This window comes from Argiope bruennichi, chromosome 2 (assembly GCF_947563725.1).
Source record: "Argiope bruennichi chromosome 2, qqArgBrue1.1, whole genome shotgun sequence".
Classification (NCBI taxonomy): Eukaryota; Metazoa; Arthropoda; class Arachnida; order Araneae; family Araneidae; genus Argiope; species Argiope bruennichi.
Genome location: NC_079152.1, coordinates 20,865,499 through 20,997,746, shown reverse-complemented (window position 1 = coordinate 20,997,746; position 132,248 = coordinate 20,865,499). Strand labels below are relative to the sequence as shown.

Genomic DNA, 132,248 nt, shown 5'->3' with positions numbered 1-132,248 from the left:
TAAGCAAAACATTGCCAAAAAGATGCCAAGGCTTAAACCAATCAGAGCACGTCGGTATCCTTTGCCGTAGACTTAGTCTGTACAATTTGCGAACTCGCGATTATAACTGGACGAATAAAAATATTACAGAAGTTAATCAACTTATTCCCAAAGGAGAAGAGGAGAAAGGAAAAACAATAAATATACATATACTAAACTTTAACATTAAGCAATATCCAGTTAAGGATAATGCTTCAAAGATATCATTTTGATAAAAGAATTGAAGAATAATGATCGTAAAAATACTTTATTTGACTAGGAAAGATTTTAAAATAAATGAAAAAAAGTGAAGGTTCGTCGCCATTTAAGAGCAAACATCCCAAATGAAAAACAAACATGAAAACAAATTAGTTTTCTGAAATCATTATTTCTCATCTGCGTGCAACCAACGCATCAATTAAGTAGTAAAAAGCTTAAAGCTGGAGTATAACGAGCCACAGTAAGTTTTACTTTCACTCATCAGCACTAATTATATAGCATGCTCAACTAATATGCGGAACTACTTAAACCCATTTTCCTTTCATTCCGTCATTAATCGCTGTCTATTAAAACTTTCAAAAATAATACGAATTCTTTTGCTTAGAATCTGTGGTCGTAAATTAATTTCTAGAATACAGGAAAGTATTTTTAATTTAATACCAGAAATATTAATAAGGGCGATTTCTTTACAACCAAAGTATGTAAAAATTCTGAGACTGAGGTTTAAGAAAGAAGAAATACGAAGATTTATTTTTGTTATGCACGTGAGTTGGATTGGGAACAGAAATGTTGCCAGCTAGGGAATAGAAACTTCTTTTCTGAATATAAATATGGAAAAAAAATTAAAGTGCGGCAGTAAATAAATAATGTTGTTTCTTGTGTCCAAACATTTGATAAAATGAAAATTTCTTGAGATATAACAAAAAAAAAATTACATTAAAATTTTTCTTTTGAAATGTACTTGTCAGAAACTCACAAAAATTACGTTTTTAATATGCAAAGTTATACTTTATAAGCATTTAATTTCCTAAATTATCTTGATAGAATAATGGAGTCAATTTACGGAACTCAGATTCTGATACAAATCTAATGAATAGAGCCAGATACATTTTGAAACCCGATCCGTTCTTGCAAGAGCAAAAACGTTAAAAATTCTCGATTAAATAATAGTTGCAGATGACACTTATTAAGCGATTGTAGATTAGGTAAGTTTTCTTCATTGTGTAAATTCAGGTATATAATAGTAATTTTTCACTCCATAAGATATTTTAATTTAATAAATGTAAGATGTTTCCAGCTCATTGCTTTCAAAAAACTGAAATCAACTTCTTGAATTTCATGTTATAATCAAGTAATAGTGTCTTTTTTTCTTTTAAAATATTTACTTTTTGTCTAAAGATTTATAAACCTTTTACAAAAAAAAAAAAAAAAAAGTCGTAACATTGTTTATTTTCATAATAGTTTGGAAAAACTGATGAAACCAATGGAAGTAGTCCGTGATCACGAGTAGTCTCCGCTAAACTTTCTTGCATACTCTCTAATAAAGATGTTATACTAGAGAGATACCCTTCCATGGCATTGGCGTACAGTAATTGAGAAATATTGACCTTTGGGGTTAAAGCTTTTTTCCTGTATCTCTCATGTCATCTTTGGAGAGTTATTTGGCGATTAAGGTAGTTAATAACATCCAAAAATTGATTTTGTATTTTAGATACATTTTTCCGAATCGAATTGAAACTAGACTTTGGTAAAAAGCTACATTTGTAGTCACAAAATCTCATACCAAATTTAATATATTTAACTTATTTTGTTGCGTTGTGACTCATGGCACTTTAAAGCCCGCGGACCTGTCAGCGATTTAAGCCGAATGAGGATCTCTTGTTTTTTCAGTAGCGCCAATTAGGGCCAAGAGTACGACTTAGCTACTCACACGTCACAACCCTTTCTATGGGGCGGACTTCATTCATGCATTTTATTTACAGATCGTAATTTAGACCTGAATCAGAGAACGATCACCTCTGAACCAGTAACCCCAGTGGTATTACTCTCGGCATGGAGGTCCTTGTGACCACAACAGATTTATATGTGCGCCAGCCGCCACACACACGGAAAGTCTTCGGCCGGTGGGGTTCGAATTCGCAACCTAAGGGATGCGAATCCAACGCCCTACCGACCAAGCTATCACGGCCCCTTTTGTTTTGTTTTTGAGTTATCCTGTTTATATGTTTCTGAAAGTACAGACTTACGACGGTCAACCCCTCATTGGAATTGACTCCGAATCTAATAGATGTCTATACTATAGATGTTAAATGAGTGTGCCGAATTTTATCCATCTAGCTCTCTCTGTTTTGTAGTTATCATGTTAGCTTATATTCGAACAGCAGGACAGACAGATCCTCGCAAAGAATTTTGCTCAAAATTTGATAGAAATCTACAAATTTGGTGTAAAGACTGTGTACCAAATTTCATCCTTCTAGATCAAGCTCTTTTTGAGTTATCTTTGTCACAGAAGACACATAGACAGAAGAACATTTTCCACAAAATGTGTTTTTCGAATTCAAGGAGGTCTGAAACGTGGAGATTCGGTAAAAACTAACGCTCCAATTTTTTGACAATTACTCTACTTTCTCTATACTACGCATACGAGAAAGAAAAAATTAAAAGGCTAATCGGGCTTACATTTAGAAATCTTTTTTTTAAGTGTACAATATTTTGAGATTTGCAGAAATAAACTGTTTCCCTTTCTCTTAATGAAGCTTTTGAAAAGTAAAATGATCAGACATCTAAATGGAGAGCAACTTCCTTTTTTTCTTTTATTTTTCACTCTTGTTCTTCAAAACTAGTGCACCGACTCAATCTACTCCCACAATTTCGAAAATCTTAGCATCTCTATTTTCGGGTAGAGTAGCTGGCACTGTCTGCAGTCCTTTAGCTTCATGCCTTCTGCATCTAACACATCCAGATAAAGCTTCTCGAACAGTTGATCTGCTTTTGATAATCCAAAAAGTTTTTCGAAGTTTGGAGATTAATACATATATCCCGGCATGAGACAAAGATAGAAGTATCAACTTCTCCACAACTACATGCTTCTTCGGAAGCAACATGGGAAAAATAAAATTGTGATGGTCCTTTCTTTCAGTTAATCTGGTCTTAACACGTAAAATGTCTTCCTCATCTTTGATCACACTAAGTGACTTCAGCTTCTTTATACAATACAAATACTAGACCCTCGGGGGGGCACCTCGAAATGAGGATGAGATGCTTCCGGCATGGTGGTTGGATCTCGCCACCCTGGAGGGTACACTAATAGGTGGGGGATCTGGCTCCTCCCATCGATGACGGGACGTACTTCCTTCGGGGAGGGTTGTACCGTGGCCGGTGACGGCCCTTAGGACTCAACCACAGTTCCCGCCAATTGCTGTAGCGGCGGTCCGGTCATTCAGTTTTATGGTTTAAATCCGTGTGCCTTAGGGCGGGTCGGAGAGTTAGAAGGTTGACTTATACAATACAAATGATTAATCACGTTATACAGTAATCCATATGAGTATGACTACCATTTTAACCTTTTCTAAAATTACTTTTGAATTATTTGACAATTCATTTATAGAATCCCTTACCTGTGGTATTTTTTGGTTGAATTAAAAAATTCTTTCGATAATTAAACTGTAAAATATAGTTGTAATAAGCGGATTATATTAATTATAGAACATACAGTATTTAATCCGATTAAATTATTTATATCCCAATGTTAAGTTTTCAATAGAAACTTTTTGTGTGTTTTGATAAAACCGTTCATAGAAATAAAAAGATATATGTTTCTAACGTTTGATCAAACTGGTATTATTAATTATGGAAAATATTATATTTAAACTCATTTCCTAATCATTTTCCAGAAATAGTTATTTGTGTCTTTGTGATTTTTATACGTATAATCCTTAGTTAGAAATTATTCTAGAAAATAAATATAATTTAGAGGAAAACTTCAGATTATAGTTGCATTTAATTTATTATTAATTAATACAACTATATATGAGTTTAACTATATAGTATTATTGTATTAATATATAATAATATTGTAGTAATATTGTATTAACTATAATTAATACAATATTATGAGTAGACACTAGTCGCCTCTGGTGACTGGCTGATTCGCTGTTGATACTGGATGAATTAAATTTCAAATAAATGGTTTGAATATTATTTCACGATCATGATTGCACCAAACAGAGTTACGTTAAAGACATGTTGTTTTAATTGTCCTATTAAAGTTATGTTTACTGTATATTACTGCGCATCTACATCCTCCAAGGCATTATATATATATATATAGAGAGAGAGAGAGAGACAGAGAGAGAAAATTTCCAATATATGTGCGAATTTTGGTAGCTAGCTATAGGTTGTGGCGTATTGGGATGAGCGAGGATAGAACCTGGGACCTTGTGGTTCGCAGCCCAAGAACATGACCACAATACAAAAGCAATTGCTCTATATGGCTGATGCATCATGGCCGTTGAGTTTAATGTGCCTGCACCCATTTAAGTAGCGCCAAGCATTATGGCGAGCGTGTGTGGTTGCTGATGCTGCGTCAAATGAGTCTGACGACTTTGTGTTGCGGCGTCAAGCGAATCTGACGACTTTGGGTTGCTGCGGGTAGATGGCTCCACAACAGCCGTACGAAGGTTCATCGTCTGAGGTCGCCAATGTGGCTAATTGGTATGAGCGAGGATAGAACCTGGTACCTTGTGGTTCGCAGTCCAGTAACATGACCACAAAACAAAAGCAATTGCTCACGCAGCTTAGCCGTTAACTGGCTTATAAGCTTTCAGTACAAGGTCAAACGGTCTGGCCTGTGGAGCGCCAAGACACATTCACATTATTAGTAGTAGTAGGAATGAGTAGACACTAGTCGCCTCTGGTGACTGGCTGATTCGCGGTTGATACTGGATGAATTAAATTTCAAATAAATGGTTTGAATATTATTTCACGACCATGATTGCACCAAACAGCCTTACGTTAAAGACATGTTGTTTTAATTGTCCTATTAAAGTTATGTTTACTGTATACAATTTAATATACTGTTTACTGAATAGATGCAATCTCATAACACCAAGTTTCTATTAAAAACTTAAATATATGGTTTATTCTGTCCTTTAAATTTCTCAATATTGTAACTTTACCTTGTAACATGTCTTGTAATCTGTACAAACAGTTAACAGAATACTTCTTCTTTAGCTTTCAGCGGTGGAAGAAAATCACCCGATTGAGTATTAATGAAACGATGGAAACGATATGAATTTCAGATCAATAATGTAAATTGAAATTGAATTTTCAATCAAATTTTAAATACTAAATTTTGTCCTTTTTTTTTCATTTTCATTTTTTTTTTCTAAAAGCATTATTAAATGTTTGTCTGAATGACAGATTAATTGTTGCTAACGTTTCATATATTACCTTCCTATACGAAATGTATACGTAAAAAAAAAAATTAAAAAAATGTAAATTTATTTTTTGCGTGCAAGATGTGTCTATAAATTATATATATATATATACTAATTAGTAATAAGAATGAAGTTAACAGGAAAAAAATAGAATCAAAATTAAACCAAATAAATTTCTCAAGGCTCACCCTCAGGCAGGGATTCAAAATAAGAGATTTTTTCTGTGAGGAGTCTGACCTAAGTCCAACAGTATTGACCCCTCGTGACCCGAAAATCGTCTGAAATTAAGGCCTAAGAGATACACCATTTTTATAGAAATGGCACAAAACAAAAATAACGACCACAAAGGAAACAAAAAAATACAATCACATAAAATAAACTATATAAGAATTCTCATAACCAATTATTAAAACACACACACGCACACACACACACATATATATATATATATATATATATATATATATATATATATATATATATATATATATATATATATATATATATATATATATATATATATATATATATATATATAATTTGCATATTTCATTTATTTTATTCATGTACATAATTTCTATGCGAAGGAAATATATAGAGAACTTTACTGCAATATTTCATATACGAGAAAAATATAAAAAATATACATTGAATTACATTATTCTTCTGCAAGAAAATAAAAATAATAATGAAACATTATCAACAATTAATTTGCTTTCCAGTCGACTATTTTCTAGCCATTCATAATCAATAAGCGAAGTAATTAGAAAATAAAATTGAATTACGTACCCAGTTGCATTGAAGAATCTACTGGTTTCACAATAAACCATTAATTGTGCTGTCATTTCTAAAACAATTAACTAAGACTTGTTGCTTCAAGGTGTTAGAAATTCAGAAAGCTAGTGGGGTGTGTTTTCTTTTATTTACCTTCCTGAAGAAAAAATACTTCGCTATACACTTTTACATTTAATTTGCCTAATTAATTACAATGCCAAACGAATAATCTATGAGAAAAGTAAGCAATAATGGAACGAAAATTTCTGCTTTTCATTCTGACATTTAATATAATTATCGTTAATGGACTTGATGCTAATTGAATATCTGTTGTTTAAATGGTCGACGTTTTTGGAATGAAAATGAAAATAATATCTGCTAACAGATATTAAAGCAACGTGACAGTTTCCTATCCATTTCAATTTTTTATTAGAGACTTGTTGGCGAATTAATTTTGTTTGATTATAAGAAGTTTATTAATGTCGGTTCATTGAAAACCTTATCTCTGTCAAAATAACATCATATTTTTTTATATAATTTTAACAGTATCCTGCATGTGGGAAATAAGTAATAAAATTATTGAGTTTATTTTCATCGTTTTGAAGATATTTTTCGTTAAGTAAAAATAATATATTTTGTATGAATTCGCTGTTCTTAATTATTCTATAATATCTTCGATTAACATGGATTTTTCATTTAAATATCTGCATATATAAAACTCTAACGTTAATTACTCTTACACGGAAATTACTCTTATTATTTTTTATTAAATGGCAACAGTGAAATAAATGTAAGCAAATCATCATACGAATTTCAGACTGTTTCAATATTTTTTTTGCACCTGCATTTGAATCCAACGCTTCGCTTAGCTATTCAATGGAACTGCAATAAATTATTGGAAATGTTCTAGGGATGGTTCGCAGTATTCTCAAAAATTTACATTCAATTGGCAGAAAGAAGATATAAACGAAATCACACAAGATATTTTAAACAGGAAATTTTAATTAAGTACAAAACTAGGCTTAACTGGCGAGAAAATAATCGTTATGACTTGCCTATTGAAATTGATGTTAATATCTTCTAAAATAATTATCTTCCAATCTTTTTAAAGATGCCAATATCATTATTGTAAAATATTTTTAATAGTATTTTTGTTTCAATCTGATACGTTACCTGTAACAATGTTTACAAATGCTTTGTTGGAAAATTCAAACTCATCTATCAAAACATTCAATCGCGCTTCTTTTTCAATCATTAACTCCTTAATAGGATTTTGATTTTCACTTTCATTCCGGTGCCGTGGTGACCTGGTTGTAAGGCTTCGGAAGCGAAGGATTTCAGGTTCGAGACCCGATTCCACCGAAGAACCGTCTTGTAAGCGGACCTGGTGCACGATAAATCCGTGCGATGCGCAATTTTGGAAAAGGGGGTGTCAGCTCAGGTGTCGTCCCCGTCATCTGACCGCTGTTCAAAACTACGAGGTGTGCCCTAAAATAGTTATTGCTTTAAAAAATGGGATGTTAATGTAACTAAAATAATTCACTTTCATTTCGTAAAACGTAATTTTTTTTAATTTGCAGTTAACTGATTCAATTAAATTTATGTTTTTCAATCGTAACAAATAAAAGGTGAAATATTTTTAATGTGCATTTCTTATTGATCATTAAATAGCTTAAGATATCCATAATCTGGATGAATAAACTAGTTGCCAAAGGCGGCAAGTTCTAAATATGATCTAATTACAAAACTTCTCAAGTAGTTTTACTTGCTAGTATACATACTAAGTATACAAAGAGAAAGTTACTACAGCCGTCAAAAAGATCGATCTTGAGATTTTGATGGATTTTTAAGTTTTAAATTTCACCGGAATTTTTTTAGTGATGTCGGTCTATCTATGTGCATGTAAACACGATAACGAAAAAACAGAGTGAACTGGATGTACTTAAGTCCACGGTGACTGTAAATCCTTTAATTTTGGATAAATTCCATCAATAGGATAACTGTCCGCCTCGATATATATTCAAATGAGTCAAAAAGCATTCCAAACATGAGAGCATAGGGTGGAATCGTGTTTCTTCGAATACATGACAGGTAAACCAAATAAGTCTGATGAATAAAATCTCGCATGGAGTTCTATCAAAAATATTTTTCACCTTATGTTCAATTTTGAACAATAAAAGGAGAAACGCTCTATCTTTCTATCTATTCTTATGTTTCGCAACATGATAATTCAGAACAGTAACAAACAAGACAAGTGAAATTAAAATACTAGCTCATTTTTACTGTCACCGAAATAAAACTCTCCCCCTCCCCCCACCCCAAAATCAGCCGGAGGTGTCTTCCCAAAACCTTCTTACATATTGTCTAATAAACTGGTCGTGCCAGAGAACGTCTTGCATAGTATTAGCACGCAATACATACGAAATATTAACTTTTGGCGTAAATTTAACATTTTTACTGTATCGATCCTATCATCCTTGGCGAGTTTTTTGGCGAGTTTTCTCAACCGATTGAAACAAAAATTTATTATAGAACTGCACTTGTAGTCATAAAATTCCATATCAATTTTGATGTATTTAAGTCACTGCGTTTTTGAATTATCTAGATTACATGTTTCTGCTAGTACAGACCGACAGACAGTCAAGCACCCGTAGTTGTATTTGGCTTAAAATGAGTTTACACTATAAATATTAAATCTGTATACCGAATTTTATCTATCAAGCTCTTTTCGTTTAGTAGTTACAGTGTTAACTTATATTCGAACAGACAGACAGACTGACTTCTTCATAGTAGATTTTATTCCAAATTTGTTAGAAATCTGGAAATTTGCTGTAAAACACTTTTGCCACATTTCTTTCATCTAGCTAAAAGAGTTTTTGAGTTATCCTCGTCACAGACAGACAGACAGTCGGACGTTTTCCAAAAATGTGCTTTCTGAACTCAGGTGGAGATTCGTCAAAATTTCGAGTTCGAATTCTTTTGATGATTACTATACTTTCTCTATGTTACTTATGCGAGAAAGTAAAGATGCAAACCATTGCCAACCAAATTCGCTAATCATCTTTGCGAAACCTTGAATGGATAATGGAGTTCGGTGTTCTTGGCAAAATCGGAAAACAACCCAAGTAAGTAAGTCAAGTAAACCCACTAACCTTTCATTCTTGTAAGCTGAAACTGAAAAATCGTCAAATAAACCTGAGAATGCAATCTGTTTAGAGAAATCTTAGTATATTATGTACAAAGAATCTTGGCGATTTCGGGGGAAATCTGAAAATCGGTAAATAAATATTGTTACAAAAATTTTTCTACAAATACCGTCAATCAATCGTAATAACGCAACGCATTTAATTAATCGCTGGTTCAGCAGTTTGCTTGCTGTCTAATACTCTAATTTCTGTTACTTGTCGGCGACTCCAACTACTCTCATACACGACTTCCCTGTAGCTTGATAGTTGGGTTGACAGGGCGCCTAGCCCCTGCAGGGGCTTATTCCCTGTAAGGAGAGACTTCACAGTACTTTGCTGTCTACACTTTGCCGTGGCCGTACTTCCCTGTAGCTTCAGAGTGCCTGTCTTTTATAGTTCCGGGAGGCGGGGCTAGAATCTTCCAGACCAATCAAGGCGTACCTGAGTGTATCTAGGTTCTTAGTGGATGGATAGTGAAAGTTCTCAAACTTTCCAGCATTATCCATTTTGTCGCCAAATTTATCGCTAAGTCGCCAAATGATTGCCAAGTTAGTCGCCAAGCTCTGAGTTCATTGACGCGGCACCCACTCAGCACGCACAGGACAGATCATACAAAGGTCTTTCTTATGATGACACTATTCGTGTTGGGTAGCAAAATTACAGATTTGTAACAATATGGAAGTCATAAAAATAAATAAATATCGAAATTTATATATGAATTTACATCAAAGTCATAGATCTACATCAAATTTTAAAATGATTTGTTTAAATACAAAAAGCTTTGCTCCAAAGAATAGATAAAGCTACACACACACACACACACACACACACACAAAAAAAAAAACCCATCATATTCTGTAAGTTTGAAAAAAAAGTGAAATATGCCTGATAATCTTTTATTTGTATATTATCCTATGAAAAAGAAAGAGCATATAGAATTAATGACAAAAGCAGAATACATTTTTTTTTTACTACATGATTTGCATTATACCTTTTTTACCTATAACCTTTTTTTAAAAAAATTTCAAAATACATTCCACTACAATAATAATATTTTAGAATGTTCGCCCACATTACTTTGAAGAACATCTATAACACAGCTTACCTTGTCAACATTAATCCCAAGAGCGGGAAGTTTTTCCTAATCTAAATCCTTTAAGCATAAGTTCGCCAAATTCCTCAGAAATTTCGCCATAAAGGCATGCGCTATGTAATCAGGAGACTTAATGGAAACACGATTGTGTCTTTTTTTTTAAAGTATTTCTTGGCCTAGAAAAAGTGAGAAACTTAATATTACACATCTTGGGTTTTTTTACTGCTCTATTATTGTCGTAAATTAGTTTTTGTACTTTTAGAAAGTTAAGGTATTTTTCATTATCATTTATACTAAATAAAAGTGTAAGTTTATATTCGAATTTACATTGAAGTGCATGTACTAACAATATATTTACAGTATCATTATTGATGCATGTCATTTGCCACTAAATACAGCAAACACATTATTTAAATAAGTAAAATGCTGCTGCTTTGTACGCTTGCCAAAATTAGACGAAGCAATATCAAATTTTAAATATTATTACAAAATTTCCAGTTTTCGTTTGGATAGTGGGGGTTATATGGTGTGAAGAACACTCAATCACCAGGCGGCAGTAGAAAATAAAACAACGACGTTTATTTACACGAAGACACACAAGACAGCACAAAGACGACAACTATATACAGCACAGAAGACGATTATCTTCAGCCGAGACGTGCAGCATACAACAGCATACACAGCAGCTCTACTCCGTCGCTGCTCCGCTAGTCCCTGGAAGACGAGTTCTTCACCGTCGCTTCCGACTACTCTTCAACTCCACTGGTCCACGACTCAATTCACCGTCGATCTCGTCGACTCTTCTCTGTTGCTTCCGACTACTCTCCGATCTGGTTCACGACCACTCTGCAGATGCAGGCTGCTCCTTTTATAGGTCTTAAGAGGCGGGGCTAGAAGCCTCTCAACCAATCAGGAACGTTCGAGGCGTAACTCGGTTCCTACTGGACGGATCAGGAAAATTCTCGATGTTTCGGGTATAATCTATTTTGGTGCCAAAGTCACCAAATTCGTCGCCAAATGGTCGCCAAGCTCTGGGACCTCCTATGAAACCAACTATGCTGGGAAGCCGCCTCACAGATTCGTAACAATATATTATTTTGCAACTAAGAAAATGAATAAGAAATGCTAGATCTTTTCGGATTATATAAGAAAAATATTCATAATATTTTTTTTAATTAATGAATATTTTTTCTTATATTAGCGAAATTTTTAGAAATATTTAAATGAAAATTTTTCAACAATACAAATTTGAATTGAAATTTTTTTTTAAATATCCCCCCAAGATTTGGCAAGTGTAAGTCATGAACCCCGCATTTGCCATCGCCCTCATATTGTTGTGGTTTGAAATTTTAAGCATGGATTGGTTATCCTTTGGTCACGCTTAATAATCCCAAAATAACTTGCATGTAAGTCATGCAAGTAATATAAATTTAAAAAGGTACCTAGTCAATAAACTCTATTCCCTCAACTCTTATTTATTTTCAACTTGTCCACCGGAAAATAGTTATTGATTTACATGAGCAAGTTTTAGATGGATTATTTGTAAATTTATTGTTTTTATCGAAAGTTTATTATTCAATAAAAATGCAATTTTGAAAATTCGATAGATTTTTAAAAGCCGTTTTTTATATATGTTATTTTGGAATGTTTTATTCAAAAGATTCATGTTAAGCTCAACTCCCTTGGGGGGTGCTCATGAATTAAAAAAAAATGTTGTTTTCAATCAGAATTAAATGAATTCAATTCCCAATTTCAAAAACATCTGAAGTGTGCCAATTCTTTCACATATTCAATTTATAGATTCTCAAATGGTTTTATACCGATACTCACTTCATAGATTCTCAAATGCTTTTATGCTGATGTTCAATTCATGGATTCTCAAATGCTTTTATACTGATAGTCAATTCATAGATTCTCAAATGCTTTTATGCTGATGTTCAATTCATGGATTCTCAAATGCTTTTATACTGATGTTCATTTCATAGATTCTCAAATGGTTTTATACCGATACTCACTTCATAGATTCTCAAATGCTTTTATGCTGATGTTCAATTCATGGATTCTCAAATGCTTTTATGCTGATGTTCAATTCATAGATTCTCAAATGCTTTTATACTGATGGTCAATTCATAAATTCTCAAATGCTTTTATACTGATGTTCAATTCATAGATTCTCAAATGCTTTTATACTGATGGTCAATTCATAAATTCTCAAATGCTTTTATACTGATGTTCAATTCATAGATTCTCAAATGCTTTCATACTGATGGTCAATTCATAAATTCTCAAATGCTTTTATACTGATGTTCAATTCATAGATTCTCAAATGCTTTTATACTGATGGTCAATTCATAAATTCTCAAATGCTTTTATACTGATGTTCAATTCATAGATTCTCAAATGCTTTTATACTGATGGTCAATTCATAAATTCTCAAATGCTTTTATACTGATGTTCAATTCATAGATTCTCAAATGCTTTTATACTGATGTTCAATTCATAGATTCTCAAATGCTTTTATACTGATGGTCAATTCATAGATTCTCAAATGCTTTTATACTGATGTTCAATTCATAGATTCTCAAATACTTTTATATTGATGTGTAGTGAAAGTCTGGAGAGTAGTGTATCAAATCTCATCTTCTGAATATGGTTCAAAATTAGGAATTTTGTGCCCAACAATTTTCGTAGTTCCCAAATATCATTTGTATTTGAGTAACCAAATTAAACTAAAACAGTCTGTCATTTTTTAATAACTTCTGGATAGTTTTAGGAAGATTGACTGAAGTTAAATGGTTTACATATCACATATTTTTTTTTTAATTATTTATATCCATGCACCATTTCGGGGCCTCGGTGGGCTGGTGGTAAGGTCTCGGCATTGGAACCGGAGGGTTTCAAGTTCTAGACCAGATTCCAACGGAGAATCGTCGTGCAAGCGCGCCTGGTACATGCTAAATCCGTCGGAGCCAAACGTCCTCTCACTGGTGTGGAAGTTGGGAGAGTGATTATCAGTTCGGGTGTCACCCTCGTCATCTGACCTCTGTTCAAAAATACGATGCCCTAGAGTAGCTTTAAAATGGGATGTTAATCTAACTAAACCATGCACCAGTTTTTGAATCTACATAAGGACTATTTGGAGATGGATCTCATCATTCGGAGACGTAGTCAGAATGCGTGATGATACTTTCTCAAGCAACCCTTAGTCAAGGCTTCCACATCACACTTAAATCATCAAAACATTATATAAAAAAGGTGCAGTACATGTAGTTGCTAAAAATGGGAAATTCTTCTCTTTGTCCTTCATATTGTGAAAGAAATTGCTATAAAAAATTCCACATAACGTGCAGTTTTTCATAACGAAACATTTTTTTTTCTCTATTAAAGACAATTCCGTTTATAAAAACCGATTTAATTTTTGCAGAAATGTGACAAACCTCCTTTTGATGCCAAAAAAGTTTCCGATTTGTATATTAACAGCTGCATTCTCTGGTACCTACGTCGGAAGCTATTCTTCAGTTAATTATCTGCTTATATCAGAGATGACATTTAAACAAGGATATGTAAGGTGTGCTAACTTCAGACGACGTTACGAGTCAATGCAGGTGATTCAATTACGCGTTGCACATCAAACAAAAAACAAAAGAAAAATTGCTTTCGTAATATTGTCCCATAGCGCAAATGATGCATGTTGTTGCGTCGGAAACGGTGATTGAACTGGATTTTCCTAAGATGAGAAAACATCGACGCAGTCGATGGAAATGTGATCTATTAAAAATCTATCGAAAAACATAAAATTATTCTGTTTAGATAACAAAGAAATCACGATTAACAAACAACTTTTATCCGAGAATTCTACAGAAATGAATTGTTATAATTCAACCACTAAAAATACAAGGTAAGAGTCTGAAATAATTTAGTTAAAAATTAATCAGAATATTTTAAAAAATAATAAATTGAATTGATAAAATTGTATTAAAGAGAATATATAAAAGAGTTTGTTTGCCTAAAATCGATTCTAAATAATGAATTTAGATGTTCCAAATTTTGATGTAGAGACGCAGGTATTGATTTCCTAAGAAATATTTTGTAAGCCGCGGTGGCCTGGTGGTAAGGTCTCAGCTCGTGAGCCTTAGGGTTTCACGTTTGAGACCCGATTCCAATGAAGAACCGTCGTGTAAACGGGTTTGTTGCACGTTAAATCCATCGGGGCCAAACGTCATCCCGCTGGTGTGTGTGGAAATGAGAATGCCAGCTCAGATGTCGTCCTCGTCATTTGACCGCGTTCAAAATTACGAGGTTCATCCCAAAGTAGCAGTAGTATTGCTTTAAAACGGGAGTTAATATAATTAAGCTAAAACTAATTATTTCTAGAAGGCAATGTAGCTATGCCGAAACATAATTACATCAATATAATAATGACGCGATACAATCTGTTAAAGAAATATGCGAACACTTGTTATTGCACGTAATTTACAAAAGTTAAATTCAACAACAACAACAAAAAAATTATAATTCAATTTGGAAGAGTGTCCTCTTTAAAAATATTTAAATTGTCTTCGTACAAGGGGCCTCAGCATATTTATGTTTGCAAAATCGTCAAATTTTCTAATTGCAATTAACTGTTCGTCTTTTAGCTGATTCTGTTTAATGAGAAATAACTAGTTATTAAATTTTAGATGAATCGGTTCGAAATCTCTGGAGACATACGAGAAAAAAACGATTTAGTAGCTTTTTTAATATATGCAAGCAAAACAAATAAATCATTCTATTAATTCTTTCCTTTATTCAAGTTTTCAGTTCAGTTCTTAATATGGCAATCTAAGAAGAATTAATGTTTTTCGTGTCTATATTTTAATATTAATGTAAAAGACTAAATAAGAATTCCCGAATTTATACTTTTATTTGTGTGTTTAATTGCAAATAAATAATAGATAATTAGTATTTTCGATGCAATTTTTTTTTTAATAAGCGGAAATTTTAGATAAGTTTAACAATTAATATTAATAAAAGAAATGTAATAAAAATTTGTTGAACCAACTTAAAAATAAAAGTCAGATATTTATTTTCAGAAATGTTCCTTTATATTTGAAGTGAAAATAATATTCTGATGTTTATTTCCATTCTCAAACGATACTTTAAAATCGTTTTTAAGAATACTAATATCTTGTGAAGATATTAGTATTATATTTTTAAGAATACGAATCATCTGTGACTAATATCTTTTTATCAAAAAGCATATGAAATAAAAAAAAAAAACAATTACTGAAACGTTTATATTTATATTTTAAAGCTATTTTGTGAAGATTTAGTGATATTATATTATTCAGGACAAAGATTGCATTTGTATTTTATTGAATAATGCTATATTCATCTATTTATTTCACGGTATATAAATTCTGCATTTGGAAAAATTTTTTGCCCGTCCCTTTATTAATTAAAGATTTTACAAATAATTTCTGATTGTAATCGGCTCCCATCTATTCTAAAGAAACTTCGCTTGAAATTTAATTAGAATAAAACCTGTAACATGCATCGATTTCCCTCTCAAAATACACACTTTAGCATTTATTTTAAAAAGAAAAAATTTTAATCTAAAGCATAAATTGGAAGACATGCTTCGATTTCCGTTCTATTTCAAAGATTCTTTATTCCAGCCAGTGAATCCATTTTATAAAATTGAGATGCCCCCCCCCCCAAATGAAATGCGAAGATCATGCTTTAGGAAGGATTTTGGTTATTGCTACATATCTTAAAAACAGACAGAATTTTGAATAGTGATGCTATAATTCTTGTTCTTAAAATTGCCATCAAAATTTGTAAATTTTCTATTCAAAAAAAATTTATTTTGCCAATTTAAAAATTAATTAAAAATATACTTTCATATTTTTAAAAAAACAAATTTGACTTGTTTAACGAGTAAAAGAATAATTTTCAGAGATTCGCTACCTTGAAATATACCACTAAAGCTAATAACTCATCAATCATTTACTCAAAATTACAAAATGTTACACATATTTGAGCTATTTAAATTTGGAGAATTCAGATATATATTCAAAATCAGGCTTGCCATTTTAAAAAGTTAAATAAATCTAAGTATGGAAATGACTCTTTACAAATAGAAATATTTCATACACTTACTAATATAGAACATATTTCTAAAGCAAAAAGCATTTACAGATTATTGCAGTAATTAGTTTTAAATGAGTTGTGTCCAAATACTTTTTTGACGGACCATCTCAAGTGGTGTCTTACTTTCTCATCTCATCGTCATTATGACGATATTTAGAAAACAAAGTTTGCGCTCGATTTCCTCTTCCACTCACACTAACTAAATTCGAAACAGATCTGTAGGAGAAATGGCTGGGATTTCCTTTCAGCTTTATGCAGGACATTCCTGTATCACTTTCATGTCAATGCAAATTGTAATCTGAGCCAAGTCTGGCACAACCATCTACTAATAAAACTTTTGCATCCTTTCTCAAGTTCTCTTTTTATTTTATAATATATCTACATTTAGTGTTGATCATCCAATCCTCTCTACCTCTAAAATCGAAAAAGAATTAGGTTGTTTTTTTGTGTCGGTCCTATCTATCAGGTGGTCCAGCTATTCACTCCCCAAGTAGCACATATAAATTATACAATATTGTATAATATTAAACAATATTTGCAATATTGTAGAATATTAAATTATATAATATAATATTGTACAACAGGATGGGCTACCTGAATACAGAAGCTTTAATCCAAGCCTCCAGATAATTTGTTGAGAGAAGTAGGATTTTAATTCTTTACTCTGATAATGGTATGCACTTTCTAGAATCAAACAATCCATTGAAAGCAAGAGACTGGAACAAGATTCAAATGATATTCTCAATCGCTCAAAAACATTTTGGAAATTTATCGCACCATCTGCAGCGTCATGGGATGGCTAAAAAAGGTGAATGATGAAAATGCTCAAGAGACACGGACATGCAAAATTAATTAACTATTTTAATAAGTATTAGTATGTAATATGAAGGAAGCTGTTTTGAATAGAGAATTCATGTTGCCGCTAACAATTATAAATACATACTCAAATTTTTAACTAACATTAAATGCTATGTCCTATTTAAAAAAGCATTTCTCAATAACAGTTTAATAAAAGAAATTAGTAAGACTTAAGATTAACGTTCGGTTTCTCATTAAGTGAAGTAAAATCATTCCAGACCATCCCAAAATTCACCAAAAGTACACTATCTTCAATAGCTATGAGAAATGGAAACAAATATCTTTTAGGAATACAATAAAACTTGGAAATTGTCACATCAAAGGAGAAATTGCCAAAACTTTATGAACTTTGGCGATTTGATAGATTCTTAAGTAAAAGAAATGGCACATTTTATCCTGAAAAAGTATTCTGGGGACAGATTGATGCCCACATCATGATCATCTAGTCAAAGAAATCTTATTTAAATATTTCTTTTTCTAATGCTTTGCATATTTTAAATTCAATCTATTATACAAATCTTAAGTTTCACCAAGTAAGCTTGCACAATGGAAATGTAATTTTTATTAATACAAACTTGAATTTATTAATTGTAACAAAATTTTGATCATGCCTCATAATATTTATAAGCAAAATTTGTGAAAATATCTAATTCATAGTTTGTATTCCTATAGTATACAATATACTTAGGAGTTTCAATTTTATTATAAGGATTGTCCAAAAGATGACATAAACAGAAATACAATGACCAATAGGTTCACAACTGATCTCGATTTATTTAAATTTGATCCCTTTCATTTTCAATATTTCTATTTTGGACCATGGCAAATTTAAAGATCTGGTCAAAGAGAGAACTAAGTAAAATAACTATTAAAAAAAATCATGAAATCAAATTATCAAAAGTGGCTATATTATTGAAAAATATGAAAAAATAAATAATTCAAAATTCGTAGCAACAAAGAAAGAAGTTGTTCAAGAGTTAAAAAATATTTTATTTTAAGAGACTAGACACATATGTTACAGAAAATTATTTCCCCATATGTACATTTTAATTCACATGGTGAATAAAAGTATTAAAACTACATTACACATTATACATTATTTACAATATGGTGGCATTTTTTTCATGGCACACTAAAACCAATCAGACATTTTTATTGCAAAAGTTTAATCCAAAAATGAAGTTTCAGGTAGTGTAACAGAATCCAAGGATTCTTCCAACAGCCAGCTTTCCCTGATGTTGCGAGTTTTGTGATAATCTAAAAAAAAGGGGGGGGGGAATCAAGATATATCTCAAAATACAGTTTTAAAAAAAGTATATTCTTGTTTCAAGCCTAGTCTTATTTAAAGAAACAGCAAAAGAAAATAACAGAAACATAATATTATAACAAACAGAGATATAAAACTTTTTTTTATTTCTATGGAAAAAAAATAAATAGAAAGTAAGAAAAAGAAAACATCAATTTTCTTTCTGATTAAATAATTCCTGCCAATTGCATTTGAAAACATATTATGGCAGGAATATCATTTTTCATTTCCAAATAAATAAATAAAATACACAATAAAATCTAATAAATAATTGTTAAAGGTCGGAACTGCACTCATACTGCAGTACACACTGAATACAATCAACATTTTCTATCTATTGTTTCAATAAAGGGATTGATTTTACCTATTTGCTTAAAGAATCTCATTTATTTCATTCCCTTATCTTAATATAAATAAAAACCCATTATGGCTATGTATGTATATATATTTCACATCGTCTCTAAGACAACTAAGCCAAATTACACTAAATTTTACACTTATTGTTTAAGACTAGAAAAAGAATTCATTCACCTTTACAAAGTACAAAAGTCATTTAAACACTATTAGACATGACAAGGTTGGAAAAAGTAAATAAATGAATTGTGCCAAACATAACACTAAGAAGTAAAACAGATATAATCAATTAAACAATAAATAAGTTTAAGCAAAAAGTGATTGTGATATTAAAAATATTGTAAAATTATTACATAAAAGAAAATCAATCCCAAAAATGATAAATTTTGATTCTGAAAATGATGAAATCTACGGTTTTGTGGAAATGTGCCATGTCTGAATATTCAATTAATTAGATAATAAATGATTTTTTTTTCCTATTTTTCCAAAATAAATTAGCCCAAGAAATATTTTTATACAGCCTTGAAATTTACCTTTTTAATTACAGAAATTTTATTTTGGGCAATTTTTACTAAATTTAATAAATAATTCGATTTAAGTAAATGATTTTGAAGTAAAGGAATTCGCAGACACACCATTGCTAACACTAAACAACTCTCCCTATCTTTCTTTCTGTTTTTTTCCCCCTTTATATTTGTTTATTTTGTAATGTTTTTGGCAAAGTTTTTATGAATTTTAAAACAACTCTGCAGTTTATTTATTAAAATTAAACTGTATACAATAGAAATTTTTTGTATTTACAACATTTTATGTGAAGTAAACTTTTAGATTAAAAGTTTTCTAAAAAGTAGAAAAAAAAATTGTTTAGGGAACACACTAGGATTCTACCAAGTGTTAATATTAAATAAATCATACTCCTACTACATATGATGTGTAATTAAAATTTTATTTACAAATTTGGAAGCGCAAGGACAATTGTAATGAAGTTTTTTTGGAAATAATTATACAATTATCTTTTATTTTACTTTTTTAAAAAATTAAAATACAAATTTAAAAAAAAATTTACATTATAAAAAATTTAAAGTACTGAATAGACTTTCTTTAAATTTTGCCTACAAATAATATGAAACCAAATAATACATAAATATTGTAGCATATAATTTTATACTCTGAAAATCAATATATTTTTATAATTTTTTTTTTCTTCAGACAGGTAAATTACTTATTTTAAGACAGCTAATCAGAAAACTAGAACAATATATACAAATTACCTAAATCTATATCAAAGACTAATCCTGTTGCATTTAATGAAGATTGTTTTGGAACAGCCTTTTCTGTATTGATTGTAGAAGTCTGGACCTTGAAGATAAATTGCATACAAATATTAAAAAAAATATCATAAATCATATAAAAATATCATAAACAATCACAGAAGGCACAGAATATGTAAAATTATAATTTTTTGACATAACAAAAGCAGAGAATAAAAGGTAATATTAAACAAAATCTTTTAAAATAATTTAGAAATTTTATGATATGAATGAAGATCATAATAGAATACTATAAAGTAAGCAAGAGAAACAATATAGATTCAAAAAACAATTTACACTAAAACTTAAAAAAAACTCATGCAAAACAAAGCAATCCAATATCCTCATATAAAACCATAAATATATAGTACATCATATGAATTTGCATAAATGGAAAATAGTGTTATACCGGGAATTTCCTTGCATAATACATATATCATTTTGAACATAGCAGGCATTAAACATAAAAGGCATCACTGATCATTAAATACCTTATTAAATACCTAGCAATGCATTTTAAAAATAAATATCATACATATAATGTGATATTTATTTATAATGGGATATTTATTATTATCTACATTATATATTTTAAAATACCTTATGTAGAGGCTAGTTATAACTGAGTAAGTAGTATAACAAAGTAGTTTCCACTTTTTTTTTTTATCAAAATTTTCATTAAATGTAATTGTTATGTTGGGCCCTGTTATATAAACACAGTCACAGAAATGGGTAAAAAATTGTATGCACATATATAATTGGAAAAAGAAATATTTCATAAATTTTGATTTCAGATAGTTTCTATTATTTTTTTATTAATTAACAAAAGTGCCTGAAACTATAAGATGTAGCAAGTTATAACAAAATCTAAGGGGAAAGCATGTTATAATTTGTATTCTGTGTTTCGAGTCACTCCAGGCTTTAAATATTAATATACCAGTTATTTTATTCTTCTCAAAGTAATTCATTAACAGTCACATAAAAAATTATATATTTACAAAGAGCTCACACATTAGAAAGGAAATGTATATTTATTCATATCAAATAGAGATTAATTAATTAATGACAGTAAAATTTCAAAATAAAAGTGAATAATTACATCACAAATGGGATAAAGTGATATTAGAATTAAAAGTGATTCAGCAATCACAATATTGATGATGCATAAATGCATCAATATTTTTGCAATTTAAATGCCCAAAAAAATTTTACATCATAACACTGAACTTGGAAAACTATTGGCAGATTTTAAATCTTTTTAAATAAAACAAATAATTGTCATATAAGATCCAAAATTACTTCTAACCAGTTTGGCTTAGTTTGAAAAGCTTTCTGATTTGGACTACAGAATGTATATAACTAAGATATTTGTACAGTTACTATTATTTAAGTTTTTCCTAAAGCAGAAAACATAATAACAGAAATAAAATGCCAAATGCATATACAATAGAGTAATTTGAATGAATTTTTTTGGGAAACATTAATTTTTAATAGTGACAGCTTTTATCCACATAGCTGCCATTAATAAAAATTATGGCCTTTTTTTTCACTAACATTTACATTAAAATTAATACCCCCCGATAAATTTAGATCTTATTCATTTAAATAATGCTAGAATTTAAAATTTACATACTTGAGTTAGAACTAAAGAATGATCAAAATTAACATAGCTACACATAATTTTTATTTACACAGTAATTATTAAAGTAATTAATTTATTATACCTGAAAATAAACAAATCGCACAATTTTTCTGCATACAGTAGAATTGTCATTTGGAAAATGTGCAAAAAATAAAAAATAAATTTAAAAACATGAAGTAAACATACCAAATCTGGACCTAAAGTAATTTCTGATTTTAGTTTCTTTTTTCCACGAGTACTTAATATATTTGTCTGCATTATTTGATTAAAAGAACTAAATTCATCAATAGCAAAGGTCTGTGATGGTTTCGCAGGTTCAATTACTGATGCAAGAGAGACACTTTCACCCTCAAAATTACTGTGTCTGGCTGAACTAGAGTCACTTGAGCTGGAAGTACAAAAGTAAATAAGAGATTTTGTTTAATCCTAAATGATATAAATCCAAAATACATTTTTTTTTTTTTTTGATATAGCACAGTTAAAAGAATCACAAAAATATTCTGATCAATCTAAATATCAAATTCATGAATAAATGAAAAAACATCCTAATTTTATATGCCATATATGGATGACATCTTGAATGTCACATAAAAAGTTGATCCAAGACCAATTTATAGTATGTAGCTATTTGCATTACACATTACAGAATCACTATAGATTATTACTTCTATAGATATTTATTTTTGTATTATTAGTTATTTAATAAATTGATATATGTGTTAGGAAAATATTTTGCTTGAAAACTAATATCTATTTATTAAACTGCTGCTGACTGTACGAAATAATAATTCTATCTTCTATTTTCAATTCAAAATTTAAAAAATGACAATTGAATTTTAGAAAAAAAAGGCTACTGGGAAATTCTTAAAAACTTTTATTTTTAAAAAGCATATTGAAAAAAAAATTATTCATGGCAATAAAATAATCCCACATGCTATCAAAATTTCAAATAATTTTATCTCTGTCTTTGATTACTAGCAACAAAAATTGCATGAAATAATTTTTTTAAAAAGTATCAAAGAATAATTTAAAATAAGATCACTAAAGTTGCATAATGAATACTGATAAATGAAAATAAAAAGAAAATTCAGATATACCTCAATGTGGTATCTTCAATTTTCCAATTACCGCTTTCCAAACCAGAATCATTTGTAAATAGACTTGTCTTTAAAACATCATCTTTAAAAAAAATAAAATAAAAAGTTAAAACAAATTATAAATAATAAATTTTGAATACAATATTTCTGTTAGATATATATAATTATTAAATACCATATCACTTTTAATTTATTAAAATTAAAATTTGGAACTGGAATTTTTTTTACCTGTTATGTTATCAGTATATATTAGCCTGCTGGTGTTAATTTCGTCTTGAAAGCTTTTGGAGCTAAAATTCCAAGATGAACATTCCTTAGTGAAAATCTAAAATTAAAAATCCATATTAAAGAAAGTTAAATAATTTAATACATTGATTAAAATTGTAACAGAAATAAATCATTTAATATAAAATTTATAAAATATAAAATAATTAAACTTATTTAGAAATATTAAATCCAAAACCATAACAGTTCTTCTGATTACATTATTTACAACATTCATCATTTCATTAAGCAATTAAAACAATTATTACCAACAAGAAACTAAAAGATTTTTTTAAAAACATATTTTGTCGATAAAATATAGTTTAAAAAAAACATTTTAAATTTTAACAAAAAAAAAATAGTCATGCAAAGATTTATGCATAAAAATATTTATATTTTCATAAAAAGATTTAAAAATTAAGTGCCATTTCAGAGAAAATTATTTATTTAATAGTGAAAGAGAATTGAATCTGAAATGCACTTCCTGAGCCTTTATTCACTCATTGCATTTGCGTTAAGCCTGAAAATTCTATTTATAGGTTTTTAGTTATTTATTTAGAATTTATATATATTTTCTTCCATTACTACGATTTTTCTTTTTCAGGTAGGTGCTTTTTGTGATAAGCTGAGCATCAATATCAGATGTAGTTAATTTTTTCCAATATCAATAAACACACTTTAAAAATAAGTCATGTACACTACATCATTTAATAGTAGTAATTATTAAAATAATAAATCTTTAATATACTCAAAACTATAAAGAAAACTGCCAACAGAAGCAATTATATATATATATATATATATATATATATATAAAGATAATGCAAAGAAAGGAAAGCCCCATGGACAGTATTAATTTACAAAAAAAACCAATTGAAAGGTTTTTAGGTTTAAATGAAACAAAAAAAAAAGTATTACATAAAATATAAACAGACTTTTTAATGCAAAAATTTATTTATTGCAAATTCCTGGTAGATGCTTTTTATTTATAAGGTATAAGGAAAAATGATGCTAAAAATATTTTTCCCTTATTGTATATCAGTCAAATTGAAAAAAATAAAATATTAATAATAAAATGAATTAATTGAAACAAGAGCTGTAAGCAAATCTCCATATTTTATTTCAGACAATAATTTTGAATTAAATTGATAAGAAATAAGATTCTTATGTAGTCATTATTTCAAATTTCAAAGACAACTACAGCCTTATCTTAAAAAATTGAAAAACATTCACAACAGAGTAAAAAATTTACACTTTACTAAATTATAAGTTAATTTATAAACTATTTACTAATGTTATAGCATAAAACTATACACTATGCTTGCTATAGTATTAAAAAAATTGTTTATTTTTAAAAATAAAAACAATTCAGTTCAGTGTGACATGAATGATGATGACTGAAAATTTTTGATATTTAATTATTTATGGTTTGATTTTTAACCCTTCCCCATCAATTAAAACAAATCTAGTTCATCAAAGTATAGTATTTTTAGATTTTTTTGTTATTGTTGTTGTTAGAATATCTCATTTGCTTCTCTGGATATGATAAACAGTGATAATAAATACAAAAATTATAGTAAATACTTTAAATTGATAAAAGAAGAATTAAGAACACTTCTTAACAGCAAAAAGACATTAAATATAATCTATGAGCAAAAAGACATTAAATATAATCTATGAGCAAATTTTACAGTGCAAAAAAAAATAAAGAGGACTGTTACCTCTAACTTTATCTACATACAACTGAAAGATGGAAATAAAGTTTGAATGAAGCTTTGTTTTTAATTTCTATTATAATAATAATCTATAATATTACACGTTGATATGCCTGACATTACTCCTTCTTGTATAATATTATATATATATATATATATATATAAACTATTTTTGTACAAAATATAGCATACAAAGTACAATTTCTGTCCAAAATATTTTTAATGAAAATTAAAAAATCAATTGTAAATATACACACAGAAATGAATTCGAATGAAATGGTATCATGGAAAAGGTACAGCATTTGTTATACAATGTCCTTATTGGCCATTTGATACCTTCACTCGTGACGTTTTAACAAACTCCCCTTATAACCTCAAATCACAGATATCACTGAACTTTGTTGCAGTTGTTTGTAAAAGTTTTACTTTTCTTACCTTCATCTGAGTTTTAATGATGAATTTAAGCTTGCTAGTGAGCATTGTTAAAGCACTATACTACTTTAAATCCAATAAATGCACTATCAAAAAGGTAAGTATTAAAATAAAAGAGACATTTTTTTTAAATGGCAAAATAGTTCAAAGTGGAAACAACACAAAATTTTGGTTAGTTACTAATTAATCAATCAATTACTTTTGTACTTTGAAAAGTGGACAACTTTCTCTTGGGTCTTATATAATAAATGTGCAAAATTTGGTTGAACTCAGCCAAGTTATTTAGGAGGAGAAATGGAACATAAATAGTCACATTAACTTTAATTATAATAATAAATTCTTATTATTTTAAAAATGGCCTTTCTTGGTGATCAGCTGTTTTGGTGGAAATAATGCTTGTTAAAATGTTCAATTAAATATTTTATATAGCTTGATCTTGATGGCTTCCTTAGCAAAGTAATTTTAAACTTCAAATTTAATGGACATGAAATATATTATTTAAAAAGCCTTAAACCATTCCATTCAAAATGCTCAATTTTTTATCATCTCATCTTAAATGTTAAATTTAATTTGGAAAACAAAACAATAAAATTAATAAACTTACATTTCAGCTAATACAAAAACTTACATAATAGAACTAAACATTCTTATTTAAAATGGAAGAACAGAATGCAAATTCTTTTAGTATTATACTACATATTATATTTCTTAGACTGTGTCATAACTTAAGGTGTTATTCAATAAAAATTTCACTAATTGAACAGAAAAAAAACCCTTCAGTACAAAAAAAGTCAAGTGATAAAACAAATAACTTATTTCAAAGCATCCAATTATATTTCTAAAAAGTAGCAGTGTTTAAATATAGATGTGCTTTAAAAAAATGTCATCACTGCTTTCTCATGAAGTTAAATCGTAATTGTAAATTTCAAAAAGTGTATTAAAAGCAACTGTAAATAGAAGTATATAATTGTAGAGAAAAATATATAATTTCATACTTTCATAAACCAAATTGAAAAAAAGCTAGAATGGAATATTATTAGCAATGTTGGAAATAATTTCAGTTTCAATTCACCAATAAAAAATATTTTAAATTTGTTTTAAAAAGTATAAAAATTACACATTAAAAAACTGAAATCATTAAAAAGACAATTTTTCAAATTTTAAAATAAAGTGAACATCCTTTTTGTCCCGCAATATTTAAAAAAATTATCTCTGAAAAATTCCGAAATTCTAATTAGCTTTTAATTAAAATTTCCAAAAAAGCTGCTCCAAGTTGCCCTTTTACCTTCCAAAATACACATACACGTTTATCTTTATTACAAGTACATAGAGTTAACAATGTTTTAAATTTAAGTAACTAAATTTTCAATCCCAAAAAGATAGTTACATTAAAATTTGCAAATATAAAGTATAGAAGATTCTCCTCATTCTAAAACAGCCAACTTAACTTTTTTGGTTTAGAGCTTAGAAAGGAAAGTAAACATGAGAATCTATTTGATTTTCAATCTTGGGGGCGGGGGGGGGGACACTAAAAGTTAAAAAGATAATCAATTTTGAATTGTATTTTTAAATACAAAGTTTTCCTTATCTTTGAAATATTTAGAAATGAATATAATTATAAAATTTTGATAGAAATATGTAATATTTATATAACTAAAATAATAAAGAAAATCAAAGAGCCAAACCCCCCAGCCCTAACCTATCATTTTTTTAAATATGAAAGTTCATGACATTTAGATATATCATTAATGATCTACCGTACCCCAATCCCCAATCAAGAGAAATTTCGAAAATACTACATCAATGAACATGCATTATGAAATAAAACAACTATCAGTTTTAACCAGTAGATCAATTTTGCCATTTTTTTTCCTTCATCATTTTGCATGCATTCCAAAATTATTAAAATCAATCCGAGTGTACAAGTGTTAATTAAAATAGTACTTTCACTTGATATTAGTTCACCAAAACTGATTGGCATTAATGAATTAATATTGTCTTGAACAACTAAGCGTAAAAATTATATATACAATGGTATAATGAAGTTTCAATGAAATCATAAGCTTCTTAATGTTCATTTTTAAGTGAATGAAACATATTGGTGGGTATCTTAGCACTGACATTTCGATAAATTAATATTATAATACAGACTAATAACTTACAAAATGTGGATGGAAATTTTATATAAGCAAAGGTAATAATTAATATTTAAAAAACGAACTGTTTTAATTATGTTATAAAAATCTCTAACTGTTTAATTTTAAACCAGAGTAAAAATTCTATTGATAAATTATCAATCTAATACAATAAAAAAAACTATTATTACATTCAGACATGACACAAGCTTGGAACAATAAATGATGAATTTCACAAAATAGTGAATTCTACTGAATATAAACATGAAGTACAATAAGTATGATTAACTGAACAATAAAGTAAATAAACTAGTAAAAGAGTCCGAGATATGAAAAATATCATAGAATCATTACAGTATAAAAAATTAATCAATTTCAAAAATAATAAAATTTTAAAAATGCTGAAATTTGAAGAAATGCGCACACATTTAAAGAACATATTTAAACTAAAATTAAATTATATTTATATAAAAAGATAGAAGCTTCTATTAAAGTTATTAAGAAAATATAAACAAATTAAACTATTACCTGTAGATCTTCAGAAATTTCTTCAAGAAATAACCTATCTTCCAGCATTTTATTATTTTCTTTTATATTAAGAACAGTAGCTAAGAGTTTTTCACTGTATAATAAAAGGGAAGTACAGTATAAAAAAAAGAAATTCAAACAAAATGTAAATTGCAAATGGTTCAAATATGAATTTGCTTGATGCTCATAATCCAATACAAGTCATATATTTTAAAATGTTTCAGTACAATGAAAATTTTAAATAAATAAGCTAAAGGACAAGATAATATTTCCATTGTTTTGACTTCAAGGAATATGAAAGTAGATAATAATATTTCAAAAAATTAAATGCTGTTTTTAAATTAGAATCATTAATAATTAAAGACAATGTTTAAAATGAATCTTCCTTAAAAATCAATCAGAATTAATGAATTGCAATTAAAAATTTGCACAATCTCTATTTATAAAATTTACAGCAAATTTTAATATATTTATCTTTATTTTCAACTTTTTATAAATTTTAGCAAAGAAAGTTTCTTACTAATTGGGGGGGGGGGACTTGGGAAAAAAATGGGAAAATAGATTGTCAGATTTATATTCTAATATGTGAAACTGATAACTAAGATATAAAACACTCAAAAAAGCACAATTTTAATAAAATTTTCCAGGACAAACCTAACAATTTTGTTACGTTTAATTTTGAAATATATCAAAATTCTAATTTTACAAATATTTTTTTAAATTTTCAGATTACATCATTTTTTAATAATATTTTGTAAAGATGTAGAAATTTTTAGTGACATGAAAAATAAAAATGCTACTTACAATAAATATAAGCTTTATACAATGCATGTTTATGAATATGATTTCCAAAACTTCTGAATGTGACTTAATACATTTAAAATTACACACAATAAATGGATAAAACATTTTAAATGTACTTCTTTCACAGCACTAAATATTGAAAAAAATTATACATAATGTTTCTCCCATGAGTTATGCTTGAACTTATTTACATTTTCAGATTTAAAAAAAAAAAAAAGATAAAAGTTTTATTGAAAATATTATAATTAAACTCCCTTTTTTGGCATACAAAAATATTATATAACTTTAATTGAAAATATAATGCATCAGTTATTACTTTTTTAAATTTTGAGTAAAATTATAAAAAAAATGAACCTTTTTATAGCGAAAGTGGCATAGTAATTTGAGAAAATAAAGCACTTATATTAATTTTTCTATAATTACAGTTTTTCCATTTTGAATTTGCATAATAATGTCAAATTATATAAGAAAAAAAATTAAAAATAAGATAATCTATGTAATCTTACTTACTGTAGTGTTTTTAATTCATTTATATTACTTTCAAAACTCCAAATTTTCTGAACATTTGATAATTCTTTGATTTGTAAAAGATCACCTAAAGAAGAAAATATTTAATAACATACAAATAAATAATAAGATGAGAAAATAATATATTAATTTTTGTATCAAAAACAAACTTGTGGAACTTGCATAATTTATATTTAAAAAAAACTTTCAAAACAACATAATAATTAAATTTACTTTAAGAAACCTCTTCAGCACGTAAAAAGATGACTTCACAAAAGTTCATTTACTATTACATCACTAACAACAACTCATTTTCATATAATGAAAAATAATAATAACAGCTAATCATAGTATGATGCAAAACATCTGATATTGCAATAACTTCCCTCAAAAATTATAACTGATTTTTAAACATTATCACAAATAAATAATTCAGTGTAGGGTTAATATACATTTAAAATGCATAAATATGCTTTTAAAAAGCAAAGAGAAAGAACATAATTAAAATGATCAATAAAAGTTATTTCTTCCTGGTCCAAAATAATGAATATTGAAATAAATATAATAATGCATATTCAATCAAACTAAAAATCAGATTATTATTATCAAATAATCAATTGAAACTTTTCTATATAAAAAATATGAAAGTGAAAAATATTTACCTTTCAAAAATGTTTTTTCATACAATTTCAAAAAGATATAATATATATTTAAATATCTGTAAGAAAAAAAAATGATAAATCAGACATGTAAGGGAAAGAATCTCATTTAAATTACAAACCCTTACATGAAAACACAAAGGGTAAATAAAAAATTATAATACACTTTTTTTAAATATGAAAAAATGCACATTATAAAATTAGAAAAGTACATTTATTTTTACTTATTTTATTTTATTATTATTTTGCCATGAAAATTTTAAATTGCATGTATTTTTTTGAGATAATGTTAATGCTTCAATTTCAATATTATATAGCATATATCATTCATATTTTAATTTCTGAATATATATGTATATATATAGCTTGTCACACTATGACTCTCTTCTTCAAAGAGAACCTTTTATTGGAAAGCTTACTTCAATAAGCTAACTTTTTCTTCTTTTGTTTCTACAGAGCCCATCTAGGAAGGAAAAAAAAAAAAATATTAATGAGAAAAAAAATACAAAAACACTTGTAAATAATAAAATAATAATCTTAGTTTTTTATAATACTTGTAAATAATATAAATTTTATTTGGTAAATATTTTTACAAAATTACTATAAATGAATTATACAAATAAATCCATAATCAGAATGCACAAAAATTGATTCCATGCATATTTTAATTGATAAATTGACTCAGACAACAATTATTTTTAATAAAATTTTAAAACAAGAAAATTATAACATTTCTAACCAATACCTCATTTAATTCTGAGCATTGTTCTTTGATAAAGTCACCGATATCAAGTTTAAGTTGTGCTCCATCTAACAAAAACATTTCGGGATTTTCTTTAATAATGGGGAATAAGTATTCCCAGAACTGTTTCTCCTTATCAAGGAAAATCTGGAGTTGTTTCCAATATTTCCTAGTCTAAAATAACAAATTATTTTCATTAACAAACATGCACATTGACACTAAAAGTTTTAAAAAAAATTAACCTAGGAAAAAAACACCAGAAGTTTATAATTAAAATTCAATAAGACAAATTTAAATTGATATGCTGATTAAATATATAAACTTATAAATGTTTTGGAAATGATAAAAATACTGATCAAATAAACAAGGAAAAAACATTAAATTCCATGATATATAGTAGTTTGCCAATCTAATGGTAAGATACTTTTGGTAAATTTTGAAAAGAAGCTTGGTTGAAATAATAAGAGACAGGCCATTTTAAATTTAAATAAACACTAATTTAATTTTCCAACATAAATAAAAGCTTTTATGATGTACAAAAAAAAAAAGGAATATTAATTAACACAAGTTTTATATACTTGAATTATTATTTAATTTTAAACATTTAAAGAAATAATATTAGTACGTAAATAGATAAAATAATAATAATAAACCTCACAAACATGCGCCTGAAAGCATCAAGATAATTATTAATGTATGATAATTCATCAATCTCTAAATTATTATCTTCATCATTTTCCAAAATAAATTCATCTTGCAAAAAGATATTTAACAGACTTTACATATGAAAAGTTTTTAACGGAGTACTCTTAATATTTGCAAGGCAAAATTTAAACCAGTGATTTGTTCAAAGTACAGAAACAATTTTAATTTATTATACAAAAACTAATTTACACATTATTTTAAAAACTTAAAATTTTTATGTACTGAGCAATGTATTTCATATAGATTGGTTTAATAATTTTACATCTGTTATGGAAGCAATCATTTACAAAAAAAATAAAAGTGAATCCATGGTTTTTAATACTTAATTGGTTACATGAAAATGACTGAATCTAACAAAGGACGATTGGAAAATACAGTTCAAGATAAGATTTAGTATAATGGAAGTATGCCTGCTTTTAAAATGTTCTTTCTTTAAAATATTAAAGCACAATAGCCAGCCAATATTAAGAAAATGGCCCTCAAACTTTCAATATAGCTTATCTATACTTATATATAAAGCTCAATGTCTGTGTGTGTGTTCCCACTCTACAGAAAAGACCATTTGACCTACAGCTACCTAATTTGGTAAGTGTATACCTTGGAGGTCGGGAATGTGCACCTGGGGTCCCTTTTTTTTTGAAATTTTAATTAGAATTTTAATTATTAATTAAAAACTAACTTTCCCGCAAAAAAAATCCTTTCATTTTCCCCACCGCCAAATGAGTAAGGCTTCAGTTTTTTTTGTTTTTTTTCCCCCAACAGCAAGGAGGCTAGGGCTAACATTTTTCGGCCGATTATTTCAAACGATTCTGTTTATTTTCTTAATGTTTTATGCATTTAAAATTAAACATTGTTAATTAATCGATCTTTCAGATTCATTCTGAAGTACTTTTGAATTTAAATAAAACAGATTAAAGGAAATTAAAAATTTCTAATCTGCATAGCGTTACCCCAACTGGCATAGAAAAATTCACGCATTTGCGTTACCGTAACTGGCGTTGAAAATTCACGCATGCGCATTGTATTCTGATTGTTTACATTTCAACGGAAGCGGGCTCGATTTAAATTATTTTTAGGTTAGTTGTATGCTTTTGTAATTAAATTGTATTTATGTTAGTTTAAGTTCATCGTTTTTTAAGTAATATTTTTAAACCTGTTTTCGACCGATTATTTTAAACGATTCTGTTTATTTTCTTAGTGTTTGATGCATTTAAAATTAAACATTGTTAATTAATATAAATGCTCAAGATGAATCTGAAAAAATTTTGTTGACAAATTCTTGAGATATTACATAAATTAAGAAAGATATTCTTTAGTACGCATAAGGTTTAAATGCTCAGTGACTCTGTTTTCAGTAATCATATTACAAAAAAAAAAAAAAAAAAAAAAAAAAAATGTTTTGTTTCAGTTAAAAATATTATTATATTAATTGCAGATTAATCATTTCCACTTTAATTTAAAGCATAAATTCTACGGAAGCTAACAGAAAATTGGAGAGATACAGATTACGTTATGACTGAAGGCCTTTATAATATTCTGAGTGAATTAAAATTTGAAGTTTTAAAATATTTTAATGAAGAAGCTATTAAAGTAGGAATTATATAAAATAGTTAATTATTAAAATTTCAACGAGCATTAAGATTGGCGAACCTGGCGAAGATATGCTGGTCGCCAAAGGCGGTTAGTATACTAATAAGCCGCCACCACCAAGCGTCTGAGCATCGCAGTCAATAAGGTGCTGGCTTTGCAATCACAACATCTGAGTACAGTTTTTGGGCTAGTATTTTTTTTAATTTTTAATTTTATTTCTTTTAAAATTATTTCAAATTAATTAAATAACTTAATTAGAATTAATAAATTAATTATTTAATTTAATAAATAGTTTTAATTAATGTTTTTCATTTATTTATGCAAAAATAAATGTTTATTGTTCTAATACCTGAATTATAATTTAATTTTCAGAAGAAAAATAATTATAAATTTACATATTTTAAAAAAGAAATCTAAAATTACATAATTTAATTACTTATTTTTATTAATTAATATTACTTATATTAATTACATAATTTAATTACTTATTTTTATTAATTAATATTACTTATATTAATTACATAATTTAATTACTTATTTTTGTAAATAAAAAACATTTTTGTCTCTTATTATGCAAGTTATAATTTAATTTTTAAAAGATAAATAATTATGTTCATTTATACGGTACTTGAAATATAATTATAAATTATTATAAATATAATTTTAACAAAAAAAATTTAAATAACTATTTTTCTTATCTAAAAATCATTAAAAGTTTTAAATTTTTTGATTTTAATCAAGAATAATTATTTGTTATAACTCAACAAAGCTGTATTTTATATCAGTAATTAAAGAGGGCAGCTGAAATTAATAAAATTATATCGGCAAAAATTCTTAATAATCAAATTAAGAAAGAAATCAAATAGAAAAAGTAGAATGTAAGTGTTAAGTTATGGAATGCATTGATAGATTGTTGAAAATCTTTAATAACATGATATGCTACCTGATTTTCTGAAGAAAGACAAATATTTTTTTAAAGTAAATGAAATTTGTTTTCCAATCATACCTTTAAAGTTTCTCTTGTGAATAGTCAAAATATATCTAATTCCCAATTTTTTTACAATAATTATTATTATGGTAATTAATCATAAATTTTTTTATGTAATATAAAATTACTGAAATATTTTTATAATTAGTATTTAGCATAATTTAAGTTATATTTGTAATTATTTTTTATACTTAAAAATAAAATTATGATTCAAGTATTAGGTGAAAAAACATTTCTTTTTGCATTATAAAAGAGTTACATATCAATTAAAACTGCCTGTAACCTTCTAATTTTATTTAAATAATTTCTATAAATTTTTGAAGAAAAGAACATTCATACCTTTTATTTATTCTTTTTTCAAAAATTAAATTATAATTCAAGAAATAAGAGAACAAACATTTATTTTTGCATAAAAAGTGAAAAATTATTAATGAAAACTATTTGCAAATAGTTAAATTAATCTGAAATAACTTTGAAAGAAAAGAAATTAAAAAATACTAGCCAAAACCAAACTGGGTCTCTTGAATGCTAACGCCTTATCGACTGCTCTGTTTGGGCACTTAATGGCGTTGACTCATTATTAGTATATAAGCTATACCAAAAGTTTGAGGACCATTTTCTCGAAATTGGTTAGTTATTTTGTTTTAATATTTTAATGAATGAACATCCTAAAGGCATACTATTATTACACTAAATCTTATCTTGAACTTAATTTTCCAACCTGTGCCCTCTCCTTGTAATCCTAAAAAGAATTCATTAAGCCTAAGACCAGATTATATACCTATTAGTCCTGAATAAATTCTTGTATATTTTACTTATATGGGAGACTGTTACACAAATATACAGTAACTACTAATGTGCACATAGTTATTTATATCATTATTAATATTAATTTATGTAATTTTTACTTCCAAATTCTATAGGCATAACATAGCATTTTAGTAAACAAGAATAACAAAATAAAAGAAATAGAAAACATAAAGTAAACTTAAAGAAATAAAAATATTCATACAAAATCTTTGAAAAGGTAATTAAAAATTAACAAAAAAAAATTCTTTAATATAGAAATTAAAAATTTCAGCAATAATAAACTTTTTTTATCATATTTATAAAAATTTCAAACATTAACAAAATAAAACAGAAACCTTTTTTGCATTCTCAAATATTTTTTCTATGCTGTATTGTAATGATTTCCCATTTACAACAGATTCACAAAAACTGAAAAAACAAGGCAAAAAGAAATTAAGTGATTAATATAATTAAGTGATTACTAAATAAATAAATAAAGTAAGAATAAAAATACACTTCATATTTAATAACTAAATAAATTGTACACATATTTAAAGTGAAAATACTCACAATGAAGACTCAAGGAACTTGTTCTTCTCTTTCAGCAGTGAAGAATTTGTCGCTAAACTTGATTTCAGCTTTTGGATATGTGCAATAAAATTACTAAGAAAAGGTAATAAATAGTTATTACTTTACAATATAAAAAAAAATGTTCTTTAAATTATTACTAAGAAAAAGTAATAAATAATTATTACTTTACAAGATAAAAACAGTTATTTAAATTTTGTATGTAAAGTTATTGCAATTATGTATGTGTATTTATGCAAGATTTTTTCATCCAATGTTCATAGATTTCATAACAGTTTTTAAATATAGAGTCAGAAGATGAACTGCAAAATGTTTTTCTAATAAAAATGAATGAAGTGAAAGTTTTTCTTTCTACAATGACAGAAATTGCATTTAAATTTTCAAGTATCTCATATTTTATAATTTTTGAAAACATTTAAATAATTATAAAATGTATAAACTCCTTGAAAATGTCAAGGCCTTTTATAAGAATAAAAAATCACATCGAATAGAATGAAAAGAATGTGAAAAAATTAAAGAGATAAACATAAAGTCATATTAAGGGGGAGGTGTGAATGCTTCAAAGTAGCTCAATCATATTAATATTTGCATAGCTAAATGTTTTATACAATATTTTAAACTTAAATGATAGTTTAGTAACAAAATTTTAAAAAATTATGAATAATCATATCACATAATAAAAACAGTTACAAGCATTTATAAATGGGAAAAAAAAAAATTGTTTAGGGGAAAAAAGCAGACTAAATAACTAAAGCCAAGTTTCATTTATGTGTCTTAAAAATACCAATTTGAAACACAAATTAATGCTTCTTAATTCTTAATTCCTTAGCACAATGATTCTAGAAATCCGGAATTATTAGTGTTTCAAAACTCCAAGGGTATCATGCCTAAAAACATTCCAACATATCATAGCATAAGAACACATAGCATAGCACACTGAAGAATAAGTTAGTACTTCCTTCTTCAGTGTGCAAAAGTTAAAAAATAAATGAAGAATACAGTTACACAGGAGTTATTTCAAGTTTTAAACAATCTCAATAGTACATGACTGACACTAATATCTAAGGCATGGATCATGTTAATACTAAAAATGTAAACCTAAACTGAAAATTAAAAATTACATTAAACTATGCAGGTGTATTTAAGAAGTTTAGTTTTGTTCTTTACATTATCTTACATAAAATATTTCAATATGTCAGAATTTTTTCAACTTTATTTTTCAAATGTTTCAGTTATTCTTTTATATATGAAACTATTCATATTAATGCTCTTGTCTTTCTTCAGAGAATAATCTGAAGTTCTAAAATAATTTGTATTTAAAATTTGTATTAAAATTTAAAATAATAACTTACTTTGAAGTTCTTAAATATAATTCAAAACTTTTAAGTGAAAAGTCTTGAATTTCTTGTAATTTTTCTCCAGACAGCATGGTAGCAATTCTCAGAGTTTCAACAGCATCTTGGCTGTTATGTTTTGAAATTGAAGGTCTCAAGATCAATGAAACATTGTCATTTCTTCTAATGTTTTTCTCTACTACATGTGAAGAAAAAGATAGGTAAAGTTCATAAAAACGATCACCACCAAAAGTAGAAATCACTGATAATACAACGCGAGGAAATTTCACATTGCTTTCCTGGAAAAAAAAAAAAAAAAGCATTTATTAAAATAGTCTATTGGTTATTTTTTGCACTAATAAATTTCAAACAACAGAAAAAGAAAGATTATATAACACATGACATTCTAACTAAACTTTTGTGACTAAAACATTAATTTATATATATGTATATGTATATATGTGTATCCACAAAATTCTAATTTTTAATTTTTATCTTAATTTAGATCATATTAACTCCATTCTAAAATGTTCTCTCATTTCCTAATCCAATTCCCACTTTTTATTTAATTCTACATGTGCTCTAGAAAATTGCTGATTTCAGTATTTTCTCACACTCCAAATGAAAGGATAAAAACCCTTAATACTTACAACATTCTTTCAAAGATACCTAAGACACCCTATCCTAAATATACACATGTGAAAGAAATCCTTATGAAAATCCCATAAAAAAAACCTTTAAGGGAACAATTTTGGTCTCTCCTGCTCTTGTGCCACAGTGTCGATGGACATCAGTTTTATCATCACTTCTTGTATGTAAAATGCCTCAAGTAGTAAAATAAATCAAAATTAAAATTTCAAAAGTTTCTTCTATTCAGCCATGTAACTGCTAAAATATGTTTACGTGTACATGTGTGTATCTATTAACTGCACTGTATAGAAATAATTTTGTACAGTAAAAATAAAAAATGAAATTGCAATTTTATACTATTTGATAATAAAGAGATTTCATTTTAGTTCCTTTTTCTATTTTAAGACAGATTTCAAAGCAGATTTTACACCACAAAATATAACATAAATTCGCACACAATGAATAAAACCTTCAAGTAAATTCAATGGTCCCTCATTACATATCAAAACAATACCTAATCACTGAAAGTAATTAAAAATGTTTTTTTTTTTTTTTTTTGGTTTTACAAGGACCAAATTTGGTCATTTTGCAGCAAACATTTATTAAACATGACTTTTTGTGTTAAAAATTAATGCATTCTTAAAAAGATACAATTAAATCTGATATAATAAAAATAGTTAAATAGTAATTATATCTTCTAGTCCATATTTTATCAAAAAATGTCAATTATTTCATTTAAAAAAAATCAATATAGATTTTAAATTATATAAATTGCCTTTTTTTAAAAATTATTGTTTCAATTATATAAAACTACAATTGCACTTTCACAACAGTTACCTTTAACTTATAATAAACATCTAGTGCTTTATTCAAATAATTTACAAAGAATTCCCAAAGAACGTTATCTTTATTATTATTATTAAAGCAGAAACATGGCTGGTGCATGTCTTTAATTTAATGTTTCATGGATTATTCCAAAGTAGTAGGAAAAGTAGCAGAAAATCTAATTTACTTGTATCTCCCCATCTTTCAGTCTGCAGCTGATATATATATATATATATATATATATATATATATATATATATATATATATATATAAATACACACTAAAGTGCCAGAAAAACTGGTACACCAATCTAATATCGTGTAGAGCCTCCACAAGCACGCAAAAGTGCCAGGACAGTTCACAAAGCCATGTGAGTGTGAGGTGGTGGAGATCTCCTAAGGACAGTGTGTTACAAAACATCCCAGATATGCTTGATAATGTTCATGTCAGAGGAATTAGGGGGGCAAGAGAGGGAATGAAATATAGAGGAGTGCTCCAAAGCCACTTCATAGCTACTGTAAGCCAGTAGAGTTGTTCATTATCCTGATGGAATTGTCCACGTCCGTCGGAATGCACACAAGACTTGAATGGCTGCAGGTGGTCAGAAAGGATGTTAATATACCTATGACCTGTCATGGTGGAGTCTAGGCATATCAACGGTCCCATTACATGCCAAATGCATGTGCCCCATATCATCACAAAGCCCCCATGAGCTTGAAAAGTTGCTTATAGGCATGAGGAATCCATGGATTCATGGGGTTTTCTCCACACCTGTACATGGCCATCTGCCTGATACAATTGGAAACTTAATTCGTCAGACCAGACAACGTTTTCCCAACCATTAAGATTTCAATGACGGTGTTTGAGAGCCCAGGCAAGGATCAGAGTAGCTTTGTGCCTCTAAGTCCACAATGGTACACGAGATGTTCTGCGGCTGCAAAAGCACATACCAATTAAGACATGTTGCACAGTGTGTACGCTGACACTTGTTGATGGGCCTGCATTCAAAGCCAAAGCAATTTGAGGAAGTGTTGAGCGTCTATCTGGTGTAATTATTCTCTTTGGCCGTCGATAATCCCATTCTTTCAAGGTCTTTTACCAGCCATACAACTGTCGGAAATTTGAAGTCTTCCCGAAACCTGATATCCCCTTTATCCGAAACCTGATATTCCCCGTATACCCTTGAAATGGATGTGCATGAAAATCCAAATTTCATTACTACTTCAGAAATGCTGTGCCCTATCTTTCATGCGCTAACGAATAGTCACCATTGAAAATCACTTAAATCTTGATTATCTGTCTTTGTAACAGCAAATTTCGATGTAATAGCCTCCACAGACACCAGTTGTCTAATATACGCACTGTTGACTGTATATCTCGTTACGCTGTATGGTTGAGCACCTCCCTTATTTGCACACGACCTGCTATACTAGTTTTTCTGGCTCTTCAGTGTACATATATTTACAACATTATAATGCAAATGTCAATACAAATTATTTGATAAAGATATCAGAATCTGAGCAACAAAATCACTTAAAAACTATGAATTATTATCATAACAATAATATCAGGAACCAGGAGGTTCAACTAACTTCCCAATTAGAGAAATTTTAATACGGAGAAATTAAATTATTAAAACTGCTAACAAAGTAATATTTGTAATGAAGTGGAATAAATATTCATGATTTAAAACAAATCTTGATTTTTTTTTCATGTGTAACACATACCTGGGCTATGCTTGATAAGTAATTGACAGAAGTCTTTTGAAACTGCCTACGTTGTTCTTTATCCATTAATGGCCAAGGAAGGCTATAGTCATAAAGGAGATTCATCATCAGTAACAGCACAAATTTAACAAAAAATAAATTTAATGCAGGTGAAATTGAAATAAAGAAAAGCAATTTTTAATCAAGACTATATTGATCCATAAATGCTGGATTGATGATCATTAGAAATTTACCATTTCACTTAGCATTTTAGAGAGCTGAATTGTAGATATCTATAGAGTAGAGAACTTTGGGAACATGATAATATCACATGAAGTATAAAATATCACTAACATTGAAACTATGTTATTTAAAATGATGGTTAAATTTTTTTATTGCATATCTAAAATTATTTCATTTTACTAAAATTCATAATAGTAAAAAAATATATATATCAAACACTACTTTATTAACATTTCAGTACCTTAAAATAAACTTACAGACATAAGTATGAAAAGCTTGGATCTGAAAATCATGCTATTTTTCTGGAACTTTTTTCAAACTCTTTTAGTTTAACCAATGTTCTTACTAACAAATTTTCCCATGTATTGTTTTTTAAAGTAATGAAAAGCTTCTGGCTTTTTGAATGTGTGCATTCAATAATTTCTTTTTCTAAAAGGAATTTCCTTCTCCGTAAAGACATCAAGAAATCAGATTATTACTTTATTTGTGTAAATGTAACTATTTCTTTAACCATTGGACTAATTGATGATATTCTCAATTCTTTAATAATGTCTACTGAGTGGTTTCCGCCAGTCCTATTTACATGTTTACAGACTATTTTTTGATGATTACACAAAAGAAAATCAAGATTACAAAATGAAAGTTTACATTATGAATGTAAAAAAAGAATTTTATTGTCATCGATCTATTTTTGATACTTTAAGCAAAAGAAACAAGTAAGTTTGGAGCATCAAGAATATTTTGGTTTACTTTTATTTTTGGAAGCCTTGAATCATTTAGTATCTGCCCTTTTGGAAGTTTAGTGAATTAAATACATATTTTCCTCACATATTGTTAAAAAATTATTAAACCTTTTATGTGTAAAATTATTATTCAAAAAAATATTTAATTAAATTTAAAATGATGATCTGCTAAATAATGTTGAAATATAACTAAATAATGCTCAAAAAAATTAAGGCAAAAAAGTGTATGTCTGGCAGAAGTCTCTGTTAAAAACTAAATTATGAGATGTTACATGAATACATAAAATCCTGCCTAAAACATAATGATTTAAACATGCAAAAAAAAAAAAAAAAAAAAAATGAAAGAAAAGACAATTAAATATATCTAAGAGATATGTTTTCTCCTTATTGTCAATATTTTTCTAATTTAATGCAAAAACTTTTCCAAGACTTAAAGATTCATTGAAACCCTTTCACAAATGAAAGGTCAGATATCACAAAGAAAATGCAGTCATATAATCGGACAAATTTGTTTTGGTGACATTTTATTTTTTTCCTCAGAAAGAAAAATAAGTAATGGATAAAAATTAAACACTTTTAATGATGCTATGCACCCTGTTATTATATTTTCTCCTTTTTGAAAGATAATACAATAAAATACAGAGAAAAGTTTTCTGGCACATAATTTCAAAATCAATCATTAAGAGCTTATTTGTAATGAAATCTGACATTTTCTTACATAGGCAAAAAATCTGTCAATCATTTAGATGTATAATGAATTTCTAATGTAAAATGAAATTAGTAACTATCGAATGCATATACATATATCAAACGGAGAAAAAGAGGAAAGAAATTAGCTTTTGACAAATTCAAATTATGAAGTAAATATTGTAATGCTTGATGAAATGTAAATTTATCACAAAAGATACATTGCAATGCTTAACATCAGCACTCCCTCACTTCTATTATAACACACATCTATAATAATCAGCAAACCTAAATGTGCATACTCGTCATATGCATTAAAATCAAAATAGTCACAGCAAAGTTTTTTAAGAAAAAAGGTTGAAGAAAGCAGGAAAAATAAATAAAATAAAAGAGAGAGGAAAGAATTGCAAGAAATAAAAAAAATAACAATATAGAAGACAGGTAAAAAAAAATTAATAATTTTAGTATAACATTTTTTATTATCTTTTTTTATTTTTAGATTTCACAAATGAAGTTTCCAAATTAGCATGAAGCATTATTAAAAAGATAAGTGAAAATTATAAACTCTACAAATTTTCATACTAGCAAAATTATTGTTATCATTAACATGTGAAAAAAATAATCAAATATAATATAAAAAATTAAGTAAACATACTTGTATTCTTTTTCAGATACCTCATTCAACTTTTCAAATAAAAAGTGAGTTACAACTTCAAACATCTTTTGATTGGGCAAAGAAAACATATCTCTGAAATAAAAATAAGCACAAATGAAAAATATCATAAAAGATAAAACATTAAAGTCTAAAATATTTTTTAAAAATGCTGATGTTGTAAAAAAAAAAAATTTTTTTTAAACAGTTCTCTTAAATACTATTGGTTACTTTTCTGGATTTTAGAGCATCAAGATTAACAAATGTTCTATATAATTTATCTTTTAAAAAATGAACATTTGATTTCAAATTATGTTTGAAAGATAAACACACAAACACAATATTTGAAGATTCAGAAAAAATATATGAGGTTGTTATATGTTACTAATCCAAACAATAAAATTGCATCAATTATGACAAAAAATAAAAAACTGCTAGAAAATTTTAATTCTACTGACAAAATAAATTTAATAATAAGAAAAAATTCCCAAGTTCTTAAAATCCAATTTAAACTGAATAAAGAATGAAAAACAAGGGTAGAAAATATTGAAATTTAATTACTTTAACTTTTTTATTATACAAATGTTATACAGCTCCTTTCTTTTTGCTAGCCGGTTGATGTAGAAAATCATAATAGTTTCATCACCCTCATGTAACTAATTTATGAGGTTTCTTAATTATTCTGAAGTTTTATACACTTGTATTATTTATTATATGTCTATATTTGACAAACAAGGAAAAATATATACTGGATTCCAATAACAATTTAGAAGATAATGACAAAACTTCATCTTTAAAGGGTATGATATAAGAGAAGTACTTTCCTATTTCTTGTTCAAATTCCATTTTAAAGGGATATAGAAATAAAATAATTCATAATCTAAAGGTAAACAATTAGATTTTAAAAGGGATTAAAATACATTTCTTAATTATTAAAAAACAAATGGAAGAGAATATTCAGTATATCACTTTATATATGTGATTACAGCAATTTTATAGTCTAAATTCAATTTCTGGATATTTAATAGAAAGAAATAAAACATTTCTTTTAAATCAAATAACTATCAGACCGTAGAAACAGACATCCTTTATAATTTTTGTACATACAGGAAGAAGAATTCATTTTGTCAAAATATGAGTGAAATAAAAGAAAAATATCTAATGTGAAGAAAGTCAAAATTAAAATCTAACAAAGAATTTCAAAAATATTTCATCTTACTGCATATCTTCCCTTTGTGAAATAAAATCATCCAAAGCAAGATCTTGAATCTCAAATTGAACAATAATTTCATTATTTTCTCTAGGTTCCATTTTTAAATTTTTTCAACTTTTTATTTGCTTTTATTTTTTTTTATATTTATTCTAATGAACATTATGTTTATAAATAAATCATATTTTTCATAATGAATGATTCAAATAACAAACTAAACAAAAATTTTGGGGAGGGAAAAAAAAACTTTTTAACAATGATGTTTTGCAGAACAAGTGATGAGAAGGCATCGTGATGTCACATGCAGGATTGGCTTGCATTTGAAGTATCAATATTTCTCAAGTGCTTATCTAAAGAGAATCCTTATTTCTACATGTAAGAAGCTTTGGCCAGATACCATGATCAAAAGTGATTTTGAGAGGTTTTGGCAAGTATCTGTGAAGCTTTAACTGAGAAGATTGTATCCCTGGCTAAAATTATGGTATTAAAGGTAAATAACAATGACATCAATGAGCTGGTAGAAGAACATAATGAGACTATAGAATAAATTTTGGAGATGCATTCTATGTCACAGCAAACAATTGCTGACGAGATTTATTCAGTAATAGAGGAAATAAAAGCTTCAGAGGGGCAACAACTTTCCAGTGAAATTAGGGACATGCTGAAAGCATGGAATATTATTGTACATTGAAAGCATCATTCTAATCAGATAGCAACAATACGTGCTATAAATTCACTTAACAATAATACTGTCTCATTTTCACTACATTTTGAAATGAAGCCAAAAACTGAAGTCTTTAGATAACTTTTTGTGAAAAAAAAAAGCATTATGAAAAAAAAAATAATTACACTATTATAAATTTGTTTGAATATATATATTTTTTTTCAAAATGAATAGCACTGTCCTATTTTATAATGACTGCTATGAAAAAAAAAAACTGATTTATTTAATGAGCATTACAAGTAAGATACAGGACAGAATTATTTTTGTCAAAAAAAGTTTTGCTGTAATAAAAAATATAAATTTAAGCAACCTACTTGTCACATTTTACTCTGTATTCATTTTCCACTGCTGATTTGTCAAATTCAAGGATTAACAGATTATTAAAAAATAATTCTCTCTGTTTGGCATGTACATCCATTTTGGCTAAAATCCTTCACTTTGAAGTTTTTAAATGTATAACTGTATTCAGAAAGCTTCCCTGAAACAAAAAAAAATATAGGATTAATAAATTATGTTCACACAAAAATATAATTGTTAATTAAAGCAGGAAAAAAGATAGCAAATAACTGAGCAGAAAATTTACAACAAATAGAAAATAAATACAATAAAGTGATTGCTCTATAATTCTCATTGAAATGCGAAATGTTTTATGGATAATAACATTATATAATTAGCAAGTTTTAATTTTCATCATTAGATTTACATATCCATTTTGGTATTTGTTAATTAATGATGAAAGCTTGAAACTTGTTAAATATAGCACCAAAACCAAATTAGTATTGAAATCCTATGAGGTGCTTCTAACTTACAAGAAGAAAATAAGCAAGTTGATTGTATGTTTTTGCCAATGAGTAGCCACTCCTTCACCATTAATTAATAAGTATCTTTATTTTTATTACATGTTAATTTAATAATAAATATAAAATGCTAAATATAATTAATAGCAACTTTTTACCACTAACTAGTTCATCAAGAATGTTGCTTATTTTTAATTATGCATAATATTATGTTCATGATTCACCAAGAAAAAATTCTTAAACTCTAAATTCTAGCAAGCATCAAAGTATGTTATTTTGATAGTCTTACATTTGCTATGTTAATTAAGTATATGAACCCTCCTATTAAGGTTAGTTCACATGACATCAAGGTACAATTAAAAACTGACCATAAATAATGAACCATCTCACTTTTAATGTATAGTAATTTCACTTTCTTATCCCTCAAGTAATACTTTGTATAACTTGATTTCAATGGCTCCCCCAGAAACTATTTTAAGTTTCAAATTCTGATAGACATATAACTATTCAATCAGAGCTATAATATTTAACACAGATAAATTATTATTGTTGTATGTTGTTGTTGTTTGACAAGTGCAATAAAAAATAAGGAGGAAAAAAAAAGGGAGAGAGGGGGGCAATTAGATTGGACCGAAAGCAAGCAGAACAGCCCCGGCCACATTTTCAGCTTTATGAGAATAAAGAATATCCCTGGTTCAGTTAATGTCTATTTTGAAGAAGGCTGAAATAATAGAACAGCAGCTAAAAATATGCTCTGGATCCAGTTGCACATCTGGACAGTATCTGCATTCTTCATAGAGTCTGGAACCATCAGGCATGATTCTCATGCTCCTCAGGTACCCTGTTCTGAGTCTTGCAATTGTGGTTGCGATGTCTCTTCTATAATTTAGATTTGTCAGGGAGAATTTTTTTCGATTGGTACAGAGCCTCTGTCTTGCCAAGGCAATAGCATCCATAATAGTAGTAGATAGAGAGGTGGGATCTATTGCTCTGGCCTCCTTGGCAAGAATGTCGGCCTGCTCGTTTCCCTCAATGCCCACATGGACTGCAATCCATTGCAAGGTGCATGACTTCTTCACTGCCACTATAGAGAACAGAAGAGCATTAATAATCTGGGAAAACTCTATATTTCAACCCTGAATAGTCTCTAAAACAGGTTTGCAACCTGAGAAGATCCCATCTGAAGGAACCTGCATTGCCTGCACAAGGTATATGGTCAAAGCTTCTTTGATAACGATGAGTTCACTTGTGAAGTTAGAAGCAATCCCGCTGGGACTTTATGTTTCGAAGTTGTTTTGTCTAGAAAAATAAAAAAGATCCTTGGTCCTCTTATTTCACATGCAGTGTCAGAAGAACCGTCTGTGTAGGTGGTGACAAGATTAGGCTTCACAAGCTTGAGGATTGCCTCCATACCCTTTCTTTTAATAATTTCTTTCGGTTCTGTTTTTATACATGGCTCTGGGATATCCAAGTTAATCTTATGGCAAGACAGGTGTGGTCTAGGTTGATGTCTTTCTTGATATACTTAACATATTGAAGATCTTTTCAGTCTATTCTTTGCTATCCAATTGCGGAAAGCTGCATTTGAGATGTGCTGTTCTTGGCAGCTCCTGATTTTATTTGTAAATTTTACAGTAGCCAATTTTCTCCTATTTTCCAGTGCAACTAGGCCACATTCAGTCTCTGCTTTAAAATTATTTGTGGCAGAGACGATCCCAATGATGATTTTTGAGGCCCTGTAAAAGTCAGAATCAATCTTCTCTTTTGAGGAGGGAGACACTGGAGCCCATATGGGTGCTGCATATTCTAGAATTGGTTTAATGAAGGTAGTATATATATTGGTCTGGGTCCCCATGTTGACCTACACATTTTCCTTAGAATGCTGATCTTTTTTGATGCTCTGTCTCAATATGTTTGGTGCATCTCAGCTTTGTATCTAATGTAAGACTAAGATATTTAGGGTGGCTGACTTGTTTAATTACAAAGTTAAAAACCTTGATATTAGGTAGGAAGATTTTTTCTGTCTGTAGTGAATACACGTAAATTAGATTTCTCAGGGTTGATCGTTAGCTTTAAAGCCCTAGCCCAGGCTTCATTATTAGCCAAATTAATGTTCAAGGTGTTTTTCAGAGATTTTAATATTAGAGTGAGTGTGCTAAATAGCAATGACATCTGTGTAGCAGGCTATCGTAACTCCATTGTCAATGTATTCGTAAATTGTGTTCATATAGAGAAGGAAGACGAGAGGTCTGCGAGCAGAGCCCTGTGGTACTCCTGCCGATTTGCGTCTTTAAAGAATTTTCCATTTACGCTCACCACAAATTTTCTTTCATTTATCCAGAGCAAGGAGTTGCCAGAAATACCAGCGTCATCAAAGGCTGCCGAGAGATTGAGAAATACTGCTGTTCTCGTGGGATTTGGCTTGAAGTCCATTATTGTTTAATTGGATCAGGTAGAAAAGTTAGTCGGCGGTGCTGTGCTGAGTTCTATATGCTGTCTGATAAAAATGTAGCACATTCTGCTTGATAAGCCATGTCATAATTCTAGTACAGACAATCCTTTCCATCAACTTGCATAAGGTACTAGTTAATGACATGGGACAGTAGTTATTGCAGTATGAGGTATCCTTGCCTCGTTTTTAGAATAGGAACTATGATGGACTTCCATATTGTAGGAAGTATTCCAAGAGAGGTTAAAAATCCTAAGAAGAGTAAGCCTTGCAAAATCTCCAAAGTGTTTGACCATGTGGTCATAAACAAGGTCAATACCAGATGATTTTGGGGAGGGTTGAGGTTTTTGATTGCACTATCAAGTTCTTCTGATATGAGTTCAGAGGAAAAGATGCCATTTTGTCCAACCATTTTGTTTTGTTTTATCACCTGTTTGTAGTATTTTCTTCGCTTCTTGTCACCTGTGTTGAAACTCAATCTGCTTGCATTTTCGTAGTGCTGGGCCAATAAGTCAGCTGCATCTTTATCAGTCTTGGACAAACGTCCACAGGAGGTTATAACATTTGAGGTAGCTTGATCATTTTTTGAGGGTTGAGTACAACCATTGTTGAGGACATTTATAATTATCCAGTGTTGGAAATCTTTTTTAGGATCAAACTTGCTACAGAAGTCAGCCTATTTTTTAGATTTGCAGGTAGAGATTTCTTCTTCAATTTTATGGCTGATATCAATTAGCCTTCTTCTATTTTCATTGCTATTAACTTTCTCAAGCCCCCTGCAGAATGTATCTCTCTCTTGCATCATAGCACCGATGTTATGATCCTTCCAATAGGGAGTCCATTTCTTCTTTGTTTCTTCTCTTGGGATAGCGCCTTTGATGCGCACTGTATTTTTGTGATATTATTTTTTAAAAAATGGCCCTATGGCATATTATTATTAACAACTAAATTATAAATTAAAAACTAGATAAATAACTTGCAAAATAATTAGAGAAAAAAATGATTATCTTAAAATTTAAAAGAGTACATTTTCAATAATCCAGTTAAAATGTATGTAAACTTTTTTTTATTTTTTGCCTATTTTTTATAATTTTAAAAAAAAAATATTTTATGCATATTTAATGACAATATATTTCACTACTGTAAAGAAACCCATATTGTTTGTATTGTTACTACAAGTATTTCATCCTGGTAAATACTTGTACCTGGTAATACTTCCACAATTGATGACGAAAGTATGAAGATATGGCTTATTTTTCTATAGCTCAATAAGTTTCAGATAACTTTCTGTTGTCAACTTTATAAATTTTTTAAAGTGTGTTCATTTTTAAAGATCGATGTTCTTTCATGTAATATGTAACATATCTTTCATGTAATACATAATACATGTAATACATAATACATGCAATACATAATACATGTAATACATAACACATGTAATACATAACATATCTTTCATGTAATATGGACATATCTTTCCTGTAATATAATTGGGCATACCTTTCCTGTCATTTCATCATCTTGTTTTTATTGTAATAAACTGAATTTTATATGAGAGAAATTTTTATTGAATGATGTACAGAGATATTACATAAATGAAAAAAAATATTCAATAGAACAATAGGATTTTACTGTAGAATGGTTCTACTTTCTGCGCTCAAATAAATGCTTTTATATTAGTCAAAAGTTCAATAACTTCTGTTCGAAATTAAAATTCTATTTTTTCTTTTTAATGACAAGAAGAAAAAAAAATTAGGAAAGTACATAGTACAATAAACTGCACAATGGAAGAATTTTAAAACAACATGAGTTATAGGAGTACCAAAATCTAAAGCTTAAAACTATTTTCAGAAGAAGCCATTAAGTTCAAGTTACATAAAATATTTTGTGCAAAATTTTACAGATAAATATTGCTGGGAAACAAACTGTTCGATGAAGGCAATTAGTAGCTAATAACTGAAATAAAAGAAAAATATCCAACAGCCACTTAAAAATGGGGGGAGATCTCCTTATACTAGTTTTAGAATAACAACCCCCCTTAATTTTTATCAATGGAAAATGTATGGGGAAGTAAGCAACAATTCAATATTACTTGAAATAACAGCATATTTAATTAAAGTTTATATTTATATACAGAAAAAGAAACATTTTTTTTCTTTTATTGGCTAGATTTTAGCAAAACAACTTAAGGAAAAAAATTACTTATTTAAAGTTGCACAAAATTAAGAACTCAAGTAAAATATAGCACAAAATAACTTTCTTGCAATTTTAATACAAATTATTATAATGATTATTTAACAAAAAAATTAGAAAGTAAAAAAAAAAATATATGTTATTTATGTATTTGAACATTGATCTCTGCAGATTTTTTTAGCCATTAATTACATTTTTTTCTCTCTTTTTCAATAATCAAATTTACAAATTTTATTAGCATTTTTGGGGCCTTTTCCTCCACCCCTTGAAATTTTTCTGCATTTCTAAAGTTTTGTAATATTTCAGAGAGCTAAAATTGCATACTAAAGCAAATATCTTAAGATCAGAATATTTAAAACATCTCCATAAAAGTTTATGACATTATATGTAGTTTTTGGATCAATTAAAGAATCTTTCAGATTTTCAACAAACATAGCCTTGTTGATACTAAATAAGGGTGCATAGTCAGAAATTGCTGCAAAAATAAGTACTTTTAAGCACTTTTTAAATATCTTTGTACATATATGCATACATAAAACTGTGTATACATGAATCTTAGGATGTTGTTTTATAAAAACAATAGTTTTCATTTAAAAATTTGTAATTCATTTTGAATACGTATTTTTTAAATTTTAATATCTATTTTTGTATTTGAATGTCTTCTATTTACAAAACTTATTTTTTTTATTTTGATCCAAAAAGTAACTTCCTAAATTTTATGCTCCTAACTCGAATGGTTTATGATACACATTGTTCTGTCAATGAAGACAAACCTTTAAAAGGAAAGAAAGATTTCATTGGGGAAAAAATCCCTCTCAAAGTTATAAAAAAAAAAAAATCATAAATTGATAGAATCTGAACCCTAAAGAATAAAAATTTTGAAAAAACTTCTTTTATTTCTTCAAAATTTTAAGTATTTGAATCAGAAGGTTTTTCTTTTTTCTTAGTAAAAATTACAATGTGATAAGATTAATCCAATTAATAATAATTTTCAAATATCTGGGAACATTATAAAAATTAAACATGAAAGAAATCATGATCACTAGGAATTCATGGCTTCAAGATGAATCTCATCATACTACATTTTACACGATCAATCGACTAATGTAATTACATATTGCAATTGATTCAATTAAATGTATTTGTCAGTTGTATTGGCAACTAAAAAGTACCAAGAAAATATTTTGCCAATTTGGAGATTTCAATCATCAAACTAAATGGTATGTGATAATAAATATTATATCCAATATCAGTATTTACATAATTTGGTGAAATTTTTTTAGCACTTTTTGGCAGTTGTTTAAATCAACAAGTACCCAATTCAATACAGTACAGTAAAATACCTTTAATAGGTCATTCAAGAGATTGCTCCAAAATGACATATTAATAAGAATGATGATTGAATGTGTAGCATACTATATTATGTACTAGGTCTACTTATGTACTAGAGTCTTTATTGTAAGAGTGTTTTAGAACAGCTCCCTGCATGATTGATAGTAAATAATCTCCCAAATTCATCCTGATATATTCTTATTCTCTATTGATTGGATCAATCTGCATATTCTTCTATAACACCACATAAAAGGTTAAACATAATACTAACCAAACAAAATTTAAATAAATTCTTCAAAATCTAAAATACTAAAAATTGAAATTCAAATGTTTCTCAAATTATAAGCATGGCACAGTACATACTGCCCCTTCGGGATAACCATTCTAGTATCTCAATAAATGGTAATGCACATTGTTGAAGGAGAGAATGGGGAAAAAGGTCATTAAGCATTATCTTAATGTGTCCTAATTTGGCATCCAGAGATTTATTTCATCCTGGATTCCTTTCCTGAATTCTTCCCTTCTGTCCATTTTCTTTCTTTATACCCTTATGATACCTTTAAGCCCTTATGATTATGCTTTTGAATTATCATACTCAACATGTGAGGAAATAAAAAGTTTTCTCACTTCGCAAAAAATTAAGAACTTTTTAAGAATCTTTTTTTCAAAAGTAAGTGCTTTTAAGCTGCTTAAAAATGGTTTTCAAATTTAAGTACTTTTTATGATATTGCACTCCTTCCACAACCTTACTGCCATCTGACAACACTACATATCAGAAAATTTTTGGACCTTAATCAACATAAAAATTATATAAACGAATTCCTTTATTAAATGAACTATAATTTAATATAATTAATAAAGTTGCTCTTTGTATTCACTTTTTAGTTTTTTCAACAAAATTTCTGCACATTCAGAGCATGCAGTATTTGTACTTTATTTTAAAGAAGATGAAACAAATTATTCATTTTTCACAAAATGCTGCATTGTTTTTCAATAAACGTAGACTCAAACAGGATGCAGTTCTTAAAACAGTGTTGATAGTTTTGGATATGCATTTAAATTATATTATAGTATTCTTCACAAATATAAAACATACTGCTAAAAAGTGTTTTTTTTTTCAGTAACTAATATTATTTAAAAAGCTTGTAATCATTATTCCAATTTCAATATTTTTTTCAAGTCTTGGAAATTAGACTGTGCTATGCAAAAGAAAAGGCAAGTAAATAGAAAAAGGATGAGATTCCAAGGTATAATGGTCATGAATGGTGTTATTTAGTTTTTAAAGTAATGACAATTTTTTTTCTCTTACATCGTTTAAAGAGATTGACATTTATTAAACAAAAAAAAAAAAAAATTAAGAAGCTTAAAATTCCCTGCATCTTTCTAGTTAAATACCATTTTATTATTTGGTACTTTGGGATTATTCTGTCCACCATTTTCGCCAAAAGGTAGCTTTGCACCAATAACCGCAAATTGCTTCTCATTATGATTGCGCTAAAAGATTGACGCATTTTGTGAGGATTGGCACATTTTCGCGAGCATTGACAAGTCAAAGGGATAATCTCAAAATACCTATTATCTAATCGTATAAAGAGCTGCATGAGAACAACGAGTTAAAAAAGCCTCCTGTGACTCTGGATTTTTTTGCTCTAAATAACAGTAAGATTTGACGATATATGAAATTTACTATTTTGAAATAAAAACTAGTACTATAAAAAGAAGCAATTTTCCATGAAAATATATAAAAAGATTTCATCTCACCTTTGGAAATAGAAATAAATACACTTTAAAATAGCATACAAAACAGCATTTGAAATTTGTAATTTTAATATAAAGCCTATTTTTCAGTAAAAAAATAAAACCCAAAATTCAAAAGCCATTTTTGTTTTAAAACTATAAAATTCAAATGGTTATAAACTGATAAAAATAAAAAGAATATTCAAGATTTTAAAAAATTAATAAATAATCTTAAAGTATAATCTAAATACTATTGTAGTCATAATAAACAAATATTCATTTCTGTGGGTTTCTTGAAGAGCATCAACAAAAATTGCATTTTAAAACCAATGAAAATCATGCATCAAATAAAATGAAGTGTCTTGCTGAATTTATAATTATTGAATTCCAAAGTAAACAAGGCACAATATTGATTATTTTGGACCCAATTTCATTCAAACATTATACACAATTTTTAATTCATATTAGATATTTTTGATTGTGGTGTGTGTTTTTTTTTAAATTTCTCTCAACCATTTTTTTTTTAAATTTCCTTCACGGCTTTAAAGACTTTTTCTCTTAAATAATTTATATTCTATTAAATATAAATATTAGCATAGACAGCCAAGATGCTTTGGTATATGATTATTAATATATAATTGTCGGTGAAATAAAGATTGAAGAGCGTTTAATCATTTTTAACAAACTTTCAAAACAACTAAAGTGTGTTTCAATTAGAATAAAGGTCAATATAAAGAGTGAAAAACAATATATTTTAGAAATGAAAACATTTTTACTTACAAACTGTAATGGAGAATACTTATCATAAAGCACAGTGAAGGAACATCCTCAAAATTTAATGAACATGAAAGGAAATATTTTCTTCTGAACACAACAATATATATTTTTTTCAATTATTTGAATAAAAAGCTGATAAATTAACTTTTAAAAAATAACATGATAAATATCAAATACCACAACAGATTTCAATTGTCAAATAATACAAAATTTCGCGGTGAGTAAAGTTGAGAAGAAGTGTGCTTCATATAGACGATAGCATTAAATTTCTGAAACTACATTATAGTTTTGTTGGGCATGAAAAAAATAACTAATCCTTGTAACAAAAACATAAAAGAATCTTAATCACAAGACAAATTATATATGAGTTTAAACCAGGCTATAACGTAAATTATATGAATATATGAGTACCCTTAACTTCTGATAAAAGCAGAGGTTGAATGTTGAATTGATCTGAAAGTTGCGATATAAGAAATTACGTAATATGAAAATGCGTGTTTATAGTAGTATATAAGTATGCCGTGGAATATTTAAGAAGTCTATAATGCTTATTGAATGTTATTTGAATTGAATTTCTACTATTTATATAATCATGTTTGTTATCCCGAAAACTGCTTTGAGCAATAAAATAGGCTTCCAAAGAATTCTTCTGTTAGGTAATTAAATATTTCAAATAATATTTTTGTTAAATTTTAGAAATTTTGCAACTTCAAAAAAATCCATACGTAGGCTTTTAAAAAAGGGTGTTTTTAAAATAAATATTAATATTGGGTATATGTAAGCGATATTTCCATTATTAATTATCTTGCCGTATTCTCTATTAAAATTAGACTTTTCTTGCAGCCAGAATTTGAATTTATAACCGTGCGTGAAATTAAGTTGCTTATGTATGAACTTAAGGTTTTAGGTTATATACCCTTAAAATCTGTCTAAAGAATTCTGAACTCGCTTAGTATGTTGGTAATTATGTACAAAGATTTGTTTCTATGTGAAAAAGAGGAATCTTATATTTTTTCACGTAAAATCTCACTATTTTACACGATTATCTTAAAAATTATGTAGTAAAACTTGTTCTGCATAAAAAAAAAATTAAATAAATAAATGAAGCTCTTATCAGAAAGAAAATGCAGCTTATAGAATTCTTGGAACTTTTATGAAGCTGAATTTCGATGTTGGCTTATGTATAAAACTGATAATCTTTCAAAGAACTTAAGTACACTTTCGTTACTCAGTTGCAAGCAATAAGTCGGTAAATATCACTAAATTTAACACATTTTATTTTTACAGTTTATATTTCTTAAGCGTAAGAAAAATATTAATTGTAAATGATTTTTTTATTATTTTTGAGAATAATTTTTATTTTTGAAATTTTTTATTATCGCTCTTTCATTGTGTCAAACAAAGGATTTATGGTGAGGTGCTGAGAGATCACTCTGTTAAAATTTTCTGTAAATTCGATCATTTGAAATTTACAGAATAAGAATTTCTCTTCATGCTCATCTTTCAAATGAAAAATAAGATGACATAGGAAACAAGACTAATAGAGGTACAACTTATTGTATTGAAAATAAAATGAATGGGGAACTAGTGGAAATAATTTCTCCTATATTTTTTTTTCTAATAAAATTTAAATAAGTTCTCTAACAAAATATTTACTATTCTTCTCATCCCGTATAAAATTGCAAATTGTTAGCAAGGCCATTGACATTGTAAGTGCTCAGATTTTTATTTTCAGAGTCTTTTGCATAATGGTTGTTTGCGTTGTAGTTCAGTAAAGAAAACTGGTATTTCTGTATTAATTGCATAGTGTTGGTGAACAATACTAACAAAATATTGAACTTTGACAGGAATGTAATATATTTATTCAATACAGCATGCAATTTTTGGTGATTAATTGTTGGCATGCAATTAATACACAAATACTAAAAAATCATATATGTATTTTGATGCTTTTTTCCTCTGACTGATTGATTGAAACCATAAATGACATAAAAATACAATTGTAGTCTCAAAATCAATCACTTCTTTTATTTAAGTCTTTTTTTTTTTTTTTTTTTTTGATATAGCATTTATATGCATGCAGAAGGGCAGGCTGATAAACGATAAATCCCTTGAAGGTTTTGGCTCCAAATTTTATTTGTCTAGCTCTTTATAACTACAGAGCTAGATTTTTTGTAGTTGTGTTTTACTTTCACTCAGGCTGGCAATTTTCCTTTGAATGGATATCATTCAAAATTTGACTACTTATTAAAATTAAAACTGTTATTATCGGCATCTAGCATTATTTTTTATAGTGACTTCATTTAAAAATATTTCATTCGTTTTACTTGCTGGGCAATTCCTTTTCTCTCAAGGCAGCAAGTTTAATTGTCTCAGATTTTATATGCATATATTTATTTTGGCTTATATACAGATTGTAATGCATTCGCTGCCATGATTCATGCCTGGTGTTTGGGTCCTTTATCTAATTAGATGACCCCTTCTTTACTATTAATTACAGTAGAGAAGAGGTTATCTAATAAGATAGATGATTAGGTACAATTACATATTATCTGTAACACACAGGTGCATAATGTGGCAGTCAACATGTTAAAGTTTAAGTTAATTTTTTTTGGAAAAAAAAAGATACTCTTGTACATTTCATGCCTTGGTGTATATTCAGAAAGATATGGTACTTGTAAATGTTTGAATTGAATTTTTAAAAGCAACTGGATATATTTAGTACTTAAATCAGAATCAATATTCTATCTTTAAGAAATACCCTTTTTAATAAACTAATTACAAAGTAGGATTTATAGTATAACCATCTAGATACTTATACAAGTGGATGTAAATTCAAGATCCCAGATGAATGCTTGATTAATTTCTTATTTTTCAAATACTGTGAAAGTGATTTTTTTTATTAATTTAGAAAATAAGTAAGAATAAGTAAATATACAATTACTTTCAAATTGATTTATATTAATTTAAAAATAAGTATAAAAAATAACTGATTATTATAAAGATCTACTTTATTCATAGGTGGGAGATTAGCTATCAAAACACAGTCTTTTATACTTTCTTGTAAATTATGAAAATGAAATAAAAATGCATATAGTATATTACTATTAAGAACTGCTTAAAATTTTTTTATTTATTATTTTAACTTTAAAAATGTTGTATTATATTTGCATTGTAGCTGATATCTCTTTTATAAATACATTATTATTTGATTTTAAATTTTGTAGTAATTTTACTAATCATGTGATTTTTTATCAATATTGTGTTTACTTATACTGTCCACTGAAAAAAGGAAGCTGTCTTAAAATGACAATAATTTAGAATGAATCACTTTGCTGAAAAATCTTAAAATTCCTCTTGAAGAATTTTTTTCAAAATAAAAATTCATTTGAAATGGCAAAGGAAAAAAGGGAACGTTTTAAATAGAAAAAGGACTTAAACACTATTAAAAATTTAATAATAAAAATGCTCATTTGATTATAGAAAAAAAATGTTAAAGAAATAAAAGTGAACATTAAAATGCAATAAAACATAATAACTAATATCTACCAGAAAAAAAAGATAGTATAAAATATATGTAAGAAGGGGAAGCAATGAAATTCATTGCTTTCACTTGTTCTTTTATCCTTCACAAATGATTTATATATCAAAATAATTTTCAAGTTATATATTTTTTGTTATTTGTTTCCAAAATTATTTTTATTGAATTAGGAGTTGAAAATAATATTTCAATTAACCCATTCCCTCTAAACTGTTACCAGAACTATAGTTAACTCATTTATGCAAAGGGAGAAAATTTTGTTATTTTGATCTTACTTTTGTGATCAATATTATTTACAGCATAATAAAATAAATGTAAGAAAGTAAGAATTCATATGACTTAATGTATTTCCCTTTTCAATTACCTGGTTTACTAATTGAAAATATCAAAAATCTTTTATTATCCCTTTTCTGTATTAATCTGGATATTAAAGTAGGATGGATCTGTGCTGACGATTTTTGGAAAACTGTTTATATTTTTAAATATATTTGTGATGCCTTGATTATAACTATTTTTTTTTTTTGTAGCTTATTAATAGAATCTTTTTTTTTTTTTTAATTTTTTTAACATTTTGGTTGTTTTTATCCTTTCTTCTTGTTTTTATTTTTTATTAATTATGTTCTTTTTTTTCAATTGCTTCATTATAACGTGGATGATTTAATTTTTTTTTTCTATTAGACTTTATTTGATTCTTTAAAATAAATCTTTAGAGTGAGATCTGATCTTTGAGGGTGAATTTTAGTCTTTAAACCAAGAAGTTACATGAATCAAACATAAATCAAGATAAATCTCATAATTTGTAATGTGTTACAACTTGATATGTTGCTTAATTTTGGACATTTTTGTTGATTTATAAAAAATATTATGATTAATAATAAAAATAAAGCAACTTTTTAAAAGTTTGTGCATAAACAAAAGAAAAAGAATTTTAATAGTTAACTTAAATCAAATATTTTTTTCTACATTTACTAGCTAAAACGGAATGTGTATTCATATCTTTTCACTACCATTTTCATTTCGGAGCTGAATACACTGACATAATAGGATAGTCATAAGAATCATAATTCTAATTTAAAATTTTTAAATTCACTGCATAATGTGCATGGAACAATTTTACTGTTGCTACTAGTCCCTGTATCCCCTATCTAAACCTCCCGTGAAAATCCTTATCCTAAACCTTATAAAATATCGGTTGAAGGTTTTTTTTTTTTTTTCCCCACATCACTAATTGAAACAAACTGTCTTAATGAAATTGCTAAATTGTAATGTTACCAATTATTTATTATTTACTCACAACAATAATCAAAATATATAAAGAATTAAATGCTCACCTACAATTACCATGTTTTAAATAAATATGGCTTTATCATGGGTTATGTAATTTGTTTGTATTAAACTTATGTATTTGATAAAATAATTTTTTATTTGTTATCTTGAAAAAATTTAATTGCAATTTTTGATTAAAATTTTCATATTTTAGTTCAGTTTGGGGGGAAAGGAGACTTTATTTACATTTACAAAAAACTTTTTTAAAGAGTTTTTTTTTTTTCTTTAAGTAATTTGGATATTTATTTTTGCTTGGTATGAAAAGAAATAAACAAAATAAATTATGCTGTATTACAGAAACAATTCTTGTAAACTATGTTTGATTCAAGAAGTGAATCTATAAAAAAGGAGGAATGTATATATTATTTTAAGAAGGTTTGGTTGATTTTTTTTGTTATTATTTCATATTAATAATTGATTTTTATGTACTTTTTTTCAGGAAAAAGGGCACTTTCCATATATCCATCAAATTCTTTTGCAACAGCAGTAATATTAAATGCCCCTAAAGAAATTAAAAGGGGCAAGACTCCTATTGGGAAATTAGATCAACATGATATTGAAACAGAAGCAACAAAGGACAATACTGTGCCAGATCCATATGCACCATTTCCTGATGGAGTAAATCCTGCGACTGGAGAAAGGGGTGGTCCAAGGGGTCCTGAACCTACTCGCTATGGTGATTGGGAAAGAAAAGGAAGAGTTTCAGACTTTTGATTCAATGGCTATTTTCAGAAAATATTATTGTAATGTTCAAATTTAGTTAAGCCTGAGCTTTTTGAACTAGTAATTCTATTTTAGGTGGGAAAAACATTTATGTTTTCTGTCCGAAAATATTGCACACAATCTTAAAACCAGGACACATGAAAATGAAGTAGTAATTAGTTGTAACTGAAAATAAATATTAAAAATAAACATTTTAATGATACATCTTAATTCAAAATGATTTTCTTAGTTATGTTTTACCTTCAATTGTTAAAGAATCTGACTAGGGTTGGCTTTATGAAAGTTTTCACAGTCTTTATGATTTTCGAACTGTACCTAGTTGTATGATTCAAAGTTTAAGGAAACTTATAAATAAATAATGAATTTTAAATGAAAAAACTTTTATATAATATATTAAATTGCTTGCATCTTATTTTACTCCTTGTAAGCAAGTCTATGAAACAATAAAAAATATACAGCAATACTCGCAAAACACTTTGATATACTTAATTCATACTTTGGTAATTTTGACATTATTATTTTTCTTCTGAAACTTTTTATTTTAAAAAGATATATTGAAAATAACTTTTCCATCTAAGAAAACATGTATCTATTTGGATTATTTCTATCCTTCTGCTATTTTAAATATTTAATAAATATCCTTCTCTTTAAAGATTAATTCAAGAATAAATTTGAATGGTAAATATAACTACACTCTGTAATTAAAAGATTATTCCGAATTGAAAATTATTTTCAGTGTTTCATAGTTCCTTGAGAAGATTTTCATGTGCAGGTAATGTCCATAATTTTTATTAACAAAGTTTGTATCGAAAACTTTATAAATCATTATTTCTAAATTTTTGTTCGCTTCCATCATAAAGTTGATTTCTTTGTATTATGAAGAACCAATCAGCATATTTGCCATTACTTTCACAACTCCGTTCCTTCAATGTATAAACATGAAATTTTTATTATAATATAATAATTATTTGTTAATTAATTGTGTTCTTTATATATATAAATGTATATATAATATAGCTTGGCTTCTTTTGGAAGTATTTTTAATATTTTAATTTTTATAATAATTAAATGGTTTATATTAATCATAAAATTAAAATTATCCCAATTAAATTTGTTACATTTAGAGAAATAGACGATTAAAAAAGAAATGTATCGCTAAAAAGTTTTTTTTTTTTTCTTTTAACGTGGTGTAAAAAAAAAAAAAAATTGTAGGATAAATTTCTCGGAAGTTATATCAGAAGAACATAAAATTTTCAATCCCCATTCCATCCCCTTTAAAGGGTTGTAGAAATTTTTTGATGGCGCAGTAAACTCTTCTAGACGCTAAGAAATATGTGTGCCAAATTTCGTTCGCATGGAATTGTATAAGGTTCAAACATACAAATAAACGATTTTTCAATTTTATATATTGAGGGATGATTTGCCTGTTTCTTACAGACTTAACAAATGAGAAATGTTGCAAAATATTGACGTCATCATGGATAAAAGAATGAGGTTTTGAAAAATAAAAGGAAATAAAGCTCTGAAAACGCTCTCAAGTAAAACCTCTTAAAAAGAGTTACATGACAGAATTTACCAAATATTAAGTTTGAAGAATAAAATTTTTGTTTTCTATTATTTTGAAATTAAAATATCTAAATTAATAATTTTTACATTTAATAATGTGTTTTTTTTAAATGATTAATTATTAGTATGCAAATGCTGAAGATAATGCAAAGGTTATTTTTAAGCAGTGGCAAAATCGGATTTAAAAATGTAATGAAACAGTGGAACAGATTTCATTTTTACTTCCTCGTATATGAAGTGTAAAATATTGTAATCGTCAAAAATAAAAAAAAAAAATAGCACTCAAGATTTTGACGCATTTCCGCGTTTTAGATCTGCTTGAGTTCGAAAAACACATTTTTGGAAAATGTCTGTCTATGACAAAGATAATTAAAAAACTTTTTCAGTTAGACTGATGAAATCAGTCTTTTCATCACATTTGTAGGTTTTTATCAAATTTTGTGCAAAAACCGTTCAGAGGAAGTTCGTCTGTCCGGCTGTTCGAATATAAATAACACGATAATTACAAAACGGAGAGGGCTAGATAGATAACATTAGACATACAGATTTACATCGACAGTGTAGTTGTTTATCAAATTTATAGCTAAATCCAATAAGGAGTTGACCGTCTGAAGTTGGGTTTCAGAAACATGTAAACGCGATAATTAAAAAACGCAGCAACAACACTTTTTATTTATTCTAACGGAGCAGACGATTTATTCTAGCAGATTATTTATTCTAACGGAGCAGATTGTTGTTGAGCAAAACGCAGTGTCTTAAAGATGTCAAATTTTCTTTTGTAAATGCAGTATTATATGAAATTCTTGTTTCAATCGTTTGGAAGAACGCGTCTGAAACCCAAATTCATTTTTTGTATACTTTTAATCGAATGCCTGGGTTTAATCGCCAAGACACTCGCGAAGGATGATATGATAGATTCAGTAAAAATATTAAATTCCCGCCGATGATTAATATTCCATAACTATTGTACGCCAGTGCTTTGCAAGGTATTATCTGAGTATATGCGAGCAAGTTTGGGGGGACTACTCCAACTGGTTATTATAACAGCTATTTGATATAGTGTTGACGATTTTTATAATTAAAATTTTTTAATGTATAATAATTTAATGTAATAACTAACTTAGTATAAATAATTCCCAGAAGTTTTAAATCAAGTTTTGTTACATTCAATTAAATAATTGATTTTTCAATTTAAAAAAAAACACTTGAAAATAAATCAAATAAATAGCTCTTCCTGATACAAATAGTTAATCACTTGTTTTTAAAGTTTTTAGAATTCTGGCAACAACTCCTTTTAAATGTTCTTGAATAAAAGAAATAATTTCATTTGCTTCCAAAAACTTTACATTCTTAACTTTCTTTTGAATTTGAGCGATGAAATTATGTTATCTTTTAAAAGCATTGTTAAATCGTTGCACCGAATGTCTGGCTTCTCAAAATTTTATACTGTTCTCAAATGCAATGGTATTTATTTTTTAATTCGTTGGAGACGCGTGTAAAGTAGACAGGAAATTTCAACGGCGTAATTCTTTAATCTAATTTTAAAAGAAAATATTAAAATTCTTTTAAAGCCAGTAAAAAAAAAAAAATCTAAACATATTTAAAAAATAAAACAAATATCAAAAAATAAGATAAAATAGGTCCTTAATTAAGGTAAGGTCCTTAACAAGGAATATCTAAAAATTTCCTTATTTCAAAATCGCCTGCATTTATTCAATAATTTTATTAAATTTTGAAAAATTAGTGAAAATTAAAGAAGAAAAAAATGACAGAATTTCGGTTAATTTCTAATAAAATGAATATTTAATTTATTTTGTAAAGTTGAAAGTATTTGTTGCCTTGTCCTAGATGATAAATACTTGCTTGAAATCGGTCCATTTTTTTAGAGATGTGAAGTATACATACATAGACTACAATGACTTTTATTTATAATAAAATGAATTTTAAAAAAATTGTTAAAATTGGAAGTGAGATTTGGTGATACGTAGCATAATGTTATAAAAAATAAATTTGTGAATATTAATAATGTTTTTGAGAGTTATCGTAATAATGCGCTGAGTTGTTGCTTAATTTTTGATTTTCAAATTTAAAAAAAAAAGATTCAGGCCGAAATATATATTTTTTGCTTACAAAGCTTATTTGTGCAAAATTTGATAGATTATTCTACGAGATAAAAAATTTAATCTGATAAGGGGAGAAACTTTAAAGATATTTAGGAATATTTAGAATTAAAGTTATATATTTCCAGTATGTTTTTATTTAAAAATTTATTTATGACTTAATTTAATGGTGATGACCAAGGGAATCGAGCTTAAATGTTAAACAAATAATCAGTCTTAAGCTTTTGAAAACCGAAAAAAAAAAATCGTATAGACTCAGATTTATTTCAAAAAAAGAAAGAAGACAATTTGGTGTTCCTCATATCTGGCATTTCTTTCATTTTTTTTCCCTCGAGCTATATCTCACTCACAATCATTATTTTCAAATTGGCTCAAGGTGATTATCAGTAATTGTGGATTTAACAGGAGACTTAGTTCCTTTAATGGAGTGAAAATAATTGCCCCTGCGTTAATGTTAGGAAATTTTCATATTTGCTTGCCTTCGCCCATTAGCGTCATTGTAAAGAAGAGTTTTACAGGTATTTTAATGACGTCTGGATGGATTCTTGGTCAGTCACTTTTCTCCTTTTGATGACATATTTGGCGATAAAATATTCTCGAATATTTAAGAATCTTAGCGATATCTTTATTAGAATTTAAGTTTCTAAATTTCTTCTAGAACATTCAATGTCCATCAAGAAACATATAAACGGGAGTAATCGAGTGAATTCTCTCTCCGAATTATTAATTTTCACCGGATTCTCTCTGCGGGCTTCGTGTTATTGTAATGGTTTAGTTACGATTTGAAGTTAGTGTGTTGTTGCTCTCAGCAAGTATTGTTTTGTGTATACCTCGCCCGTGTTTTATATTTTCTTATAGAATAAAGCGTCGTCATCTGTTACTGAGCCTACTGGATTTTTTACTTCACACTTACCTGATGGATTTTTTTCCATAATAATAAATACTTTTAAGTTGAAATAATTTCATATGACAGAATTCGAAAGTTTTCGTACTTGACTTACAAATCTTTGTGAAATTTGGACTTCAGCAACAACAGTTGAATACTAAAAACGTAATAATAATTTTTATTTTATAGTTGGCTTCTAAAATATTTACCACTATGAGGCAAGTAGTATGACTAGTAATCGGTCATTAGGCAATGTTGCGCTTTGTTATTGATTAAACATATATAGTCGGGAATTGTAAAAATTAAGTTACAAAATTTTTATTAAAAATTTTGTTTTACATACTATTACGTTTGCTGGTCCTCTAGTTTGATATCCTTGGTGCAGATTATTATTGCTTAAAAATCTTTAATTTCCTTTGTAAGATTGTTCAAAACGATATTTAAAACTCAACGTTGAACGCAAATACGTAATTTAAACTTATTAAATTGAGTTCGGAATTGGCAAATAACTTCGTAAAAATATAATTAGGGAATTCTGATGAGTAAACCGCGCATTTAAGGTTTTTGATTAGAAATTTCTGACCGGATTTGCGAATCGCATTTTGATTTGAACATCGAATTATCTTGTGGATACAATCAATTAAAGGAATTGATTAGAATACTTCACATGAGAGTATGAAAATCGGATGTTAACCCTGGCCTTGCAGCTTTCTTACATCCTGTGTAATTTATGTTACTCGCATCAACTCATTTCCTTTCAATGCAGATAAAATTTCAAAACATTGGGATGTCATGACTGAATACAGAGGAGATTTCTAACACTGCTCAAACAAAAATTAAGGTATTCAAAATATCTTGTTTTGAAATCGAATCTGTTTTCCAAAAGAATCATGACTCATACATTTTCAACGAAGTATTATGTGATATTTATAATTAGAGTTTCTTATTAATAACGTTGCGTTGAATTTGAACCACAGAGAAAGATATTCCTTCTCTGTGATTTGAACTGATAGCTAAATGGTATTTATTTATCTATAATTTTTTTAAACTGATTACACGACCAATTGTTCCTTTCTTTATTTTTATTTATTTATTTTTACTGAAAGACTAATGAAACTGCGAAAAAATATCTCAAATCTATATAAATATATATATCAGTTAGTAGTACTTAACTTTAAAATTTTAATATTTTTTTTTTTCACTTTCATATTTGAAATTTTGCGGAATACCTTTTTTAAAAGTAAAATAAACTGTAAAGACAATTTAGTCGTTTTTTTTTTTTTTTTTTTTTTTTTACAAAAAAAAAATTATGTCTACTTAGTTTTATCTCATTTAAGCAAAATAAATAAGTAAAAACATGGATGAAAAAGACACAGCTTCGTTTTTCTTTCTTTTCTTTTTTCCGCGAAGAGAAATTTTTTTTATTTCTATTTGAAATAATTCTAGTACAAATAAAAAATCGAGTACTCTCCTAATACTGCCAAAAATTCAGACGGTCAAAAAGTCTTAAATTCCAACCCTCCTCCCACGCCCCCCAAAAATAATAAGACTGGGCAAAATAAGTATTAAAACTAAAAGTTCTCGCATTTTGTTGGCTTTATAGCTTTGTGTACATATTATCAATGACCCTATTTCTTCACAGTTACCAATATTGAATATCAAATATCACATTTGTTTACTGCGGAAGTTTTTATAGAAGTCCGTTAACTTTGATGTAGTCCTCGTCCTTAGATCCTAATTCGAAATTACGTCCCAAAATAACCCTGCTGTTACTTCAGAATGAGTCGTATATAATACTAAATTTGAAAATAATTTATTTCTTCATTTTCATTTTAATAGTCATTACTAAACAACGGTAATAGCCAGCAAATAATGAATTTTTGTTCCCCCACCCCCCCCTCTCATTTGTTCAATTTAACTTTTTGAATCAAATAAATATTATATAAGATAGAATACAAATAATAATAGTTGAAAACAGAAACAAAATTTTACAGAGGAATTTTACTCACTACCCTTTTAATAGTATCATTACAGACCAACTTGGAGTCTAAAACTTGGGATCTTGGGTGTTTTGTATTCATTAATGGGTGAAGTAATTGTACATGGAAAAGCGTGCTTCGGCCAGAAAAAAAAAAAAAAATTCATCAAAGTTTTTCAACCACTTTAATGAAACAATTAGATTGGTTTGAATTTAATTAAAACAGTTGGAATGGATTGTTACTAATTGCATTAAAATAAATTTTTTTAAATGTGTGGAAATTATGGGAAAATTTACAACAATTAAATTAGAATCATTTAAAAAAAATCAGTATCTTTTTAAGATGAATATAAATACTTTTTGTGCGGTAATTATTTCTGAGGTTATTCTAAAAAAATAAATCAAGAATATTGAAGTTTAGCCTATTTTCCGTTGTTTAATTGAAAATTTTAAAAAATAAAGTTGAAAATGACGCAGTTGATCTAAAAATAGGCATATGCAAATTCATGTCGCTAGAATTTATTGCTTTGGAGGAGTTTTTATGACAGACAGATGCATGCATTTTGTTGCAGACCAGCCGCCTTTTGCAATTAGCTGGCTCTCCTGGCTTTTTTTAAAAAATCTGATTTTAATTTATTTTCTTATGAATAATTCGATATTTATGATTCCTTTAGAAAACTGTATTTAAGCATCAGATTGAAGTAGAATTTTGAGTCTATGTCCTTTTATTCATTTAAGTGAATAAATTAACTAATTACTTGTTAACTATTTGATCGCAATGTTTTTCTTCGCTGTTAAAGGCTTAAGGAGAAGAATTCTGTTTAAGATCTGTATAATTTACAAGACAAACAAAAAGGTAAGTTACAATATCGCAAAATTTAGAAGACGAGGTAGATATTGTTACGAATCTGCAATGCGGCTTCCCAGCATAGTGGGTTCCATAGGGGGTCCCAGAGCTTGGCGACGAATTTGGGGCCTTTGGTGCCAAAATAGATTATACCCGAAACATCGAGAATTTTCCCGATCCGTCCAGTAGGAACCGAGTTACGCCTCGAACGTTCCTGATTGGTTGAGAGGCGTCTAGCCCCGCCTCCTAAGACCTATAAAAGAAAGCACCCGCAGCTGCCGGGCAGTCGTGAGTCGAGTGGTGAATTGAGTAGTCGGAAGCGACAGAGCAGAGCAGAGTAGAGTGAACCAGAGTCGTCGTCGTGAATTGGAGTCGTGGACCAGTGGAGTCGAAGAGTAGTCGGAAGCGACGGTGAAGAACTCGTCTTCCAGGGACTAGCGGAGCAGCAACGGAGTAGAGCTGCTGTGTATACTGTTGTATGCTGTACGTCTCGGCTGAAGATAATCGTCTTCTGTGCTGTATATAGTTGTCGTCTTTGTGCTGTCCTGTGCGTCTTCGTGTAAATAAACGTCGTTGTTTTATTTTCTACTGCCGCCTGGTGATTGAGTGTTCTCCACACCATATAACTCCCACTATCCAAACGAACCCGTGGAAATTCCGGAACAATATTTACGTTTTTAAAAGCATTATGATGATATGGGACTGAACTTATTTAATACAAATAAAGTAACGCGGCTTTAATGTCAGACAATTTGGCGGAATCATGAATCCGATTTATTATTCAGTCAAATCATGATTTAAAAGAAATTAAATATAACCAATATTCCCAAGGAATCAACTGATCGCCAAAAGCGAACAGTTTTAAATAAAAAGAAAGGTTCATCTTATCGCGATTAAACTGATTGGGTTACAAAAATCTTAGTATTATTATCTTACTAGCGAGAAAACCCAATTGAAAGTGGAAACTTTGAAATCCTTGTTGATTGTCAAAAATAATTTAAATGCAACCTGTATGAAATTCTATGAAAATATACAGGAAAACAAAAATTTGTTAAAAGCAATTCATTCCTCAGAAAAATATAAAAAAACAAACTAAATTAAATAACTCCTTATGTTTTATTATGTTGCTAGCCGCCTTTGGCGACCAGCCGGTTCGCCAATCTTAATGTTCGTTAAAATTTTAATAATTAAATATTTTATGCAATTCCTACTTTAATACTTCTTCATCAAAATATTTTAAAACTTCAAATTTTGATTGTTATATAATTCATTCATAATATTATAAAGGCCTTCAGTCATAACGTAATATGTATCTCTCTAATTTTCTGTTAGCACCCGTAGAATTTATGCTTTAAATGAAAGTGGAAAGAATTAATCTTCAATTAATATAATAATATTTTTTACTGAAACAAAGCATTTTTTTTATAATCTGATTACTGAAAATAGAGTCACTCAGTGTTTAAACTTTATGGGCACTAAAGAATATCTTTTTTAATTTATTTAAAATCTCAAGAATTTGTCAACAAAATTTTCTTAGTTCATTATGAACAGATCGATTAATTAACAATGTTTAATTTTAAATACATCAAACACTAAGAAAATAAAACGAATCGTTTAAAATAAACGGTTGAAAACAGGTTTTAAAAAACGATGTACTTAAAACTATAAGCATATGCAAAAAATATATAACTAACATAAATACATTTTAATTACAAAAGCATACAACGAACCTAAAAATAATTTAAATCCAGTCCGCATCCGTTGATAATAATTGTCAACACAATGCGAATGCGTGAATTTTCAACTCCAGTTACATAACGCAAATACGTGATTTTTTTCTACGCCAGTTGGGGTAACGCTATGCGGATTAGAAATTTTTAATTTCCTTTATTCTGTTTTATTTTAATTCAAAAGTACTTCAGAATGAATCTGAAAGATCGATTAATTAACAATGTTTAATTTTAAATGCATCAAACATTAAGAAAATAAACAGAATCGTTTGAAATAGTCCGCCGAAAAATGTTAACCCTAGCCTCATTACTATTGGGGAAAAAAACTGAAGCCGTACTCATTTGGCGGTGGGGAAAATGAAATTTTTTTGGCGGGAAAGTTAGTTTTTAATTAATAATTAAAATTCTAAGTCCGTCCCAAAATAGCCTTAGTGTTGCTTTACAACGGGACGTTGATATAACTAAACCCAAAGCTGACTAGCCTTAGATAATGAAAATATTATTTGTTCTAAAATTGTAATATTCAAAACTCCAGAATGTGGTCAGATTCGATCGCAGAAGACATAAACTCTTTTAAAAAATTGTTTTTCGTTTTTTTAATTATTATTATTTATTTAAAAGTTTGAATGTCAATGATATTCTACAGAATAAAATTCATTAGGGCCAAAAGTTTGAATAAAATTCAAATCTTCATAATTTTTGAAAGTACATTTATTGACTAAAACATTTTAAAATATTATTATTTATGTCATTTAAAGCTTTTGAAAATAAAATTGAAAACTGAATTTTATGGTGAATCAGAAATTTTTATTGAATCATTCCTTGAGAATTGTATAATTTTTTTTAAAAAAAAGATATTCTATAGTGCAGACAAAGTTTCAGTGCTGAATGACTCTATTTTTTGTACTCATATTTTTCAAAAATTAGAAAAAAAAAAGGGGGGGGATTGTATTAATTGAATTTTAATCACTTCAACTTTAATTTAAAGTTCACATATTACGAGTTCTTACAAAAAATTAGACAACTGCATAATATAATGAACAGAATGGCTTAAGGTTTCTATAAGTTATATAACTGTCAAAATTTAAGAATATTTTCCCGAAAAAGACTAAGTGAATAGGAAATTTTAGTGAATATTTATCTCGGCAAACCTGCTCGTCGAAAAAGTCAACTAATACCAAAAATAAATAATAATAAAATTTAACCTGCACGAGCACGTTACAGATGTATGAAAAAAATTGGCTTGTATCAATGTGTTGCCATTACACTGAGAAATGCTCAAATTAAAATATTAAGAAATTAATACTCACTGTAAACTAAATCTAGAAAAGTTTTTGCAACACTTGCTTTAAATGGCCTTTGTTTCTAATTTTATGTTTTTTGAATGCTGTTTCGAATGTCGTTCATAGATTGTGTGTAAACTATGAAAAAGACATCACATTTTGATGTTACGTGTGTTTGCGATTGTTATTGTGCTGAAATGTGAAATTTCATCTAAACCCAAATAAATTTATTTTTTTTTTTACATTGTTATGAAGTAAACCATGGTTAAACTTAGTAAACCATCTTTAAAAGCTAAATTTCTTACCCCGGCTAAAGTTATACAATGCCACACCATGACGGAGCTACAACAATGCTAACTACAGAGTGTAAATATTTTGGAATCAAAGCAGTATTAGGCTTTATCCACACTGTGAGACGACCATCACTGCGAAAAACGTTGAATTTACTTTCAACGTTGATTATAACTTTCTTCTGAATGTTATTACTTTTCATCCCCCCTCCCTCTAATTTTGCAAGTTGATGAAGGGTTTTTTCTGTTCAACTTGACTTTATATCCAGTTTGTCTAATTATAATTCACATAGTTTCAGTGTTTACACTTCTGCCAATGATTTGAAAAGTTTCTGCAACAAATTTGACTGCACTTTAAGATCTATCTTGATTTCTTTCAAAATTTTACTTTTTTGTGACATCACTCGGGATATCTTTCCTCCCTCTTCCACTTTTATTTTCAATTAATCTATTACTTTAAAATTCTCCAATGACTTCCTGAACTCAACTGTGACTTCTGCCAACAATATCAGCAATATCACGTGAAGAGTTTGTCTTTTTAAAATAATCTTGGAGTGAATTTCCTTATATCAATATTAACTTCTCTTCGAGGACCCATTTTCCATTTAAAAGTTTGGCTTTAAGTTCATCCAACAAATTTCATCACACGAAAACGATCGTTGAAAAGATTTAAGATTAAATAACAATTGATAAATTAGATTAAAATAACAATCCAGAAGAAACTATTTAATGGTAATGTAACATATTTTTCATCTGGCGACGACTCAGTGCCATGCGAGGGCAATAGTAAAACTGTTTTTATACTTTTATTCATATGACAACGCCTATTTAAAGTTTTTTATTTCATAATCGAGGCACGCAAAAATCCTTAAAAAGTTGCAAAGAGTGTGTTTTTATTAAAATTTAACGTCCTTGTGGCACCTCAAGATGCACTTTAATATTTTTTATAATTTTTATTTATCTTATCTATACCAACTGCACTATTACAAATTAAAAATAAAAAGTTGATTGTTTCATAAAAAAACATTAAAATGTTTCACAAATTTTAATTTTATGAAACTTTAACGCCCTTGTGGCACCTCAAGACCTTCTCCAATATTTTTCATATTTATAATTTATTTTTTTTGCACCAAAAGGCAACTTTCCGCGCTATTACAAGTTAATAATCAAAATTTGATTTTTTTTTTTTCGTTCCACCCTATTGTTTGTGTTATCTTTGATAACTCCCGAAATCTTACGTGACAATGTACTGAGATTAATACTTGTAGCCAAAACTTTTGTGGATTGGTTCATAGTCTGAACCAATATATATATATCAGAATTTTCTGATTGGTATTGTGTGAAAACCTAGATGGGGTGTTTTTTTGTCATGTGCGTTTTTTTTTGGGGGGGGGGGAGAAGAGGAGTTTGGAGGATTCAGGAATCACCCCCCTCCCCACCCGATCAGGCCGTTTAAATAAAACAAATTTTTAGACGAACACAGGAAATGATCTTCGTACTTAACGATTATTTTTGGAAAATTCCAGAATTCAAATAATAAAAAAAAAGAAAAATTTTGTACCAATTTTTTTTTTCAAGATCCTGACAGTTTTACTAAACAAAAGTCATTGAAGAAATGAAACAAAAACCTTTAAAAAATTTTAAAAAAGGACTCAAAAGAGTGACCGGCGCAAAAAAAAAAAAAAAAAAAAAAGTAGGGAATAAAAAAGGCCCACTCCCAAATGTCCAGCCAAAAGCATCCGCTTCCAATTAGATGCTTTGTATAGTTCGTTGAAAGCATCTTTCTTCTAGACGGTGAATTTTTACCGCCAAGATTAGAAGGCTGATTTCTTCTCTGTGGCGACTACATCTTGCGAAAGTGATTTCATTAATTTTTTTTTTTTTTCAATATTCCAAAATGCACATTAATTTACCGTATCGTTTTAACATTAAATGTCTCAAAAATATATTTGATCATTTTATTCATTTCGAGGACTATGATCTTCCTTTTTTATTTAATTATTTTTCTTCAATATTATTCATAGAATATTTGCTTCTACAACTGACACGTAGCTAGATTTTCCCGATTGATTGTGAATGAATCTCTCCTCAGCAGTCGTCAAATGATTTCTATGTTTTAGTTCCATAATATTCTGCTTCTTAATATACAAAGGGCAGACACACCATCGATGTAGCCAAATTCTTATCTTGACAATTTATACATTTGTGGGACTTGACAAATTCCAGAATGATTTTTTTTTTTTTCATTTCAGAATTAAGGTTTCTCATTTTTTATGACAAAATATCTTTTCGTAAACCTTGAGATTGTATGAAGCTAAAGCAATTTATACACTGACGTGGTTTATTAATAAATGGTTGCATTCTTTAATTTGTAAACCCTATTCTTATATCCTTAGGCAAACGAGTTCCAACATAGTAACAAGAACAGATGATGTCTTCCGACTGTCAATTTTTTTAAGAAACCCCTTATTTTAGCATCTCATTTTTTTTATCTCTAGGTAATTCTTCAGAAATTTCAAGTAATGCATCTTCAGTGAGAATATCATATAAAAGAAAACGGGAGGTTATATTTTCCCATATAAAATCACTAGCAACTGAAATATTAATTATGATTTCTGGATTAAATAACAGTGTTGTACATATTGGATCCTGGGAAGTTAGCATAATTTTACCCTATCGAGTATATTGCACATTTTGTGTACTTCAGTGACAGTTGAATTTTTCTTTAATTTTTAAGTGTAATTCACACTAAAAGTTTGAAGTGTTCATTTGGGGAATTCTAAACTTCGAATCCTCATTCGATATCACATTAATGTCGTCATATCCATTTTTTCAAAGATGTAGAACTACATTGGTAAATTTACCATTCTTTAAAATTTTTTCAGAAGAGCTCCATATTGTTTAAAGAATTCTTTTAATTCACCAAGAAGCAAACATCACAATATCTGACCAAACACCCTCGAATAAAGTTCGAAATAGTAAGAGGGGGGGGGGGGAGTGAAAAAAAGAAAGTAATAGATCACACTTAGCTTCAACACTCATTGGAAAAACAGCTGAAGACAATAATTCGGGGGAAAAAACGAAGCAATAAATTTTCTTGCTTCGAAAATTTCAACCTAACGTTGAAGATCGATCAAGCTCTTCCTCCGTTTTATTATTTTACAGTTAAAAATTTTCATTGTTTAATATTCTTTTTTTCAACTTTACAGTATTATGCTACTTCGTATTTAGTGACTTGACATTGATGGTTTCCTCGTCGATGTGAAAGGAAACTCTAAAATATTAAACCTTTTGAATTAATTTATTACATTTTGGATTGGAATAAATTCATTTTAAATTAATTTAATCATGATCATGACTCGTAAGGATTAACGTCTGTTTCTTCAGATCGTAACTGCTACATATTTCTTCAGTTTGCGATCACTTCCAATATAAAAAAAAGATTTCTCCCGTTCTATTTATACTTGTTGAAAATTTTGTTAAAATCTACTTTAATGCGCCCTTGAATTGAAATTGAAATTGAGGAATGTTCTTAGTGGCTTATGCTACATGTAAATTCAAATCTCAGAGTTTGTCGTCAAATGAAAGTATTTCCACCTGAACAATCGAGATCTAATTCTAATCTTGATATTCATTTACTACAATCATCACTTTGCAATGAAAATATTTCAGCAATCTGGTTAGCGAGTGACGCATATATTGAATTTCTCCTTTCAAAAAGTTCTTTCTCCTCTTCCTTAAGAGATTAGTTGTGATGAAAAATTATAATTGCGTAAGCTTTTTCGCAATTATTACCTTGTTTTATGATTTTTTTTTATTCATATATTACAAGATGCAAGGATAAACTTCAAGTTCTACTGAAGATACTAGCGTATGCGATCACTACCCTTAATCGAGGAACTAACTAGTTACATACATTATAATCCCTGATTCAACATTTCATTTCTTTCCTTCAAAACGATATGGTTACAAGGGATCATACACTAGCATTTTTATATGTATATTTTCTCTATATTATCAGTGGAGGTAAAAAGATAATTTTCTAAAGGCTTTAATATGGAAAGTTGTTGGGTCTTTGTCGTTCTAGAGGTATAAGAGAAAAAGATTTTAAAGTAAGAAAAATATCTTTTAATGTAAGCAACCTGTATATATTGGTTAAGAATTGTGTCTCAGTAAAATTTAATTATTAGTTAAAGTTTTTAGTTATTCTTTATATTGCCGAAGAAATTGATATAAGTATCGAAGTAAAATGTTGTCGTATTTATTTGACAAACTAAATGGTAATTAATTATTAGCAAAACAAAAAATAATTAGTAGATATTTTGTGATATAAATTGAATCTGTATTTGTAGAATGCAAAGTTTTTTTTTCCTTCGTATTAACTTCTCTATATTTTCAAATCTGTTGCAAGTTTAATTTGAATGGTGATGTTTCAAAATACTCTATAAAGTTTTTGCCCCAGAAATATGAGAGAAGTTGATAATATAATATGATCAAAATTTTAAAAAAGGAATATGAAAATGTGAAAATTCTTAACGTCTTTTTTCTAATTTCTGTTAATCCTTGGAGTTGAGTTATCAAACGACGAGCACATTTTGTTTACTGCGTCTCAGTTTGTATTTTTATTTTTTATTGATTAATTCTCACGTTGGACAATATTTACTGGGTTGCAGGGTATGTAGGTACTAGCAAAACATCAGAGATGGCGAATCCGAGGAAGTTCAGCGAGAAAATAGCACTTCATAATCAAAAGCAAGCGGAAGAAACGGCTGCTTTTGAACAAATTATGAAAGAAGTTATTGGAGCAACAAGAGTAAATATGCTTTAGATATATATTAAATAGTATTTTAAAATTAATTCTTTCTCATCCTGGTTCGCGATTGTTTTGTTTGTATATAAGCGCTAGTTCAGTGCTGTCACAACATTATATTTGTCCGCTTAGAAGGGTATATTTAATTATAAATTCATTAAAATTGATGCATTTTCTGCTTTTTGAAAGATTGATTGCATTATAGTAGTATGCAATATTTGTTTTATTCACATTTATTTCCATTAATTGCATATGGAAATACCGTAATTTGAACATTTTATTTAGCAGTCTATTGGATGTAACGCGTGACGACGGTTTGTTTATAAATCCATAGCACTGCAACGTCAGTCTTAAAATTCTATAATTTCAAGAAGATGGATTAAAATTTTACCGTCGCAGAAGTTTTGCATATTTATTTCTAACTATGACTAGGATAATTTTCTAAATGTTTTGAATATTGTAGCTTTTTTTTTTCTTCCTCGTAACCGCATTTTGTGAAATAAATAATCACTTGATAATTAGGATTTACTTATTTATCAATAAGTAATGCCGAAATTTTTAATGAAAAATTCAAATAATAAAAATTGCCCGTTTTGTTAATCTTTTGCATTTTATAAATGTTTGATTTTTAAATCCTTTTTAATGATATTATCAGAATGGATATATGGCCAACAGTAGTGGATGAATTAAAAAAAAAGCTATAGCAATAATAATAAACTATGTAATTGTTAATTAGTTTGGACAGGATCCAGTTTGACTGCATGTTGTTTCAAATTTTTGTTATTGGAGAGTTATCTTTCACAACAAATTGATTTTGATTGCTTTCTTTCTTATTTTACATTTCGTATTAATCCAATGCAAACTGCTACTGATTTAATTTTCTTGGAGCAGAAATTTCTTGCGTATTATGTAAAATGTTTCATTTATGATAATAAAGAATTTAAAAGGGTGAGTCAGTTGTATGAGATACATTAGTTTATAAATATCTTTGTTTACATGCTAAAAATTCCCTGTAGTGATAAAAAAATCTGCTTACATTAAAAGGTTAAAATTTGTAATAAATCAAAATTTAAATATTAATATGAAATATTATTACGAATAGATTTGAACTATTCTTTTCAGTACATAAATTTCTTACTCTCATTCGTTTAGTGATATAAATTTTTTGTTCATTTATATAAATAAAGAGATTAACTATTTATTTATATAAATAAATAGTTAAATTTAAATTAAACAGTTTAATAAGTTGAATTCGTGAAACTAATATGTAGTTGAATTGCATTTTTTACTATGCAAAATTTTAAAAAGCAGTTATTATAAAAGCGAAGAAAATTAAATTTAAAACATTATAGGCACCATATATTTTTATTTTTTACAAAATATTATTCCTTACTTTATATTTTTATTATAACATATTTATCGAACATAATATTACTATAAAATTTAAAGCTGATAAAATTATCTTGTACTTGATTCTTTTTTACATATTAAAGTATTTTCAAGTCCCACACTGTTTTCCAATTAATATTTTATAAAAATAATGATTATTTAAAATGGTAAAACTATTACAGTATACAATGTAATAGTAAAACTATTGTAGTATTTTATGAAACATTCTTAATAATAACTAATTTGAAGTTAAAAAAACTTATAATAGTAAAACTAAAGGTTTTTTTTTTTTTTTTTTGTCAAACAGAAGAAAACTTGCTAAATATTAACTAAAGAATACCTTAAAGTAACTACATTTGATATTGAATTGCCTTTAAAAATTGCAGTTTGGTGACTATCGAATCCTTTAGTTTAGCAGTATATTTATTATACAAGACATAGGTTATTTATACAAGACATAGGTTAGAGATAAAAAGTAGTATCATAAACTATTATTATTAAATATAAGATTATAATATTTCATTTACGTCAGTATATATCATAAAAAATTATATAAAGACACAATATCAAACATATTGTTAATTTTTATTGCCTTTCTTTTATAAACATTACAAAATACATTCTTCAACAACTAAAAATCCATAAGCTTTTACTTTAATATAACCATACAAACTAAAATATTGTATAAGAAATGAGTTAATACAAAATGCTTTATTGACTTAGATAGTTATTTCTAGTGTCAGAATATGTTATACGAATTTTCTTGTTTAATTTTATGAAAATTGCCATTAAGTTTTCTTAACAAACTTACATAAATACATTGCTACTAATTTATATAGAGAAATAACAGTTTGTTTTAATATAATTATGAAACCTTTAATAATCAATATGAAAATTGAAATTATAAGTTTATGCCATATGTTTCAATATAAACCGAATCATATATGTAAGAAATTTGACAATAAAAACTGTTGTATGACCTAAATGATTTTTAATGGTTTAAAATACTATATTACTGGGTTTGATTTCAATTGGGCTTATCATTTTTTAAAGTTTTATATAATTTAGTTAAATAAAAGGATTATTATTATTTTTTTATTTTTTAGAAACATCTCATAAGATTATTAGTATTAGTTAAATAAAAGGATTATTATTATTCTTTTTTTATTATTTAGAAACATCTCATAAGATCATTAGTATTGCTGTAATTCTCTGTTTTATTTTTTATAATACAGCAAATGGTTTATTTACCTGTTAAATAGAATATTTTCACTTTCGAATATTTTTTAAATGAGGAATTGTCTATTTCTTTAAAAAACAGAAAATAGTTTCCAGTATTAATGTATTAGCTTAAAAATTGAAATGAATTACTGAACACACAATAGTATGATTTTTTTTCTCTTAATATAAAATTAAAATGAGATTTCAAGTGAATTTTTTTTATTTTTTATTTTTATAACTGCTCACGATTTGAGAATTGTTTAATGAATAGTGGTCAATTAATATTTTTTAAGAATATTCATTTCATTATTGGAATTTTAATTTTGTCTACCTCATCATAATTTCTTAATAATTTATTGCATGCAATATTAGATTAGAAAAAAAGATTTTCATTCATCATTAATAGACAAGCAGAAATACCCAGTGTTGCTCATGATAAAATTTTCATATTTTTTTATTAATGAAAATATACTATTTAATTAATTGTCCCCAAACTTCATTATGTCTTTGCTTATACTTCCATATTTTAGAGCAAAATTTTTATTGTGTGTTCTCTCTCTATATATATAAAGTAAGATTTTGTTTAATATTACCATACTAACACCTTTATAAAGAAATGTTTTTTCAGTACCTTATTTTTTAAACAAAAGTTTATTTTATGTAATACATTGTAGTATACAGAAAAATCTTGCTATTGTTGTTGATTTATTAGTTTTCTGAGATGTCATTCACTACAGCTATTTTATCTGAAATTGTTGAACTAATATTTTCTTCTTTCTATCATTTGCATAAAAAAGCATCATTTTAATAAAAAAGCTTTAAAATTCCTTAAAAATCAGCTAAAAAAATGTTAAAAATATTTGGAAGTAAAAACAAATATTACAGAATAAAGGTAGAGTAGTTAAAAGTCTCATTGTTGCCTAGCAACCAGTGTAACTAATTTCCTTATTCTAGAATTGCCTGTATCTACTCACTCATTTATTAAATTTTTTAAAAAAGATCAATAACAATTAGAAAAGTAATTGTACTCAAATGAAATTGATATAATTGAAAAGATAAAATGTGAATTTTAAGATGGTACATAAAAATATTTTTTGTGAAATTTTCTCTGAAGTGACTTAAAGTGGTGGAATTTTAGTTAACTGCTGATTAATTACTTTTGCATCTTGAAAAGTTAATACTATATAGTTTAAAATAATAACTGCGCAAAATTTGGTTGTTCAATTTAATTTGCTTCAAATTGCATTTATATTAAGATACATTAATTGATTTATTATCATTAATTTGATGCACTTCTAACATTCTAGATATTTAGGGCTGCATTTCAGATGTTTAAAGGCAAATGTTTACCTGTTTGTAGTATTCTTGAAATGCTTATTATTAATTATATTTGATTTGCTTTTTTTAGAATCCAGAATGCAGTTAATTCAGTGACGTTTAAAATTAATTTAAGTCACCAAACTATTTTAATTTAGGGTCATGTTTATTATATGAATTGTATTTTTAAAAAATTACTATAGCCAATTGTTTGTTATTGATATTCAAATTGTTTTTTATGATGGACATTTCAGCTCAAGACTTTAGTTTCTTTAAAAATTTTAGTGACTTATTTAGTATAATTTATGAAGCTTTTCTTAGTTGTTTATTTCATGTTTTTCAGATGGGGAGGGGGGAGCTCTCTCTTAATTTCTAAGTTGGTTTGTGATAACAAAAAGAAAAAAAAAAGCTCTCTGGTATCTTGTTAACAGTTCAGAGAGTTGAATATTAAAAAAATTCCTACGATGGAAGTTAAAGTTAAATTGTAATTAAAAAAAAAAGATTTTGTAGGATTATTAAATTGATGATTTTAATATTTTGGCATATTTTTTAATTTTTATGGCAAGTAGCAAATTATTTGATTATAGTACAATTAATTTTGACTTCTATTTTTTGAATAACGTAATCTTTATTACAATGCATTGATGCTTACTGAAAGGTTTATTAATGTGATTCCTTTTAATACTGTTTAAAATCTAATAATTTGAAAATTGCATTTGATAGGCACATTTAATTTTAACAAAATTTTATTTTGAGGAAAATATAATATATTGTAACAAATTTGAAAAACATAACTGAGATTTATGATACAATTAGTTTGCACAGTTAATATCATAGATAAAGTTATTTGTATGGAAATGTGATTATAATTTCACAAGCATGCAAATTCAGGAACACTTCCAAATAATAAAATATTGCCTAAATTTTATCGATAAATTCATCATCTATTGATTCTTAATAAATTTTAAATGTTCTGGCAAATTCTTAAATGACAAGCTCTTATGCTAAGATCCATATTACAATTGAAAGTCCAAATTTCATTTCCACTTCAGAACTTTTTACTATCAATTATAGATAGAAAAAATTTCTGTAGATCAAATCAAATAATCACCATGACCGACTCTTAAAATGTATTACTTTATTAACTGTAATATTTATTTTATGATATTCAAATGCAAATAATATAGATGGGCTGCTTAAAAAATTTTAAAAGATTAATCTATAGATAAGTTTAGCTTAATTGAATGTCAAATTTGGATTCAAGAGACTTCTTAAGATGGTTTTATATAATAATATTAAATATATAATATTAAAAATAATTTAACAAAATAATATATACATATATATTATATAATAAAATATTTATATAATATTAAAAATCATGTTTGTTATATTTTTTTCTTAGATTAGTTGAAAATCAATCTGAGAAATTAAGTTATTTAGTTTGCAAAAGTGCTTATTTTTATACTTATTTTTTTGCATGAGAAACAAAGTCTTGACTCTATAATATTTTTTTGTTACTTTTATAATCAGTATTGAGACTTAACTCAAATCAACATAAAAAATAGTGTTGAAAAATACAGTATTGTCAATAATCTAGGACTTTTTTTCCTAGTATAAAGTATATATATATTTTCGTTTCTTTCTTTAAAATGGGATTAAGTATTTTTTTTTTTTTTGTTTCATAATGATTTTGTGTAACTTGATAATAATGGGACTAATATACATTTACCATATTTCTAGAAGCAAATGAATCTTATTTAATTAAAATTAACTGAAAAATAAAGAAACATCTTTTAAGGTTAACTTATTCTGGAAAATCATGATTTATGAAATTTGAAAAATATTAATTTTTAGTACCATTTTTCCAGGAAATACCTTTGATAAAAAATATTTTTTGTGAATTGTTAAATTTTTTTTACTAAATTGCATGTTATTATTATTTTTTAAAATGTAAAATGAATGATCATTATAGTAGAATCAAATTTTATTCAATTTTGTGATCTGCACATTAACCTTCCTCTGCTTTAAAGAACAAGAAATTTGTGAAATAAAAAAAAATATATATATATACTTCTTGACAATAACAAATAATATGCCATTTTTTTTTTCTTTCAAATTTTGAAGTAAATTCTTCATGAAGTTGACAGTTTGTCAATTTATGTGTTTATTTGTATGCATTTAAATGTAGTAACTCAAAAGCAAAAAGCCTTAGGTAAATGAAATTAGCTTTTGGTTTCAATCAAAGGTCTCCTAAATGTGTAACTCTCTCTCTCATTTGCTTTCGATGAGAAACAAAACATTTCAATGATGAGACTCTGAAAATAAAATTCTGAGCATTTGTGACATTCATGGCCGTGCTGTAAGGTTCACAGTTGTTATGTGGGGAATTGGATAACTCCATTATTAGATTATCTTAGAGAAAGTTTTTGAACCTCTCCCACTGGTTTCTAGGAGCAATTTAAAAAAAAAAAATTGATAGGAAACACTAAATGAGATTTGAACTTTTTCCTTGTAATAGTATAGTTATACAAAACTAATTTTTGCTCCATTTTAAAATTAAAAAAAAATTATCTTTTTAATTATATCAATTTAATTGTGCTGCAATTTTTTCTTAAATTTTGGCAATATTTTGTATTTTTTTTTGACAATTTTTGACAATTTTCACTGTACATAAATTCAAATAATTTTCATTGTTTCATTACTGAAAGCAAAGTAAAAAAGATTGTTTAATACCTGTGTAGTTTAAATGTGGAATAAAGGGAGTTACAATACCTAAATAAACAGCCATATGAACTTGAAAGTATATTTTTAATAGCACTATAAGATCATAGGATTTAACTCTGTTAATTTTGGTACACGTACACAGCTAATAGAACAAGTGTGAGGTTATTTACAATAACACAGCTTTAATGTTTGTCACAATTTGATGATTGAAAATAATTTGTTGGGAGAATTGCAAATTAATTATATATAAGAGAGTCAAGATTAAACATTATCAATATTCTTGGTAAGTGTGGGCAAGTGATTGCCAATTGTAGGATAGTAAGAAATAAGTAATAAAAAGCTATATTTTCTTTTATTAGTATGAATATATTGATGTCTTTATGTATGTATTCAAACTAACTGAAGTCTTTTATTTCTAAAAAGTAGGAAAAGAGATTATATAAATGGTATGAATTTTAAAAAAATATATAAATAAATTTTATGTAAATTTCATACCTTCTAATTTCACTTTTGAAATTCTTCCTTCTATACCATGTTGTATTCAGATCAACCATCTGATAATCTTATTTTTAAGAACAGCTCAATAAGAACTCACTACCAATTTCCATACAATGAAAATGAATTAGGCAGTATACTTTAGCAGCCATTTTGATTCTTAGTAATTTTAATTCAGTATTACTTAGAAGTCCGGATCCTTGATGACTGTATGACACAATAGGTTTCAATCCTACTGTAATTATTCCTTGTTTGAGTAAGAAGGAGTCAAGTTCTCTGGTTCGAAATGCCAATTAACTGGTCATAAGTCATGCAAATACAACACAAAATAAAAGTATTGATTTTATCCAAATGTCTTATTTTCCCCTTTTAAGAGGGAGTTAAGTTCTCTGGTTTCAAATGCCAATTATGTGGTCATAAATTATGCAAATATAGTACAAAATAAAAGCATTGATTTTATCCAAATATCTTATGTTTCCCTTTTAAAAAAGCTACTTATATGAAAAAATGCAATTAAAAAAACTTTACACAAAATAGATAAGGTTTTATGTTTTGAATTAAAAACATTATTATATGAAAAAATGGCCATTTTTTTTTCTTTCTTATGTTTTCCTTTACAATTTTTCTCTTTATCATATTACATATTTTATAGATCTGTTTTTGTTATTTTTAAACAGTTCATGAATGAATGTGATATATGAAGCTTTAGGCTTCTTTTAAAGTTATTTTGATGTTGAGTGATTGAAATATGCCCTGAAAATTTTGTTAAATATTAAAAGTGTAATATGTTAATTTAACTTTATTTTTTAGGGACCTAAACATCATCATTTACACATTAATCAGTCACTCGGGGCATATCGGGCTGGCTCTTTACCCAATGTGAATCAGATTGGTAATAACAGCATTGACCTTCAGGTCAGTATCAGTTCAAGTGGAATGTGTATGAAATAATTGTAGAAACAGATCTTATAAATATGTATTATGATAATGTTTAAAATTAACAGATTGTTATTAATGGTTTAAGAATCTGGATGGAAATGTACAATTGGAACATTATTAATTAGCTATTTTTTTAAGAATATTATATAATAATTATGATCATGCCTATTTGGAAAAGTTTTAATTATTGAAGTTTATTCAATTTTAATAAAATTTTAAGTAACTGAACAAAATGAAATGCTTTGTGCACTAATTATGATACCTATGTAATATTCATGTGAAAATTTTTTATTAAAAAATGATTGTATATTTTATAATTATTTATTTTTCATATTTTTTATTAAAAGAAATCTTAAAAGAAGGATAATCATGTTATCTTAAAAAAGTATTCCCTATCTGAAAACAGTATTTCACTTACTTGCACATAGTATTGTTCTGCATATTGACGGATGAAATTATACTAATTTAGATATTCTAAATTTTAAAAAATTTCTTGATGAATTTTATAAAAATTATGTAAGTAAAAGTTTAGAATATTGGTTGAGTTCCTGTCCTTCAAATTTTATTTTTAAGTGATGAAATGCAGTTAAGTAATTTCTTGTGTTATGTATTTATTTTCAAACTTAAAATTTATTTCGTATTACAATAAAGTAGAAAAAGAAATATTCTATTTATTGAGAAAGTTGTCTTGCTTAAATAAAGAGATTATTTATGTAAGAGAATTCTGGCAGCATTTCACAAGCAAAATTTAAATTAATTTGTTTTAAGGTTAATTACTACCTAATTATATTTTTAGAGTTTTTATACTGTTCGAAAAAGCAGAAGAATAATCACTGAATAATGTTCTAACGATTTATTTTTATTTTTAAATTTTTTTCTTATATTCTATTGAATATCATATTCAAAAGTCTAATAATCAATTTAAGCCATTAAAAAGGAGTAAAAAAAATATATATATGTAACTGTCTGTAATCATCACAAGCAGTAGGAAATGTCTGATGCTTGTTTGTTTTTCTGTAATTTGATATAAACATGCACAGTTTTTTTTTAATTAAAAATGTGTTCTTTTATCATATTTTAAAATTTTTTGGCTGTCTTATTTTTATTCTATTAATATTTTATTCTGTAAATTCTGTTTTTTTAACTTGCATAACTTTATTATTATAGAGTGCTTTAAATAGTTTAGAAGACATGAAGCAAGGTCGAGAAGTTTCAGCTGATCGAATGCACCGAGAAAGGGGGCGACATTCAGTGCCACATCAGAGTAGACGGTTTGCTTTTGAAAATAAAAGGGTTTGTAATATGCACAGTAATATATTGCTTAAACTATTTAAATTTATCAGTAATCTATATATTTGTCAAATGCTTTTTTTCTTTTTTTTTTTTTGGCTAAATTTTCTCCATATACTAAGTGTTAGAATTTTAATGTGATTAAAAAAAAAAAAAATCAAGATGAAGCTTCCTCTTTATTAGATGCATTTGAAAACTTAACTTTTAACTTCTGTCTAAATTTCACCAAATAATTATTTAATGTTTCTGTTTAAAAATCGCATGCATGTTTGAAGTTAGAGCTTTTAAACTATACTCGCCGGTACTGAAAATATACTTACTGATTTGAAAAAATAATTTCCTGTCAATTTTTGAATAGAGAATTTGAGTATTTAATAATTATTTAATATCCCTTCTGTCATTATTATTTCTTCTGATGAAATCAGAATTTTGAATAATAAGAATCTTTAAATTTGTAGAAAACTTAAAAATCTATCTTGCGTAGTTTTGTACTTCCTACTATTAGAATCTGTAAACTAGCTGTATTTATTTGCATTTTTTTTATGTTGAGATAAAATGTTTATTTCATAAGATTTTTAATAAAAAAGTTATTAATGATGTAAATTAGAAATAACTTAAGAATTTTCTTTCTGTTATTTTACATTGTATATGATAAATTAGAAAATATGATTTTTTAAAAATTAATGTTGTAGTAATATTTATATTCCTGATATCATCATGGATTATTTTAATTCTTTATTAGGACACTTGTAACATTGATGTAGTCATAAATTAATGTTCTAAATCTTTCTGTCAATATAACTTTATTCCATTCCCTATATCGTAGATATAATTGAAATAGATTTTATTTTTTTGAATCATTAACTTATTAGTATTTTGTTTCTTTCTGGAATTGTAAGTTTTCCGATTCCCTCAATAAGAGTTTTGAATAATATTTTTTCAGAGAATTCCTTAATCATATGCAAATATACTATAAATATTATCAAATCTCTTCCTTTGATAATCTTTGCTGTTGGAGATGTATATTTTATCTGCTACTAGATGTATGATAAAAGTCAAAAGAACAATTTCTCTGTTTTAATATTTTACATTTATTAAATTGAATTTCTAAAAATTAATATTTTTATACTGTAAACATTTATCGAATCTTATGTGATAAAATGAAATTTTATATTCAAGTTGTAAGGGGGAAAAAATTAATCTAGCATGTCCTTCCTCTTTTTTAATTCTCAAAAGTTCCAATTTGAATAAAGTGCAATATGAATATATTTATTCTGTTTCAGAACAGTGTATTCTTGAATAATTTGGGAGATAAGTATTGCATAAAATCATTGTATACATGACACATCTTATTGTGTGAATTTATGTAAGTTGAAATGTGTCTAATTTTTTAATCACTGCAGAATTTGAATATAAAAGGCATTGAAAACTAACAGAAACAGAAGAACAATTGTATATAAAGTAATGGAATTTTTTCTAATGAATTGAAAAAGTCAAAATTATTCGAAAATGTTGAATTAACCGTAGGTATTATATTACTTTGTATGAGAACTAATCGCAATTTTTTTGCCACTTTATAAAGGGGTACATTGTATTATTACTATGTAATTATTACAATTAATTTTTTAAAAATATTTTGTTTTGCAGATTGATGTTTCACCGTATAATTCTTCTTATCTGTCACCACCTCCTGACACAAACTGGAGAAGGTATGATGTTCTTTGTTTAGTTAAATTTGAAATAAATGAGTAAATTTTCTGTTAAAACTTATGAACAGTATATATTCCTATGTATTTTTATCAATATATAAATATAAAAATTAGAAAGTTGGTATTGTAATTGTAAGTTTTCATTGCTACACGAGTTCATTGTGGTTTGATACCACTATTGAAATATATCATTACCATTTACCTACAGTTGTCAAAAATTTTAATGTGATATTTCGACACAGAAAATTGATTTTAGTGGAAGTGAACATATATTTTAGTATATAATTAGATCATTGTAGTAAAGAATATTTGAATATTTCAAAAAATTATACTACTACTACTATTTTTTTTTAACTTAGTCTTCCAAATGCATTTATTTATTCTCTCTCTATACTAACCATCATTTATTCTGTCTAGTTACAAATGATTTTTTTTTTTATAAATTTAATAATAATAATAACAACATTTCCCATTATTATTATTTTTCTGACTAAAAAACATGGATGATATGCTTTTAAATTAATGTAGATATGTTTTATGCATAATATGCATTGTACATTAAAATTTACTAGTCTTGTTCAGGCATTTTAAAATAATTTGTGAGAAATTGAATTGAAATTTGAACTACAGCTATAAAAAAATTATTGAAGTATTATTTAATTCAGCATTTATTTTGTCTTCAAAGAAGTTAAAAAAAGGGATGAATTATTTTTTTATGTAATAAATTTTAATAGTGTAGAAGGAGACCATTAATAAACACACTAACACTCTCAAAAACTACTGATTGCAATTAAGATATTAGTTATAATTCAGTGTATCAAACATTATTAATAAACTGAATTAAATCCAGTATTTAATTTCTTTCAGTATAAAGGTCACTACTTAGGCACCATTCAAGAAATGCATAATTTTTTCATTATTGATTTCAATAATATAAATAATAGCAATAAAAAATGTTGCAGAATTGTAAGAAAAATTGCAGATTAATTTTTAGATTAAATGTTATATTTTTTTAGCTCTTGAATAACTTAAAATGAGTCATTATATGCAATGAATAAGTATACTTATATTTCCCGTGAGGAAAGTTTGAGATTTCAATAAAAAATTTGAAGGCAAATTTGTGCATATTAACTTATCAATGATTTTTATTTCATTACAGGACTAATTCGGATTCTGCCCTTCACCAAAGTGCCATGAACACACAAGAAAATTATCATGGTGCCAATACTCCTCCAAATAATAGAAATGTTGGTAAGTATTAAGTTATTTTATATTGAAGTCTTTTTTTGCATTTCCATAAAGGTTTTGTTTATTGAGATGTATTGGCATAAAAAGAGTATCTAATAGTTAAAAGTAATTGCATTTGTGATATAAGCAGATTCTTGTAATGTTTCTGAAAGTAATGATATTTTTTATATTAATTTATTTACACAACTAAAGAAATAAATTTGAGTATATGAATAAAGTAAAATTTGAAATTTTTTTCATTTTAATAAATTTAAATTATTTAAGTTTTGCACCAGTGAAGCTGTTAAGTCGTATACAGTGATGTCTAGAACCATAACACACACAGTGCAATTATGTATTTTTTGCTGTCCCACCCCCCTTTATTTATGTGGGTTTTAATATGCTTTGTGGCTTGTGTTCCTTGTGTATTTTTAATTCATGCATTCTGTAAATAGAATCAGTGTTTGTAGTGTGCTTACATGAAATAACTCAATAACCTGTCTGTAACCAGGAAATTATGAAAAGCATTATTCGTGATGCATAAATTCATTTATGCTATATTACATGCAAATTTATTACATTTGTAACAATTCTGCAAAACATCTGAAGATCATATTAAAAAAAAAAAATTAGATTTGAATATGAGAAAATACAATGCTGTAACAAAAAGAAATAAAATAGGTGAAATTTTTCTTGGAGATAAACAAAATTCTTTCTGTGATCCTTGCATTTATCTTGTTCATAAAAATTTCAAAAAATTTATGTTGATAGATCAATGTTTAGATACTATGTTTTGTCCTCTTTTCTTGAGAAGAATGTGAATGAAATTTCTACATTGAATAAGGTGAAGAAACATGCACATAAACCTATTAGCTACCGAATTTCAATATTACTCATAAATTTGCTTTGTGGCATGAATTGAGCATGCCACACAACAGATGGAAAATCTTTCAGCAATGTATTGCTAATGTTTATTTTAAAACAGAAGGAATAAGATTGAATTTGTTATGGTTTACCTCTATATACTAATCTGGAAGTGTTAAGTTTTATACTGATGGACTCTTCTATAGTAGAAACTGGGATGCTGGTTGTAAAGCGAAATATCATCATCAGTGGATTGGGCAGAGAATGTCTGCTATTCATTTTGATAATGATTAATATCTTTTGCCTATCTGATCAATGATAATGGAAAGAAATACAAGCAGAATTTTATTTGATGTATTCTGAAATAATTGTAGCAATCAAGGCTTGTATAGTAAGTCTATTAGATATTGATAAGCAATGACAACCAAGTAGCAAAGGCACTTAGTTCATGTTAATTACTATAGGACATCAATACATATTATGAAAAGAATTTTCAAATTTGTATTAGTTTATATTTTTATAGTAATTGGAAAAATTATTATTGTAAAAAGGATAATTATGTGAATTTTTAAAATTATTTACTTCATTTTTGATTTTTTTTTCTCTTGGACATGTTTTTCCTCACTGTGTGATCCTAATTCACATGGATCTACTTATGAATTGTACTTAACACTTTCATTTGCTCTAACTTTCTGTTTTTGATGGTTTCAATTTTTAATTGACATTGCTCGACTTAAACAAATTTTTTCGTATTGCCCAACTAAAAAAATGATCAATGTTTTCACCAAGGTATGCATGTAAACAATTGGAGTGTATAAACTGTTGCCAATTAATGATTAACAAATTCAGCCTAATATTGCATTCAAATCAGTGTTAGATGTCTATAAATGTGTATGAAGATATTTCTTAATATAATTTAAATTCTAATTAATTTCCTAGTTTCTATCTTAATTTATCATATATTAACTACATTCTAAAACATTATCTTATTTCCTGATACAATTTCAACTTTTTATTTAATTGTTTGTTACATGCATTCCGGGAAACTGGTGACTTAACCATTTTCTCATGCTCTAAGCAAAGGGATAAAAATCCCTTAGAACCCACACATACTTTTTAAAGATACCAAAGATTCCCTTTCCTAAATCAACATGTAGTAAAGAAATTCATATAAGAATCTCATAGTAAAACCACTGAAGGGAAAAATTCTTTTGCTCTTATGTTGAGATGTATGATACATCACTTATTTCTTTTTCTTTGTACAGAATATGACTCCCATAGAAAATAAACCAGTTAAAACTCTAAGATCTGTCGTTTCAGCTATGCTTTGTTAAAATATATTCACACACATACACTAGAAAGTATTATACTATTGGTTTTTCCTCATAGAGAATGACTGTCAGGTATTGTATTTGAGATTTCTCTTGGAAATAATGGAGAAGGAACAAGAGGTCAGCAATAACATATCTAAACATCATACACTTGTAAATGAAATAAGAATTAAAGAAATAAAGCCAATAATTAAGGCTGGGGAGACTGGTTCTAGAGATTTGTCAATTATTTTAAACTTATAGATAAAATTAAAAAAAAAAAAAAAACTTGTCCATGAGGTTGGAAAAATCCTGAAACGTTCATTGTAATTCTTGGGGGCTGATGAGAAAGCTAGCAGGTGGTGTAACCTTTAGTGAACTATAAGAACGTTTAGTATTCATTTAGCAATACTATATATCTAGCAAAGGCATGATAGAAACATTCTTCAAATTTGTGTATTGATTGCTAACTACAGTTTGATAAACCAGTTTCAGTTGTTTCTGGAAATGGTTTATTTATTCAACTAGATAGTGCCATGAAATGAATTGTTGATAGTTTTTACTTTGTAAACAATCAGTTTCCACATGTCTTTTTTTTAATTTCATTTTTTTATAAATAATACATTTAATCAAATATTCATTAATTTTTAATGCACTTCTACATTTCTTGAATATTTTGTGCCACAATGAATTAAATGCATCTTTAATAAAATAGATCTAATTCTTACTTGATGTTTCTTTGTGCTTACTTATTTTTTTAATATCTATAACAAAGTTATAATATATAGAGTTCCCAAGTCTCAACCTGTGTATTGATTTTACTAATTTTTATTTCAGTTGAAACTTTGAGGTCTATAAAAGTCATTAATTGCCACCTATCATTCACTGCAAAATAAAAACTTGACATAGATCCCTGGTCAAACAGCTGAAATAATTTATTCATTGAATTATTTGCACTTTATAAGCATAGTTAACTAATGAGAATGCTGTTTGTGTATGGTGTAGTGTTATTTAAAATAGTACTGTCATTTGGTATGATAAGATGCAGTGAATGATAGGTCAAAGTTGATTGACATTACAAAATAATATTATTTATATGATGTTGAATGCCAGGGGTGATCGGTTGATTTTTTAAAAGTTTAAAGTTTACAGTTTATTTGAAATAAAGTGTAATAATTTTCTTTTAATTCCAGATATTGATGGAAATGCTGTTCATGAAAATGATCAGCTAAATAGTTATTGGGACCCAAAAAAGGTAATTCTTTTATTTTTATTGAATTCAGACTTTTTTCTTTTCTTTCAATTTTTATAGTTTTTTTTTTTTAAATTTAATATTCTATAAAATTATTGGAACATTGGAAAAATATATTATGATTTTTTTAAGAAAATGAATAATGAAATTACATAAAATTTATCATGTTAAAAATCAGAAACTTTATTAGTGAATTCATAAAATAGAATGAATAGGAAATACAGTCTTTCAAATATTATAAAACTAATTAATTGGTCACTTGTTAATAGGCTGTTCTTATTGTCAAGATCACAGTTCATTATTATTAATTTCTATTTGAAAAAAAATCTTTATGATATCATTTGAATTTGATAGTGAAGTATTCTTGTAAACCATGAAATTTTGGGTCTTATCCATGTATAGAATAGATAACTGATATATATGTGCAGAAAGTTGCAGTATTGAGGTTATAGATATTGAAATTATTTTATGTATTTTTTATTTTGTTAATGTGTGTTAAAAAAAGGTGCTGTTTCTTGTTTCTTTTTTTTCTTCTTTCTTTTTTCTTTCTCTTCCCCATTTAAGTATTACTGATTTTTATTACTAGCATTGCATAGGATAGTTTCTCAGCCTCATTAAGTGATTACATTTAGAGAGGGGGGGACTCCTCTTTGTTCTTGTGAAATTGCGAGAGATGAAACATTTTAGAGAAGTATAGCATTAAATCAAATATTTATTTGCAATACATTTTTTTAATTTGCTAGCAAAATGTTCGTAAAATTTAATGTGTTTTCATTAAGAGATAAAAGTTAAAATATTGAACAAGCCTATTGTGAATTTGTAATACTAGAGTGATAAAAATCGAAAATATAGTTAAAATTAATTTTGTCTGACAAGAAAAAAAAAATGATTGTGCTGTGTTCTTCTGCTTGTGGTAGCACTTTTTCAAAAAAGTGTAATAAGGAGAAAAGAAAATTTTCCATGATTAAGGGAATTTTATAAATCTATGTAGAACTCTTATGGTTCCATTTCTATCTGAAAAAGGATTAGAATCACTTTGATGTTGAATGGAATACAGGTGGCTTTTTTTAAAAATCAGGATGGTTACAATATTTAAAAAGCTTAGCATTGAACACAATGTCATCTAAGGTGAGAAATCAAATGCTTTCATCTTCTATTGTTGAATGCTCGAAGAGCACGTCCCTCTGAATTCTTGAATATGAAGAATTTGGACATTAACTGATTCATAAATTGAATCTTGTTGAGAGAAAGGTGTTCTATTATTTTGTTAAAATTGCTCATTATAATGGAGGCAGCAGTACTAATGGCTGGTGAAGATGCCTTTTCTTGTCATTTAAAAAGCAAAAGAAGAAGAAAAAAATAAATAAAAAACTTGATGCCTCAGAAGTAATAAATTGCCAATTTTCTGCTCTTGCATTTTGAGGTTTCAAAAATCTCACACCGAAACACCATGTTCTCATATGATAATATAAAATTGAAATCTGCTATCACAAATTTTATCTTGTGAGGACATTGTTATTTTTTATGTTATTGTTTGTCTTAATTAATGTAAATCATTAACCAGCTTATACCAGTTTGACACAATCACGTTACTATGAGGTAACGCAAGTGTCAATATTTAGAAAAACAATGATTTTTTTCAACTTTAAATTGATTGAGGTCCAAAACTTTTTTTCAAGCTCCTTTTTTTTCCCCAAAAAAATCCTGTTTAAACTGGTTTGGAATAATCATGTGACTGTTGCACAATTGTAAATTTTTGGAAAACCGAATCTCCCTTCCCCCATCTCAAAATCTTTTGAGCTCCAAATTTTTTTTGGCAGTTAGGAAAATTAAAAATGAAAGTTTAAAATATTATATTATTGTAGTTATTACAATTATATATATACACATCTTTCAATACCACCCGTCACTGTTTTGTATTGATTCCTTCTATGTGCTTCTTCGGGTGATAACTTCTTACAACCCTGCCCTTTATTGGCCAGACAGTAGAATTGGGTACATGGTGGACATTCGCGGCAAGTTATAACTTTTTGTTGACAATAACCTTCTTCTGTGACAACCTTCTTTATCATCTTCTCATAACCCTAAAGCAAAAAATTGATACCTCAAACATGATAAATTGCCAATTTTTTGCCTGTGCATTTTGAAACTTCAAAAACCTCAAACCAAAACATCATGTTCTCTCATTATACAAAAAAGATGTTTTAAAAATATTTATAAATATCCGTATTGTTATCTGATGAAATATATAAACTTAAATGCTTTCAGAATTATGATTATTTAGAAAATACAGATTAAAAGCATACTTTTGTGTGTCAAAATATAAATATGATATTTTTGTGTGTATTTTTATTTCTTTTTACTTCCATGATGTATTTTAAATTTATTGAAATTGCACTTTTTTTAGCAACAACTTGTACCAACATTGCAACAATCAAGGCCAAAATCTTGTGAAGTACCAGGAATAAAGTAAGTTACTTTTAATTGAAATGCATTTAATGTAATTATGATGTAGTAAATTAAATAGAAATTAATGCTAATATAATGACACATTTAATTATTAGAATATATTCTTTCACAAATCTGTTTTTCATTCTTTGATTTCTAAAAAAAAATATTCATATAAAAATAGATTTTACTTCTCCATTGATTGTATTAAAAAATTTGATAGTTTTTTTTTTTTTTTTTTTTTTTTTTTTTTACATATCTAATGAATTATACATATTCTCAAAACTTATTTTACACTTATAAAAGAAACTTGGAAAAATTATATCAAACTAAATATTTGGTTGAATCTATTTTTAGAACAGTAGCATTTAGTTAATAATATTTATATATAATTTTGTGTGTAAGCTGTTTGTGAGAGTCAAGATTCATTTGTATAAATTGTGTTTGTAATTTCAGTATATATCCATCTCAAGATGAAAGTGGATCTGTACATGTGCCAATTTCAAGTAACACAGGATCCTTACCTGATTTGACAAATTTGCATTTTCCACCTCCATTAACAACACCCTTAGATGTAGAGGATCAAACAGGTCTTGTGAATTCATGTGTTCAAATGCCCCATTCTCCACCTAATACTAGCACTTTGTCCCCATCATCATTACAGCATCAAACTCACATTCTAGGTTAGTATAAGATGTGTTTTATTTTTGTTTTGAAAGTTTAAAACCAGTGCAATCTTTTAATACTTTGTGCAAAAATTAAAACAATACATGACAAGAAGTAATAGGACATGTTTTGGGACAAAATTTGTTTATTTCTATGAAATTTAGATAAAATGAGTATAAAATCTTCTTAAATGGCATAAAAATTTTGTATCAGTGCATTTCCCCTTCTTAATTTTTCATCAAAATAGATTAGCTTTTTTAAAACAAAGATCTTCTAAAGGAATAATTTCTTTATCTTAAATACAGAATTGATGCTTGTTTTAATTTTATGTAAATATTTAGGACATATTTTCATTTTTAATTACTTAGTTCTTCTTCTTAAGCCTTGAATCTTCTAAAAAATATAAAATATTTTACATTTTGTTTTTCCTTCACTGTTGGTTACTTTTCCAATTATTTCCAAATAAAAAAATTTCTGTAAACTAAAAGATTTATTTAATGTTTTCGTAGTTTTCTTTATATAATTTTTTTTAGAAATTTAATGATCCACATAATTTTTTAAGTGCAAAATCTATTAACTTCATATTTTATTTACAATTTTTTATGCTGGATTTTAGAAAGGGCTTATGAGCTGAGATCCAGGTTCTAATATTTTCACTTTAGTTGTTAATATTTTCTTTCAACATTATTTTTAATTTGCATTTGGTTTTGCAATTTTTTTTTCTTTCTGTAAATGGATTAGTATGTGTTTCAAACGGATTTTAGTGATTGGTTTTGATTTAAGTATTCATAAACTTTTTGGATAGAGAAAATTTCTTTATAAGGGAACAAAAAGTTTATCCTTTCTATGTATGAAGTTAGTAAGAAATAAATTTCCTAATACAGAGAGTTCTAGAATGTATTATATTGGTCCAAATGAGATAACATTTGAGCTACAAATAATTCAAGTAATGCATTTGACATTTATTAAATAAAAAAATTTGTACCAAAATTTACCAATAGATGGCAATATAACACAAATGGTATTTATTTGCATATATTGAAAATGTTAAACATCATTTGCAAAATGTGGGTTCTGCATGACATTAGTTAATTCTCTGCATATTATACCTATGTTGTAAGAAAAAGATTAGTTTTAATAGATCCAGCAACTGTAGTAGCGAAGAGTGACAAAGGTATGAGGTGGATAGGAAGAGGCCCAGTGTCTCCATGTGCCTTATGTAAGATGATATAGAAATTTGAAACAACTGGGCAGTTTGGCATTCTTCCAAGTTAAAGGACAAAAGCAAATCCAAGTGTTGAAAATGTGGATAACACAGTCATGGAATCCATCAGTCAAGTCATTGCATGGTAGTGTGTATTAGTTATGACATATTCCGTAGTACAAAAAAACAACAACATTGCAATAGATTTTGCACCTTTATCCTTAATTAAAATCAAGCTTGTGCACCAATTGCAGGAAAGGGATGCAGTGGTTTCTTAAAACTTTTGCACTTCAGTGTCTTGCTGGAATGATGATTGATGTCTCTTAGTCGTGGTACCTTCTGTGGTGTGACAAGGCCCACTTTTTCCTTATTGGGGGAGGTAACATCCACAGTTGTAAAATATGGGCTGCAAAAATTCCTCATGCTATCCAAAAACTATCTTGGCATCTTGAAAAAGTGACAATTGATGGGATTTTACAGATATCATTAGGACCAAGTTTTTTGAAGAGATAACTGCAAGTTGAATCCAAACTTGTTCTGACATGGGACAACAGTATCATGATATGCTTTCGGATTTTGTAATCCAATACAGTAATGGGAAAATCAGGAAAACACAGAGAATTTAAAGATCATCTATGAATAGAAAAAGGCAGGGCATTTTGAAATTTTCCTTCAAGCCTGGAAAAGTACAGGGGATTTTAATTTTTTTAATTTTTCCATTTAAAAAATGCCACTGTCTTTAAATCTTTCAGGAATAAAAGGGCATTGCTTTTAAAACCAAACATCACCATTCCCAGAATCTCGCCTCATTTTTGCTCACTTCCTTTTTCTTCTGTATAGGTTAGTCCATTTTCCAAGATTGAGACAAAATATCGTTATTGGAATAGTAACTGCAGTTACTTGAATACTGGTAGAGTTGCTGAAACTGAATGAAGCAGAGTGTTTTATATTTGTGAATAACAATACAAAAAAAAAAAAAAAAAAAAAGATTTAAAAAAAATGATTGAATGTCCTAAAATTTAGCAGATTAAGGGTGGAAATCTACATCTGAATGATTTGTACTGATAAAAATTGTAATTAAAAATAAGCAAAATTTTAGCATTTTTTCACTATAACATTTGAAAGTGTTACTATATAAAAAATAATATATCTTAATACAACACATCTCACATCTTACATATCTTAAATCTCACATCTTAAATACAAAAATTATATTTTCATTGATTCTAATTTCTTAACATATTAGCTAAGTTCATATTTTTAATAAATTTTATCAAAACATATATTAAGCATATTTCCAACAGTTTGTTTCACAAAAATAAAATTTAACCTGTACAAGCACCTTATACATGCATGGGAAAAATTAGCTATTTGTTATAATAAGCTCAAAAGCTTAAATTTTACTGCAAACTAAACATAGAAAAACATAGAAACAAGAAACCTAGATAATTTAGCAATCTAAAAAAGTCATAGAATTTCAGAATGCTTCTGTAAAAAATTAAACAAATATGAAATATGAAGAATAATATATTCCAGAAATATAACTGCAAGAAAATGGCTTTTGTGAACTTTCAAGTATCTAGATTATTAATTCAATTGTTCTGTAGTATTTAAGGAAAACTTGGTTTATGTATATATATAATATGAATAATTAGTTTCAAGTGTATATACGTTTAAAAGGAAAAATGGTTTGTTTTATACAGTTTGAATTAATAAATGTTCTGATGAGATATGGATTTTAAATTTTCATACAAGACCTCATTCCTGTGAGTCGTATATAGTAAAATATTTTTGAGACTAACATTTTATTAGAAAGAATAGGCCACTCTATTATGAATAAAACTGATTGAGCTATTAAACTTCGAATGTTATTATCTAATAAAAATGTGTGACTTTAGAATACTCCATTGATAGTCTCAAAAGTTATATGCTTGAAGTGTTCTCAGAGTATAAAAGTACTTGGAGTGTCCTCAAGGCTAATTAATCTAAAATTATGGGATTGTTGATAGTTCTGAAACAGTGATATTTGAAACTTCATATCTCAATCAAATCTGGTCACCAAAGATAAGTTTTTTAAATTTAAATTTGGAGTGTCAAGAATATTTCATAATAAATGAAGGACTGTGTAAATTTTTTTATTGTTAAGTTTTTGAAAAGTATGTTTATTGACTAAAGCAAAAGTAAATATTTATATCATTTAAATCCTTTTGGAAGTAAAACTAAAAGCTGAATTTTATGATGAATTGGAGGAATTTTTTTGAATGGTACTATGATGTTGCTTAAAGTATTAAACATCTTCTTGTAATGCACATGAAACTTCAGTGCTGAATAATTCTATTTTTTGAACTCATATTTAAAAAAAAAATATATATTCAGTTCCAGCAGAGCAGCTTTTTTATGAATTGAAATTTAATCATACCACTTTAATTTAAATTGCAAACTCTATGGGAGCTGATAGGAAATTAAAAAAAAGATGTAAAGTACAATGAACAGAACAGCATCAGACATCTGTAATAGTATGAATTATATGACTATCAAAATTTGAAACATAAAAATATATTTTGCTGAAAAATCTATTAACAGATTTTTTTAAACCAAGTTAAAAAAAAATATTGAATTGAAATTTTACCAAGAATTAATCTCATCAAACCAAATGGTCATAAAAGACAGTCAATATATAAATATTATTTCTTTTGCACTCTGCCAATGTCCATGAGATTTTTTACTGTGATTTTTCATTAGTTAATCTCTGATGATCATATGGGGGATATTCTTAACTGGATAACAGCTGATACATCTTGTAGTTTATTGATAACTTGACTTTGAAAGAGCACATTTGAAAGTAGAGGGCGATAAATCTCTCAGGCACAAAGCAATAAAAAATTAGTATGTGGCTGCTAAAAAGCAATATTTCTTTTTCTTTTTTAAGAAATTTCACTAGAAATTTTAGATTAATTAATCATATTGTATTTTGCACAATTCATTTGCAGCACAAGATTTTCCAAACAATTTTAATTCATTTATTTTAATGTTAATATCAACTTATTCATTGTTTGCAAAAGTTACAATCTTTTTTTGAAATATTTCACTTTTGTATTTTCAGTCTTTCCTTGTGGTCATTTCTTTGTACTTGAAATTTCTGATTTGATTAGATACCTTTTTAAAATGCTTAAACGTTATTATTTTAAAAATTAATTTTTTCTGAAAAAAAGTTTAACATTTGTTAAAAATCTCCATGCAGATTACAAGTTGAATTGCTTTCTTTAACATGAACATAAATAACTTCTTCCATATAATATATATATATATATATATATATATATATAATATTTGCTTTCAGTTTCATATTTTATAATATTTGCTTAGGCATTTTTAAATCTATTAATTAATAAGCAAAAACATCTAATTAATCTTCATATTTAATTCTAACAGGTACTAGCCTGAGTGGGGGAACTCTCATCACAACTTCCCCAAGTGGTGGAAGTAGGCATTCAAGTCCAGGTCCATCCCCTTCTCCCTCTTCTAGAAGACGTCACCACCATAATTTAACAAATTTGGTAATAGGAAGTGGTAGTCCACGTCATCATGGATACCAGCACACTGTTCTTCAAAATCAAGTACGTTACAAACCACAAGGCCATAATCATCACCATCAACAGCAACAACACCACCACCACCATCACCACCATAATCGTTCTTGGATAAATATGGAGGTAAAGAGGAACCAGAGATGGGATAGTATTGTTTGCTATTAGTGATAATCATTTTGGTTAAGGCATTATTGAATTCAGTGTCTTTTTTTCTTTCAAAAATATTTTTCTTTATAATTAATTTATACATTTAAACAACTTTTTTATTGTTGTAAAGTGATTATGTATTTTTGTTTTTTGTTTTTTTGGCACTTCTGTCCAAAAGTGAGCACAAATTCCCTTTTGTATTTCTTTGAAAGACTTATAGAAATATGTTTAAAATTAATTTAGTTTCTGTTCTTAATATAAGTTTTGCTCTTTCTGTTAGCATTGATTTAGATTTACTATTTAATATAATTTGCAGCCTATTTTCATAAGCAAAATATTTTAGTATTTTTGGATTATACTTGGCTTGGCTTGATGCAGCATTAAACGTTTAAAAAAAAGAAAAGAAAGAAAAAAAAAAAACTGATACATTTTAATGGTGATATGTTTTGTTTTAAAGATAATTTTTTAAAACAGATCTTAACATTAATGACATTTAAATCTGAAATTTAAAATTCATTATCGAGTAATTTACTATCATGATTTATCTGTTGCTTTTTATGTGAACTAAATGCATTTTATCAGTTCTTTTCATTCTTTTTTTCTCCTCATGCATTTTATAACTTTTGGACTCTGGTGTGTTATATTAATCCTTCATTAATACTAAACCTCATGATTATTTCCATCTATTTTGTAATTTTTCTTTATAATGTTTCATTTTATTTTTGTTTCATAAACAATATATCATTTTAAATAAGAACAAACATTTTTTTTTTGATCACTTAAAAATTTTTTTATATCTTAATCATGTTCTTTTCAGTTTTTACTTTTTTTTTTTCCTTTCAAGCACACTGAATTTGCTTTCTTTTCTCAAAAATTAACAAAATTTCAATTATTTCTCTCACTGTGCTGATACTTTTGCCTAATCCATCTCTTGTTCTATCTCTTTGCTTCCTCTATTGTGCATTTATGTGCTAATAATTTTCTGCTGTGATTAATTAATACATATGAAAACTTTTCTTATGTGATACTAATGTTAATTGTGTGCTTTGCATGCTAGTCCTTTTTTTGTGAAGTGCCTTTTTAGTTTTACATACAAATTTCTTAGGGGGAAAAAAGTTTGCATTTAAAAGTTGTGCAACAGATAATTGCCACTACCCATGCAAGATTCGCAATTAGTGAACATTTTGAATTTTTTGTTTTTGTGAGGAAGTATCAAAATATCTATTTTCTCCCCTCCCACAATAATTTTAAATATTCTAGAAGTATAAAAAAAATGTACCTCAAAATTTGAATTTCTCAAATGTTTTATAAAATGTATTAGTATATGTTAAATAATTAGTTCCATCATTGTTGTTTTTGATTGCTTTTCGTGTTGGCAATATCATTTACAATAAAACCCAATAAAAAAATAAATATTATAATGAATTATCAAAGTAGTAGAGTGTTTTGAATGTCATATGCAATTAAAAATTGAAGTGACAATCATTATGCTGTTTTGTTTATAAAATATGTTGAAATAGTAATGTACTGAATTGGAAATATGTATGTTTTGGAATAAGGAGAATATTTAATTTGTAACAGAAGGATGTTTAACTAAAGAGAATCGAGATTGTGATTTTTTTTTTCTTCTCTAAACAGTGAAATTTAGTTAACTAATCCTTAATGATGATTGCCCTAATTATTTGGATCATTATATTTCATGTATAAAGAATGAAATAATCAAAGGAAACCCCCAAGTGTATGTTTCAATGATTCACAGATGTTTTGTGGAGTTTTACTGATATTTTAATTTCATATTAATTGAATGAAACTCAATGAATAGTGACTATTGGATTTGAAGTTTACAACCTTAACCTATTGAAAATTATTTGATTTTAAAACAAATGATAAATGATGTTGAAAAAAAATGGATTGTTTGACAATGCATTGATTGAAAAACACAAGGAAAAAGAATGATATGCTAGCACAAAGTAGAAAGCTGGAATTTTTGAAAGAGAAATTGTGCCATTAGTATAATGGAAGTACAAAGATGTAACAAATTGTCGTATTTTTTAAATTGCTTCCTATGTTTGCTGTTAAAAATTAGTTAAATTTGATAAAGTAACTGCAGAAAAATGCCTGGAATTGTTAAATTATTTAGGTGTTGTGTTTTTCCATGATAATGGAAGATCATGCGCATCTTTAATAACTTATGAAAAATTGTTGAAATTTCATAAGATGTGATATTACATTCATTATGAAGTCTAACTATCAAACTATTATTTATTGATACAAATTGCTGTACAATTAAAAAACTCTTGGAATTGTAAACGTCATAGCTACAGCAATACAGTGGCATTGCATGTTGCTCTGTTTTATTTTTTGAATCTATGAATGTAGGGCATAAAATTGGAGGGAAAAAAAAAAGTAAATCAAAATATAGTTATGAAAGCTTTTCTATTCATCTCGATTGATTTGCAAGAAAAGTTTTATAAAATTTTGAAAAGTTAAAAATTATGAGGAAAAATGTTTGTTTGTCATGAAATATTTTGAGCATTTCAACATGTCTTTACTTTGTAGCCATAAAAAAATCTTTCATTAGAACCTTTTGTTCTGGATTTTTATTTGTTTCTTTAATATTTATATAAATTGTGTAATTAATTAATCCACTTTATATTAATTAATATAAATTAGAAACTGCAAATGTCCATTTTTCTGTCTCTGTCATTAGAATGTTTCCTAAACAATGAGCAGTAATGACTTGAAATTGGTACATATCATTCCATGGTTGATTTTTAGGTCAATTGTACTTTCAGTTTTCATAATTTGTCAATTCTTAAAATATTTAATTAAATAACAACCAAGCCCATCTATGGTCTTGTTCATATATATATTATATATATTCCTTGTAACTTTTAAAATAATTTATATTCTGTCTTCAAGAGCAACTTTTATTTTATCAATGCTAATTTAGTTGCAATGAAGATTTTATTTGATAACTCTTTCAAAAATTTTTTTAACCACAACTTTTAACAATATTTTCTATTGTAATTGAATTTGGACCAATTTTATTGTTTTTAACTAATCTTTCATTCACTTATTTTTGGCATTTTTAAAGTCGTGATAAAACACCGCTTTCTTTATGTATTAACATGGGGAGAACCTTTACTTTTGCTTTTATTTTGTAATATGCACACCTTTTTAATCAGCACACATCAATCCTTTGATAGTAGTTTAATTATACTCTATGTGAAATTCATTTAATTTTCATGCATTTAAAAATATGAAAAGCCTATTAAGGTTATATAGTCCTATTCCTTTGGAAGGGAGAAAATCTATGGAGGAAAACAAGAAATGCTATGCATTATCTTTCCATTTAGACACACACACATAAAAGGTTTTTGTATTTTGGGTTGTGGCAATAAAAATCTTGAAATGAAGAAACTTCTTTTGTCACTGTAGTAATAATGGGGAATGGAATATGAAATCCTGAAAGTTGTTGGATTTGTGCTAGGTGATTCAAAGTATGGGGATGAAACCAATAGAGAAGTTAGCTGTTAACCAAGTAGTTAGATAACATAGGAAGTGCCGATGAAATTCGACAAAAAGAGTGTAGCTCAAAGTGTTGTAATTACTTATTATTATCTTGAGCAATATCAAATAATTAATCAATTTCTACTAAACAGGATTAATTTTGTCTCTTTATAGCATTTTGTCACATTGTGAGGAAACAGTTGGTGCAATGGCACTCATCTTTACTAACTTTACAACACCTTTTAGGGGAATGGCGACTGAAAACAGTCCCAGATTTGGGACAAAAATTTTAAATTAGATATCATGAAAGATCAGGGATAATCTGCCGTGTGTTTAGAGGAGAGGTGTGCCATTGGTATATGCTAAATCTGCCAAGTATCAATTATTCTATTAGTATAGTTTTTTTCTATTAGTATTAGGAATATAGAGATACCTGTTTCAGTGTAATTCTCATTATCTAACCACAGCTCAAAATATGGATTCTATTATAAAGTAGATATAATTTTGCTTCAAAATGAGATAGTAATGTAACAAAATTGAACTTAACGAAGCTAAGCCAGTATTTTTAAGGCAAGTTCTTTATATTTAAAGATGTATTTTTAATAATGAACTTCTAACATTTTTGTATTGAGAGGAATTTAACTCAAAAGTGCAGAAATCTGAAAGTGTCTTACTCCATGTAATTATTTTTAGTTTTCTTATTCCATGTAATCCTGAATTCTTATTTGATGAAATTATTATAGAAATTGAAATAAAAATTGTATAAAATGATTGAATGGAAATATAAATGCATGTTTTTTTTTTAATATCAAGCAAGTGATAATTGTTGAGACTGAGTTAAACTGCTGCATTTTTAAGTATTCATATATTGGTAAAATTCACCTTGTTTGTTTGAAATTTTCGTGCTTGATTAAGTGAAAAGATTAAAATAATTTTTAAATTAAATTAATTATTTATATAGTAGACTTCCTTTATAATAACCCATTTTATAGCATTTTTTTTTTTTCATTTCTATAAGAACTGGTACTTGCAGAAAATGGTTTTCATGAAATAATGTTATCAAAATTCTTTACACTGTATTTGTAGTGGGATTTTTTTTGAATGGATCTTATTTACTAATCAGAATTACTAATTTTATTTTCAAGTTACTTTATAAAGTAAGTCTACTGTAAATAGAAATTTTTCTTGAACTACTTTGAACCCTTTCAACCTTTATATAAAAATTTTAGTAGTATTTTAAATAATTTTTTCTTTTATGAGACTTCTAGTTTTATTCCTTATGCATGAATATATTTTCATTCAAAGCTGTTCTTTAGATATTTAATTTTAAGAAAAGATAGTGATTCTAGTATTCATCCTTTAATGCACTTAGAAGATATATTTTTTTAAGTTTATCTTGTTTATTTGCTTTTTGAATTCTTCTTTGCATACTTTTTAGTTGGTCTTCTGTAGTTGCTTTTCATTCTGTTTTTCTGTACGCTCTCTTTTTTTTCTGCTTCATGGCTGTTTCATTAGGGCTTGACAATGGATACCAACGCTCTCTCACTTGAAACTTATCCCCAGCAGACGCCACAGTTTGGAATATATCCTCAGCAGCAGCAGCAGCCATCTTCACAAACAAAAAATGCTCAAACATTTGGTTATGAGCCAACTACACCAACTTCTCCAACTTTACCCCAGGTAATTCAATTAATTTATCTGTTAATTATTTTTAAAATATATTTTTCGATTATGAAATTTTGGAAGGGAAATTATGTTTATTTAGGCAACAAAACTTATCTTTTTTTAGGGAATAAAATGAAAATCATTGAATTGAAGGGATGAAGTATTATTACTCAGACATATTTAGTTCTTATTTAAAATTTTTTCACTTTTTATCAAACTAACAAAATTGAATGAAAACAAATTATATAATGGTGTTATATATATGTATATATTCAAAATATTTATTCTGTCATTTGTATCTTAGATATTAAATTATTTTCCTTTTTGCATTTTAATACCAAATGCTAGAATAATATTCTAATTTTTTTGGGCTAAAATAACCTGCAAAATAAATTAAAATTATGAATGTTTTTGAGGTTTCTTTGTTTTTGAGGGTTTTGGTTTATTCTTTGTTCATTCTGATAAAATATCAAGGTTTCTTTAAAATTCAAATATTTTCTTAAAAAAGTAGTATTCAATTCTAATATTACTTTTGTATTGTTGTCTTATGAAGCTTACTTTTATTTAATATGATAATCTTAAAAAAGAATCTCCATATTTTTAGTTGCCAATGGGCTCATACCGAAGTACTAGTCCAGCAGATCATTCTTGTAGTGCTCCAACATCTCCAGTCTCTCATAGCCTTTCGCCATCTAGCTCACCTGGTCTTGGTTCTAATAATACCTTAAGCAACAATGCTTATACAGATTCAAATTATTATGTTCAACACCAGCAAACCAATGCTCTTCAGCATCAACTTGAACAGTTCAAGATGGTGGGTGACCTACAACTGTGTGAATGCTTCTTCATGGTAACTTCTCTCTGGCTTCAACTAATTGATTGCAATCATAACAAAGGAATTCAAACAGCTCTATTATCTATAGTAGAACTATTCAATTTTTATTTATTATATTTATTTATAGTCTTGTTTGTAATTCTGAAACTATAGAAAAACTTTTTAAAAAAAGCAATAAAACCTTAAAAAAAAGCAGATACAAATATTTTATTGACGATTCATTCCTTTCTTCTAACTTGAAATTTCAAAATTTATGGTTTTTTCACTACAATTTCTGGTACTAAAATAGTTAATTGAGAAAATAGTGCAGCAAATGTTTATGCATATCCAAAATCTAAAAATCCTTTTTTATTTGGTAGTGAAGTAAAGTTGATAAAGATTTTTTGTTCATTAAAAGTGTAAAGATGTAATCACTAGATGTGTGAATCACTGATAACCTTATCAACAATCAACATTATCAAAGTGAATAACACTTGGAAAATGAATAGTTTAATTTCTAAATGTAAAGATTACTTACATGCTTGTCTTCCATTGAATATAAATTGAAAGGGGAATAAAATATTGAGTGAACATACTTAGTATAGATAGGGAGAAAAAATTTTATCCGTAATTTTTTTCTTTTTAAATAATCAATAATTTGCTTACATTGTGAAAACATCCTTATATTCATTTAGTTAATATTAGTATCACATAAGTTAGTAATAAATGAATAATATATCTTATTACAAAAATCTTAATTTACATTTTCGTTAATAAGTGAGAATAAAAATTTTAAATTTAATGTAATTGAAATTTTTTAATTGAGTGAAAAGTATTTAATATATTATTTTGTTAATTACTTTGCATTAGTAAAATGAATCTGGGAATAGTTCTACTATAGAAGCATCTGCTGTTTGCATGCTTAGCCTAGCTTGCTTATTTGCTCCAGCCACATCTTTTTCTTCTTATTTCTTAAAAAGAGATTAAAAAAATATATATATTTAAAGAAATTTGTTATAAGAATGCTTCTTATTTATCTTCTCCTCTAATTAAGTTGCTAACTGCAATTCTTTCTTATTCTTTTAGAATTTTCACTAAAAAAAATTCTTGTTTTTCTTTTGTGAATTTTAGAAAATCAATCAATTAATATTTCTTTAAAAACCATGAATTAGCATGCTTCAGTTGACTATTTTTTTAAGAGTTGTTAAAAAATGTAAAATTTTGTTACACTTTTTTTCTTCTTTCACAACTTTAAGATAGCATTTTCATATTTCTTTAAAAATAAATCTTTACTTAAATGTGGTTACATTTTCTCTATATAATACTATTTTATGGTTCTTTTCAAATGTTTATTGTGTCAAATATCTAGAATTTTACATTGATTAAAAAAACCTAGTTAAACTATAGTAATATATATCTTTTAACAAATTATAATTTAATTTTTTTTTGCTGTAATTAAATTACATACTTATTTTATTTAATGTTATATAATTCTGAATTTAAAATTTGGTAGAATCATATGCAATTTGTTCTTTGCTCTCTCTTTAATATTTTAAAGCATTTTTAATAACATTTTTGTTTATTTAATGTTTTTAAATATTTAACTAACAACCTTTTAAATTTATTAAATAAATAACAGTCTTATCATTATTCTTAAGTTTGAAAAGCTTAGAATGTTTATTGGAGAAAAATAGATATGAATCCCATGTGTTTTTATTGGGATAATGCATTATTTGTATTTAAAATAAATGTAATTGTATATTTCATTGTTGCATATGAATGAAAATAAATAATTCCACGATGATTATGATTAAAATGTAGAGTCAGAGAGAGCTCAGTTGTAAAGTGGGACTTTTACACACCTTTCTGATATCCCCTACTTTTTTTATTTCCTGGACTGTGGTCCTGAGAATTTTGAAAACTTGCCTCTCGATTCTTGTTGGACATCGCTCCAATGTAAAAATCATAAAAATTAAGATTGGTGAACAAAACTTTTTGTCAATACTTACATCCACACTACTTTATAAAAGGTAATTTGTAATATTTAAAAAGCAAAAATAAATATAACTGCTAAGACAATCTTTTTGTTTTAAATGTCTATTAAGAATTGAACATTCATTAAAATATTCTTTTTTCCCCCTTTTTTTTAATTATACCTATTTTGCTGCCTAAATTTAGCTTGCAGCATTACTTTTAGCACTAGTTACAAAAATATAAGCTTTATTTTAAAAAAAATATAAATTGATTCTTTGTTATTTAATTTATATATATATAAAATGTAATTGCATTTGGCTTAGCATTTTCATTGCAATTAGACTGTAAAACTTATATTATTGTTTCTTTTCATGATGAAAATAATACAACTGAATTTAAATTTTTAAATCTATCAGATTATTTTTAAAATTATTACTTTATTTTGTAAAATTATTTTGATTTGCTTTTGGTTATATTTTTGTGTTAAAAGAAAATTTCTCTGTATTTTGATTCTTATACAATGCTTTTAAAGGCATAGAATAATCTCAGAAACAGTTTGATTGATTAACACATTTTCTAGATAGAAATTTTTGATTTCGTTTTATTTCAATTATTTTTAGTTTTTATCACTGCTGCATATGTTGAATTATTGTCTTTTATCATATACATAACTAAGTTAATTTGTTCTTGAATTTAGATAAATACAACCATTATAATTCTTGCTTCTGTAACTATCTCTTGAAATTTTCCTAGAATTAATGATATAATTGTATAGTTATGGGTGATAACCTTTCTAGAAACTGTGAAAAGAATATCTTGTGAAAGAACTGTTTATTATTTTTCCCTCTCATAAAGGTTAAAATGTTTTTAATCAACTTTATTCTACAATGTTGTTAAAACATGCATTTGGAACCTTTAAAATTGTTGTTTCCTTTTGTTACATATCAATAAATCAAAATTATCCCCAAAATTTGTAGCTGAATGTGTGTTAAACTTTATTATACTGTTGGTAGGTAAGGCTCATGGTTAATTGAAAACTCAAAATTCCTTACATTATATGATTCTCAACTGTTTGTGACAAACCAATTTGAAATTTTCTGATTACATCAATGATAGTTGTTGATAATGCTGGAGAATATCGAATTATTTTCAGTTTTTAAATTCTTTACATGACCGTTTCACAAAAAGGTTTTGAATGTTGTAAACATTGGCTTCTTAAGAAGTTTTTTTAGTACTGCTGAAAGAAAATAGCATAAATATTCAATTCAAAATAATTCTCGTACATCTTTAATTGATCACTATGCATTTCTTCATAAATGTATTAGAATTAAAAAGAAGATTTGATATCTGAAAATTGATTTTTCCTATGTTATTTATCCTTATGTCCACAAAATTCTTAAATGGAACCTATAGTTTTAGGAAAGTTAGAGTAATCAATAAAAACTTCATTTGCATTATAAACCTATTGGTTTTTGAATATAAAAGATTACATTAAGAGTTTCAAAACAATGAATTGTATCATTATTGTTAAACATGAATGAAAAATTAGCTATTACAGTTTTTGTTACTGTGCTGGTTTTTATAACTCTATATTTTTCAGATGTCAGACAATTGCTCCAACTCAAACAACGTTGGCTCACATAATAATACTGCCATGTTTCTGGCTACGGTAGATAGTGGTGGAGGTGGAGGTCCATCTGATGGTGATATTTCTCTTCTGAATCAGAGTGGACTTCAATTTTCCAGTCAACTTTCACCAGGTCTGAACACTACTCAAGAAATGGACAATACTATGTTGTACTCTATAACATCACTTGGATCAGATCCACAGTTACAGTCACCTACTCTTTACACTAAATCTAGTGTTATTTCAAGTCATCAAACAACACCACAGACACCTCAAACTCCAACTAGTATTCCAGATATAATTTTAACAGGTGGGGCTTATTACTTATTTATTTTTTATTATCTGTGAACTATTTCAGATTGAATGACAAAATTTTAAAAATAATATCAACATTTTTCCTATTCCATGTTTTGAACTTTTAATGTGGGTATTAAATCAATTCTGTGTTTCTTAAAACTTTACATATTCTCTAAAGCTGATACATTTTTAGTCAAATTCCTTTGAAAATACAGAATTTATTTTTGTGTGCGAGAACATTTCTCTGATTTTCTGTCATCTTTTTCTGAATTTGTTGCTTAAAGTCAGTGCAAAAGAATTCAGATTTTAAAATATTATGTTTATTATATGATGTTTTGCTTCTCTAAATTACATATATATTGTCAATTTATCTCACTAGGTGATCTTTTATTGTTTTGATATATGGTTTGATATTTAATCTTTCCTGATATAAGACATTTTATAAGGCAAAATAGAAATATTCAAAAGCAGCTTTTTATCTGTTTCAATTTAATGGATAATTTACCAACTGCAAGTAAATTATTTGATCTGTATATTAGTTTTTGACATCATATTCTTGTTATTTTACAAAAGAAAACAGATGTTACTTGGAAATAAAGAATTGTCGGGGAAGAATAAAAACATCAGTAATTGGTGCATCAATGAATTTAGCTTGTTTTTCATTTAATTTCTTATAGATTTTTTGTTGTTAATCAATATGATGAGAAGAACCATTATTAAATATTGCATTTCTTCTTAGAGCAGGATATTCTTTAAAAATAATTTACTTTTGGAGAAATAGGCTGATTTTTTTCCTGAAAAATTTGAGTCTTATTTGCCTACAATCTATAATCCGATTCTAAATAAATAGCTTATCTTAGTGCTTTCTTTGGATTGTTAGATTTCCAACATCTATTCTGTCAGAGGAATTGCTATGAATTATAAGTATTTAGGTTATCCTTCTTGACTTCTCAAACCTGTAAACCACAATTGCAGATATTATAATGTTTGTGAACTTTTATATTAAGGCTGCTTTCTATACAGATCAACTTGCTTTTGATTGAATGTAAATTATGAGAAATATTAAGTTATAAATGAATATTTACTCAGTTTCAATAGCATAACATTATAGAAAAAATGGAAATTGTAGAATTGAAAATGTTAAATTGTGAAAAAAAAAGTTTTCACATTTGAATTTTTATTTAATTTTTGTACTATGTACATCAACTTTTCTTTCACTCTCAAAATCCTTTTTTTAATCATATTTAAGTTTTGAATTTATTAATTTTGTGTAAAGTTTAAATTGACATATATCTTTTGAAGCAGAAATATATTCATTCTTTTTAAATAAATGTTTTAAAAAAGTTGTGAAGAAAATTTTTCTGAATTAAAAATAAAATTGGGATACAAAGAAGCTTTATATGTGTGGCAAAAGCTCTAATCCCTTGCTTTTCAGGAGAACTTTCAAGTGATCCTGAATATGAATTGAGAGGAAGACTTGAGGCTTGTGAGTTAAATTTTATATCCATTTTAAGCAGAGAAACAAACACTGCACATGTAGATAATTAGAATCAGCAAAATTAACCTGCTTTTTTAGCAATGAAATTGTGCATTAATTCAGTTTGCATAGTCCCTTGTCATGTAGCTTCATGAGTGGCCCTTATTATTTGATGCAGTTTTCAGTATTTTGGAAAAAATTGAAATGGGTTTAGTGTTCTTGCATTTTTTGGTCATGTTATTGTCTGTGTTTTATGGGTTTGTTGCAAGAATTAATGCTTTATAGTCTATTTACCAAGCATTGTTTGACAGTGTTGTGTTTCTTTTGAAATGCTAGTGTCATGAATTTTAACAGTTGCTAATTCCTGCTGTAATATGCATGTCTACATCTGAAACTGTTTTTATTTTTTTAATTTCATCTTTCTGTATTTATTCTTTATATGGAAGAGATTTATTTATGAAATTTGTATTCTTTTGATGAAAACAAATAAGCTTTGTCCTCTCCTTAGGTTTGTGCATTTAAACATTGAAACTGTGTTAATATAGACTGTGTATGCAATTGTTTTTGTATGTTTTAATTGTTTTTTTGTATGCAGATATTTTGTGATTTTTTTTTATATGTCTCTAAGGGAAAAACTAAGTTAAAAATAATTTCTTCTAATAAATATTTATTCCAAGTTATAATCTTACTAAAATATATATTTTTTTTTTCAATTGGAGGTTGGGTTGTTTTATTTTTCAATTTATTAATGGGCATAAATAGTGAAAATCAAAGGTAATGTAAGAATTAAAAACAAATTTTCTTGAGGTAAATGCATTAATTTTTAAAATTTTTTAGCTTGTATTAAAACATATCAGATTTCTTAGTTGACTTGGAAATTAATGAAATCTGATCAAGTGGTGATACAGTCCCGCAATAAATATAACAATATTTTGTTATATTTATGTATTTACTTGTCATCTAAAATCTTATGCTGTTTTTACAGTTTATACACATTTTTTTTTTGGTTGAGAAAAATGCAATTGATTAGTTTATAGGTGTCAAAAAGATACATGCTACAAAAAGGGTGGAAAAATTGTTTTTCAGGCATTTACTTAATAATCCCAAGTTATCAAAATCGGATACTGTGAAAATTTGAAAAGAATATTTTATATATACATCATATATTTTTTATGGCATGAAATTTTTCCTATGTACTAATGTGCATATTTATTTACTTATAAAAATAATGTAATAAATATTTAAAATAGATATACATATAAATTCATAAAATCATAATTTACGTTATTAAAAAACAGGCACAATTTAAGATTTAATGAAAAACTGTATAAGGCAATTCATAAGGAAATTCTAGTGTAAAATATAGATTATATTGCCAAAATAAATAAATAAAAAATAACATTTAATCCAAGAAAAGGATTGCAATTAGTGTTATGAGGGGGGGGGGGGGAGGGCAAAGAATGCAAGGTTTGCAATTGATTCAATTGTTTAAATTTATGATCTGCACTTTATTTGAACATGAAATTAAATTTTGCAGTGTGTGAGAATGCTATTTGATGACTTTACTATAATAGACGAACTAGCATAATATGAAAGTGATGTTTGTAGAAATTTTCACTCTATGAAAAATCAGGAGAGCATAAAATATGTTTTTAAAATGTTTTTTCCTGACCAAAATTTACTGTTCTTAGTTTCGATTATATTCTATTAATATTCAAACATAGTCAACTGCCTTGTTCTAAGTAAGTTTTTATCCATCTTTTTATAATTAGAACATTTGATTCTCAGGTAGATATTTCATTCCATACCAAATTGCTTTTCTTAATGAGTTATTTATTTTGTGCTATCCCTCTTAATAATATTGAAAGTTTGTTTTAAAAAGTAGAAGTTCTAAAAGTCTTAAAATTCTTTAAGTTATGAATGAAATGAAATTAAAATATGAATTAGAGACTAAATAATTCAAGGATCAATCCTTTTTGAATAAGGGCTCTAAAGTTTTTTGTTAAAATGATCCATATGGCTACTGCAGAATTCAAAATTCTGTTTGAATTCAATTGGTTTAAAAGAAGTATTGCCACCCTTATAGAAGTGAACTAAGGAAGTTGATTTACTCAAGATTGGATGTTGTCAATCATATAGAAATGGTAGCTGTTGTTTAGGAATTGCATATTAACACCTGTTTTGATTACTCTGAGCTTATTGATATTAGTTATGAACATTTCTTGACATAAATAATCATCTCCGATAATTTCTGAAGTTAGATAACCAAGTTTAAATTCCTTCTTGAAGGCGATTTTTGATAAAGTTTTGAGGCTGGAATGATTCATTCCAATATGAATGTTATATTGGAAAGGTATCTGTTAGCTGATCTAACAGATTTGAGATACCAGAGGAGTAGAATCCATCAACAACCTGTGAAAAGAAAATTAAAAAAGTCTCAATTAACTCCAGTGATGTTGAAAATTGCTTTGCTGAAATCTTTCCTAATTTTAGACATTTTAAAGTTTTTTCAGACATTATTCTAAGGAAACATTTCAAAGTGAAATTTATCCTTCTTGATTCATTTTCTTATGCATAGTAATTCTATTATATATTTTAGAGTCTGAAGTATTTTTTGTATAAATTTATTCATTTAATTGTGCAATTAATCCTTTATTTTCCTTCTCGTTTGTTGGTCACATTTCTTTATTTTATGAAGTTCAATTTTTTGTTTCAAAAATGTGCAAAATCTAATCTTTAAAGAATATAACTTGTGGATTTTTGATTAAGATTTTTATGCTGTTTTAAAAATGTATGTTATATTATTGTTCAGGCAAATAACAATATATATTTATATACATCAAAATAATGTGTTTTGTCATTTCCTTATATTTTACTTTTTAATTAGTCGTATATAATAAATTATATAGTATACTTCATCAATCAGTTGTTAGAAGATATTGATGTAATATTATAAATAAAATTTTATTTAAACTATTCATACTTTATAATAATATTTTATTGATATCTATTTAATATTTTATATTTGCATATGTATACTTTCTATATATAAGAATGGCTTTGTATTGAGATAGAAATCTAGTGGAGCCACCTAAGCTAATTCATTAATAAAGTAACCATAATATAGGATTGAATTTTTGTTCACCACTGTGTTATTTTAAGATGTGAGGTTACGTAGTGTTTTTACTCTTTTATTTTCTTTTAAAAATGTTGGTTTTATTTTTATTGAATGGGGGGGGGGGTATTAAATTACATTATACATTTTGGAAATAAATGTTTATTTAATGATAAGTACAAGATCTTACTCATCCTTATTAAGATGTCTTTGATTACTTGGATCTTAAGTTGATAGTGTGCGATTTGTCGATATATAATTTTTTAATCAATTAGAAAAAATTGGATTTATTTCTTCATTTAGTCACTTATGACTTGAGTACTCAAGAAGCTCAAATTTCATTTAAAGATACTTCTCTTTAATAGAATGATGAATACATATTTTAAATTATTATAATATTTTTTTCTTTAGCATTTGGTGCTTATTGGACATATAATAAATTTTTCTTGTTAAGTAAAATAACGAACCAGGATAATTAAATATAGGGTATTAAGAAACAAATTGACTTGTGTTGAGAAATCTTGTGAGCATTTGCATCTTTGACCATCATCTTTATATAATCATATTGTAAATATAATTAAAATTTTATTTTTTATTTTTATTTCAGCACCAAGTGGTGATGAGCCCATTCTAAGACAGGACTTTGCTAAAGAATTAGGGTGTGCAATATCAAACATGTGTGGTTCATTTGATTCAGAGTTCTTTACACATGAAGAAGCTTTAAGGGCAGGACTAGGACCCATTGACTTTGATGGATTACAAATATTAACAGATCCAGATATGCCCGTGGTCAGTGACCCTACAGCAGAAGACTCATTTCACCTTGAAGGTTCATAGTGATAAGAGCTTTAATGGAGCTAAGTATGGGAAGTGTTTATTTTTTCTTTTTGTATTTTTACTCTCTGACAAAAGAAAACCCCAAACAAAACTGTGTTTCTGTGTTTCACTCATTACATTAATATCTCCAACATAACAACGTGATAATCTATAAATGCATTTTCATCTTCCATTCTTTAAAAATGATATAAAAACACTAAAAAAAAAGCATTTTTACTCATGTTGAAACAAAACAAAAGTGACCTAACAAAGCATCTTATTCTTACTTGTAACCTGTACAGAATCTTTTATCACTCATAGAGTGAAAAGCTGTAAATGTCACCCAGAAAATCTACTAAAGCCAATTGCCAAGTAATGGCACGTGTACATATCTGTAAAGTTGTAGATCATTTGATCGTTAATTATAAAACACAAAGTTGATGGTATGATTGACAACCTGCAGTTGCTAGTATTATGTAACTATTAACAGAACCATGAAATGGCCTCGAAACATACTGTATAGTGGACTGATTTGTACAAATTTAATGTGTGTTCAGGTGAAATCAAATTCCATCTGTAATTAAGCATGTCATGTCCCATTTTATTGTAGTGTATGGTGTTTGACTTTTGTTTTTAAAATATTTCTATTTGCTCATGTAAGTTTTATGTTTATGCATGGTTTTGTGATATCAGTACAGCAATCTATTCTAAAAAAAAATTTAAAAAGGAGAAGAAATCAAATTATCTTTACTGCATGTGATTTTGCATCTTGTTCAATGATAAATGTTATCATGGTTGGAAATAAGAAGTAATTAATCATGTCCCTGCTATGTCCTCAGTATTTTATTAGATTTTTCATGTTTCTTTGTTGATATTAGCTTATTCATAATGATGTATGCAATATAAGATTTTGGATTTTAAATGTTTTTAAAGTCAAATTGTTCTTAAGTTTATTAAAAATGGGCGGGAAAGAATTTTGCAATTACAATTCTTTTAGTTTTTTTGAAAATTGAAATTTTTTGAACTTAGTAATTTAAGCAAATAAAAAAAAATGTATCAATAAAAAAACCCTTTAAATGTCTTATAATATTTTGATAAGACATCATAAATATTCACAAAAAGTGTTGATTTTCAGAAATATATTTCTATACTTGAAGCTGTTAAAGATGGTGCTTACTGACATCTCTGATAAAAAATCATACAAAAATCTGACACCTCTGATGCTAACACACACTTATGTTTTAGATTTTTTTCCCTGCCCTTTGAAATAAAGTATTTTTATTTATCCATGCCTTTTGAAAAACTTATTCCATGCCCATGTCTTTTTTTTTTTCCCGGAAGAGAAACGAATAACTCTTCATCAATTTTTAAAGAATGATCTTTGTAATTTGGAAAAAAGTCAGTTGACTTTAACACAAATAAGTTTTGAAACTTTGATTATCAGTATGACTAATGATTTGAACTAACATAATACAGTTGATTTGATTAAAATTTTTTTTCAATTTTAGAAACATGAAAAATGCCGAAGAATACCCATTAGCATTATTTTTAAATACATTTTTTTCATTGTGCAGATGAAAAACAATTAATAGTGCGTTATTCACATAATTCTCGTAAAAAATTGTTGCACAATTTCTTTAACCTAAATTTTTTTCCTATTTTCCAAAATAATTAATTTTGTCATTAAAGTGAAGGCCTTTTTTTTTCTTCTTGAATTAAATTAGATATATGACTTTATTTATACTTTTAGGCTTTTTAATGTTGCAAGTAATGATTTTTTTTTTCACATTGTATTTTTTTTTAATTGAAAGATCTGCTACTAAAAGAATTTTTCTGTGGTTTCAAGATTTGTCAAGAATGTTTACATTTCCCACTTTTAAGAATTATAAATAATTTTCCAACCCTGATATTTAAGTTTTTAAAATCATTAGACCATTATTGATGTTTGCCTTTGATTCACTGAAATGTGCTTCAAATTGAAGCACTTGTATATATTTTGAAATTTTTCTTATCCAGAATATATATACATACATATATATATATATATATACATATGACATTATATTTTTAATTCTGCATTTACTGATTATTACACTCTTTAATATGCTGACTCAAAAATCTTTAGATGGTATCTAAATGCAGTTTTTATACTTGTGAAATATTATTTGATACTTCACTCTTAGCAGCATTTTAAAAATGCAGTTTGACAACCACTTTCTTGTGCCCACTTTTTAAAATCTATTGTACACGTGTAATGCTATTTCTATTTGTTTGATTATTTTGAAGTTGCTTAGTAATATTATTTTTAATTGTTTATACTTTCATTAAATTTAATAAAAGCCAATTCCAAACTTTTCATATATCTGGCATTTTTTAAATGCTTATTCTCATGATCACTGAGCAGCAGTTTAATTTTCAGAGGAATTAAGTTTTGTCTCTACTGCATAATTCCACACATGCAATGTGCCAAATTATTTGAATTTTGTTTGAAATATGTACCAACTTTATTTAGTGTTATGGAGTACTTTTATATGTACATAATATATGAATTGTTGAAAATTATTTGTCATATTGTTATTTGAAATGAAAAAATAAAGTTAATTTTTCGTGAATGTTTTAAAATTTGTTTGCTTATTATTATAATATTGTTAAAAAGTATTTGAAATCAAAAGGAAACTTTTAATTTATGAATTTCTTGATTATGAAGGTACTTTTTTAGATGAAAATTGTATTATTGATTTTCATTTCTCTCCAAAATATATTTGATGTTGTATATTATTGACTGTTCTAACTTTAATTCTACTATTCTGTCTAACATATTTTAACATTTATTATTTTTCTACAAAATGTTTCAGTCATAATATACTGAATTATGACCTCATAGCACTACTATTTTTTTTAAATCTAAAAGAAAATTTGTAATTTTTGTCTTACTTTTGTTATTCTTTATAAGTAACACCAGATTAAATCTAATATGAAAAAGGTTGATATTTTGATTTTTTGAAAAATGTAAATGATAAATGCATGAAAAATTTAGGGAACAATTAATTTGTATTTAAAATTTTTGAATCATTCTTTAGTTTATTTATTAAAAAGCAGTTATAATATTCTTTATATCTAATAATAAGTTTTCTAAAAATAGTTTATTTTCTTTACTTATAGTAATTGTTCCTTTAAAAATAATTTTGAAATTGATCGAATAAATAGAACAAATAATAAATGATTTCATTTTTAATATCTAATATCTTTGGGTTGATTTTCATATTTTCAAATATTTCTTGTGCCCTTCAAAAAAATTATTTCTTTTATTTTAAACAAACTGTGATATTAGTTAGATATTCTGAGTTATTTAATTGCATATTGGGTTTAAAATCTCCTGGCCATTTTTCTTTTAATTTCATTTTTTAATTCAAAATTGGAAACTGTTTAGAAATACTAATTTGATATTGAGTATGAAGTGAGAACAAATGAGGACATGTCTTTTTATAAATTCAAAAGCATATGTAAAAAGTGAGAGGAAAAAAATAAAAAATAAAATGATGAATTGACATTAAACACACATGCTTATTTTTGAGAACACTTTTTCTAAATTGGAAGTGTAACTGTATTTTACAGTTTGTGCAGTGAAGGATATTTAAGGGAGCAAAATGAAAATTTGGCAGTATCTTCTAATTGCTTTCTTTCATGCTAATTATTAATTAAAAATGGCAAAACTATTTTGGTTTAAGGTCTAAATTTCAAAGTTAGTTTAATTTCTTCTTACTGTGGTAATTCCGATATTAATGTATGTGTTTATTCATTCATTTATTTCACAGATTAATGTTGAAATATCATACTGTTATATAGCTTTTCCTATTATCTATAGTTCTAAAATTCAGTAAATACCAGGTAAAATAATTTCCTTTCATTATTATTAAAAAAAGAAAAGAAAAGGGCTTTCTAAAATTTATACATTTTTTAAAAATGAAATGGGATAAGATAGATGCTTAAATATAAAATCTGTGATAAATCATTATGTATAGAAAGATTTAAAATTATGAGATCCGTCCCTGAAAAGCCTGTGTTCCTTTAAAAATAAGATGTTAATATAACTAAATCTAAATGATGAAGTTTAAAATAATGTATTATTATTAATAAATTGACAACCGATTTGAAATTTCCTTCCCTCCCATTATTTTTTTATGGTATACCTATGTTTATTTATAGTAAGAGCAGAGATAAAATTAAAAAAAAAAATATTATAAATTTAATCAGTGTTAAATATATTTGAAAGTATTTGACAAGTAATATGATCTTATTCTTTGAGACTCCTTATCATTCATCTGTCAAGCTAATTGTACATGTTAAAGTATATGCAGATTAATTTTGGAGTATGATTTCTTTTGTGATGCTTACTGAAGCACATATTTTGCATGTCAAAAACTGCATTTTCTGATGCTGAGTGCCTTATATTGCATTTTACAATAGAAAAAAAAAATATGCAAATATTTGGAAAATACATTTTGGGGTATATTTAATTTAAATAATTGTGGAGATTGTACAAGTGATATAATGACAAATTCTTCTTGCAAACATAATAGAGGATTCATTACAAATGTCGTTTTATTTAAAATTACTTTCTGGTAGAATTTTGATGCATGAGCATTTGTTAATAGTGTTATTTTAGAATAAAGACATCTGAGATTGTTAATAGTCGTTGAGTGTGTTATGATGCAATTTTTGTAATTGTTCTATTATTAAACTTTTGTAAAATGCTCAGTGTTCATGAAAATATAGTTATGAAAATCCAGATGCTTTGTTCTTTGTAAGAATTTTTAATTTGAAATCCCAGATTCAAAAATTGATTTATTTGTTTGATTTAGTAATCAAATAAGTTTCATCTCACAGAAAGTTATATAATTATGCATTTGTGCAAGTATCAGTCTTTAGTATGATATTTATTAAATTTTTAAACGTTTTTAATTTGTATGATTTCTTTAAATGACAATTATTTTTGATGTAATATTCATAAATCAAATGTAAATACTTAATTATTATTTGATCTTGTTATCTTCCATTTAACTGAGACAGACTTTCTGATACTTATTTGAATTCATTTTTTGATGTGAAATATTAATATATTTTCATCATTATTTTTCTGTACTTAGCTTTTTAAGAACTATTAATACTATCCAATTTTATTTTAAAGTCTATAAATAAATGCAAGTAACAATAAAAGCTTTGCCTACCAGCTGTACTGATCTATTGGATGTTTCTATAAGTTTTTTTTTTTTGGTATCATAAGCAGAGCATACTTTATTGACTGTGACTTCATAAAAAAAAATTTATTCAAAAGGCTGTTATTCCTGTATATGGTGACTATCTTTATATTTGTAGTGTTTTCAAAACTATGACTTATTATTACTTGTGCCAGCTAATTTGTATACTTGTCATGTTCTAAAATTATAATTAATTTCTAAACTATGTGCTAAGCTATTCCACACAGTATTTTTTCAAATTATTGCGAGCTTATCCCACATTGCTGTATCAATGGCGTTCTTGTATAATGTATCCTCTAACTTTCATGCAAGTATTTTTGAATACTTGATAAATGGATTATTAGAATTTTGTATTTTCTGAAAAAGCTGTTAGGAAACTTAAAATCCAATCCATTTGGATTGTTAGAAGGGGTTCTTAGATTATTGGAATATTAGAATTTTGTACTTGAAGAAATGGGCTGTTAAAAGTCACCCAAATTTGGTCCAAAGCAAATGAAAAGTTCAATTATGTAATAAAAAATATATTTCTTTTGAAGTGATTGAATAAATTGAAAGGACTGATTTTTAGCTGTTGCTAGAAGTGCGTTATCTTTCATGTAAATAGCTTCTCCAATTTTATATATGTATAAAACTTGTCTTTCCCCCCCTCATATCTTCAAACACACTGTAAAATTCCTTAACTATCTGTCAGTTTTGCAGCAATTACTCCGTAACTTTACTGCATGTTGTGATATTTTCATTACAAGACTCCTAATATTTAACAAGATAATTATTTGCTTTATTGCTGGTTACTCTAAAAGTGTATATGCATTGTAAATGTAACTATTTCAGATATTTTTAACTACACTATAATATTTTTGAAAAATATGATATTAAATAATTTTTCCATTGCCTGAACTTTAAAAGAATTTATAACACTATTAATCATTATCTGATAATTTTTTTTATCTAAAAATTCATTTATAATCATTAAAAAAATGTGTTCATTTGTTAATAATGTAAAATAAGCAATAATTTTCAATATCCATGTATAAATTTATATTCTAATTTGAAGAAGTATCTTGGAAGATATATGTGTTAATTACCAAATTATTTATGATTACCAATTAGTGGTATTATTGTTAATTGTATATAGTCTGTTTTTTAGTTATTTGATTGCAATTATATTTTGAATCTTGTCTCGAGTCTATCAAGAGTCTTTGAAGTTTCAGATGCTATTTGTTTTATTAAATTTGATTTTATTGGAAATTTTATTTCTTTTTTAACATATATTTGTTTAATTTATTATATATGGAATTTTTATGAAAATTTTAACATCAGATATGTTATGTATAAATGAAAGAATTTATGAAAGCTGTTCCTTTTAAATGTACATTGAGCCTTTTTTAAAAAACCCTTTACAGTTTCTGCTGTTCAAAAATAGACTCAACTTGGTCTAGCCAATATGCTAGTGCAGTCACTGCTTAAAAGTATTGCAATGGATGGTCTTTTATTAATGTATCAAGAGCATATGGTTTTCTTATTCTAACAAATTTTGATATCTAAAACAATTGACATCATTTATGTCTAGTACTAACATAATTTTTGAAAATCCTCAAAAGAAATTTTAGGAATCAACTTATTTATGGAAATTATTATTCCTTTAAAATTAAACATAGATATTAGTAATTCCAAATAATGAATTATGAAATCAAATGATATTGTTCCATTTGTTTTAATTCTTTCAAACTTTGAAAAACACAAGTATTAATATACACTGTGATAAATAATAATTTTTTAGAAATTTTTTATAAAGAATTTTTTTTTTCTAAATTTAAATAATAAACATTTTGATTAAGAAATTGTTTTACTTAGAAATATTTCTCACTTTCCCTTTAAAAGTATTTATCGATTTTTCTTATATTTTATTATTAAATTAATTTTTGTTGATTCATTTAAAATAATTTTGAATAATTCTTTATCCATCTTTTTAAGGCTACACAAAGTTCAGGACTTAATGCCGTTTAAATAATATAGTTATAATAGAAGACCAGTATGCTCTGATACATTGAAATACCACTGACAATCAGTGGAAACAAAAGTTGTATGTTCTGATCATGTGATTGTGATGAATGACTTGATATTTACAAAAGAAAGAAATCTCTGCATATATAAACATTCACTTTGTCTGTTTACAGTGCACACAAAAATATTTACAAAGTTTTAACATTCGTGTTGAAGTGTTAAATGTTCAATATTACTTCTTTCTATTCCCTAGAGTCCTGTTGGTTATTAATTGTACAGTTGAGTGGGTATAAAATAGTATAATATATGTCTTTAACTTCTGCACATGTTACAGTCAGTGTATTATACTTCAGACTTCATCTATCTTCTATTTTGTCATTGTTGTTGAACTTTGTGACATATTAAACAAATTAATGTTTTTAAATTGTGTCATTCATTTTCTCAAAAGTTAAGTTCAGGTGCTTATTACAACTTCCAGCCAACTTTTCTTCATACATACATTTTTTTTTCCCATTTTTATTTCATTATGCATCATTTTTTTCAAAGTTTCTTAATAATATAAATTAAGATGAAGTTTTGAATTAAAGTAAAATAAAGCAATATTTCAATTTCATTTCATTCCTTCTTAAACATATACTTTTCAAAAGCAATATCGGTAATTGTTGCAATTGATAAAAATTCTTAAACATTAAAAAAGGAAAAGAAATCAATGCTTTATTTTCTTCTTTATGTTCAAAGAAAAATTTTAAAAAATAATAAAAAATATGTTTAATGAAAATAATGGCCTTGATGTGCATTTTTTTAATACATATTCCTTGTAATAGTTCTTGCTTGTTTCTGAGAAATATATTTTTATTTACAGCGAAGATCAAATTTTAATAAATAGAAACTCGAATTTTAAATAAAGTGTTTAAAAAATATATTTTCCGATATTATAGATTGAAAAGATATCATTAAGATCATCTTTATCATCAAAATAGAGTATTTCAACAAAAGTATCTAAAATACTTCTCAAACAGGGCATTTCTGTGATAATTAAAAAAACTGGATATTTGAAAAGATAAAGAATTTTTTTTTTTAATTGTGAAGAAGTGTAAAAGGAGTGCAACACCTTATTCAATCATAAATGTGCAGTTAGCGCCAAAATATTTATCTTCAACCGCAATGTATTCATAATAATATAAACTATTTTTTTAGCATAGAAACAATTTCGGGACGATGTTATAGAAAGGAATTGTGAAATAATGCCTGCTCTACAATCAGATTAAATTTGTCATTTTTGCTCGGCAGAGGCTCATATTTAATTTTTTCTCCAGCCCAGATTTTTTTTTTTGGTTGCAAAAATCCAGTGATCACGTGACTATTGTATTGCGCGATCGCAATACAATAATCGCAATTTGACAGAAATCAGCAAATTTGGTGTAAAGACGATATACCAAATTTCAACCGTTTACCTCTAATCGTTTTTGAGTTATCTTTGTCACAGACAAACAGACGAATATTTTCCAAAAATGTATTTTTAGACTCATAGAAGTCTAAAAAGATTAAATTCGTTAAAATCTCGTGTTCGAATTTTTTGGAGCTTACTATATCTTCTCTATACTACGTATACAAGGAAATAAAAAAGTTATATTAAATTAATCACAAATTACGTGATATCTCTTGAAAAAATCGACTTGCGCCACTTTCAAAAGAAACGGTCCATATTATTTCTAGGAAGTTAATCGGTAGCAATAATTTGGAGAAAAGTTCTCCTTCCTTTTTTTTTACTTGTGTTGCGTTGCAACATTCTCTCAAACGTCAGACAAACAATGAAGCAAATGAAAAAAGAACAAATTAAGTTCCGAAAACAGTCTATTAAAGTAAATAAAAAAGATTCACTCTGTGAAATGAAGAGTAAATAAAAGTAATTTAAAGTTCCGCCAGAAGGAAGCGAAATAAATTCAATTTAATCCAATCATTACATGTAAGAAATAAATTGAAACAGATAATTTTTTTCTTTATGTCAATAAACTACGTGATTCTTTAACAAGGAAAGTGTTTGAGGGGGTGAAAAAAAATACTGAGGGCGTTCTTGAAGATTCAAAGGTCAGATGATCGCAGAACTCTTCATTAATTATTTTATCAATTTATTTCGCATCCGAATTTTTATGGTGTCCTTGTGTTTTCCCAATTCCGCGTCGTGATCTCAAGTAAACAAACCAATTCTAACCCGACCTTTTTTTGAAAGTTTCGTGATTTGTGGTTGGTAGCAACTGCAATGCAAATTTGGCTACTATTTAAACTCGCTTCGTGTAAGTTTTATTTTTAGATGTAATGCTCAAAGTCCAGGGCATTATACGACGCCAGGCCCAGGCTTGTACTTAACCAGGACCATGGAGATAGCCTTGCTGCGCAAGGCGGGTGCTCCGTTAATTCTACCATCTCAGTGATATTTTTAGATGGAATGTGAGAAGTAGTTTAAGCTCTTCGGTCGAGGCGGAAGCGAAGTTAGCTGTGTGCAACTGGTTTGTTACTTTACCATTTTAAGATAGGTTCTTTCAGTTCGTTTAAATGTTAGACAGGAAGGATGAATGGTTCGAATCTGTTGACCAAGGTCTGGTAATGTTAATTTGAACTTTGATTTTAGCATTTATCGTATTGTTTTGATTGCTCCAGTAATGAGCACATTGACTTTATACTTTATAATCAATAAAAGTTAATTTAAGGAAACTGCTTTCAACTTTATGCCTCCTCGACATAAAATTTCAATGTCAACTTTGCTAAAATTTGGGTTAGTTTACTCGGAGGAATAACAGAAGTTTTTCTCTAGGACAGAATAAATAAATAACAATAATAATAATAAAAATTGTGTACGCGTTATAACCAATGGGAGCGGTCTCCTCAAAAGTTTCTCGCATACTTTTGCCAATAAAGAGTTATCCTAGAGAACATCTTGCTTGGCATTGGTGTACAATATTTACAAAATATCGCCTTTTGGCGCGAATTTACCATTTTTACTAAATCTAACTTGTCATCCTTGGCGAGTTATTTGTTGACTAATCATTTGCATAGGCTAATACTATCCAAAAATCGAATTTGTGTTTTAGACACAGTGTTCTCCACCGATTGGAACAAAAATTTTACACAAAACTGCACTTGTAGTCGCAAAATCCCATATTAAATTTGATACATTTAAGTCATTGCGTTTTAATTTATCGCGTTTACGTGTTTCTGAAAGTACAGACCAATAAACATTCAACTGGAATTTGGATGAAATTTTGACAAACGTCTTCACTGTACATCGTAAATCTGTGTATGGAATATTAACCTTTGTTGTGAATTTAGCACTGACTGAATCTGTCGTGTCATCTGTGGCGATTAATCTCTGGTTTTCCGTTCTGTAGTTAAATTTGCATTCTAGATGCGTTTTTCCCGAACGATTAAAACTAAAATTCGACCTAAAACTACACACACAAAATTCCGTACCAAATTTGATATAATTAAATCATCATATTTTTGAGTTATAGCGTATGCATGTTTCTGTAAGTACAGATAGTCAACTCCTTACTAGATTTAGCTCAAAACTTGGTAGACAATAGATTATACAATAGATATACAGCTACACAATAGAGTTTAAATCTGTACGCCAGATTTTATCTATCTAGCTCTTATTTAGTTATCGTGTTAGCTTTTAATCGAACTGCTGGTCGGACAGATTAACTACGGATTAACAACAGATTTTGCTCAACATTTGAAATTTTTCCAGTTTAGTATTAGTTCTTTATTAAAAAACGCCTTTACATTGAGGATAAAACGAAACGCATATAATAAGTAGCTCAGTTAAAAGTAATAATTAATAGTTATTTGGAACAAGCAACATGTACAGTTAAAAAAAATGACATTTAGAACAGTTTTAAGTTAACTAAAAATGAACAGAATCTTCAATTACAAAACTTAATAAAAAATATTTTCTCAAATAAGTATTTTTTTTATTAAATAAAAATGGAATACCTGGATATAACTTCTGGTTATAAACAGTAGAAAAAACTTCTAAAGATGAGATACAGTTACAGTTGGCAGCAATAATTACACGTAATATTAATAATAATCTGAATAAACAATTTGGAAGAAAGCAAGCAACGAAAGACAACATAAAAACGAACGTTTGCGTGTATTTTGATTGCAGCTGGATTTGAATCGAGATGTGGAAGCTTTGCGCACTGCCAACTGCGCCATACATTCACCCTTTCTGCTACATTTCGCTACAATATTACTGTATTATTTTTCCATGAATAAAACACTTTTATATGTTTTTTTTTCACTTTTTTATCCACTTTTCAAAAAGTTTTGAGTTTCACACTCAAAAAATTTATTTTTAGGTATTATTCATTTTGCGAAGAAACAAAGAAATTATTTTATGCAATACAAGAAAAAACTCGCTGAAAATTTAGCAATGAAATATTTTCAAAAATAAACAGCTCTAGTCATAATTTATTTTTTTACCGGGTGTAAATGCGAGTTCGCAAATTGTACAGACTAACTCTATGGCAAAGGATACCGACGCGCTCTAATTGGTTTAAGCCTTGGCATCTTTTTGTCAATGTTTTGCACTCATAATAATGTAGTTTTCGCTTATTTGGCTCAAATCTTGCCAAACTGTTTCAGATCTTTGTTGATATTCTATTCCATTGATATCCATTCCTAAAATATGTGTTACATAAATGCAAGATATAAGTATTCAAAAGAAATGTATATACTATTTATATATTTATAAATCTTAATATTAAGTTAATAACAAATATCAAGATTAATAATTAGTTATTAATCTTAATTAGTTGTTAATAACTATATGAATCTAAATATCTTAACAAATATAGCACATTTGCAGATAGACATCTTATGGTAATAATTTGAATACGAAATTAATAAATAAATATCTTCTTGTGTTATTTTATTTTGCATGAATATTCAATAAGAATTATAATGATTTCTATTCCGTTTAATGTCATCTAAATATCTTAATAAATATAGTATATTTGCATATAAATATTTTATGGCAATGATTTTAACGTGAAAATTTAATAAAATAATTGGCCGATCATTTCCTGTAAAATAAAAGCTTTATTTTCAAGTCTTATTTTAATAATACTTCATAGAAAAATTGCTACCTGTGCTACTTCTTTATTTACAAGATCTAAAATACGAAAAACAGCTCTATTCTCATCAATCTCAATTATTTTATAATTGTATTTCTCTGGAAGATTTAATTTCTCCATTTTGAAAAATGGTAGGCAAAAAAGTACGCAGAAACTAAACAATGCAACAGGGTTGCAGCAGCTACAGCATAAAAAGTCTGTGCGAAAGAAATCGACCAATCAGAGCACGTCGGTGTTCTTTGCCATAGAGTTAATCTGTACAATTTACGAACTCGCGACGTAAATATCATTTATATTTGTCTCCTTTCCTTTCCTCTCTATCACTGTATTAGAAGTTCTGCCTCAAACTACACCTGTGAGCTGGTGGCTATAAAGGAGGCTTTGAATCTCTACTACACCAAAGCAATCCAAAATTCTAATGGACTTTTATTATTCTCGGACTCTATCTCTGCCCTCCAGGCCATATTAAGAGGAAACTCCCAGCTCACTCAAGATATCCTGCTCTTAAACGAAATAACTAAGACCCAAAGAACCTGCATTCTCCAATGGATTCCGGCACACGTCGATATCGAGGGTAATGAGAAAGCTGATATCCTGGCCCAGGAGGCCCGAGAAAATCCTCAACTTTCTTACAGCCTGACCCTGACTGATGCTGATGCAATAGCCAGCCGCAGACTACTTCCTGCTTCTTTTCAGAAGCACTCCATCCCTGCTCTAAATTGTGATTGTACTATATCCACAACCATTGCTAGACATGAAAATATCTTCCGATGGCCATCGAAGCTACAGAAGTTGTCCTCACTGCATTGATACTGAACTCTCCTCCGACCATATTGTTACGAATCTGTGATGCGGCTTTCCAGCATAGTTGGTTCCATGGGAGGTCCCAGAGCTTGGCGACCATTTGGCGACTTGGCGACGAATTTGGTGACTTTGGCGCCAAACTAGATTATACCCGAAACATCGAGAATTTTCCCGATCCGTCCAGTAGGAACGGAGATACGCCTCGAACGTTCCTGATTGGTTGAGAGGCTTCCAGCCCCGCCTCCTGATACCTATAAAAGGAAGCAACCGCAACTGCCGGGCAGTGGTGAATTTAGTCGCGAACCAGTGCAGTCGAAGAGTAGTCGGAAGCGAAAGAGTAGTCGTAGTAGTGAACCGTAGTCGGGATCGACGGTAAAGAACTGGCCTTCCAGAGATAAGCGGAGCAGCGACGGAGTGAAGCTAGTGCTGAACTAAGCTGTGCGCTACTGTCTACAGTAGAGACTTGTTGTATGCTGCTGTTTATGCTGTGTTGTATGCTGCACGTCTCGGCTGAAGATAATCGTCTGTTGTGCTGTATATAGTCGTTGTCTTTGTGCTGTCCTGTGTGTCTTCGTGTAAATAAACGTCGTTGTTTTATTTTCTACTGCCGCCTGCTGATTGAGCGTTCTCCACACCATATAACCCCCACTATCCAAATGAACCCCGGAAATTTCGTAACAATATCTTTGATTGCCCAGCCATTTTGGTGAAGCTCTTCAAGATCCATCTCGATTCACCGCATCAACTCCTCTACTCTACTCAGGTTATTGATGTGGCCAAAGCCGTTTTAGACACTTTTGGACAGATCTAATCCTATTGCACTGTTGGACAAGACAACAACAACAACAGCATTAGAAGTTCGCCTAAAATATCCAGGATATGTTTGAATTGAATAATTTCTGTAACAAGCCACCCATATATCAGCATTAGATTCAAATCAAACAACCTTATTACACTGTTCGAATTTTTTGCTATCCTAAGATACATTATTCTATCAACGGATGCTGCAATATACGATACTATATGAAACTATTTAATTGAACCTGATTTTAAAGCCGAAATGTTTCGCATGATATTTGAATACTCTAATAATTAATTCATCCCTTCTCTCAGCTGATGTAAACGTAAAGTCAGAATTTTAATCTTAATAATTAATGGGATTTTAAAATCATTCATGCCATTATCGTTTGAAAGTAAGTGCATTGAACTCTTAATAATGAATCAATTCGATTGAATGCATAATATGGAAGGTTTTCTGAAACCATTAAGTTATGACATTCAAACATGACAAGTAAAGCCAGTGGGAGTGGTCTTTCCAAAACTTTCTCGCCTATTCTCTGATAAACTTTAAATGTTAGAGAACGCCTTACATGGTATTGGCATACAATAGTATAGAAATATCGACTTTTGGCGTAAATTTAACTCATTTCTTGAATCTATCGTACTATCCTTGGCGAACTATTTGGCGATTAATGCATGGCAGGCCGTTAACAGTATTTTTGTGTTTTAGTTTAGTTTGTGTTTTAGTAATTTGTGTTTTAGACACGTCTTTTCTCAAATGATTGAAACAAAAATTTGACACAAAACTGCATTTCTAGTTATAAAATCCCATACCAAATTTGATATATTTAACTTATTGTGTTTTTGAATTACCGCGTTTACTTATTTCTGAAATTACAGACCGACAAACGGTTAATCTCTAGTTGGATTTGGCTCAAAATTAGGGAGGTGTCTACAATATAGATCTTAAATCTATGTACCGAATTTTATTTGTCTAGCTCTATTCATTTTATAGCGAATTTGTATTCGAAAAGACGGACAGACAGATTTCCTCCAAGCGGAATTTGCTCCAAATTTGATAGAAATCTGTAAATTTGGTGTGGAAACCGAATTACCAAATTTTAACTGTTTATTTCAAAGAATTTTGTGTTATCTTTGTCACCGATAGACAGACAGCCGTACATTTTCTAAAAATGTGTTTTCCGAATTCAGTGAGTTGTAAAATTTGGAGATTCGTCAAAATCTCGAGTTCGAATTTTTTGACGATTACTTTACTTTATACTTCGTATACGGGAAAGTAAAAAAAGAGTAAGTATTGATTTTCGCTTTATGTGTATGTTAAGTTATTAACATACGCATTGATTAATATTAATATTATGTATTAATTAACACTATGCATTAATTAACATACGCAATGCGTATGTTAAGTAATTAATGTATGGGGGGAGATGTGTTGTGTATGATTTATATATCCATCTTGATGAGGCGATTTAGAAAAAATACTAACTTTAATTACAACACAATCACACACACACATATATATATATATATATATTGTTGCGAAATTTCCAGGGTTCGTTTGAATAGTGGGGGTTATATGGTGTGAAGAACGCTCAATCACCAGGCGGCAGTAGAAAATAAAACAACGATGTTTATTTACACGAAGACACACAGGACAGCACAAAGACGACAACTATATACAGCAGAGAAGACGATTATCTTCAGCCGAGACGTGCAGCATACACAACAGCATACAACAGACTCTACTGCAGACAGTAGCACACAGCCTAGTTCAGCACTAGTTTCACTCCGTCGCTGCTCCGCTTATCTCTGGAAGGCCAGTTCTTTACCGTCGGTTCCGACTACGACGACCCCACTGATCCACGACTACTCAATTCACCGTCCACTCCCCGGCAGCTGCAGCTCCTTTTATAGGTCTCAGGAGGCGGGGCCAGAAGCCTCTCAACCAATCAGGAACGTTCGAGGCGTAACTCGGTTCCTACTGGACGGATCCGGGAAAATTCTCGATGTTTCTGGTATAATCTAATTTGGCGCCAAAGTCTCCAAATTCGTCGCCAAGTCGCCAAATGGTCGCCAAGCTCTGGGACCTCCTATGGAACCCACTATGCTGGGTAGCCGCATCACAGATTCGTAACAATATATATATAACTTCTTACATGAATACATATTTGGATTATCAATTGAAGCGCATCAAACACGAAATTTAATAGTTAGAAAGTAAACTGAATATACAAGATTCGAAACAAAGTTGAGTTGTCTCTGGCATTCAAATCTGATTTTCTCCAGAACAATGAGTGGCTACCCAAACGGTTTACGTAGTGTCTCTATAAGGATTTTCATCTGTAAATGTTTATAAGAGTAGTGAATTATTAGGCTAACGATTCCTCAATAAAAAGTTGCTGCAGATCGATGTTATTATACTAATTAGGGCCGGTATAGCCTGGTTGGTAGGGCGTTGGATTCGCGTCCCTTCGGTTGCGAGTTCGAACCTTGCCGGCCGAAAACTCCCCGCGTGTGTGGTGGCTGGCGTGCGTATAAACCTGTCGTGGTCACAAAGTCCTCCATGTCGAGAGTAATAGAACTGGGGGTACTGGATCAGGGGTGATCGTTCTCTGATTCAGATCTAAATTACGATCTGTGGTTGAGTGAATGAAATGCATGAATGAATTCCACCCCGTAAAAAGGGTTGTGACGTGTGTGTAGCTAAGTCTTGCTCTTGGCCCTAGATGGCGCTATTGAAAAAGCAAAAGGCGCACCCTTGGCGTAAAATCACTGACTTCTAAAGTCAGTGGGCTTGTCTATGGCAAGTGCCATTAGAAACAACAACAATACTTTTAGAAAATATTCATTACTTACACCTATATTTGAGACTGGGACATACTGATATAATTGTAATCAGAATTACATTGAGTTGTAAAAAGCTGGCAACAGTTTATAGTTGAATCGCACGTGCCATCATGCTTATATAAATTAATGCATGCATTTTTCATGGAATAAAATGTTTTATCTTTATGATAAACTGTTGTCTTCAGTTTGAACTGTAGTATTCATCAATTTAGGAGAACAATATAGAGGACAATTTTAATTAGAATTTGATTAATAGCTGCTCTTTAGACCTTTTTGCTTCCAAAAGGTCATTTCAAAAGACATTTTTGAAATTATATCTGTAACACTGTATGTAAATACTGTTGCTCTCCCGGGATATTAAGAATGGAGCCGTGAATCTTTCGGCCATTATTTCCCTGAAGCGATGTCAAGGAAGGTTTTTTTGACACTATTCTATTTAAAATATTTGGAACGCAACGAAAATAGTTGATGATCTATCTGACGTCAACAAGTTGAAAAAATTCTTGCAATAAATTAATATTCTTCTGTATGTTTGAGAAAATTTCCTATTTATTTCAGGTTTGACAGTGTTATTTATACCAGGGGAAATGTTCTTTATGATGCTATGTATTATTAGTTGGCGGCGAACGAAAGAAGCTTGCCCTCTCTAAGTATAGTTGTACTTAAATTCATGTTCGCCTGACTACACCACTCTAATCCTGTAACAATGCAGTAGAATGCTGATTCAAATGTTCAAAAAAAAAAATCTTTAAAGTGGTAAGTCAAATTAGAAATTACGAGAAACATAGCAAAATTACGGGCCTAAGTGAAGATTAGTGTGCACCAGCCGATTGTCGCCAATATTGCAACCCATCGGATCCCTCTTATAGCAACCGTACTGCTGTTTTGTTTACTACTTTTTGCAATGGTTGAGTTGTACTTAAACTACAATTAAATTATGAAAAATGTTAAATTAAAAATATTAAAAAAATATCGATTAAAGATTTTACTTTTGTTCTTTATTATAATTAAAATTTATTAAATAAAGAAATTTAAGCTTATAATTAAAAGTTATTTTCTTCTTTCTTTTTTTAATGTGAATACGAAAAGAAAATATTTATTCTTTTGCAATTTTTAATTGTCAGTATTCGCTTTAAAAAAATCGTCTGCATTCTCACTTTCAAAGACAGCTGTAAATGGAATTCTTCGCAGTTCTCGTAATTCTTTTGGTGTTATAACGGTTGGTTCCCTTCATAATTTGTTATGTCGGGATTATTTCGAACCTGTAGAATGGTTGAAGGGCGAGTTAAATATGCATACATATATATTTTACAAGTTAATGAAATTAGGAAAGGATGCTTGTTTGAAATGTTGTATTGAGAATGGTTTGATATCGAACCAGCAGAATGGATGGAGGGTGAGTGGAATATATTTTTTTACAAGTTGATGAAGGTGGGGAAAGTATGTTTGTTTGAAATTTTGTATGGAGAATGTTCCGATTGCTTATTTCTCCGTTTTTTCTTTTCTCTTG

General features: G+C 27.5%; 3 protein-coding genes across 10 annotated transcripts; 2 read left to right on the top strand and 1 right to left on the bottom strand.

Annotated features, from left to right (window-relative positions):
- Window positions 1-18,479: 18,479 nt before the first annotated feature.
- On the bottom strand, window positions 18,480-53,887 carry LOC129961554 (HAUS augmin-like complex subunit 6). Its single transcript, XM_056075040.1, has 17 exons — window positions 53,697-53,887; window positions 44,723-44,886; window positions 42,478-42,570; window positions 40,171-40,252; window positions 37,006-37,286; window positions 35,636-35,728; window positions 35,422-35,494; window positions 30,997-31,167; window positions 30,671-30,714; window positions 30,255-30,310; window positions 29,596-29,680; window positions 28,282-28,375; window positions 23,436-23,532; window positions 23,208-23,289; window positions 22,297-22,498; window positions 20,430-20,517; window positions 18,480-18,755 (listed from the first exon to the last, which is right to left on the bottom strand). Exons 2-17 carry the CDS (start codon window positions 44,824-44,826, stop codon window positions 18,664-18,666), a joined length of 1,737 nt encoding a protein of 578 aa, XP_055931015.1. The 5' UTR covers window positions 44,827-44,886; window positions 53,697-53,887; the 3' UTR covers window positions 18,480-18,663.
- A 274-nt stretch (window positions 53,888-54,161) lies between these two features.
- LOC129961592 (succinate dehydrogenase assembly factor 4, mitochondrial-like) lies at window positions 54,162-60,687 on the top strand. Its single transcript, XM_056075096.1, has 2 exons — window positions 54,162-54,349; window positions 59,000-60,687. The coding sequence occupies exons 1-2, from the start codon at window positions 54,286-54,288 to the stop codon at window positions 59,272-59,274; spliced, it is 339 nt and encodes a 112-aa protein (XP_055931071.1). The 5' UTR covers window positions 54,162-54,285; the 3' UTR covers window positions 59,275-60,687.
- A 13,896-nt stretch (window positions 60,688-74,583) lies between these two features.
- On the top strand, window positions 74,584-116,705 carry LOC129959897 (CREB-regulated transcription coactivator 1-like). Of its 8 annotated transcripts, none has more exons than XM_056072845.1 (14): window positions 74,584-74,796; window positions 82,753-82,857; window positions 84,049-84,174; window positions 85,819-85,880; window positions 87,040-87,131; window positions 90,475-90,536; window positions 92,941-93,002; window positions 93,438-93,664; window positions 98,284-98,468; window positions 103,668-103,781; window positions 104,371-104,616; window positions 108,155-108,491; window positions 109,914-109,964; window positions 113,678-116,705. In XM_056072845.1, exons 1-14 carry the CDS (start codon window positions 74,686-74,688, stop codon window positions 113,905-113,907), a joined length of 2,010 nt encoding a protein of 669 aa, XP_055928820.1. In that variant the 5' UTR covers window positions 74,584-74,685; the 3' UTR covers window positions 113,908-116,705. The 8 variants fall into 8 exon arrangements, with proteins under 8 accessions (XP_055928820.1, XP_055928811.1, XP_055928795.1 ...); XM_056072836.1 differs by having other exon boundaries at window positions 103,665-103,781; XM_056072820.1 differs by having other exon boundaries at window positions 98,284-98,564; window positions 113,678-116,704.
- The last annotated feature ends 15,543 nt before the right edge of the window (window positions 116,706-132,248 follow it).

Coding starts and splice junctions, on each gene's coding strand:
- LOC129961554 (XM_056075040.1), bottom strand. CDS start 44,826: ATGGATGTACATGCCAAACAGAGAGAATTATTTTTTAATAATCTGTTA. Junction 37,287..40,170: donor ACTTATCAAGCATAGCCCAG/GTATGTGTTACA, acceptor TTTTTTTTCCAG/GAAAGCAATGTGAAATTTCC. Junction 20,518..22,296: donor TTACTTTAGGTCCAGATTTG/GTATGTTTACTT, acceptor TTTATCTTCAAG/GTCCAGACTTCTACAATCAA.
- LOC129961592 (XM_056075096.1), top strand. CDS start 54,286: ATGTTTGTTATCCCGAAAACTGCTTTGAGCAATAAAATAGGCTTCCAA. Junction 54,350..58,999: donor CCAAAGAATTCTTCTGTTAG/GTAATTAAATAT, acceptor ACTTTTTTTCAG/GAAAAAGGGCACTTTCCATA.
- LOC129959897 (XM_056072795.1), top strand. CDS start 74,686: ATGGCGAATCCGAGGAAGTTCAGCGAGAAAATAGCACTTCATAATCAA. Junction 93,003..93,437: donor TGTGAAGTACCAGGAATAAA/GTAAGTTACTTT, acceptor TTGTAATTTCAG/TATATATCCATCTCAAGATG. Junction 103,782..104,370: donor CTTCTCCAACTTTACCCCAG/GTAATTCAATTA, acceptor CCATATTTTTAG/TTGCCAATGGGCTCATACCG.